This window comes from Salmo trutta, chromosome 17, assembly GCF_901001165.1.
Source record: "Salmo trutta chromosome 17, fSalTru1.1, whole genome shotgun sequence".
Taxonomy (NCBI): Eukaryota; Metazoa; Chordata; class Actinopteri; order Salmoniformes; family Salmonidae; genus Salmo; species Salmo trutta.
Genome location: NC_042973.1, coordinates 19,921,098 through 20,045,624, shown reverse-complemented (window position 1 = coordinate 20,045,624; position 124,527 = coordinate 19,921,098). Strand labels below are relative to the sequence as shown.

The 124,527-nt window shown below is 43.2% G+C and overlaps 1 protein-coding gene across 1 annotated transcript; it reads right to left on the bottom strand.

Moving 5' to 3' along the window:
• Positions 1-3,697: 3,697 nt before the first annotated feature.
• Positions 3,698-120,375, bottom strand: LOC115151822 (protein kinase C-binding protein NELL2). Its single transcript, XM_029696078.1, has 20 exons — positions 120,000-120,375; positions 119,567-119,695; positions 98,314-98,464; positions 96,323-96,496; positions 94,567-94,663; positions 92,453-92,525; positions 92,157-92,239; positions 89,279-89,407; positions 75,732-75,834; positions 72,929-73,020; positions 69,600-69,705; positions 69,079-69,207; positions 61,333-61,458; positions 47,433-47,555; positions 46,845-46,940; positions 11,487-11,627; positions 10,504-10,697; positions 9,509-9,685; positions 4,415-4,639; positions 3,698-4,198 (listed from the first exon to the last, which is right to left on the bottom strand). Exons 1-20 carry the CDS (start codon positions 120,046-120,048, stop codon positions 4,157-4,159), a joined length of 2,439 nt encoding a protein of 812 aa, XP_029551938.1. The 5' UTR covers positions 120,049-120,375; the 3' UTR covers positions 3,698-4,156.
• Positions 120,376-124,527: the final 4,152 nt, after the last annotated feature.

Sequence of the window (124,527 nt, the reverse complement as noted above, 5' to 3'; positions counted from 1 at the left end):
TGTCTCAATCAGAGGCTGATTGGGGATCATATTTAGGCAGCCTTTTCCCACCTGTTGTTTGTGGGATCTGATTTTGAGTTAGTGCATGTTGCACCTCTGTCGTCATGGTTTGTTATTTTGTGTATAGTTTATTGTATGTCTTGCCAAGTTTTCACATATTAATAAAGAAGTGGGAACGATACTCACGCTGCGCCTTGGTCCTTCTCTACAAACAACCTTGACATGAATGTTCCCCCTGCTGTTATACATGGTTTTGTGTTGCATAACTGACAGCTATTTTGCATTCTTGTGTGTGTGGTTGTGTGTTTTTTAAACAAAGGATATCTCTTTTTAACATGTTGACGCAATAAATGTCTGCCGAGTAATGGTATCAATAAAATGTAAACATTTTGCTACATACTAGGTTTCCGATGCCCTTATTAACTGATATACTTTGTGGGATTGAAGAATATCAGTGTGAGATAGTATGAGGTGCCTATCTGTTACATAACCTCAATGCTGAAACTAGTTCATATTTTATATACAGTAGATATAGCGCACATTGACACTGTTGCCAAGCAACTCCTCAGGTCAACTTCATACAGCTGCTGACCCAATTACATGGAATATGTAAGATTACTGTTGCATTGTCAAGAAGGAACCTGCAAGTAAACATTTCATTGGACGGTGTATACCAGGTGTATCCTGTACATACAACTAATAAAACTTGGAAAACGAGAGAGATAGTAGTACTGTATTTACACAAGTTAAGATATGAGAGAAAGATATTATCTACACTTAAACATAGCCCTGTTCATGCCATTAGGCCATGATTAGCCCTCTTCTCACTAATGACGTTCCGTAGTTTAGTTGTTTGTTGATACAGAATACAGTATACTGGAGCTAGTTTACAAAGATACAGACCATGTCAAACATTGGGCCCACGGAGCTGTACAAGAATGCTTCTAAAAGTCAAACTGGGCAGTCAAACCATCAACTAGTCATTCTACAGTGTAGTTTGTTTACCGTGTAGTTTGTTGGATAAGGGAAATATATTTCTTACAGCTGGAGTGCTAGGTCTTACGCTGAAGCCAATCCCAGTGTGCCACTGCAGTGAGAAATTAGATATTGATTTATGGGTGTATGCAGTAAGTGAGGGGAATCATCAAACCAAGAGTTTCAATAATGTTCGGGATGAGAAAGGTGGGACATCTGTGCCCAAGTTGTGTACTCCCAAAATGGTGTACTCCCAAAATGGTTACTGCAATGGGTAAAGTAGGCCCTTCTGTAAGTGAGGAATAGTCATGCAACTTTGCAAGAATTGGCTTCAAACAAATTTTAGTTCAACTTCATGTCTGTGAACTGTGAGTCTCCTGTGAATCCATCAGTCAGGACAGAGGCAGGGTGGTTTCCCCATGAGACTGACAGGTCTGAAGACAGTCTCAGTCTGTCAGCTGTGTCTGGCGCTGTGGGTGATGATGTTATCCCTGCCTGATGCCTAACAGTGAGATGGGGGGCTCAGATTAGTCCCTGGGTAGCCTATATCCAGTCACTCGCTTGGAAGAGAGATTGACGGACAAAAAAAAGTATTACTCCGATTGATTTTCTTCTGCTTCCTTTTCTTTGGAATAGAGAGGTGGCGAGAGTTCATTTTTATCAGCGAGGATGAAGTGCTTTGAGTTAAGCAATGGTGGTTGCACACTGTGGAAATAATACCTGCACATATACTGTATGGCTATGTAGCGGAGGTGGTTTCTCAGCTAGTATAGCCTTGAGTGTTGACACCTACAGTAACTTACTTACTGATGCAATACACAACACTTGTTGGGAGAATCAAAAATAAGTGACTGCAGCTTTAGTGCATTCAACCAACCAACCAGCCATTTTGCCAAATAAGCACATACTGCATGTCATATCTAGTTAAATGTAGGCTAAATCCGGACATATTAGGGATAATTGGAGACTTTGCTATACATAAGAGTCAGCACTGTGTTGGATTTACATATTAACAAATTTGCCAATTAATAATTAAAGAGTTGAGGTTGAGTCTCTGCTGCTCCCTCTGACACACAGAGAATATGAACCAGGTCCTCTACAGAGGAATCAAGCTACTGTAGCATTTTACACTGTACGTCCAAGATCTATGAAAGGGTTCAATAATGTCTGATGACTGACCTCCAATACATTACCCTTCTGATGCCTTGAGAGTTGTCAATGTCAACTAACACACATGTTGTAAACTAATGGTTTATGAAGGCTACAGTGTTTACAGATCTCCACGTAAAACTCTTGCGCTGCTCCACTGCTTTAGTCCTCCTGCCTTTGCCAAACCCAATAATATGTGTGTCCATTAGTAATGAACACAGGACAGGTAGTAATGTGGGCGGAGACATCTGTTGCGGTGACTTCAACTTACCCCACCATGGAAAATTGGACATTTAGGAGCCAGCTGGACAACCACTCTGCCCCGCTGTGCCACTACCCCTGTGCCCCTGGCAAGGAGCCACCACCAGCTAGGAGCCACCACCAGCTAGGAGCCACCACCACCAGCTAGGAGCCACCACCAGCTAGGAGTCACCACCGGCTTGCAGTCACTGGACCAAAGCCTGCCAGATGGTGCCCTTGCCAGTGTGCTTCCAGCCACTGCGGATGCACATACACACACACACAAACCAGACACGCGCACACGCACGCTTTCATTGCAGTCAGGCACACGTTCACAGTAGTCTATATTCATCATTTGACAGGTATAACACGTTTCGAAGGAGAGAGAGATGGCAAATGTTCCACTGAGGGAGGAGAGGAAATGGTAGAATACCAATTATGCTCCATGATTCGGTTCCGCTTTGTTTTTGTTCCTGTAAGAAGCTGCTGCTAGGGAGACCCAGGGAATTAGTTGGTTAGTCTTCTTCAGGCACAACTCATTCCTCCCAGCCAGCCTGTATATTGATATGCTGATTATTTTAGGAGTTTTAAGCACTGTACTCTGAATCATACAAGTATTACCATTACCTCTGGAACCAGTGGAAGGAAGCAAAGCAAACCAATTGGGACATTGTGTATACTGTATCACAGTATACACAAATGAGATGCTCAATGTATTGAACAAATGAAAGTTCTCAATCAAATCTGGTACTCAATCAAGTACTGTGTGTGTATTGGCAAACCCTCAAAATGCTATCCTTAAAATCCTAAACTTCAAACACCTTCCAATTATCCATTCAAAATCAGACTGATCTGGATGGTTCTTGATCCTGCACTGTACTATGTAATCATCACCAGCACCATGTACATCGGCAGCAGTGCAGACAGAGGAAGTCCACCTGCTCAATGAATATTTGATGTGAAAGGTCAGGCGTGATGATGTGTAGGTACCACTGATAGGCTGTGATTGCTGGTGTCAGGCTGAGTTTGCTGGTGTCAGGCTGAGTTTCCTCTCCTCTTTTCTGCTCTAACACACTGTCACACAAACATGTGTTCTGACATGAACTAACTCTCACCTCGCTATCCTCTTCACAGGAAGTGGGAAGGTCTGGGAAGGCAAAGCTCAAGTGATTTGCCATCTGTGTTGATTGAATTTTCGGGTACACGAGACCTGAGAGGATGAGTTTTTGACTTCATATGAATACAGACACAAGTCGTGGTTAAGTAGGAGATTGATGGTTTCCAATGACTAATACACAACAACATCCTAAAAAAGACAAGCTCAAACAATTCATGTAAATTGAAATATTTTATTCAATTACACATTAACAAGCCTGGAAATAAATGTAAAAGATGAATAGAAAATAATGCTAGAGGACCACAAAATATAGACGACTTTAATATAATGTAGCAAATGAAAGTTACACTAAAACAACCACTATCTAGGATATCATTGAGATTTAAAGAGTTTAGAAATTAGCAAAATGTTTCTACATCGAGCACATTCATGCCAGTATAATAGTATTTTACAGCGTCATGTTGCAGATGATTTGGGGGTGTTCCTCAATGCACATGGGTCACCCTGATCGGTGAGGCTGAACACAGAGGGGGGCTTGTGGGTACTGTAGTCCATCTGTGTTCTATGATACATGTTTTGTATTTGGTATAAAGAAGTTGGGCTGGAGGGTGGAAAACGCTGGTTGTTTTTACATGGATAACACTGTACAGGGAGGTGCCTTCAGAGCTTCAGGAACTAAAGGCACATGGGGTCCACTGAGCAACAGATATGTCCATTCTGAAAGAGAGGAGGAGGAGAGAGAGACTTTAGAGTGGGTCAATGTTAGACTTTAACCACAATACAGTTCTTCTGTTATTATGTTCTGTTATTTCTCACGGAAAGGCAAACTTGATTTGACATTTAGAATTTCGATAGTCATGGAGTGTTTAGTGCCAACATTGGGTATAGTTGGCCGAAGTCTGCATAGATATAATGAATATCCATGGCTGTTACCTTGCACTGACAGAGGGTGCACTCGGTGCTGTGTTTGACCCAGGAGGAGCCGCTGAAGCGCTTGATGCCGTGCTCGTCCATGCACGTCTTGGTGATGTTGTTGCGGATGGTGTCGGCCTGACAGGGATCAGTGACGCAGCGGGCACAGCATTCGCCCTCGGGCACCACCGTGAATTCACAGTCCACATGGGGGCACAACAGGGGCCAGCAGTCCACCTGCCCCTGCTGTGGATGGGCGAAACAGAAAGACAGACTGGAGTCATATCACTGGGACAATACAATGATACATACCCATGGAGGCTGCTGAGGGGAGGATGGCTCATAATAATGGCTGGAATGGAGCCAATGGAGTGGTATCAACCACGTGTTTGATACCATTCCATTGACTCCATTCCAGCCATTATTAAGAGCTGTCCTCACCTTAGTAGCCTCCACTGGTATGTGCAGCCCATCACCCCTACAATTGTATTGAATAGATCCCGTCCCTTGCCAAATGTTTAGGCATACTTCTATACCACCCTGATGCAGTCATTATCATGTAAACATAGACATTTTGTCCTGATACATCATAGATGTACAGTACATGGGGCTAAGAATATGTCATTGCGTAGGAGTAGCAGTATGAGAAGAAAGACATTTTCAGACACTGGGCTAAAAATGTTCTGTGTTTCCTAATGGAGTTGTTTTGGTCACCCGTTCATTCTCCCTCTTATATTAATCATTACACAGTTGCAGCAGAGAATGCCTTATTGGATTTCTCCAGCAGTCGTTTCAATAAACCAGTGAATACATGTCATATATTCTGGCCAACTTTATAGATCCTGGTTAAGCTATGATTCTGCATGACCTAGTTCTGTTAACATTTTCATCCCTGAGCTTTTGTGGTTTACACCTCCTGGGAAAAAGAGCACACACACACACACACACACACACACACACACACACACACACACACACACACACACACACACACACAACACACACACACACACACACACACACACACACACACACACACACACACACACACACACACACACACACACACACACACACACACACGGTGTATTCATTAGTCGGATTCCATTGCAAAATATTTCATCTGTTGCAAAACGTTTTGCAAAGGAAAACGTTCACTCAAAACGGAAAACGTTTTGCAATGAAAACAAGAGCTTCTATTGGACAAATGCAGGTAGGTCCCTCCATGGGTGGCAGACTGTCTGAAAAATGTTTGAAAAAATTAAATGTGATATTAGGTTTTGCCATAATAAATTATATTGAACTCAAGTACTCAAATAAAAAATATATTTTTAGAACACATGGCCAGAAATGTTTTTTTTGCTAATTTATCTATAGGCCAAAAATGCCTAATATATCATAGCCATTACAGTTTACAGAATCCTAATTGCTAAATTGCCCATATACACTGAGTGTACAAAACATGCTTTTTCCATGACATAGACTGACCAGGTGAATCCAGGTTAAAGCTATGATCCCTTATTGATGTCACTTGTTAAATCCACTTCAATTAGTGTAGATGAAAGGGAGGAGATAGGTTAAATAAGGATTTTTAAACCTTGAGACAATTGAGACATAGATTGTGTATGTGTGCCATTCAGAGGGTGAATGGGCAAGACAAAAGACTTAAGTGCCTTTGAATGGGGTATCGTAGTAGGTGCCAGGCGCACCGTTTTGTGTCCAGAACTGCAACGTTGCAGGGTTTTTCACGCTCAACAGTTTCCCATGTGTATCAAGAATGGTCCACCCCCCCAAAGGACATCCAGCCAACTTCACAACTGTGGGAAGCATTGGAGTCAACATGGGCCAACATCTCTGTGGAACGCTTTTGACACCTTGTAGAGCCCATGCCGACGAATCGAGGCTGTTCTGAATAAAAAAAAACAAGTGCCATTTAAAATTGATTTGATGAAACCATAATATCAACTGGTTATATTATCGTGGAACACAATCTTCAAAAAGGCAGTAACCTCAGCAATGGCGCTTGCTTGTGGAAGCCTGTGGCTGCGCAATGGCATAGCCTTGTTTTGTTAATTTAGCAGACAAGATACTTATTTCCCGAGCACAGTTCACAGTCAAGACTCACCTATTTTATAGTACAAAACATGATGTAATATAACAGAATAAAATATGACAGAATATTTTTCCAGATGCGCATCTCGCTTTTGGAGCAGTTATTCTCAAAGAGGGATCAATTGAAAAGGGGCTCAATTTGGCGAGTTGAAAGATCATTTTTCCAGGGTTAGAAACCAAAATCGCTCTTCTTTTTGATATACAGACGTTCAATTTACACTGAACAAAAATATTAACTCAACAATTTCAATGATTTTACTGAGTTACAGTTCATATAAGGAAATCAGTCAACTGAAATAAATTAATTAGGCCCTAATCTATAGATTTTACATGACTGGGAATACAGATGTGCATCTGTTGGTCACAAACACCTTAAAAAAAAGGTGGAGGCGTGGATCATAAAACCAGTCAGTATCTGGTGTGACCACCATTTGCTTCATGCAGCATGGCACATATTGATCAGTTGATCAGGCTGTTTGTTGATGGTGGCCTGTTGAATGTTGTCCCACTCCTCTTCAATGGCTGTGCGAAGTTGCTGGATATTGGCGGGAACTGGAACACGCTGTTGTTCACGCTGATTCATAACATCCCAAACATGCTTGATGGGTAAAATGTCTGGTGAGTATGCAAGCCATGGAAGAACTGGGACATTTTCAGCTTCCAGGAATTGTGTACAGATAATCATGCTGAAACATGAGGTGATGGCGGCAGATAAATGGCAAAACAATGGGCCTCAGGATCGCGTCACGGTATCTCTGTGCATTAAAATTGCCATTGATAAAATACAATTGTGTTCATTGTCCATAGCTTATGTCTACCCATACCATAACTCCACCACCACCATAGGATAACCTGTTCACAATGTAGGAAATCAGCAACCCGCTCGCCCACATGACGCCTTACACACTGTCTGCGATCTCCCTGGTACAGTTGAAACCGGGATTAATCCGTGAAGACCAAACAGCCAAGAGTTTGAGTTGATTTAAGTTTCCAATTGGGATATTTAATATACCCGAAAATCAGATAGCTCGGCATTTATGTGATGTTGTAGTAAATTAGTCAGGCTATAAAATACAGGCCCATGCCATGCTAATGTGTGCTCCATTCATTCATTGTAAACATTTGAAGTGTGGTTCCTCTGTAGCAGAATTTTTTCATCATAGCCACAGGCAGTGGGTGTAGCTGTAGACTCAGGTCTCCATCACATCTAGAAAAAGGGAGACTAGTATCTGTGCATATTGACGTGTAACATGATAGAGCAGGAGCTCCCGTCCTGTAGATTTTCGCTCTAACCCTAATCTAGCACACCTGATTCTAATAATTAGCTGGTTGATAAGCTGAATCAAGTCAGTCAAAACTGGGGTGGGAGCGAAAACCTACAGGAGGGAAACTCTCCAGGAACAGGGTTGAAGAACCCTGTGATAGAGTATGTGATGTCCTTCAGTCACCTTTACATGAGCCCTGTCAGGTGGGTAAGGCACTGATATGTTTCTAAATAGGCCACTCTTTCTCTTAAAAAGAATCATGTTTCTAGATCTCTGTACGCTTTACAGAAGATGGTCCTATAAAAAGCAGAAATGTTGCTGCGTGTTTCAGGAGAATTACATTTACCGGTGAATTACATTTGGTTTAGGGAGCTTTGCCAGAAATTTGCCTTGGTTAGACAACAGCATGGCGAACAACAGCCATGTTTCATTCCTGCAAATCTAAGGCTAAAATAGTATCCTATACCCATTACGCCCTATAGTAGCAACTCAGAAGATACATACGTCAAAGAGCCATATTCTGTCATTCAAATATTCACAAAAATACATGTAATTTAAAAGGGGATTTGGATCATTGTCTAAGAGAATTGCTTGTCCGTTTCCCTGCTGAGCAGAGCAGGGCCAGTTTGGTTCTGGCTCTGCTAACTGTGTAGGCATTCAAGGTTCATTTCATGTCGAGGTCACGCTACTAGATCCCACGCGTATCTCTCACCATTCTCCTCCACTCCTCTCATTTGTGTGCTGCTGTTTATACCATTTTGGCTGGTAGCTGTGTTTGTGTGTGCAACATGATGTATGTGTGTGCATGCATATGCTAATCACAGAAGGAGAGTGAGGTGGGAAGGCTGTATGTGTGGCTACAACATTCTGTTTGATCTGAGGGAAAAAAGAACCAACGGTAATGCCACTCCTCCGAGGGAACGGGCGGGCGGGAGAGAGCTGGCAGAACAACAAAGCTAAAGATGATTTATGGGTCGACGCAAAGGCAGATTGACACAAATGCAGCTAAGTGTTACTTTTATCCGGGAGTGGAATGGCCAGGGTGAATGCCAAGTGTGACATTTGCATTTAATAAACATATGGCTGGTGGTGAAGAGCGTCTGAAAGGCTTATTGAAGGCGGTAGGATGTGATGTTCTGTCAGATTTAGTGTGAAATCCTCGGAAAAAAGCCTTCCTGTTGTTTGAACAGCAGGGATGCGGGAACCTTGGAAAAGGTCAACATTGGAGAGAGTCAATGCAAACAGTGCGTATTTCTTTGAGTAGATTCAATAGAGAACGTTCTTGACACATCGTAATTCAGTTATATATATTGCAAGGCATAGAGACCTGTGGACATAGAAACCTGTATTCAGTACACACACACACACACACACACACACACACACACACACACACACACACACACACACACACACACACACACACACACACACACACACACACACACACACACACACACACACACACACACACACACACACACACACAATCTCCCGTACATTAATCATGAAAGTACTGGTACTGGTATTCCCTGTATATACTGTAGCTCCATTGTTGTGTATTTTATTTTATTCCTCTTGTGTTAGATACTATTTATTATTCTTTTTTTTTAAACTATGCAAAAGTCTACACCAGTGGTATTCAGCGCATGTGATAAATACAATTTGATTTGATTTAAAACAGAGTCCAGTACAGTGTGTTCTATCTATTTATAGGGTGTGTTTTATTGGTACTCACCAGACACTGGCACTGCTGGCAGTTCTCCACCCAGGTGTCTCCACTGCCGTAGGTCAGCAGGCCGTTCTGGTGCAGACACTGGCTGCTGAGGCGAGGGTCACACTCTGGACAGCAGAACAGGTCAGCTGTCGGGTTCTCACAGTCACACACCATCCTCCTGCACATCACCCGGCCAGTCTGCACAGAGGGGAGGGGGGCGATACACTGTCTGTCAATCAACTGACAGTAACACTCAACTCAAACTACAAACTACAAAGTATAGTTTGTAGCTACTATATTGTAAAGTACAGTCTAACTTACTTTTTTAAAACTCTGCATTGTTGGTTAAGGGCTCGTAAGTAAGCATTTCTTGTTGTATTCAGTGCATGTGACAAATACAATTTGATTTGAACGACTATTGTAAAGTACAGTCTCCATAACCCAAACTCAATATTTGCTAGTTGTTGACCTTGGTTATTGGTTGATTACGCACACTCAACATTACCATTGCTCTCTACTAGCTGACAGTGAACATTACAAAACAATAACATGTTTACTAATTTCTCTGTTTGCTCAGCCGTTCAATACTACTAATTCTGACAGGCAGGTTCTCAATTTCTCTAATCAATTAAAATGACTAATTTCATTAAAGCTTCATTTCTGCCCTCCTCTTTAATTAAATGAATAATATGATGTTTGATTGTTAAATACCCATACTAATCCTCTATAATCACCTGCAAGCATTCCCATACACCAGACATTATCCAAAAGTAAACACTCAATGACTAAATATGACAAGACTGTAGCCTAATAATGATTAGATAAATGTTAGGTTTTTTGCTTAATTAAAAACTAAATTTTTCAAATAACTGGTTCTAGACACATCTAAATTCTTCAGACCTGTATTAATCATCAACTAACTTAATTAATAAAGTCATCATAATGCTTTACATCAACCAATAGAACGCCCCTGACCTGACCATTGTTTTTTTCACCCATCATCCTCTCTGTCTCACCTGACAAGAGCAGACTGAGCACCTATCATTGTCCAGCACCCAGATCTGTCCATTGTGTTTGACTTTGTTGTCATGAATACAGTCTCCGGTGCAGTTCCTCCCGTGGGGGCACCTGCAGTCATAGCCCCCCTCCAAGTTGAAGCACACCGTGTCATTGGCACAGGTGTTCCTCCCTGTCTTGCATTCATTGATATCTGTAGGGAGCCAGAGAGATGACTTCAGGCATATGCTCAACACAGGTCAAATACTGTAGGTTATGCTTAAATTCACATGCATCTTACTGCTTTAAAAAATACAAAGGAAGCAGATGTATTACATTCTAACAGCTCTCAGCCTCAGTAAACTAAAGTGGGCTTTCTTGTCAAAACACTTTGTAATTTCTTCCCCCCAAAGAGACCATTTTTCATCAAATTATAACTGCAGTTGGCTTTGTTCTTCACAGTATGTTCACCTCTCTGACAGTCTCTGATGTGCTCTGTGTGGATCGGCTAGACTTGACAGGTAAAATTTGTCTATAGAGCAGAGAGACAGACAGACACAGAGCTGTAGTACTGTCACTACTGAGGCGTGACTGCATAAGGGTTTCCCTCCATTTTGACATGTGACAAGCTCTTGGCAGGCAGCTTTAGAGAATGTTCCAGAAAGATTGAATGAGCAGTGAAAAGCAGACAGGGATTTTGAGGAAAATGCACCAGTATGCACCGGTATGTCCAGTCCAAACATACTATTACCCACACCCGACAGCAAAAACAACTGGTCAAAAGAAGACCAAGGAAATTTCTAGCTCTGCAATGGTTAGATGTGCTGCTATGATCAACGTTAGAATACACTAGACTAGAATAATGGAAAAACAAACAAGTGTGCAGGTATACTCTATGCATGTGATATTAATATAAATGATCATATGTGACTAGGTGAATAAAGATTGCCTACAACCGCAGTGTTTCTTTTGGTCTTGTGATGAAAGGAGCGAGTCAACTCACCTATGCACGACTCCCCATTAGTAGAGAACAAGCCGTTGTCGTGGTAGCCATCCCGACACTCGCAGTGGTACCACCCGGGCAGGTTGACACAGATGGCTTTGTCATCACACTCCACGAAACCATGAAAACACTCATCAATGTCTGTCAGGAGAGAGAGAGAACAGTGAGGACTAGACCTCTAAGTTTGGAACAGCGTATCGAATTTAGCTTCATTCTTGCCTGACAGACATTTTCAACATTGACCGTGACAATATATTTAGACAAACAACAACTTGACCATCCATTTATTACAAAGGAACGAGATGCAAATAAATTAAACATCTCAAATCAACTGGATTTATGTCAGTACTGAATAAGATGCCCTAATATTTCAACTAATATTTAATTAGACTGGCTTGGCCAGATGAGAGAAGCTTAGCTAGTGATTACGGGATTGGGGCTAAATGTAAGGGCCCAGGTTGCAGAGTGATTAAATGTGTCTGTGTGGGCACGGATGGATTTTTTATGATTGTGTGCGTGTGAGATGCATTATCAGAGTCCCTCATTATGAAAATTGCCCTGTCCTATCAGTGACCTTCCTATTCAACTCCCCCAGAGTCCAGACAGAATAGAACACAGCAGGATCCCCTGGAGGGCCCAGGTCAGGCCTCCTCGTCCCCTACTCTACTCCTTCCCTCCCTTCTTTCCTCTCTGCTCTTCCCCTTACTCCCCTCCCCTTTCATCTCCTCTCCCTTCCTCTCCTCTTGTCCTCTCCCTCTGCCACAGCAGTAATAGGATTAAGATCTATTGGCTAATGAGCATTCACCCCATTAATAGAATTTATCCAGCAGAAATGTTGTGGATATTAGGCACTTATCAGGGATAGTTCACCCAAATTACATATTGGTTTCCTTACACTGTAAGCAGTCTATGGACAAGGTTTGACAGCAATCCACAATTTTGGTTTACTTTCTCTGGCATTGTTTCCAAATGCTAATGTTTTAGGATTTGTAGCAAACATCTCATCCAAGTCTTGGTACATGTTATCGTGTCCAAATCATCAAAAAAGTATCTAAAATTGATTGTGAAACTCAACAAAGTCACTTACAGTGCATTCAGATAGTATTCAGACCCCTTGACTCTTTCCATATTTTGTTACATTACAGATTTATTCTAAAATTCATTATATTCCTCTACACACAATACCCCATAATAACAAAGCAAAAACAGGTTTAGACATTAAAGCAAATGTATAAAAATATAAAACTTTAATGTTACATTTACATAAGTATTCCGACCATTTACTCAGTACTTTATTGAAGCACCTTTGGCAGCGATTATAGCCTCGGGTCTTCTTGGTTATGGCGCTTCAGGCTTGACACGCCTGTATTTGGGGAGTTTCTCCCATTCTTCTCTGCAGATCCTCTCAAGCTTTGTCAGGTTGGTTGGGGAGCGTCACGGCACAGCTATTTTCAGGTTTCTCCAGAGATGTTCGGTTGGGTTCAGGTCTAGGCTCTGGCTGGGCCACTCAAGGACAGAGACCTGTCCTGAAGCCACTCCTGCGTTGTCTTGGCTGTGTGCTTAGGGCCGTTGTCCTGTTGGAAGGTGAACCTTCGCCCCAGTCTGAGGTCCTGAGCGCTCTGGAGCAGGTTTTAGTCAAGGATCTCTCTGTACTTTGCTCTGTTCATCTTTTCATCGAACCTGACTAGTCTCCCAGTCCCTGTGGCTGAAAAACATCCCCACAGCATGATGAGGCTGCCACCCACCATGCTTCACCGTAGGGATGGTGCCAGGTTTCCTCCAGACGTGACACTTGGCATTCAGGCCAATGAATTCAATCTTGGTTTCACCAGACCAGATAATCTTGTTTCTCATGGTCAGAGTCCTTTAGGTGCCTTTTGGAAAACTCTAAGCGGACTGTCATGTGCCTTTTACTGAGGAGTGGCTTTCGTCTGGCCACTCTACAATAAAGGCCTGATTGGTGGAGTGCTGCACAGATGTTGGTCCTTCTGGAAGGTTCTCCCATCCCCACAGAGGAGGTCTGGAGCTCTGTCAGAATGACCCCTCTCCCCCGATTGCTCACTTTGGCCGGGCAGCCAGCTCTAGGACGAGTCTTGGTTGTTCCAAACTTCTTCCATTTAAGAATGATGGAGGCCACTGTGTTCATGGGGACCTTCAATGCTGCAGAAATGTTTTGTTACCCTTCCCCAGATCTGTGCCTCGACACAATCCTGTCTCGGAGCTCTACAGACAATTCCTTCGACCTCATGGCTTGGTTATATAGACAGGTGCGTGCCTTTCCAAATCATGTCCAATCAACTGAATTTACCACAGGAGGACTCCAATCAAGTTGTAGAAACATCTCAAGGATGATCAATGGAAACAGGATGCACCTGAGCTACATTTTGAGTCTCATAGCAAAGGGTCTGAATAGTTATGTAAATAAGGTATTTGTTTTTTATTTTTAATACATTTGCAAACATATTTGCAAACAATATTTGATAAATTTTTGAAAAAAGTCTAACGTACCAAAAAGGTGGAAAAAGTCAAAGGGTCTGAATACTTTCCGATTGCACTGTATAGATGATTTGAACTGTATGTGCAAAAAATGCTAATATCGGTACCATGACTTGAATTGGATTTGTGTCACAATGTAGGAAAAAGGAATGTACAGCAGTAGATATATACAGTAAGATGAACTATGTTGAGAATACAGTATGTATATATAAAGTAAATAATCAATTAGTTATTTTTCAGAGATCAATTACATTTTAACAGAATAATGATGTAGGAATGCAAATCTCATCTGTTCCTAACTACAGAAACGATTTCAGAAAAATAAACATTACGTAAACATTATTAAAGTGACCAGTGTTCATTGACTCTGTACATAGGGTAGCAGTCTCTAAGGTGCAGGGCAGGGCACTGGGCGGAGGCCGGCTAGTGATGACTGTTTAACAGTCTGATGGCCTGGAGATAGAGAGAAGGAAAACATCTTCTGTCCCAGCTTTGATGCACCTGTACTGTCTCCGCCTGCTACATGGTAGCAGGGTGAACACGCCATGGCTCGGGTAGCTGAAGTCCTTGATGATCTTCTTGGGCTTTCTGTGACACCGGGTGCTGTAGATGTCCTGTAGGGCAGGGAGTGTGCCCCTGGTGATGCGTTGGGCGGAACACACTACCCTCAGGAGAGCCCTGCAGTTGCGGACAGTGCAGTTGCCGTTGCTGTACCAGGCCGTGATACAGCCTGACAGAATGCTCTCGATGATGCATCTGTAGAAGTCTTTGCCACATTTTTTCAGCCTCTTGAGTTTGAAGAGGCTCTGTGGTGCTGCCTTCACCACAGTGTCAGGGTGGAGTTACCTCCTCCCTGTAGGATGATCGTGGACTTCAGGAAACAGCAGAGGGAGCACCCCCCTATCCACATCGATGGGACAGTAGTGGAGAGGGTAGAAAGTTAAGTTCCTCGGCGTACACATCACGGACAAACTGAAATAGTCCAACCACACAGACAGCGTGGTGAAGAAGGCGCAGCAGCGCCTCTTCAACCTCAGGAGTCTGAAGAAATTCGGCTTGTCACCAAAAACCCTCACAAACTTTTACAGATGCACAATCGAGAGCATCCTGTCGGGCTGTATCATCGCCTGGTACGGCAACTGCTCCGCCCATAACCATAAGGCTCTCCAGAGGGTAGTGAGGTCTGCACAACGCATCACCGGGGGCAAACTACCTGCCCTCCCGGACACCTACACCACCCGATGTCACAGGAAAGCCAAAAAGATCATCAAGGACAACAACCACCCGAGCCACTGCCTGTTCACCCCGCTATCATCCAGAAGGCGAGGTCAGTACAGGTGCATCAAAGCAGGGACCGAGAGACTGAAAAACAGCTTCTATCTCAAGGTCATCAGACTGTTAAACAGCCATCACTAACATTGAGTGGCTGCTGCCAACATACTGACTCAACTCCAGCCACTTTAATAATGGAAAAATTGATGTAATAAAATGTATCACTAGCCACTTTAAACAATGCCACTTCATATGTTTACATACCCTACATTACTCATGTCATATGTATATACTGTACTCTATACCATCTACTGCATCTTGCCATCTTGATGTAATGTATCACTAGCCACTTTAAACAATGCCACTTTTATATGTTTACATACCCTACATTACTCATCTCATATGTATATACTGTACTCTATACCATACCATCCACTGCATCTTGCCTATGCCGTTCGGCCATCACTCATTCATATATTTTTTTATGTACATATTCTTATTAATTCCTTTACACTTGTGTGTATAAGGTAATTCTTGTGAAATTGTTAGGTTAGATTACTCGTTGGATATTACTGCATTGTCAGAACAAGAAGCACAAGCATTTCGCTACACTCGCATTAACATTTGCTAACCATGTGTATGTGACAAATAAAATTTGATTTGATCTTTGTTGGTAAACAGGCCTACCACTGTTGTGTTGTCAGCAAACTTGATGATTGAGTTGGCGATGTGCGTATCCATGCGGTCATGACCGAACAGTGAGTACAGGAGGAAGCTGAACACGCACCTCTGTGGGGCCCCCCATATTGAGGATCAGTGTGGCGGTGTTGCTGCCAACCTTCACCACCTGGGGTCGTCTAGTCACGAAGTCTAGGACCCAGTTGCAAAGAGAGGGGTTCAGACCCAGGGCCCTGAGCTTAGTGATGAGCTTGGAGGGCAGTGTGAGGGCAGTGTGCAGTGCAATGGCGATTGTGTCGTCCGTAGAGCTGTTGGGGCGGTATGGACATTTTAGTGAGTCTAGGATGTCAGATAAGGTGGAGGTTATGTGGTCCTTAACTAGCCTCTCAAAGCACTTCATGATGACAGAAGTGAGTGCTACCGGGCGATAGTCATTTAGTTAAGTTACCTTTGCTTTCTTGGGAACAGGAACAATGGTGGAGATCTTGAAACAAGTGGGAACAACATACTGGGATAGGAAGAGATTGAATGTCTGTAAACACTCCAGCCAGCTGTACTGTCATTTTGCATCTTTGATTTCCTTACGGAGGTCCTCGCTGGTCTGTTTTTACAGGTCCATGTTGCCAGTCACCTTGCCGTGGATAAATGTGGTGGTTTGCGATTTCAGTTTTGCCAAATGCTGCCATCTATCCACATTGTTTGGTTTGGATAAGTTCTAATCATCACAGTAAGAATAACATCTTCTATGCACTTCTTGATGAACCCAGTCACTGAGTCAGTGTATACATTGATACTATTCCCAGAGGCAACCTGTGATCAAAACAATCCAGAAGCATAGATTCCGATTGTTCAGACCAACATAGAACAAGACCTTACCACAGGTGCTTCCTGTTTAAGCTTCTGCTTATAGGCGGGGCGGAGCAGGATGGAGGCGTGATTTGATTTGCCGCATGGAAGGGCCTTGCAGTTGTCCCGGAAGTGAGAGTAACAATGGTCAAGCGTGTTGGTAGAATTTCGGGAGTGTTTTCCTCAGATTTCCTTTATCAAAAGACCCCAGGTACAATAAATGTGGCCTCAGGAATTGTGGTTTCCAGTTTGCACAAAGTCAAATCAATCAAATTGTATTGTATTTGTCACATGCTTCGTAAACAACAGGTGTAGACTAATAGTGAAATGCTTACTTACGGGTCCTTTTCCAACAATGCAGAGTTAAAAATAATATACAGTACCAGTCAAAAGTTTGGACACACCTACTCATTCTAGCGTTTTTCTTTATTTTGACTATTTTCTACATTGTAGAATAATAGTGAAGACATCAAAACTATGAAATAACATTAATGGAATCATGTAGTAACTAAAAAAGTGTTAAACAAATCAAAATATACTTTATATTTGAGATTCTTCAAAGAAGCCACCCTTTGCCTTAAAGACAGCTTTGAACACAACCCTGTGGTTGTGGGCGGTGCAGTTGCCGTACCAGGCGGTGATACAGCCCGACAGGATGCTCTCAATTGTGCATCTGTAAACGTTTGTGAGGGGTTTAGGTGACAAGCCACATTTCTTCAGCCTTTTGAGGTTGAAGAGGTGCTGTTGCACCTTCTTCACCACACTATCTGTGTGAGGTGGACCATTTCAGTTTGTCCGTGATGTGCCGAGGAACTTAAAACGTTCCACCTTCTCCACAGCTGTCCTGTCGATGTGGATAAGGGGGTGCTCCCTCTGCTATTTCCTAAAGTCCACGATCATCTGTTTTGTTGATGTTGAGTGAGAGGTTGTTTTCCTGACACTACTCTCCGAGTGCCCTCACCTCCTCCCTATAGGCTGTCTCGTCATTGTTGGTAATCAAGCCTACTATCGCTGTGTCATCTGCAAACTTGATGATTGAGTTGGAGGAGTGCATGGCCACGCAGTCATGGGTGAACCGGGAGTACAGGAGAGGGCTGAGCACGCACCCTTGTGGGGCCCCAGTGTTATTACACCTTTATTTCAACAAGGAACACAGCCTGAGACCAAGGTCTCCTTTACAGCTGGGTCCTGCGTATACATATACAGTTTAGGTACAATGATTAAGATATTACACAAGACAAACAAAACGATCACAGATAACACAAAAAAAATACAGCAGTAGATTGTTACATTTAGACATAAGTTATTGTGCTATTAGGGGAATAACCTGTATTACCAAAAGAAGTTACAAGCAATACAAAAATAAAAATCCTTCAATAAATGTTTAAAATGGGCAGGGGGGGACAAGAGTCTCAAGTTTAAATTTGGTCTGCAAGCTATTCCATAAGCAAGGAGCGTAACAGGAAAAGGCAGCCAACTCTGTGGAGATCGCAGGGGCCTCAAGTGTAATCCATGCTTGAGACCTGGTTTTATGAATTATAATTCTAATGTTGATGAGTGATGATAAATAAGAAGGTAGTTTATTCAGAAGTGTTTTATAGACAAAAAGGAGAGCATGTTGTTCTCGTCTCATGGACAGCAAAGTCCAATCCACAATTGGATATAAAACAGTGGTGAATTCTGTAGCTAGCACCCGTAATAAACCTAAGTGCACAATGATAAGTAGCATCCAGCAGTTTCAGTGTGGATGCCGTAGCATGCATGTAGATAATATCCCCAAAATCTATAACAGACATAAAAGTAGCTTGAGGATCAGCAAAGTGGAGATGTTGTTTCCTACCTTCACCACCTGGGGGCGGCCCGTCAGGAAGTCCAGGAACCAATTGCACAGGGCGGGGTTGAGACTCATGGCCTCAAGCTTAATGATGAGCTTGGAGGGTACTATGGTGTTGAATGCTGAGCTGTAGTCAATGAACAGCATTCTTACATAGATATTCCTCTTGTCCAGATGGGATAGGGCAGTGTGCAGTGTTTTGGCAATTGCATCATCTGTGGACATTTTGGGGCGGTACGCAAATTGAAGTGGGTCTAGGGTGATAGGTAAGGTGGAGGTGATATTATCCTTGACTAGTTACCTTTGCCTTCTTGGGTACAGGAACAATGGTGGCCATCTTGAAGCATGTGGAGACAGCAGACTGGGATAGGGAGAGATTGAATATGTCCGTAAACAAAACAGCCAGCTGGTCTGCGCATGCTCTGAGGACGCGGCTAGGGATGCCGTCTGGGCAGGCAGCCTTGAGAGGGTTAACACGTTTAAAATGTCTTACTCACGTCGGCCACGGAGAAGGAGAGCCCACAGTCCTTGTTAGCGGGCCGCATCAGTGGCACTGTATTATCCTCAAAGCGGGAAAAGGTGTTTAGTTTTTCTGGAAGCAAGACATCAGTGTCTGCGACGTGGCTAGTTTTCTTTTTGTAGTCTGCGATTTTCTGTAGACCCTGCCATATACATCTCGTGTCTGAGCCATTGAATTGCGACTCCACTTTGTCTCTATACTGACATTTCGCTTATTTGATTGCCTTGCGGAAGGAATACGTACACCGTTTGTATTCGTCCATATTCCCCATAGTCACCTTTCCATGGTTAAATGCGGAGGTTCGCGCTTTCAGTTTTGCGTGAATGCTGCCATCTATCCACGGTTTCTGGTTAGGGTAGGTTTTAATAGTCACAGTGGGTACAACATCTCCTATGAATTTCCTTAAACTCACTCACCGAATCAGCGTATAAATCAATATTATTCCCGCCTCTATACCAGGCGGTGTCAGTGCCCAAAAATTGTCAAAGACTCCAACCACCCTGGACATAGACTGTTCTCTCTGCTACTGCACAACAAGCGGTACCGGAGCACCATGTCTAGGTCCAAAAGGCTTCTTAACAGCTGCTACCCCCAAGCCATAAGACTTTTGAACAGCTAATCAAATGGCTATCCCCCCTCCCCCTCTTTAATGCTGCTGCTACTCTCTGTCATTATCTATGCATAGTCACTTTAATAACTCTACCTACATGTACATATTACCTCAACTAATTATTTGTTACTTTTATTTATTTTTTTATCGTTTTTTAATTTTTTTAAATTAAAATTGCATTGTTGGTGAAGGGTTTGTAAGTAAGCATTTCACTGGAAGGTCTACACCTGTTGTATTCGACGCATGTGGCAAATAACATTTTATTTGAGGTAGTCACCTGGAATGCATTTAAGTTAACAGGTGTGCCTTGTTAAAAGTTAATTTGTGGAATGCGTTTGAGCCAATCAGTTGTGTTGTGACAAGGTAGGGATGGTATACAGAAGATAGCCCTACTTGGTAAAAGACCAAGTCCATATTATGGCAAGAACAGCTCTAATAAGCAAAGAGAAAACGACAGTCCATCAATACTTATTGACTGACCTTCATGTCTTAAAGGAAAATGTCAAGAACTTTGAAAGTTTCTTCAAGTGCAGTCGAAAAAAAAACATCAAGCACTATGATGAAACTGTCTCTCATAAGGACCGCCACAGGAAAGGAAGACCCAGCGTAACCTCTGCTGCAGAGGATAAGTTCATTGGAGTTAACTGCACCTCAGATTGCAGCCCAAATAAATGCTTCACAGAGTAACAGACATATCTCAACATCAACTGTTCAGAAGAGACTGCATGAATCAAGCCTTCGTGGTTGAATTGCTGCAAATAAACTACTACTAAAGGACACCAATAAAGAAAATAATTGCTTGGGCCAAGAAACACGATCAATGGACATTAGACCAGTGGAAATCTGTCCTTTGTTCTGATGAGTCCAAATATTAGATTTTAGTTTCCAACCGCTGTGTCTTTGTGAGACGCAGAGTAGGTGAACGGATATTCTCTGCATGTGTGGTTCCCACCATGACGCATGAAGGAGATGGTGTGATGGTGCTTTTCTGGTGACACTGTCAGTGATTTATTTAGAATTCAAGGCACACTTAATCAGCATGGCTACCACAGCATTCTGCAGCGATACACCATTCCATCTGGTTTGTGCTTAGTGGGACTATTATTTGTTTTTCAACAGGACAATGACCCAAAACACCTCTAGGCTGTGTAAGTGCTATTTGACCAAGAAGGAGAGCGATGGAGTGTTGCATCAGATGACCTGGCCTCCACAAATCACCTGACCTAAACCCAATTGAGATGGTTTGGGATGAGTTGGACCGCAGAGTGAAGGAAAAGCAGCCAACAAGTGCTCAGCATATGTGGAACTCCTTCAAGACTGTTGGAAAAGCATTCCAGATGAAGCTGGTTGAGAGAATGCCAAGAGTGTGCAAAGCTGTCATCAAGGCAAAGGGTGGCTACTTTGAAGAATCTCAAAAATATATATTTAGATTTTTTTACACTTTTTTGGTTACTACATGATTCCATGCGTGTTATTTCATAGTTTTGATGTCTTCACTATTATTCTACAATGTAGAAAATAGTTTTTAAAAAACGAGAAAAAAAAACACTGAATGAGTAGGTTTGTCCAACCTTTTGACTGGTTCTGTATATAAAATTAATAAATATACAGTGAAAAACAAATAATGATCACTAAAATTAACATGGCTATATACAGGGAGTACCAGTACCGAATCGATGTGAAGGGGTACGAGGTAATTGAGGTTGCTTTGTACATATAGGTAGGAGTAAAGTGACTAGGCAACTTGATAGGTAATAGACAGTAGTAGCAGCGTATGTGGTGAGTGTGAAAGTGTGTGTGTGGCATTAGTATGCATGTGTTATGCGTATGTAGTGTGTTTCGTTGTCAGTGTAAGTATGTGTGAGTCCAGTGTGTGTGCATAGAGTCAGTGCCTTCCTCTGACAGCACTTGGCATGGAGCTCCCTGATGGTAGGAAGCTCGGCCCCTGTGATGTACTGGGTGGTAGTCACCACCGTAGCGCCTTGCAGTTGCCGTACCAAGCGGTGATGCAGGCAGTCAAGATGCTCTCAATGGTGCAGCTGTAGAACTTTGAGGCTCTGAGGGCCCATGCCAAATCTTTTCAGCCTCCTGAGGGGGAAGAGGCACTGTCGTACCCTCTTCACAGCGATGTGGGTTTGTGTGCACCATGTTAATTCCTTAGTGATGTGGACACCGTGGAACTTGGATCTCTTGACACGCTCCAATACGGCCCCCTCAATGTGGATGGGGGTGTGCTCGTCCGTCCATTTCCTGTAGTCCATAATCAGCTCCTTTGTCTTGCTGACGTTGAAGTCCAGTGTAATGATTCCGTAAAACAGAGTATGCCCCGTATGTCCCTTATGTCTCAATGAAAGGAGATCCATGCCCTGAGCTTGTCTACATTATTGTCCAGGGACTGAACGTTTGCAAGTAATATACTTGGAAGCGGTCGGAGGTTTGCTCGCCACCTGACTAGAACCACACTTCTCCTCCCTTTTCTCTGGCGTCAACATTTGGGTGTAGCACCCAGGATGACTGGGGCTGCCTCGGGAAGTCCAAACAAAGGATCCAGATCAGGGAAGTAAAATTTCTGGGCGAATTTCTCGAGTGACCTCCAATCTAATGTCCAAATGTTATTTTTGGTTGTAGGACATAATACTTAACATTGAGCAAATAATTTAAGAAATAACACAAAAAAGCTAACTACAGCACCTTGCCACTATAATGAATACTCAGGGAGAAAAAGGTGCAGATTCACACGCAGAGCGCGTCAGGTGGTTATTTCACCTTTGCAGAAAGCAGGACTCGTGGTCACAGGCAGGCAATACACAGGTAGGCAAACAGGCAGGTAAATCAGAACTAGGACTGAAGGCTATAACTGGTTCTCACAAACGAGCTAGGAAAAGGCTAGGTAGAGTCAAAATTAACAATACCTCACAAAGGCAAACAGAATGAACTGCACTAAATAAGGAGCTGATGAGACCAGGTGAGTAACTACAGTGCCTTGCAAAAGTATTCATCCCCCGTGGCGTTTTTCAAATTTTGTTGCATTACAACCTGTAATTTAAATTGATTTTTATTTGGATTTCATGTAATGGACATTCACTTCAATAACTTGGACTATTTTGTGTAAAAAATAAAATGTTTCAAAACAATTCTAAAAAATACAAAACGTAAAAGTGGAGCGTGCATATGTATTCACCCCTTTGCTATGAAGCTAAATAAGATCTTCTGCAACCAATTACTTTCAGAAGTGACATAATTAGTTAAATAAAGTCCACCTGTGTGCAATGAGATAGATATACACACACACACACACACACACACACACATCTGTTCTGAAAGGCCCCAGAGTCTGCAACACCACTAAGCAAGGGGCACCACCAAGCAAGCAGCACCATAAAGACCAAGGAGCTCTCCAAACAGGTCAGGGACAAAGTTGTGGAGAAGTACAGATCAGGGTTGGGTTATAAAAAAAAAAATATCTGAAACTTTGAACGTCCCACAGAGCACCATTATATCCATTATTTAAAAAAATGGAAAGAATATGGCACCACAACAAACCTGCCAAGAGAGGGCCACCCACCAAAACCCACAGACCAGGCAAGGAGGGAATTAATCAGAGAGGCAACAAAGAGACCAAAGATAACCCTGACGGAGCTGCAAAGCTCCACAGCGGAGATTGGAGTATCTGTCCATAGCACCACTTTAATCCGTACACTCCTCAGAGCTGGGCTTTACGGAAGAGTGGCCAGAAAAAAGCCATTGCTTAAAGAAACAAAATAAGCAAACATGTTTGGTGTTCACCAAAAGGCACATGGGAGACTCCCCAAACATATGGAAGAAGGTACTCTGGTCAGATGAGACTAAGAAATGTAGCTTTTTGGCCATCAAAGAAAACACTATGTCTGGGGCAAACCAAACACCTCTCATCACCTCGAGAACACCATCCCCACAGTGAAGCATGAAACTGGTTAGAATGAAAGGAATGATGGATGGTGCTAAATACAGGGAAATTCTTGAGGGAAACCTGTTTCAGTCTTCCAGGGATTTGAAACTGGGACAGAGATTCACCTTCCAGCAGGACAATGACCCTAAGCATACTGCTAAAGTAACACTTGAGTGGCTTAAGGGGAAACATTTAAATGTATTGGAATGGCCTAGTCAAAGCCCAGACCTCAATCCAATTGAGAATATGTGGTATAACTTAAAGATTGCTGTACACCAGCGGAACCCATCCAACTTGAAGGAGCTGGAGCAGTTTTGCCTTGAAGAATGGGCAAAAATCCTAGTGGCAAGATTTGCCAAGCTTAGAGTCATACCCCAACAGACTTGCAGCTGTAAATGCTGCAAAAGGTGGCTCACAAAGTGTTGACTTTGGGGGGGGAATAGTTGTTCAAGTTCTGTTTTTTTGTCTTATTTCTTGTGTGTTTCACAAAAAAAATTTGCATCTTCAAAGTGGTAGGCATGTTGTGTAAATCAAATGATACAAACCCCCCCAAAAATCTATTTTAATTCCAGGTTGCAAGGCAACAAATTAGGAAAAATGCCAAGAGGGGTGAATACTTTCACAAGCCACTGTAACACAGGTGAAATCGGCAATGTAGACTAGTGGTTAGAGCGTTGGACTAGTAACCGAAAGGTTGCAAGATTGAATACCCGAGCTGACAATGTACAAATCTGTCGTTCTGCCCCTGAACAAGGCAGTTAACCCACTGTTCCTAGGCCATCCTTGAAAATAAGAATTTGTTCTTAACCTGTTAGGGTATAGGGGGCAGTATTTTCACGGCTGGATAAAAAAATGTACCCGATTTAATCTGGTTACTAATCCTACCCAGTAACTACAATATGCATATACTTATTATATATGGATAGAAAACACCCTAAAGTTTCAAAAACTGTTTGAATGGTGTCTGTGAGTATAACAGAACTCATTTGGCAGGCAAAACCCTGAGACAGATTCTGACAGGAAGTGGATACCTGTGTTGAATTGAATTGACTTTAAGCCTATACCATTGAAAAACAAAGGGGCTGAGGAATATTTTGGCACTTCCTATTGCTTCCACAAGATGTCCCCAGCCTTTACAAAGTGTTTTGAGTCTTCTACAGTGAGATCTGACTGAAGAAGAGCCTTGGAACGTGATGGCCCATTAGACACCTGGCGCGCGAGTTGATGGTGGGTACTCTCATTCCGAAACGTTTTAAAAGAGAACCCAATGGTCCGCCTTGAATTTTATTCATGTTCTGGTTAAAAAAGGCCCTAATGATTTATGCGATACAACGTTTGACATGTTTGAACGAACGTAAATATATTTTTTCCGTTCTTGAAGTGAAGTCCGGCTGGCTTAGATCATGTGCTACAACACGGAGGTTTTTGGACATAAATGATGAGCTTTTTTGAACAAAACTACATTCGTTATGGACCTGGGATTCTTTGGAAGTGACATCTGATGAAGAGAATCAAAGGTAATGGATTATTTACATAGTATTTTCGATTTTAGATCTCTCCAACATGGCGGTTAGTCTGTATCGCAATGCGTATTTTTCTGGCGCAGTGCTCAGATTATTGCAAAGTGTGATTTCCCAGTAAGGTTAATTTTAAATCTGGCAAGTCCATTGCGTTCAAGAGATGTAAATCTATAATTCTTTGAATGACAATATAATATTTTACCAATGTTTTCTAATATTAATTAATTATTTTGTTGTCATGACTTGACTGCCGGTATTGGAGGGAAACGATTTCCTGAACATCAACGCCATAGTAAAACGCTGTTTTTAGATATAAATATGAACTTGATAGAACTAAAAATGCATGCATTGTCTAACAATGTCCTAGGAGTGTCATCTGATGGAGATTGTAAAAGGTTAGTGCATAATTTTAGCTGATTTTATGGTTTTGGTGACGCCTGTCTTTGAATCGACAATACACTACACACAGCTATTGTCAATGTACTCTCCTAACATAACCTAACTTTATGCTTTCCCCGTAAAACCTTTTTGAAATCGGAAAACGTGGTTAGATTAAGGAGATGTTTATCTTTCAAAGGCTGTAAGTTAGTTGTATGTTTGAGAAATTTGAATTTTGACATTTATTTGGTTTCAAATTTGCCGCTCTTGAAATGCACCTGCTGTTGATAGGGTGCGCCACGGGTGGCACGCTAACGTCCCACATAGCCCCAAGAAGTTAACTGACTTGCTAGTTAAATAAAGGTAAAATTAAAAATACATTTTAAAAATCCATAAACCAAAATGTTCAAGAACACAACGAAACAGAACACAAGGTTAACTAAGAAAATAAATACAGAACCTTACAGTACACCCCCCCACCCCCGCCAAGGGAGGCTCTTGACGACCCAACGGCATCGGAGGGTGGAGCGGGTGGGGGAGCAGAGGCGGCCACCTACCTCGGGAGTGAGGTCCGGCAGGCTGGTTCAACAAGGTCGTGGACTGATCCGACGTTCTGCGTCGAGGCTGATGTCCAGTGGGTCTGTTCAGGTGTCAACCCCCGGGGAGCAGGACGATCCAGACGGTTATGGTGGAATTCCTGAATCATCTCTGGGTCGAGGATGTATTGGTCGGGGACCAATACATAGATAGTGGACTGGGAAGGTTATGGGCCTAATGACCGGTCCAGGGTCCCCGACCAGGCGTTTGGAATCAAGGATGGCCTGAATGGCGTAGGAAGGTTCCCCTCTGACGTCCAATGGTGGGGGCGCACTGCGGGTTGAGACTGGAGAATGATGAGGACTGTAAGTGACCGGTTTTAGCAGAGACACATGGAAGGACGAGGAGATTTTATACTGATAGGGTAACTGGAGGCGGTACGTGACAGGGTTGATGCGATGGGTTATCTTGAAGGGACCAATGAAGCGAGGACAGATTTTTTTTGCAGGGGAGGCGGAGCCAGATGTCTCTGGTAGAGAGCCACACACGCTGTCCGGGGTGAAAGAGTGGCGTAGGTTGGCGGCAAAGCATTTCTGGGTATTAGAGGCTTCCTGCAGATGCCAGTGAGCGGTCTCCCATACCCACGCACTACGCCGAAACCAGTCGTCGACAGCTGGGACAGTACCAGACTCCGCCTCCCAGGGAAACATGGGGGGTTGGTAACCAAGTACACACTGAAACGGAGTAAGGCAGAGGGATGAATGTATGAGTGACTTCTGACCGTATTCGGCCCAGGCCATATACTGACTCCAGTCGTGTGGAGAGGCAGAACATTGTTGGCTGAGGTACTTCCCTATTTCTTGGTTCAGGCGTTCCGTTTGCCCGTTGGTCTGGGGATGGTACTCGGAGGAGAGGCTGAGGGCGACCCCCAGTCAGTCACAGAAGGCTCGCCACACGCGGGAGACAAACTGCAAACTGGGGCCCGCGGTCAGAGACGATGTCCTCCGGAATCCCATACAGACGGAACACCTGCTGGAACATACACTCAGCCAATTCTATGACGTTAGGTAAATGAGGAAGAGGAACAAGACACATTTTTGAAAAACGGTCTACTATGAATGACAAGGATGGTGGTGTTACCAGAGGATTCAGGAAGGTCTGTGATGAAGTCAACAGCTATGTGGGATCAGGGTCTGTGAGGGATAGGCAAAGGTTGAAGCTTACCGGAAGAGAAATGCGAGGGCTTTTGGTTTGGGCGCAGACGCGACAGGAGAGTACAGAATCCCTTACGTTGGATGCCAGTGAGGACCACCTGAACTTACGGGCCAGAAGTTCGGTGGTTTGTGTAATGCCTGGATGTCTTGACCCCAAGGACATGTGACACCAATGCATCAGTTGGGGTCTAAGAGCTGCTGGTACGTAACTCCTCCCAGCTGAAGTCTCAGGAGGAGCTGGGTCTGAGGTTAGTGCTTCTTGTATGGCAGAGTGAACCTCCCACTGTACCGGTCCTGAAATGCAGGAGGAAGGAAGAATGGGTGTAGGATCTGAGTTACTGGTTGGAAGGTCAAACTGGCGGGAGAGAGCATCAGCTTTTACAGTTTTCTTTCCAGGAATGTAAGTAACATGAAAATGGAAGCATGTGAAGAAGAGAGCCCAGCAGGCTTGTCTGGAGTTTAACCTCTTGGCCCCTCTGATATATTCCATATTACGATGATCTGTTATGACAAGAAAGGGATGTTGTGCACCCTCCAACCTGTGGGGCCACTCGAGGGCCAGCTTGAGGGCAAGGAGTTCTCTGTTCCCTACATCGTAATTCCTCTCAGCGGAGGATAACTTCCTTGAGAAGAAGGCACAGGGATGTGATTTTGGAGGTGTTCCCACCCGCTGAGAGAGTATGGCTCCTACTCCTACTTTGGGGGTGTGCGCCAAGATGAAAGGAAGGGTCAGATCAGGTTGCCGAAGGACAGGAGCCGAGGTAAAGAGGCGCTTCAAATTGTTGAAAGCAGTCAGGGTGGTATCAGTCCATTGAAGGGTCCGGGTCTTTTGGCTGGTAAGGGCAGTGAGGGGAGCGGCAGTAGAACTGAAGTTCCAAATGAACCAGTGATAGTAGTTGGAGAACCCAATGAAACATTACAGTTCCTTAACAGTGGTGGGTTTGGGACAGTTACTGATGGCGGTGACTTTGTTCTCATCCATGCTGACCCCTCCAGGTGTCAGTACAAAACCAAGGAAGTTTACTGAGGTTACATGGAAGGTGCACTTTCAGTCTTCACATAAAGGTTATGGTCAAGGAGCCATTGAAGAACCTATTGCACATGCTGTATGTGTTCCTTCAGGGAGTGGGAGTAAATCCGGATGTCATCAATGTAGACGATGAGAAAGCGATTGATCATATCTTGGAAAACCACGTTCACAAAGGGTTGGAAGACGACGGGGGCATTAGTAAGGCCGTAGGGTATGACCAGGTATCCGTAGTGCCCTCATGCGGTGATAAAGGTCGTCTTCCATTCGTCGCCTTCACGTATATGGACAAGGTTATATGCACTTTGCAGGTCGAGTTTTGTAGAGATGTTGGCGCTGCCCACTTGTTCAAGGGTCGCTGGGATCAGAGGAAGAGGGAAACGGTTCTTGACCATGACATCATTCAGGGAACGGTAATCAATACATGGACGGAGACCACCGGAATTTTTTCCAACAAAGAAGAAGCTGGATGCAGCCGGGGAAGAAGGACGAATGAAACCGTTTCATCAATGTAGTTCTCCATTGCCTCATTTTCCGGGATAGATAGGGGGTAAACAGGGCCCGTCGGTGGTGACACTCCAAAGAGTAAGTCAATAGCACAGTCCCCTGGGCAATGTGGTGGCAGAGTGGAGGCCTTGATTTTGACGAAAACATTGCTGTACTGGGCGTATTCAGATGGTATGGTGGGTGGCACTGCAGAGGCAGAGTCCTCAATGATAGTGGCTCTGCAGGGTAGGCTGAGACAACTGGTGAAGCAGGTAGAAGACCAGGACAGTAGTTCACCTTGTCGCCATGAGATGGCAGGGTCGTGACGACATAGCCAGGGGTGTCCGAGGATGAGAGTTCCATGAGTTGAAGGGTTTTGGTGTGGAAGACTCCAATCTGAAGGGTGACGCTCTGTGCAGGTGCGTAATGAAGCCCGTGCCCAATGACTGCCCGTCCAGGGTGTTATTCCTGACAGGTGTTAGATCAATGTCAAGCTCTTGTACTAGCTGGTGATCGATAAAATGACCTGCTACTCCCGAATCCATCAAGCCCTCTACGTACTTAGTAACCCCATTCACGGTTATCAATACTGGGATGGAGAAATGCTTCTGGGAGATATTTAGAAATAAGGACACGCCTTACTGCATGGCAGCGGAGGGACCCATATCTCTCCGTGTGGGGTGAACAGGGCAATGGCTGAGTAGATGATCCTTCCCTCCACAGTATAGGCAGAGCCCTTCTTGGATCCACCTTTGACGTTTGATACACGGGAGAGAAGCATGGCCCAACTGCATGGGCTCTGGAAGACTCGGACGGGATGACGGAATCATGGAAGAGAAGGTTTCGGGTTCCTGGGTGGCAGAGTTCTTCGGCAGTGAGGTGGTCGATGGAGATGGACATACTCTTCGGTAGACGGTTAGTAAAGCAGCCTCACGCCATTCACTCCCTGCAGCCATGGTGCGGAACTCGAGGGCATACTCGGCAGCTGAATTGCGTCCTTGTTGAAGTTCTTACGGTCCCCTATAGGACGACCGGAAGGAGAGTGGTTGAATACCTCTGAAGATGGTGTGGAAATGGGTCTCGGAGCCGAGTTCTGTGCTGTTGGCAGTCCCGTGTGGCTCAGTTGATAGAGCATGGTGTTTACAACGCCAGGGTTGTGGGTTCGATTCCCACGGGGGACCAGTAAGGAGAACAAATGTATGAAATTAATGCATTCACTACTGTGAGTCGCTCTGGATAAGAGCGTCTGCTAAATGACTAAAATGTAAGTTGTTAGGAAGGTTACTTTATATGGCGGTGGCCCAATCCAGGGCTTTGCCTGTGAGTAGAGACAACAAAATCCATGTTGCTCTTGTCGGTGGTGAAGTTAGTGGGGAGGTGCTCATTGTATTTGCTGCATTGCATCAGAAATCCCTGACATTTCCCAGGTGAACTGTCATATTGTCCATGCATAGATATGAATGAAGGAGGGCTATGGATTACAAAACCTGGCATTGGAGGAGTAGGGATAGGCTGGCGGAGAAGATGGCAGATTTCCTCCATACGCTCCTCTTGCTGGGTTAGGCGCCGCTGTTGGTCCGCTGAATCCATTCCGTTTTTGGGTGAGGTATTCTGTAATGCATACTCAGGGAGAAAAAGGTGTAGATTCACACGCAGTGCGCGGCAGGTGTTTATTTTGCCTTCGCAGAAGGCAGGAATTGTGGTCAACAGGCAGGCAATGATCATACACAGGTAAGCAAACAGGCAGGTGAATCAAAACTAGGACTGAAGGCTATAACTGGTTCTAACAAACGAGCTAGGAAAAGGCTTAGAGTCAAAATTAACAATACCTCACAAAGGCACAAACAGAATGAACTGAACTAAATAAGGAGCTCACAAAGGCCTCACAAAAGCACAAACAGAATAAACTGAACTAAATAAGGAGCTGATGAGAGCAGGTGAGTAACTAACACAGGTGAAATCAATGAACAAAAATGAAAGACAGGGCTACGTTCAAGAACACAGGGAAACAGTGCTACTTTCAAGAACCCAACGAAACAGAACACAAGGTTGACTAAGAAAATAAATACAGACTCTTACAGTCACCTTGTCACCTAAAATCATATGGTAACACCAAAAATAATAACCAGCCTTGAAATTAAGCATATTCTCTCGTCTCTCAGTCATAAAGTGAAATCTCTCATGCTCTTTGCTGCCAGTGAATTTCAGTTGACAGAGCTTGGCATGCTTTGAAATAGAGAAGCGGCATGTGGTCTCAAGCCAGGATGGGGAAGGGGGAAAAAAGAATCTATTTAAATTATATTTTCTCCAATCTAACTGTATGAAATTGTTCAAAGAAAGATGAAGTTACTATTTATAACCAACTTAGAGGGAATGCAGTTCTAAATATACACAAATTGAACTATTTTCAGCATATATTCATTCAAACTGTTCTGTTGCTACGCCTAAATGCCCTGCTATGGTGACAGGAGGTCACGTTTTCAATTAAACGTTTCACCCTCTACTTCCTTTATGTGACACCACAGCTGTCAATCACAATTACAACAACGCACTTAAGAGGCCTTTGTAAAATTGATGGTGGGTCTAAATATACCTTCTCAAACGACTGCTTCATGTCACGTCTGAATTAGACTTATCACGAATGCAAGGCACATGTGTAAATTCCCCCTTACATCTTACAATTCTTAATTTACCATCAAGAGCAATAACAATATGGGCGTTTCATGTGAAAATGACCTATTTTCTGGTGAGAGGAAGGAAATGAAATGTATATGAATGCATGAGGTAGAATGACTGTGAATCACTATAAGCAGTGGCAGTGTCTGATTCAAGTCAGTGAATCCTATTCTAGTACATCTTGGCCATAAATGGTATAATATTTTATTTTCAGTGAAAAACAATGGCTACCGAAAGAGAGAGAGATAGCGATGGAGACAGAAACAGGGGGAGAGAAAGGGATAAACAAAGAAGGAAAGAAAGAACGAATGAAGGAACAAACAATAGAGGGATGGAGGTGGTGGGAGAGAGCTGATGGGACAGACATGGTTATTTCTCTCCTTATGGTGAGCAACAGGCTTGAAACAAAGTCTCTATTTAAAAACAGCTCTCCAAAGGCACTCAACTACTTGGTCAATGTTTTCTCTTACCTTTCCTCCTATTTGTTACACTGGCACGTCCTCCTTCTCAACCGGATGGAAAATTACTAAGGATGGTAGTGGTCTATATGGGCGTAAAGGGTCCATATCAGGGGATATCTTTACAGGACAAGTTTTTGATATTCTAGAGAATACAGACCATTTCCAATGCATATTTTGAGTTTTGTGGATATGCACCTTATCCTGACAAATTCTGAATCCAGATGTATCTTTCTTTAACTCCGAATATCACATATTGACATTTCCTATGGCCGGATATGGACTCATTCAATATCCTGAGATATGACATCCAATTCTCTCTCTTCATGTTAACAAATACTGACTGTATACAGCCAACCTGGTCTCAGAGCATTTTGTATTATTCTGTACAAGACACTCCATTTATACTGATAAAAAATATAAAACGCAACATGCAACAATTTCAAAGATTTTACTGAGTTATAGTTAATATGAAGGGAATCTGTCAATTGAAATAAATTCATTAGGCCCTAATGTATGGATTTTACATGACTGGGAATACAGATACAGTGCATTCGGAAGTATTCAGACCCCTTGACTTTTTCCACATTGTTATGTTCTAAAATGGATTACATTGTTTTTTCCCCTCATCAATCGACACACAATACCCTATAATGATTAAGCAAAAACAGGTTTAGACATTTTTGTAAATGTATTCAGACCCTTTACTCAGTACTTTGTTGAAGCACCTTTGGCAACGATTACAGCCTCGAGTCTTCTTGGGTATGACGCTACAAGCTTTGCACACCTGTAATTGGGGAGTTTCTCCCATTCTTCTCTGCAGATCTTCTCAAGCTCTGTCAGGTAGAATGGGGAGCGTTGCTGCACAGCTATTATCAGGTCTCTCCAGAGATGTTCGATCAGGTTCAAGTCCGGGCTCTGGCTGGGCCACTCAATGATATTCAGAGACTTGTCCTGAATCCACTCCTGCGTTGTCTTGGCTGAGTGCTTAGGGTCGTTGTCCTGTTGGAAAATGAACCTTCACCCCAGTCTGATATCCAGAGCGCTCTGGAGCAGGGTTTCATCAAGGATCTCTGTACTTTTCTCTGTTCATCTTTCCCTCAGTCCTAACTAGTTTCCCAGTCCTTGCCACTGAAAAACATCCCCACAGCATGATGCTGCAACCACCATGCTTCACTGGGGGGATGATGCCAGGTTCCCTCCAGACGTGAAGCTTGGTATTCAGGTCAAAGAGTTCAATCTTGGTTTCATCAGACCAGAGTATATTGTTACTCATGGTCTAGTCCTTAGGAAACTTTGCAGTATTAGTTTTTATTATGTATTATTTCTTACATTGTCAGGCCAGAAAATCTTAAGTGTTATTACATACAGCCGGGAAGAACTGATTCCAGAGGCTTACCTAAAACAACGCCGCCGGAGGAGAGGGAGAAGGAGCGGTCTTCTAGTCAGACTTCGGAGGCGCACACCACCCACCGCTTCCGAGTATATTACTCGCTAATGTCCAGTCCCTAGATAACAAACTTGACGAAATTAGGGTAAGGGTTGCTTTCCAGAGAGACATCAGGGATTGTAACATACTCTGTTTCACGGAAACATGTCTCTCTCGGGATATGTTGTCGAGTCAGTACAGCCACCGGGATTCTCAGTGCATCACGCCGACAGGAGTAAACATCTCTCCAGAAAGAAGGGCGGGGGTGTATGTTTCATGATTAACGACTCATGGTGTAATTGTAACAACATACAGGAACTCAAGTCCTTTTGTTCACCTGACCTAGAATTCCTGAAAATCAAATGTCGACCGTATTATCTCCCAAGGGAATTCTCTTTGGTTATTGTCACAGCCATGTATATCCCCCCTCAAGCCGATACCACGACGGCCCTCAAGGAACTTCACTGGATTTTATGCAAACTGGAAACCATATATCCTGAGGCTGCATTTATTGTAGCTGGGGATTTTAGCAAAGCTAATTTGAGGAAAAGGCTACCTAAATTCTATCAGCATATCGACTGTAGCACTCGCGCTGGAAAAACACTGGACCATTGTTACTCTAACTTCTGCGATGCATACAAGGCTCTCCTCTGCCCTCCTTTCTGCAAATCTGACCACAACTCCATTTTGCTCCTCCCTTCCTATAGGCAGAAACTCAAACAGGATGTACCCGTGCTAAGGACTATCCAACATTGGTCTGACCAATCATAATCCACGCTTCAAGATTGTTTTGATCACATGTTCTGGGTAGCCTCAGAATAATATCGACGTATACTCTGATTCAGTGAGTGAGTTTATAAGGAAGTGTATAGAAGAGGATGTACCCACTGTGACTATTAAAACCTACCCTAACCAGAAACCGTGGATAGATGGCAGCATTCGCGCAAAACTGAAAGCACGTACCACCTCATTTAACCATGGCAAGGCGACTGGGAATATGGCAGAATACAAACAGAGGAGTCATTCCCTCCGCAAGGCAATTAAACAAGCAAAATGTCAGTATAGAGACACAGTAGAGTCGCAAGTCAACGACTCAGACACGAGACGTATGTGGTAGGGTCTACAGAAAATTGCGGACTACAACAGGAAAACCAGCCACGTTGCAGACACCGACGTCTTGCTTCCAGACAAACTAAACACCTTCTTTGGCCGATTTGAGGATAATACAGTGCCACTGACGCGGCCCGCTACCAAGGACTGTGGGCTCTCCTTCTCCGTGGCTGGCGTGAGTAAGACATTTAAATGTCTTAAACTCTCGCAAGGCTGCCGACCCAGACGGCATCCCTAGCCGCATCCTCAGAGCATGCGCAGACCAGCTGGCTGGTGTGTTTATGGACATATTCAATCTCTCCCTATCCCAGTCTGCTGTCCCCACATGGTTCAAGATGGCCACCATTGTTCCTGTACACAAGAATGCAAAGGTAACTGAACTAAATGACTATCACCCCATAGCACTCACTTCTGTCTTCATGAAGTGCTTTGAGAAACTAGTCAAGGATAATATCACCTCCACCTTACCTGTCACCGTAGACACACTTCAATTTTCTTACCGCCCCAATAGGTCCACAGATGATGCAATTGCATCACACTCACACTAACCTATCCACTCTGGACAAGAGGAATACCTATGTAAGAATGCTGTTCACTGACTGCAGCTCAGCATTCAACACTATAGTACCCTCCAAGCTCATCATTACGTTTGAGGCCCTGGGTTTCAACCCCGCCCTGTGCAATTGGGTCCTGGACTTCCTGACGGGCCGCCACCAGGTGGTGAAGGTTGGAAACATCTCCACTTTGCTGATCCTCAACACTGGGGCCCCACAAGGGTGCGTTGCTCAGCCCCCTCCTGTACTCATTTTTACATTACATTTTAGTCATTTAGCAGACGCTCTTATCCAGAGCGACTTACAGTAGTGAATGCATACATTTCATGCATTTTTTTCTATTTTTTGTACTGCTCCATGTTCACCCATGACTGCGTGGCCATGCACGCCTCAAAACTTAATCATCAAGTTTGCAGGCGACACAACAGCAGTAGGCTTGATTACCAACAATGACGAGACAGCCTTCAAGGAGGAGGTGAGGGCTCTCAGAGTGTGGTGTCAGGAAAATAACCTCTCACTCAACGTCAACAACGGAGATTATCGTGGACTTCAGGAAACAGCAGAGGGAGCAGCCCCCTATCCACATCGACGAGACAGCATTGGAGAAGGTGGAAAGTTCCTCGGAGTACATATCACTGACAAACTTAAATGGTCCACCTCACACAGACAGTGTCGTGAAGAAGGCGCAGCAGCGCCTCTTCAACCTTAAGAGGATGAAGAAATTTGGCTCGTCAACTAAAACCCTCACAAACTTTTACAGATGCACAATTGAGAGCATCCTGTCGGGCTGTATCACCGGCTGGTATGGCAACTGCACCGCCCGTAACCGCAGGGCTCTCCAGAGGGTTTGTGGTCTGTACAACGTATCACCGGGGGCAAACTACCTGCCCTCCAGGACACCTACAACACCCGATGTCACAGGAAGGCCAAAAAGATCATCAAGGACAACAACGAGCTGAGCCACTTCCTGTTCGCCCCGATACTATCCAGAAGGTGAGGTCAATACAGGTGCATCAAAGCTGGAGAAGAGACTGAAAAACAGCTTCTATCTCAAGGCCATCAAACTGTTAAACAGCCATCACTAGCAGTGAGGCTGCTGTCTACATACAGACTTGTAATCTCTGCCCACTTTAATTAATGGAACATTAGTCACTTTAATAATGTTTACATAGCTTGCATTACTCATCTCATATGTACACTACTGTTCAAAAGTTTGGGGTCACTTACAAATTTCCTTGTTATTTAAAGAAAAACTCATTTTTTGTCCATTAAAATAACATTAAATTGATCAGAAATACAGTGTAGACATTGTTAATGTTGTAAATTACTATTGTAGCTGGAAACGGCAGATTTTTAATGGAAAAGGACATATCTCAGACTGGCCAATGAAAATAAAAGATTAAGATGGGCAAAAGAACACAGACACTGGACAGACGAACTCTGACGAAAAGGCCAGAAACCCGGGGTCGCCTCTTCACTGTTGAGACTGGTGTTTTTGTGGGTACTATTTAATGAAGCTGCCAGGTGAGGACTTGTGAGGCATCTGTTTCTCAAGGTAGACACTCTAATGTACTTGTCCTCTTGCTCATCCATATATTTAGATATTCTAATTCCATTCCTTACTTAGATGTGTGTATTAGGTATTTGTTGTGGAATTTACATTTACATTTTACACACGCTCTTATCCAGAGCGACTTACAGTAGTGAATGCATACATTTCATACATTTTTTTCCCCCGTACTGGTCCCCCATGGGAATCAAACCCACAACCCTGGCGTTGCAAACACCATGCTCTACCAACTGAGCCACACGGGACTTGTTAGATATTACTTGTTAGATATTGCTGCACTGTCAGAATTAGAAGCACAAGCATTTCTCTACACTCGCAATAACATCTGCTAACCATGTGGATGCGGCCAATAAAATTTTATTTTATTTTGATTTGAGAGTCCTTTAGGTGCCTTTTGGCAAACTCCAAGAGTGTTGTCATGTGCCGTTTACTGAGGGGTGGCTTCCGTCTGGCCACTCTACCATAAAGACCTGATTGATGGTGTGCTGCAAAGATGGTTGTACTTCTGGAAGGTTCTCCCATCTTCACAGTGGAACTCTGGAGCTCTGTCAGAGCGACCATCGAGTTCTTGGTAACCTCCCTGACCAAGGCCCCTCTCCCCCAATTGCTCAGTTTGGCTGGGAGTCTTGGTGGTTCCAAACTTATTCCATGTAATAATGATGGAGGCCACTGTGTTCTTGGGGACCTTCAATGACGCAGAAATGTTTTGGTACCCTTCCCCAGATCTGTGCCTCGACACATTCCCGTCTCGGAGCTCAACGGACAATTTCAACGACCTCATGGCTTGGTTTTTGCTCTGACATGCACTGTCAACTGTGGGAACTTATATAGACAGGTGTGTGCCTATCCAAATCATGTCCAATCAATTGAATTTACCACAGGTGGACTACAATCAAGTTGTAGAAACATGTCAAGGACGATCAATGGAAACAGGATGCACCTGAGCTCAATTTCGAGTCTCATAGCAAAGGGTCTAAATACTTATGTAAATAAGGTATTACTGTTTTTATTTTTTTATATATTTGCAAACATTTCAAAAAAACTGTTTTAGCTTTGTCATTATGGAGTATTGTGTGTAGATTGATGAGGAAAATGTTTATTTAATCAATTTATAATAAGGCTGTAACGTAACAAAATATGGAAAGTCAAGGGGTCTGACTTTCCATATTTATGGAATTCCCATACCATAAACCCACCACCACAGGGCACTCTGTTCACAATGTTGACATCAGCAAACCACTCGCCCACACGACGCCAAACACGTGGTCTGCGGTTGAGAGGCCGGTTGGACATACTGTCAAACCTTTAACTGCAGTGGGCTAAATCAATGTCACACAGAGTGTTTCTTTGTAGTCTTAAACAAATCAACTTTGAAACAAAAGTATACACCTCACACATATGGTTTTGGGCTTAAAAAAGACACCTGTACCATGTCAAATATAGAGTTGAAATGTATTCTATATTACACTTCATATACATCACAGAAGACTTCAATTTAAAAATGTTTGAGATAGAAACACCCTAGTATTTTTTGTTGTGTTTATTAATTATGAAATTGTGATAAATATGAATAACATTCCACCCATGAGGACACTAGAGAGCTCTTTGGTCATTCGACTGCAGGAGAGGGCTACATAAACATTTCTTTTTAGCAAAGATTTGCCTACATTTGCAATTTTGTGATGTATTTGCTGTGCTGCATATTTTAAACAGAAATAGCAAAGATGTGCTTTGGAAATAGCAACTTGGATTAAATATGATGATGTTCGCCTTTCTGTGCTTTGTATAGCCAACTACTGAATATGGTGCAAATGTATGCTCAGATATGTCACCATCATATGTGAAGAAGCATAACAATTTTCGGCACCTGAACAGGTAAAATCATTTGGTCACTGGGTGTTACGTTCGTCGTAAACATTGGACCAAGGTGCAGCGTGGTAGGCGTACATTTTCTTTCAATAAAAATTACACCGGAAAAAACAACAAGATACAACAACGAACGTAAAGCTATATGCAGTGCAGAAAGCAACTACACACAAACAAGATCCCACAATCACAGGTGGGAAAAAGGGCTGCCTAAGTATGATCCCCAATCAGAGACAACGATAAACAGCTGCCTCTGATTGGGAACCATACTAGGCCAACAAAGAAATAGAAACATAGATATGCCCACCCAAGTCACACCCTGACCTAACAAAATAGAGAATAAAAAAGGCTCTCTAAGGTCAGGGCGTGACAGTACCCCCCCCAAAGGTGCGGACTCCGGCCGCAAACCTGAACCTATAGGGGAGGGTCCGGGTGGGCATCTTCTCTCAGTGGAGGCTCCGGTGCGGGACGCAGACCCCGCTCCGCTTGAGGCTCCCCCCACTTCCGTGGAACCGGGCCGTGGATCGTCGCTGGAGGCTCCGGGCCGTGGATCGTCGATGGAGGCTCCGGGCCGTGGATCGTCGCTGGAGGCTCCGGGCCGTGGATCGTCGCTGGAGGCTCCGGGCCGTGGATCGTCGCTGGAGGCTCCGGGCCGTGGATCGTCGCTGGAGGCTCCGGGCCGTGGATCGTCGCTGGATGCTCCGGGCCGTGGATCGCCGCTGGAGGCTTCGGGCTGTGGATCACCGCTGCAGCCTTCGGCCGTGGATCATCACTGGAGGCTTCGCGTGTGTAGCTGGCGCAGGGCGTACCAGTCTGGGGAGACGCACTGGAGACTGGGTGCGTAGAGCAGGCACAGGGCGTACCAGGCTGGACAGACGCACTGGAGGCCGGATGCGCGGAGCTGGCACAGGATATACTGGGCCGTGGAGGAGCACTGGAGGTCTGGAGCGTAGAACTGGCACAACCCGTCCTGGCTGGATGCTCACTTTAGCCCGGCAAGTGCGGGGCGCTGGCACAGGACGCACTGGGCTGTGAAGGCGCACTGGCGACACAGTGCGTAGAGCCGGCGCAGGATATCCTGGACCGAGGAGGCGTACTGGAGGTCTGGAGCATAGAGCTGGCACAACCCGTCCTGCTGGATGCTCACTTTAGCCCGGCAAATGCGGGGCGCTGGCACAGGACGCACTGGGCTGTGAAGGCGCACGGGTGACACAGTGCGTAGAGCCGGCGCAGGATATCCTGGACCGAGGAGGCGTATTGGAGACCAGGAGCGCTGAGCCAGCACAACCCGTCTTGGCCGGATGCTCACTTTCGCACGGCAAGTGCGAGGAGCAGCCTGCTACCGACCTTTAGTAAACTTTTTAACCAGATACAATGCTATTTCACAGTAAATGTGTTAACTGACTTTCAGCACACTGACAAGGTAAAAATATGTAATTCTGCCCTTGAACAACACTGTTCCTAGGCCGTCATTGTAAATAAGAATTTGTTCTTAACTGACTTGCCTAGTTAAATAAAGGTTAAATAAATAAAAAATATAAATGGGTTGGTTGATTAGCAACAAAACTGACGCGTGCGCAACTACGGGGAAAAACAGACGGGGATGGCTCAGATTGTTTTTAACATGTAAACTATATTTAGTCTACAATGTTTTTTGAAAACATAACTAAAGTTCCACAATGAGCACTCAAATACAACATTACAACTGTTGGTTAGCTAGCTAGCTAGCAGATGTTAGCCATATTAGCATAGACGAGACATCAGTCAAAACACCTCAAAACGAGACGTGGTATCAAGAACAAGATCAAATGAGCTGAAATGCGCCATTCCCCACATGGAAGTTTCTTGTCATAGTTAGCAACAATCTGGCCGCTTTGAAGCGTGCACATCGTTTTCATGACATTGTCAGCTAACTCAACATGTACGCCACTGACACAAATGACTGATGATTGGCTGAAAGAATTGGCTAAAATAAGAAGATTGTGGAAGTAGTTATGTTAGACTTCAGTGCAGCTTTTGACATTTTCGATCATAGTCTGCTGAAAATATCTTGTGTTATGGCTTCACATCCTCTGCCATATTGTGGATCGAGAGTTACCCATCTAACAGAACACAGAGAGTGTTCTTTAATGGAAGCCTCCAACATAATCCAGGTAGAATCAGGAATTCCTAAAGTAAACCAGGTAGAGTCTTGGCCCCTTACTTTTTTCATTTTTTACTAATGACCTACCACTAGCATTGAGTAAAGCCTGTGTGTCTATGTACACTGATGGCTCAACATTATACACGTCAGCTACCACAGCAAGTAAAATCATTGCAACATTTAACAAAGAGCTGTAGTCAGTTTTAGAATGGGTGGCTAGTATTACGGTAGTCCTAAACACATCAAAAACTAAAAGCATAGTATTTGGGACAAATTATTTGCTAAACCCTAATCCTCATTGTTACAGGCTTTGGTTTTCAAGGTTGGTTCTATTCAGGTGTGGACACACACTGATTGGAATCATCCTCATTGGTCAGGATGTGTTGCACCTGTCGCCTCAATAGTCAGTCGTTAGTCTCACCTGTTGAGGAGACTAAACTGCTTAGTGTAACACAAGATTGTAAACTGACATAGTCAAAACATTTTTGATGTAACAGTAACTAAGATGGGAAGAGGTCTGTCCGTGATAAAGAGCTGCTCTGCTTACTTGACATCACAATCAACAAAACAAGTCCTACAGGCCTTAGTTTTAACACACCTGGACTACTGCCCAGTTAAATGGCCAAGTGCCACAAAGAAGGACATAGGCAAATTACAGTTGGCCCAGAACAGAATACACAGAGGGCTAATTTCAATAACATGCATGTCAATTTCTCCTGGCTCAAAGTAGAGGACTTCATCACTTTTTGTCATTGTGAGAGGTATCAACGTCTTGAAAGCGCCGAACTGTCTGTTCAAACAGCTAACACAAAGCTGAGACACCCAAACATTCCCCACAAGACATGCCACCAGGGGTCTCTTCACAGTCCCGAAGTCCAGAACAGACTCTGGGAAACACAGTACTATATAGAGCCATGACTACATGGAACACCTCACGGCACAAAGCGGACAGTGAAGAGACACACACGCACTCTAACACATACACTCTACACACATTTTATACTGTAAATTTGTAGTAATGGAGCAATGCCAATGCACAGAAAAAAATAAAATAAATAAATGTATGAAATGAAATGTATGCATTCACTACTGTAAGTCGCTCTGGATAAGAGCGTCTGCTAAATGACTAAAATGTAAAAATGTAGTTTGATGTACTGTTTTATTTATGATATAGACTATTGTTTTATTCATGTTTGGACCCCAGAGAGTCTCTCTCTCTCTCTCGACCGCAGAACATCAGGGCCTGGACAGTCAGATCTTACATACTGTGCAATATGATTACAGTATTTCCATTTTCACAGGGAAATTAACTATAATCCTGATCTGCTGCTCTTATTTATAACACTTCCTAATCCTATTTCAAATATGATTCTGGTGTCCTCTCCTGTATACATGCTTTGGCGTTAAGTGGATTTATGACAGATTACTGATTACTGATCCTGGGGGTGTGTCTGGGGAATAGAGGAGTGTGTTAAAATACTCTGAACACATTAAATGAACATTAGCATGTACAGTAACAATACAACATGGTAGAGAATGAACAGTGAGTCACTTGGAAACAGGAGAAGTATGGCGAAGTGAAGTAATAATCATTGTGCTTAAAAAACCCGTTTGAGATCAACTAGCGGGCACCCCTGGGCCGCATGGAGAGAGAGAGAGAGAGGCTTCATGGGGGCTGTTGAGGGAGGAAAAGCAATCACTGCAATACTATTCAAAACACTCACTCCCTACTTCAGACTGTGTAAGGAAACAGTTATGTGAATAGAAGAGAGAGCATTTCGCTACACTCACATTAACATCTGCTAACCATGTGTATGTGTGACAAATAACATTTGATTTGACTAGAAGATGTCTCCTCCAGCGTCTGTCTGTCTGTCTGTCTGTCTGTCTGTCTGTCTGTCTGTCTGTCTGTCTGTCTGTCTGTCTGTCCTCCATGTTAATGAGGTCTGTAGTAACAAACTGTTTGTCTGCATCCGTCCACCCATCCACCCTCCTGGTTGATGTGTCAGAGTGACCCCTGGGCTCTTCTGCTGTCTGGTCTGGTCTGTAACAGAACTGTGCTGTATCCTCTCCTCTCTTTCTCTAGTCAGGCAACAACTCTCATTTAATAGAGCCTAAAATATGAAGTTACCTGAGGATGTTGAAAGGTTCATCAAGCGTGTTTAAGACCTTCCAGACCTTTCTTAAATGTAGAAAGACGAGTATGTAAGTCTATGTAACTACTGTAATAGTACAAAAATAACGAGCCTTGAATAGTTACAAGCTTTTCAAAGCTTTCCACCAGGTTGTTCTCCATATGTCGAGCAGAGTTGTTTCTAAAGCACATCAATAACATCTAACACAAGCCCCTATTTCTTTATCTTGGTCCTTGAAGAACAATTTTAGTGTAAAGATCAGTCACAAACAGAGGGAGTGAGACACTACAACACCAAGACCACTCTTCTTTTGGCTGCTTTCATTGTCTTATTGTAACCACAGATAACTGCCGCCAAGGGCAACAACGGGTTGCCATTAGCGACTGAAGGCACAGTGGGCTATCAGAGTGGAGGATAAAAAAAAAACAATAAAGCCTAACAAGCTTGGAATGGCTTTGACTATAAATTAAGGGAGAAGATAATGAGCTAAAAACAAAATAAATATGTATGTATGTATGTATGTATGTATGTATGTATGTATGTATGTATGTATGTATGTATGTATGTATGTATGTATGTATGTATGTATGTATGTATGCGTATCTTCGGTCTGTGTTTTAGGACCTCACTCTCAGCTGTCACAGGCAGGTAGCTTGCCACTGTTCTGGAGGCAGTGTGTGTCCGGGGGTGGGGGGGTTCTAAAAGCAGCACGGTGGGTTGGTGTGAAAGCTTTTCCATGTTCAGTCACCAAGCCTTGCTCGACCTCGACTACCCTTGCTCCCCAGGCTGGATGGATGGATGGAGCTCTCTCTCTCTTTCTCTCTCTTTCTCTCTTTCTCTCATAAGCACATGAGCACTGACTCCTCCAGTCCATCCACTGACTGCCTGGTGAGGTCTCTGCAGAGGCCTCCAGAGGTTGCCTGGTTGCCCAAACTCCTTGCTCTAGCCAAACGCTGCATCACGCCCATGGACATTAGTTTCTTCTCCTCAATGTGTCTGGATCTGAGTACCACCAGACTATTTCCAGAAACCGATGGGTTTCATACGTGGGTAAAGGAGTGTTTAGAAAATGTGTCATTGGTGGGGCCTCCCGAGTGGCGCGTAACTATAGAACCGGGTTCAATCCCAGGCTGTGTCGCAGCCAGCCGTGACTGGGAGACCCATGAGGCGGCGCACAATTGGCCCAGCGTCATCCAGGTTAGGGGAGGGTTTGGCCGGCCAGGGATGTCCTTGTCCCATCGCGCTCTAGCCACTCCTTGTGGCGGGCCGAGCGCATGCACGCTGACTTTGGTCGCCAGTTGTACGGTGTTTCCTCCGACACATTGCTGCGGCTGGCTTTCGGGTTAAGTGAGCAGTGTGTCAAAAAGCAGTGCGGCTTGGCAGTGTCGTGTTTTGGAGGACGCATGGCTCTCGACCTTTGCCTCTCCTGAGTCCGTACGGAATTTGCAGCGATTGGACAAGACTGTAACCACCAATTGAATATCACAAAAAAGGGGGTAAAAAAAGAATGCGTCATTGGCTTTGATACTCTGATTGGTTAGAGATGATCCAATCGCTGATGTTTTGTGCAACATGCCTAATTTTGACGTCACCACAAATTACTTTAACTATGTAGTGAACTTAGAGCAGTGGAAGAATTCAGTTTGAGTCGTCAGGCAACTCCAGAGGTGGCTCCAGCTATTTGTTGAGGGCACAATGGGCACGTGAGGAAAGGAGCTGTCACAAGCCTGACGGGGCTAGAGACAGAGTGGAAAGGAGGGGAAGACTCTCAGAGGGGAAAGGAGGAGAGAAACAGATGCAGAGGTGGTGACAAAAGCCTTGTCACCTGAGGCACCCTCTCTGGGAATCTGTTTGAGTGTGTGTGTGTGAATTAAAATCAACGTTGATGATTAACTGTTGGGAAGGAAGGAGCCCAAAATAAACAGAGGCCTGAGCTCCACATCATCATCATTACTGTTTTCCCTCATTCTGTGATTAGATTGACGAAGTCACTCTGCACCACAACTATTTGTTTGTCACTAATTAGGCTTTAAGCATTCTGTTCTAAACTGTTCTATTAAACAGAAAATACATTCTCACAATTCCATGTCCCCTGCTACTCACTATTGCTAGATCTACAGAACAGAAAATTGCAGATTCTACAGAGAAAACCTAGTGAAGGCAAAGCCCAGTGAAGGTAATGAAATGGTTGAGAGCTCTGGCCATATCATTACTAGGGTACATGGTCATCAGAGCTGGTCCACTGCAGAGAGCAGATGGAGTGATAAGAGATCATGGTTATTATGGTCATAACACCAGCCAGCTTTCTGGCCTTCCCTTCAGCCATCCTCAGCATCACAAAACAGGACAGCACAGCACCTTTCTGGCCTTCCCTTCAGCCATCCTCAGCATCACAAAACAGGACAGAACAGCACCTTTCTGGCCTTCCCTTCAGCCATCCTCAGCATCACAAAACAGGACAGAACAGCACCTTTCTGGCCTTCCCTTCAGCCATCCTCAGCATCACAAAACCGGACAGAACAGCACCTTTCTGGCCTTCCCTTCAGCCATCCTCAGCATCACAAAACAGGACAGAACAGCACCTTTCTGGCCTTCCCTTCAGCCATCCTCAGCATCACAAAACAGGACAGAACAGCACCTTGAGAAAAGTAATTTGCTTTAAGACAGGTAGTAAAAGGGTACGCCTCATAAAGGTCCTTTATGTGCAATCAATACCTGCACCAATGAGTGGGCAGCGGCTCAGCTCAGCAGATCTCGGTTTCTGTTCTGTCTGCCCTGTCTGAGAGCCTAAAGACGGTCTCAAACTGTAAGGGCCCTGGGTTTTTTTTTATTAGCTTTCCATGTTGTCTTGTCCTGACAGCTATTCTTTATGTACGACAGGCTGAGAGCAAAGCATCTGTTGTATAGATCAGGGATAAGGAGTGTTAAGCTGCTACATGAGCATGTCAATGTCGTTTCAACCTCTCCCCATGATGCTTACATATATACCACCGCAGATGGCAATATATACGAAAACAGATTACAAATGATAGACATCAATATAGGATGAGTTTGATGCATAGTGGTAAATCTACAGTATAATGCTTGATGCACTATAATGCTCAGTGCATCAGTGTTTGTGTGCTATTGTCATTTGAAAGTGAGAAAGTTTAAAGCCCTGTAAAAGAAAAGGCCATACTGAATAATATCTGGTGTGATGCAGACAGTCATTCCCATAGTGCTGTGACTGCAGTTAAAATCCTCCAATGGCACATTGGAACAGAGACTATCTTATTAGTCACCACAGAACAGAACACATAGGTAATGAAGGAGGATGAACAGGGGAAATGGGGAAACTAAGAGCCATGTATTTATGGATAACAGTTCTGGAGAAACTGAAGACGGGTGCTTTTTGTGAATAATTTCAAGTTTTAATGTCACAAGTACAGTGAAATGCCTTTATTGCAAGCTCCAAATACCCCAGCTGGGGTATAGTGAAAATATCTCAGTAATATCACGTCATTTTACTGTCAGAGTAAATAAAGACAGTCACTAAGTACAGACAGGGCCAGGTCAACACTTAAAATGGACAACAGTCTCATTTGATTGTCTCAGTCAAATGTATTCCAATTGAACACAAGACATTGGTTTTATTTTAAACAAAGATGCAGATGATTTAATGGGCTCTTTCTGGTATGTCTAGAGAATTAAATAAACTCTGGCACCAAAGCGATGATAACACTGAAAGTATCCTCTTAAGATTTTATTTTCAGCAAGAGTGACTACTTTAAAGTAGTCTTGAGTGACTACTTTAACACTTCTTTTTCTTAAAACTTCTTAAAGCATTGTTGGTTAAGGGCTTGTAAGTAAGCATTTCACTGCAAGGTCTACACCTGTTGTATTCGGCGCATGTGACAAATAACATTTGATTTGGTTTGATTTGATTTAAAAAATAATATTTGATCCTTTGAAATACAAATCAAATCTATATAAAGAACTCCACACTTCACCTCTTCCCTTGTACTTTCTATTCTGTGGTCTTGATGCAGTGTTTAAATCAGAGGACTGCCGCCTGGACAGAGGAAGTCTTACCTGTCTCACACCTCTTCCCTGTGAAGCCTAGCTGGCAGATGCAGTTATTAGGGGAGATGCAGGTTCCTCCATTCTGGCACAGGCCATCACACATCGCTAGAGGAAGAACACAGGTACCACAAAGTCAGTATTCAACATTCATTTAGCTCGATTAACATTTTAATTAGGCCTAGAAAAAAAGGGTTCCAAAAAGGGTTCTTCAGCTGTCCCCATAGGAGAACCCTTTCTGGTTCCAGGTAAAACCATTTTGTGTTCCATGTAGAACCCTCTGTAGAAAGAGTTCTACCTGGAACTAAAAAGGGTTATCCTATGGGGACAGCCAAAGAACCCTTTAAGGTTCTAGATAGCACCTTTTTTTCTAAGAGTGTACTGTCCATGGGGTCAATTTGCAATGTGATTACATTTTTCAAACTCATACAGCTTTTTTGATTAATTTATTTCAGTAAGATAAATTAAATATACATTTTAGAATTCATCCACTACTTGTTGGATGGTTAGTAATGGTCTATCCATTAGGGAAGGGGTACTATAATGAAAAAGGACCCTATCTGTACTGTATCTGTGTGGGTCTGGTCAGTAGGATCTCACCTTTGCAGATGGTACCGTTGCCAGTGTATCCCGGCTTACAAGAGCAGCTGTGTCCCCCCACCGTATTGAAACAGAGGGCATTCTGGGCGCAGCTGTGCAGTCCGCTCACACACTCATCATGCTCTGGAACAGTAAAACAAACAAACAAACAGAACAGCACCTTTAAACAAAACTTCACCTTACACAGTCAATCATACCATAACAGCACCTTTAAGACCTGAACTAAACTTCACCTTACACAGTCAATCATACCATAACAGCACCTTTAAGACCTGAACTAAACTTCACCTTACACAGTCAATCATACCATAACAGCACCTTTAAGACCTAAACAAAACTTTTCCTTACACAGGTCAATCACACCTTAACAGCAGGAAGCAGAGAGAGGCAGACACACACTACCATCAGTACCAAGCAGAACACAGGGAGATCTTTATCCCACAGACACACAGGAATAAATCAATTCTGTGTGGACCGTTCCAGAGGGTTCAATTTTATTGGTCGCATACACATATTTAGCAGATGTTATTGTGGGTGTAGCGAACTACTACTTTGTGATAAGTATTTGCTTACTGTGTACAACTTAAGGCAGTTGGCTACTAAACTTTTGGTGTTGCGTTGTGACCTTCCAAAAATGACTGGAAACTTCCTGTGTACCTTTATAGAAGCAAAACAAAACTTCAGTTATGACTCAGTATCTAGAATGACACAAAAAGTCAGGTCCCAAAGGAACCAAACCTGCCATTAGTGATCAAACTATCCAACTCCTTTTGGCAGAGAGAATGTTCTAGTCATGATTGAGTCTGCTCTGCACTGAGCACTGAGATAACATAACCAGTAATAGTTGACCAAATCTATTAATAATACCAGATGAAAAACTATGGTGCATAAGATTGTATTGCTTATCTCTGGGTAACACTTCTTCCATTTGTGTTAGTGGATTTCTGGGCCATCCTAAGCCTGGCATCAAGTCCTCTTTGCTGTGCTCACACATGTTCATACACCGACCGACTAGCTCTCAGGAGTCTTACTAAACAATGACAATAAAGTACAGTATTAATATATTGTGCTTTTCTCCTAATTAGTGGAAGTATTTTTTCTGTAGTTGTTAGACTTCAATTGTGTAATACAGCAAAAACCAAACAGCCCTCAAACTGAACGTCTTACTATCTGAGAACAAGGATGTATCTGAATGAGAATGCGTGCCACGGGAGAGACCTAAGCTCCATCCATTTCATTGACATCATCCCATCCATTACATTTCCTGAACAGTATCAGGCTCAAACAAATTGAAAGTGATGTGGTGTTGAGCTTCTCCTTTGAGGATATGATGTCTATATGACAGCGTCAAGAACATGGAGGAACACCGGTCCTGCTGCTCTATCACACCTGCTGATGTCCTGCATTAAAACCTGCCCCGAGTCCCCACTGAGGCAGTATTTAGGATTTGTCCCAAATGGCACCCTTTTCCCTACAAAGTGCACTACTTTTGACCAAAGCCCTATGGGACCTGGTCAAAAGTAGTGCACTTTATAGGGAACAGGGTGTCGTATGAGATGCAGAGAGCATATAAAACTAACAGAAGAGGAGAGTAAAAACAGAGAGGAGATTTGCCCAAGGTCACATCTGTCTATGCCTGCCGGGCAGGGGAGTTGTATGCCATCACACTGAATCGACAGAATGGAGAAATTGGCAGACTAGGTGCATGTGTGTGTCTGTGTCTGTGTCTGCGACGAGGTTATCCTTCCTGTGTGTGTGTGTGTGTGTGTGTGTGTGTGTGTGTGTGTGTGCGTACAGTACATGTGTCTGCGTGTGTATGTGTGTGCCTCTGCGTCCTGTGTAGGGGTTTTTCTTCTTGACTAGTGCTGCTCATGCTGCAGACAGATAAACAATCAATTATGTACAGGCTGTCACTAGGGAGCCCTCTGTAGTGTGCTACAGCAGACTGACTGACTGGAGCCTTAGCCCAGCCTGGAGCCAACTCAGCCTTTGTCCAACAATTTGACCGACACACTGTAACTAAAACTGCATTAGGCCATGGTAATACAGTCACTGTATCAGTTAATACAGTCACTGCATCTAGAACTACTTATAAACTCATGGAGAACTCACTGATCTTTATGGAAAATGGAGACATTCTGGGTCTTGACAGGCATATCATAATAACAGTTCTAAATGTGAAGGCTGTGTTGAAATAGCAGTGTTTGTTTTCCATCTTTGGGAGAGTATCAAAGTCATCATAAGATGCAATATCTGAGATAAAGGGAGATAGAATAGAGTGGGAACAAAGCGTGAAAGGATGGGGAGGAGAGACGGGGGTCAAGGCCCACTGTTTTCACATAATCCTCTATATCTGCCAGGCCCTTTGACTTCACACAGTGGAAGTCATCCTTTCTAATCCCCACTGCCCCACCGCCGCCCTCCCTTCATATCCACCTCTGCCCTCCCTTCATCCCCACCTCCGCCCTCCCTTCATATCCACCTCCGCCCTCCCTTCATCCCCACCTCCGCCCTCCCTTCATATCCACTTCCGCCCTCCCTTCATCCCCACCTCCGCCCTTCCTTCATATCCACCTCCGCCCTCCCTTCATCCCCACCTCCGCCCTCCCTTCATCCCCACCTCCGCCCTCCCTTCATATCCACCTCCGCCCTCCCTTCATCCCCACCTCCGCCCTCCCTTCATCCCCACCTCCGCCCTCCCTTCATCCCCACCTCCGCCCTCCCTTCATCCCCACCTCCGCCCTCCCTTCATCCCCACCTCCGCCCTCCCTTCATATCCACTTCCGCCCTCCCTTCATCCCCACCTCCGCCCTTCCTTCATATCCACCTCCGCCCTCCCTTCATCCCCACCTCCGCCCTCCCTTCATCCCCACCTCCGCCCTCCCTTCATATCCACCTCCGCCCTCCCTTCATATCCACTTCCGCCCTCCCTTCATCCCCACCTCCGTCCTCCCTTCATCCCCACCTTCGTCCTCCCTTCATCCCCACCTCCCTCCCTCATTTCCTACTGCCTCTGAGACCAAGGCCGGATTGGTTATCATCGGATAAGAGCGGGGTCACACACCTCACATCCCACCACACACACACACACCTCAGGACAGCAGTCCTCTAATAACATTCAAAGGCAACTCATCTCTAGGAGTGAGGAGCACACCCCAGGCACTTTGGGGAGGGAGGGAGAGAGAGAGCTATCTTGACCTTCAAGATCAAGGCTAAAATGATAGTCAGAGAGCAAGGGAAAGTTGGGTTGCTCCTTTCTATCCTGACTCTATTGGACATTGACCAGCTGGGATGTTAAATAGTGACCCCCTTCACTGTGGGGTGTTTTATGTAAATACCATGTTCACTTGAACCCAGAACCTCATGATGTAACTATAGAAAATCTCTCTGGGTTTAGCCTTTTAATCCAGAATTACTGTTACTAGAGTAACTAAATTAAATAAGTGTAATCTTTCTTAATCACTGTGTGGACTAGTATAGATACATGCACTTATGGAAAAACAATATAATTAGGCTACCTGTGCATTATTTCTGCTGAGGTTTGCAATCTAGTAATTGCTTGAATCCATGGAGAATAATAAAGATCCTCATATTGAATGAGCTATTCTAATGGACATGGGAAATAGCATATTTTGTGTTTTCTTGAGCTGTGGCAATATTTCCTTTCTAAGCCACTTGGGGAGTAGCCCATTCCCTCTGGACCCTGTTCAAACAGAAACAGATGTTTGATTGCTATTAATAATGAATAGAACCCCATGGCTAGCTTAGCACAGGGCCCCTATCGCTAACATATCACAGTGCAACAGGAATGGGCGAGATGGCATACTCTGGAAATAAACATGAATATTGTCGGAGACTGTGCCTTGTGTATGTGCTCTAATAAGATTGTGTCGGTTTGATTTGATTTAGCCACATATGGGTCCATCGGACAAGTTTTGAATTAAGTACAATTTAACCATAATTCATCTTTTTAATATCAGATAAGAGGTGGAGTGTGGCTCTATATGAGCGATTCTATATCATGCGCTGAGGCAATGATTGTGAATATACACTGATAGTCCAATAACTCAGAGAGAGATTACGACAGTAATTTGACTGTACTGTAGCAGGCAGAAAGTCATTACATCAGGCCCCCTGAATACGCCTCGGTTTAATCATGATGCATAACAGAGTTGTGCATGGCTCTGACTTGAAGGCATTTTAATAAGATTCTATGTAAAATACAGAAACACAACTTAATCCACTGGGCCGCAGTATTAATCTTCATTGTAAATCGGTGAAACTAATGGGTTGCAGGATAGAAGACAAATGAATAGGATACTGCATCCGGCTCTAAGATGCATAGAAATATAACTGTGAGTGGAATGTAATTCAGGGTGTGTCTAAGGAGAACTAACACTAGAGAAAAAGACTGAGTACGCAAGGTGTGTGTCTCTTCTTCACTGAATAAATAAGAGAACAAAAAAGTGTGAGATGAGTGAGAATTCTCATGATTATTCCTTCTGAAACATTCCTAAAATACCTACTGACAGCCTCACTACCTCCATTCCCATATCCTCTTCTGTTTCCTGTTCCCATCAACAAGGGGAAACCCACCATGGGCATAGTTGTGGCAGTCAGGAAATGTAAAAAATCAGCTGTGTTGTTGCATTGTCTTGGTGGGTCTTACAGACTCTTACTGCTTTAATTCAAACCCAGAAGCTCAGAGGGGAGGGAGGGAGGGGGGAGGAAAGCAGCTTCAGGCCCGAATCCTTTCTCTGGCTATGTCCCAAATGCATCCTATTCCCTATACAGTGCATTACTTTTGACCAGAGCCCTATGGGCCCTCCCTATGGGCCCCCCCTATGGGCCCTGGTCAAAAGTAGTGCACTATAAAGAGAATAGTGTGCCATTTGGGATGCAACCCCTATTTCTGGCACGTCTCAGCCAGGCAGGCTGCTCCTTTACTCTGCATTCTACCTCCTCTCCTCTCTGTCTCCTCTCCGTGCTGAGTTAGTTTGAATTAGTGGTAATTGCTTTTTTAATTACAGACGAAGAGGAAATGTTTTGTGTCCCCCTCAGAGACTACACACACAGGGATCTACTTAGCCTCATAACTCGCACTGTAATGCACTCACAGCGAACATGACGACCATGCTACATACTGTTTCTATGGGTATACCATTGAGTCATCTTTACAACTGGAAGGAGACATGGGCCTGCTGTTCAGTAACAATTTTAGTCATGGTGTTAATTTAAATATTTGATTTCTTTCTTTATCTTTGTGATATTGTTTGTTGTGAATAGTAAGACGGATTAAAATGACTAATGGAACAATGGCGGTTCGTCAACAGTTTGTGGGTCATCAAGAAGTCAGGGCCATAATCAAATGACCTTCATTAAAGCCTGAGTGTAGTCACAAAGGTCTACTCAAGTTCAAGTAGTGTATTTGCCATTTATCTATTCAAGGTCTGCACCTACATATGACATCCGTGGTAAAAACATGGACTATAGAAGAAATTGTAAGCTTTTAGCTGCAGTATCATTCTCTTCTGAAAACCACAAACTTTATTGATGCAAACTTAGTAAATCTTCCCCAAAGTCTGTTTCTTCAACTCACTGCCTGAAACAATCTAAGGGAACACAACTCTCGCTCCCAAGTGGGTGAGCCTATACCTTCTAAGGGAACACAACTCTAAGGGTAGCTCTAAAGAAAAGGAGTGCTTGTGTCAGTAGTAACTGTGTCACCATGTGGCATTTCAATCTGGTGTGAAGAGAACTGGCTGACCTGAACATGGAGGGCTACAGTACTGCTGACAGAGAAACAGTGCTGGGGACAATAAAATGCCACTCTAAAATGTGCAGTTTTGTCACACACCACAATGCCACAGATGTCTCAAGTTGAGGGAGCGTGCAATTGGCATGCTGTCTGCAGGAATGTCCACCAGAGATGTTGCCAGAGAATTTAATGTTAATTTCTCTACCATAAGTCACCTCCAACGTCATTTTAGAGAATTTGGGGTAGAGTATGTCTAACCGGCCTCACAACTGCAGACCACTGGTAACCACGCCAGCCCAGGACCTCCACATCTGGCTTCTTCACCTGCGGGATCGTCTAAAACCAGCCACCTGGACCGCTGATGGAAATGAGGAGTATTTTTGTCTGTAATAAAGCCCTTTTGTGGGGAAAAACTCATTCTGATTGGCTGGGCCTGGCTCCGCAGTGGGTGGGCCTGGCTCCCAAGTGGGTGAGCCTATACCTTCCCAAGCCAACCCATGGCTGTGCCCCTGCCCAATAATGTGAAATCCATAGATTACGGCCTAATTCATTTATTTCAATTGACTGATTTCCTTACATGAACTGTAACTCAGTAAAATTGTGGAAATTGTTGCATGTTGCGTTTATATTGTTGTTCAGTATAGATTGACTTGGCTGCCGCTTCTCCCTCCCCACTCTAACTGTCACATGCACGCCCTGCCTGCCCCAATTTGTTCAACTGATATAGCGCTTTCAAAGAATCTCAAAGCGATTCAAGTCACATGCGCCAAATCACATGCGCCGAATACAACAAATGTAAACCTTACAGTGAAATGCTTACTTACGAGCCCCTAACCAAAAATGCAGTTTCAAAAAATACAGATAAGAATAAGAGATAACAGTAACAAGTAATTAAATAGCAGCAGTGAAATAACAATAACAAGACTAAATACAGTGGGGGAAAAAAGTATTTGATCCCCTGCTGATTTTGTACATTTGCCCACTTACAAAGAAATGACCAGTCTATAATTTTAATGGTAGGTTTATATGAACAGTGAGAGACAGAATAACAACATGTCAAAACGCATGTCAAAAATGTTATAAAATGATTTCCATTTTAATGAGGGAAATAAGTATTTGACCCCTCTGCAAAACATGACTTAGCACTTGGTAGCAAAACCCTTGTTGGCAATCACAGAGGTCAGACGTTTCTTGTAGTTGGCCACCAGGTTTGCACACATCTCAGGAGGGATTTTGTCCCACTCCTCTTTTCAGATCTTCTCCAAGTCATTAAGGTTGAGGCTGACGTTTGGCAACTCGAACCTTCAGCTCCCTCCACAGATTTTCTATGGGATTAAGGTCTGGAGGCTGGCTAGGCCACTCCAGGACCTTAATGTGCTTCTTCTTGAGCTACTCCTTTGTTGCCTTGGCCGTGTGTTTTGGGTCATTGTCATGCTGGAATACCCATCCATGACCCATTTGCAATGCCCTGGCTGAGGGAAGGAGGTTCTCACCCAAGATTTGACAGTACATGGCCCTGTCAAATGATGCGGTGAAGTTGTCCTGTCCCCTTAGCAGAAAAACACAATGTTTCCAAAGCATAATGTTTCTACCTCCATGTTTGACGGTGGAGATGGTGTTCTTGGGGTCATAGGCAGCATTCCTCCTCCTCCAAACACGGCGAGTTGAGTTGATGCCAAAGAGCTCCATTTTGGTCTCATCTAACCACAACACTTTCACCAGTTGTCCTCTGAATCATTCAGATGTTCATTGGCAAACTTCAGACGGGCATGTATATGTATTCTTGAGCAGGGGGACCTTGCGGGCGCTGCAGGATTTCAGTCCTTCACGGCGTAGTGTGTTACCAATTGTTTTCTTGGTGACAATGGTCCCAGCTGCCTTGAGATCATTGACAAGATCCTCCCGTGTAGTTCTGGGCTGATTCCTCACCGTTCTCATGATCATTGCAACCCCACGAGGTGAGATCTTGCATGGAGCCCCAGGCCGAGGGATATTTTCTTCCATTTGCGAACAATCGCACCAAATGTTGTCACCTTCTCACCAAGCTGCTTGGCGATGGTCTTGTAGCCCATTCCAGCCTTGTGTAGGTCTACAATCTTGTCCCTGACATCCTTGGAGAGTGCTTTGGTCTTGGCCATGGTGGAGAGTTTGGAATCTGATTGATTGATTGCTTCTGTGGACATGTGTCTTTTTTACAGGTAACAAGCTGCGGTTAGGAGCACTCCCTTAAAGAGTGTGCTCCTAATCTCAGCTCGTTACCTGTATAAAAGACACCTGGGAGACAGAAATCTTTCTGATTGAGAGGGGGTCAAATACTTATTTCCCTCATTAAAATGCTAATCAATTTATAACATTTTTGACATGCGTTTTTCTGGATATTTATGTTGTTATTCTGTCTCTCACTGTTCAAATAAACCTACCATTAAAATTATAGACTGATCCTTTCTTTATCAGTGGGCAAACGTACAAAATCAGCAGGGGATCAAATACTTTTTTCCCCCACTGTACAGGGGGGTACCGATACGGAGTCAATCTGGTTATTTGAGGTTGTATGTAGAAGTCGGAAGTTTACATACATTTAGGTTGAAGTCATTAAAACTAGTTTTTCTTGTTAACAAACTATATTTTTGGCAAGTTGGTTAGGACATCTACTTTGTGCATGGCCTACCTTCAAACTCAGTGCCTCTTTGCTTGACATCATGGGAAAATCAAAAGAAATCAGCCAAGACCTCATAAAAAATGTTTTGACCTCCACAAGTCTGGTTCATCCTAGGGAGCAATTTCCAAACGCCTGAAGGTACCACATTCATCTGTACAAACAGTAGTACGCAAGTATAAACAGCATGGGACCATGCAGCCATCATATCGCTCAGGAAGGAGACGTGTTCTGTCTCCTAGAAATGAATGTACTTTGCTGCGAAAAGTGCAAATCAATCCCAGAACAACAGTAAAGGACCTTGTGAAGATGCTGAAGGAAACAGGTACGAAAGTATCTATATCCACAGTAAAATGAGTCCTATATCGACATAACCTGAAAGGCTGCTCAGCAAGGAAGAAGCCACTACTCCAAAACAGCCATAAAAAAGCCAGACTACTGTCACGACTTCCACCGAAGGTGGTTCCTCTCCCTGTTCGGGCGGCGCTCGGCGTCGCCGGCCTACTATCCATCACTGATCCCTTTTTCCTTTTCCGTTTGTTTTGTCTGTGGTTCTTTCACACCTGGTTTCATTTGCCTTAATTTCTGTGTGTATAATTACCCCTGTTGCCTGCCTAGGTTTGTGCGGGATTATTCATGTGATGTTGCTCGTTAAGGTTGTGTCTTATTTGTTTTCACGTATTATACCAAGTGTGTATAAGTTTAGGAGCGTTGTTTTTTTCCCTCCTTCCATGAGTACTGGTTTCTCTGTTGTCAAGTGCGTTTATTTTGGTATTGTACCTGACCTGTATGTTTGTGGACTTGCCTATTAAAATACACATACGGACATCTCTGCTCTCTTGCGCTTGACTCCTTCACCTACCTCTAAACACAAGCTCGTCACAGAATCCCGCACCAGTCTTGATGGAGTCAGCAGGAGCTGACACCACACGGCAGTATTACACCATCTGGGGACCGCAATGGATCAGGTGATGGCAACGATGGAAACATGGGAGAGAGGTGGCCTTCCTACACCTCCACCAGCCACACTCCAACCAGTCCCACAACCCTCTCCTTCGTCGCCTGGTCCCAGTGGAATTCGACTTGCGCTCCCGAGGGAGTACGATGGGACGGCGGCCGGGTGCCAGGGGTTATTACTCCAGACGGAGCTATACTTGGCAACAGTTCACCCGGCTCCTTCGGGAGGTGAGAGCGTGAACGCCCTCGTCTCCTGCCTCTCAGGCAAAGCCCTGGAGTGGGCCAACGCGGTGTGGAACGAGAGTTCCCAGAGTTCACCCGCCGCTTCCGGACCGTGTTCGACCACCCACCTGAGGGCCGAGTGGTGGGTGAATGTCTGTTCCATCTAAGGCAGGAGACGAGGAGCATCTAAGGCATCCCATGCCGCCGGCACGGGATGGAATGACAGGGCCCTGATCGATCACTATAGGTGCAGTTTTCGCGAGGACGTCCGTAAGGAGCTAGCCTGTTGAGACACCACCCTCACCTTGGACCAGCTGGTAGACATGTCCATTCGGCTGGACAACTTGCTGGCGACCCGCGGACGTTCAGATCGGGCCCTGTCAGTTTCATCCACCAGCCCCTCCACTCCAACGCCCATGGAGCTAGGAGGTGCTTCAGTGAGGGCGACTGGAGGAGGAGCCCTTTCCTGTACCAGCTGTGGTCGTAGAGGGCACACTGCTGCTGGAGGGGCTCTTCTGGGAGTCGAGACGCCAGGCCGAGCACTGCTCGGACACCCCAGGTGAGTCGGCACCAGGCTCACCCAGAGTCCCCTGTTGGTCACGTATGTGCTGATTTCTTTTCCTGAGTTTTCCCCTCATTCCCGGCATAAGGCGCTAGTAGATTCAGGCGCAGCAGGGAATTTTATTGACCGCGGTTTTGCGCATAGTTTAGGGATCCCCCTTGTTCAGATTGATAAACCCTTCCCAGTGAACGCCTTAGATAGCCGACCATTAGGGTCAGGGCTAATCAGGGAGGCCACGGCTCCACTGGGCATGGTTACGCAGGAGGGTCATGAGGAGAGAATTAGTCTCCTCCTCATTGATTCTCCTGCGTTTCTGGTGGTGCTGGGGATCCCCTGGATGGCCTGTCACAACCCTAAGATTTTGTGGCAACAGAGGGCTCTAAAGGGGTGGTCAGAGGAGTGCTCAGGCAGGTGTGTAGGGGTTTCCATCGGTGCATCGACGGTGGAGAGTCCAGACCAAATCTCCACCGTGCGCATTCCCTCAGAATATGCCGATTTGGCTATCGCCTTCTGTAAAAAGAAGGCGACCCAATTACCACCTCATCGACGAGGGGATTGTGCAATAAATCTCCTGGTAGATGCTGCACTTCCCAGGAGTCACGTGTATCCCCTGTCACAGGAGGAGACGGTGGCTATGGAGACATATGTCTCTGAATCTCTGTGGCAGGGGTACATTCAGCCCTCCACATCACCTGCCTCCTCGAGTTTCTTTTTTTGTGAAGAAGAAGGAGGGAGGTCTGCGTCCGTGCATTGACTATAGAGGTCTAAATTCCATCACGGTGGGGTACAGTTACCCGCTACCTCTCATCGCCATGTCGATTGAGTCATTTCACGGGGCACGCTTCTTCACAAAACTGGATCTCAGGAGCACGTATAACTTGGTGCGTATCCGGGAGGGAGATGAGTGGAAGACAGCGTGTAGTACCACATCCGGCCATTATGAGTACCTCGTCATGCTGTACGGGTTGAAGAATGCTCCAGCAGTCTTCCAATCCTTTGTAGACGAGATTCTCAGGGACCTGCACGGGCAGGGTGTGGTGGTTTATATCGATGACATTCTGGTCTATTCTGCTACACGCGCCGCACATGTGTCTCTGGTGCGCAAGGTACTTGGGCGACTGGTCGAGCATGACCTGTACGTCAAGGCTGAGAAATGCTTGTTCTTAAAACAGGCTGTCTCCTTCCTAAGGTATCGCATTTCCACATCAGGGTTGGTGATGGAGTGTGACAGCATTGCAGCCGTGCGTAATTGGCCGACTGCAACCACGGTAAAGGCGGTTTTTAGGGTTTGCCAACTACTACCGGAGGTTTATCCGGAGTTTTGGGCAGGTGGCTGCTCCCATCACGTCACTGCTGAAGGGGGGACCGGTGCGTCTGCAGTGGTCGGCTGAGGCGGACAGAGCTTTTGGTCGCCTGAAGGCTCTGTTTACCTCGGCTCCCGTGCTGGCTCATCCGGATCCCTCTTTGGCATTCATAGTGGAGGTGGACGCGTCTGAGGCTGGAATTGGAGCCGTGCTTTCACAGTGCTCGGGTACGCCACCGAAGCTCCGCCCCTGTGCTTTCTTTTCGAGGAAGCTCAGCCCGGCGGAGCGAAACTATGACGTGGGGGATCGGTAGATGTTGGCTGTTGTCAAAGCTCTGAAGGTGTGGAGACATTGGCTTGAGGGGGCTCAACACCCTTTGCTCATCTGGACTGACCACCGTAATCTGGAGTACATCCGGGAGGGGAGGAGACTGAACCCTCGCCAGGTTTAGATTTACTATATCATATAGACCAGGTTCCCAGAACACTAAGGCAGACGCACTGTATGATACGGAGGAGCGTATAATTGGATATGTGTGTATAATTACCCCTGTTGCCTGCCTAGGTTTGTGCGGGATTATTCATGTGATGTTGCTCGTTAAGGTTGAGCCTTATTTGTTTTCACGTATTATACCAAGTGTTAGGAGCGTTGTTTTTTTCCCTCCTTCCGTGAGTACTGGTTTCTCACAAGCTCGTCACAACTACGGTTTGCAACTGCACATGGGGACAAAGATCGTACTTTTTGGAGAAATGTCCTCTGGTCTGATGAAACAAAAATAAAACTGTTTGGCCATAATGACCATCGTTATGTTTGGAGGAAAAAGGGGGAGGCTTGCAAGCCGAAGAACACCATCCCAACCGTCAAGCACGGGGGTGGCAGCATCATGTTGTGGGGGTGCTTTGCTGCAGGAGGGACTGGTGCATTTCACAAAATCGATGGCATTATGAGGGTGGAAAATTATGTGGATATATTGAAGCAACATCTCAAGACATCAGTCAGGAAGCTAAAGCTTGTTCGCAAATGTGTCTTCCAAATGGACAATGACCCCAAGCATACTTCCAAAGTTGTGGCAAAATGGCTTAAGGACAACAAAGTCAAGGTATTGGAGTAGCCATCACAAAGCCCTGACCTCAATCCTATAGATGTCACGCCCTGACCTTAGACAACCTTTTTTATTCTCTATTTGGTTAGGTCAGGGTGTGACTTGGGTGGGCATATCTATGCTTCTATTTCTTTGTTGGCCTAGATTGGGAACCAATCAGAGGCAGCTGTTTCTTGTCGTCTCTTATTGGGGATCATACTTAGGCAGCCCTTTTTCCCACCTGTGATTGTGGGATCTTGTTTGTGTGTAGTTGCTTTCTGCACTGCATATAGCTTTACGTTTGTTTTTGTATTTTGTTGTTTTCCCGGTGTCATTTGAAATAAATGAAAATGAACGCCTACCACACTGCACCTTGGTGTCATTAAAACAACGGGCGTAACAATAGAACATTTGTGGGCAGAACTGAAAAAAGTGTGTGCGAGCAAGGAGGCCTACAAACCTGACTCAGTTACACCAGCTCTGTCAGGAAGAATAGGCCAAAATTCACCCAACTTATTGTGGGAAGCTTGTGGAAGGCTACCCAAAACGTTTGACCCAAGTTAAACAATTGAAAGGCAATGCTACCAAATACTAAATTGAGTGTATGTAAACTTCTGACCCACTGGGAATGTGATGAAATAAAAGCTGAAATAAATCATTCTCTCCACTATTATTCTGACATTTCACATTCTTAAAATAAAGTGGTGATCCTAACTGACAGGGAATTTTTACTAGGATTAAATGTCAGGAATTGTGAAACTGAGTTTAAATGTATATGGCTAAGATGTATGTAAACTTCCGACTTCAACTGTACATGGCTATGCAGTGTTTGAAGTGTTTTCATCACATGATGATAGTTCTAAAATGTTTTAAAAAGGCTCACAAGCATGAGTCACAATTGTGCGCGCACAAGGACACACACACAAACGCTGACGCACACACTGAGCACAGCTAAGTTGCCTTATTAAATAATATCCCTTCCAATAACTTCTGTTGAAAAGGCTCCCCTCTGCAGCTTTCAACGGTGTAATCCGAAGTCATAAACATGAAACAAGTACAGTATGCTGCTCTACCAAGCAAAAAGGCAGTAACTGCTCATAGCGTGGAACTAAGAAAAATGGCTTTTATTACCGTGGTTTCACAATAACTTTATACAGTTACTGCTGACATGACCCCCATTTTCTCCAAGAAACAATAGTGGAAGGACACTCGTCCACATGATTAAGCATGTATTTAATGTAGCAAGAATGACATTAACTCATTTTCGACCAAATTAGCAGTTACTGCCTTTTTGCTTGGTAGGGCAGTATGGGTCTCTCCTGTTAGCAGCTATAAGAGTCTGCCAGAAGAAAGGACTTACCCGTGCAGCAGTAGTCATCGATCCTGATGTAGCCCGTGTGGCAGACACACATGAAGGAGCCGGGGGTGTTGACACACACGGTGTTCTCCCTGCAGTAGTGCTTCCCTTCTGCACACTCATCGATATCTGGGGAGAGGTGTAAAGACAGGACAGCTGGTCATGCATGGCCCACCCTAGGATCCTCTAACTAAAGAATCAGCCTTAAGTCCTCATACAAAGCTAGGGAAGGAGGGAGAGCTCAAGTGTAGTTTTTCTTCATCAGTGGAGACCCTGGGAAGATGGAGGGGGACACTGGAGGCTGTGCTTCTAGATCTTCCATGTACTCAAAGAACAACATCCTTTACTCATACTTTAGGTTAGGGATGGGCAACTTTGATGGGGGTGGGGGCCATCAAAAATCTTGAAGGGCGGTAGTTGCTCGCAGGTCTGCATACCCACATGTGCGTACCTCTCCCCCACCACCGCCACATTGCAAGCAAAACATTTTAGCAGCCCACTTTTGACAGAAGATATATTTTTTACATTTTAGAGTTAATTTTGTGCAATTCTACACATTTTGCCATGAGGCGAAGAGAAAATGTTTCTGTTTAACAGCTAATTTCCTGCAATTCTACATATTTTCCGATAGGGTGGAGAGAAATGTTTGCAGGTTTTAATATGATATCGGAGTGAGATATATTTTTGATTGAGGGCCATCAAGGAGGGCCAGTTGCCTATCCCTGCTGTTGTACTGGAAAAGCCAAGTAGTCATGTAGTCAACTTCACAGAACTGTCTATATATTTTCTTTATGCATAATGACTCACCACAAGGCAGTAGATTCAATCTTTTATAAATGTATTAACCCCATTAGCTAATATAATAAATAATAATTAGGGGGTGCTTATATAGCCCTGTTTCACTGTATGTACAAGTGGGTAACCTGTACAGGTGTGAGGTGTGAAATGGGTTTGCATCCCCCTGAAAGACCCTTGGAGAGTGGTCACAGCAACTCTTTGTGAAGTACACAAACAAAAAAAACTGTCAAAAGCATTATACACAACATGCAGAATCTCAAAAAACTGCTGGGGTAAATAAAATGCTCATATTGTGATTCAACGCAGTGCAATGCAAACAGAGCTCAACCAACAACCAGCGATCTACTGTATACAGTGCAATCGAAAAGTACTCAGACCTCTTCTCTTTTTCCACATTCAACAAAGTATTGAGTAAATGGTCTGAATGATTATGTAAATGTGAAATTTGTTTTTGCTTTGTCATTTTAGGTTATTGTGTGTAGAACATTTTGTTACATTACAGCCTTATTCTAAAATGTATAAAATTATTTTTTTCCCCTCATCAATCTACACACAATAACCTATAATGACAAAGCAAAAACAAATATCACATTTACATAAGCATTCAGACCATTTACTCAGTACTTTGTTGAAGCACCGGTGGATGGAGCTGCAGTATATAGATAGGCTATTCTGTTTGGAGAGTTTTCAGACATTTCTGTCTTTCAGACAATTCAGTAGGTACCACTGCTTTCCATATGTATTATGTTTTTAAACGATTCTACGTATTACGATAAAAAAATAGGTCCTCAATAGGTTTCTCTCTAGGCAGCACTCCACTTACTGTGATGCTACATGTTAATTGTCTATGTATTTGTGATGGAAAATGTTATGTTGGAGCTTTTCAATTTACCAATTTCTATGTTTGTGCTTTTCTATAAACCAATTTTTGTGTTCATGCAAGTGACTGATTGAATGAATCCTCACTATCAGTGTCTGCAATTTGGCAGTACACACAGAACCTTGTTTAGAGATATCTCAGTTTTAAGGTCTCCGCTTAGAGAGAAGAAGCCTCGTGAGGTATTGGTCTGTCACATGCATGACCCAGTATTGGTCGGTCACATGAATGTTGCAAACGTTAATGATTAATTAATTATGAAAGGGAAAAGGGGATACCTAGTCAGTTGTACAACTGAATGCCTTTAACTGAAAGGTGTCCTCAGCATTTAACCCAACCCCTCTGAATCAGAGAGGTGCGGGGGGGCTGTCTTAATCCACATCCACGTCTTCGGCGCTCGGGGAACAGTGAATAAGCTAAGTCATGCAAATATGACATGTCAGTATATAAGGGAACTAACGGGACTGCCCCGTTCGAGCTTCTGACAGACGTTCACTATGGGGCATTAACTTTGTTGGAACCTCTCAAGCATGCTGACAATAAACAATTATTCATTTAAGATTGACTTTGAGCGTCCCTGTGTAAGAATTTCCACAATATATTGCTTGGGTCGAAGGAGGCAGAGCATGGTATATTAGGAGGGAGAGTAAATGCAACTCCATTTCCTTCATTCAGCAGAGTCTGCAGTCGTAATTGATAGAGGAAAAAATATCTGGCTCCTTTATGTTAAAATCCCAAGAGTCTCCGATTATTTTCAAGCTACATGTTATAATCACTCTACGCAAACAGGCCTCTCAGTAAAACAACTAGGAAGCCATTAGTATCTCTTCAGAACAATTGCCTAAACATTGGTGGGGAGATTATATGCTTTGTTGCTTGTGTTTTAATGGGCGAGAGACAATGCTCAACATCTTTTCATCTCTTTCAAAAACCAGGCAATGAGTAATCTTTAAAAAGACCAAAACAAACATGGAAAAGCGAAACAATTAACACAATGGCGTGAACAGAAGCACATTGGGATGCAACAACAATTCTGTCTCAATTCTGTTTAAAAAGCAGTACAGCCATTGTCTCTTTTCAAGGCAACAACCAGAAGTGATAAATCATAGCGAGAATGAAGTGAGAGGAATCATCCCACTACAGTACCTGAGTTTAGAATAATGGACTGGTATGAATGAACTCTGCAGACACTGAGGAATGCACAGTGTGTGTGTGTGTGTGTGTGTGTGTGTGTGTGTGTGTGTGTGTGTGTGTGTGTGTGTGTGTGTGTGTGTGTGTCTGTCTGTGCACGTGCGTGCATGTGTGTCATGACAAGCTAGATGAATGCTAATGTATTTTACAGAATAAACTCCTTGCTTATGCTATCAAGCATGTAAGGAATGATGGGGGATTTGTCTGAGGGAGTGAGTGGGCTTACGCTCCTTCACGGCACTCATTAATCTTAAGGAATCTTGCCTCTTTGAATGAATCAATGAATCACCATCATCTATCATCCTTCTCTCTGAATAACAGGTGCTAATAGTTGTAGCTGTCTCTAATGCTGCCTGACAAACACAGGGGAATTGTCTCTGGTGATGAAGGATACAGTAGGAGCGCGGTTGCTGTCATATGCTGTTGCTATTTACAGACTGGCCTGGTTTTCAGCACCACAGGGTGTTTGTCAGCAGTCTTGGCGTTTGCACACTGTGTGGGTCAGGCTCATCCCAGCAGTGATTGAGCTGTGCTCCTCAGTCAACACCAATTAGCCTCCCTCCACCTTGTGACGTTAAAACACGCTGCAAAATACACCGGCCAGGTCACAATGCACTGGATGGTACACAACCGCTATCCTTCTGTACACACAAAATAGAGAAGCATTTCAAATTGTCCTTTTGAGGTATAAAAAGAAAAGTGATACTACAGTAATTTTCAGAGACCCAGAAAATAATGATTTCCGTATGAGAAAATCCTACACGATCTGCCCCTTGCCTTTTCTCCTGTGGTAAGAATACTAATCATGAGACTAGCTTCAACCTTTAGAGCGCTTTACTGATGCCTCAATTTAGAGCCAAGCACACAGTCCATCACATAGCCACAGCAGCTTGGCTCGAACTCTAACATTGATGTTCAATACACCCCAACACATGGAGCTGTGTTGGAAAATACTAATCAAAATTGGTCATATGCGCCAAATTTTACTTTACCATTCCCAACAATGCAGAGTTGAAAAATATTTGCAAAATAAAAAAATGTCATAAAAGGAAATAGTAACAATAAATAACAATAAATAACAATGCGATACAAGGAGTACTGGTAACAAGTCAATGTGCAGGGGTACGAGGTAGTTGAGGTAATATGTACATGTAAGTAAGGGTAAAAGTGACTAGGCAACAGGATAGATAAACAGAGTAGCAGCAACATATGTGAAGAGTGTGAAGGAGTGTGAAAGTGTGTCTATGTGCGAGTGAGTGTGGGTGGGTGTGGCGTCAATATGCAAGTGTGTGTGTGTGTGTTTGTGAGCGTATGTAGTGTGTATGTATGTGTGTGTTGGAGGTTCAGTGTAGTATGTGTGAGTGTGTGGGTAGAGTCTAGAGTGTTCATACAGCCAGTGCAAACAAAATAATAATAATATTAATAAAAGGGGTCAATGTAAATAGTCTGGGTAGCAATTTGATTAACTGTTTAGCAGTCTTATGGCTTGTGGGTAAAAGCTGTTCAGGAGCCTTCTTAATGGCTGCCTTCTGAGGGACTGAGACTGCATCCCAAATCCCTATGTAGTGCACTACTTTGAACAGGTGCCATAGGGCTCTGATCAAAAGTAGAGCACTATATAGGGAACACGGTGCCATTTGGGACGCAACCTTAGAGATGGGTTCTGGTGCTTTTCTGTCTGAGAGCAGAGAGAGGCTGGGAGAGGAGTGCATCTCCCCCCTTTTGTCTCTGCTACCACTGCTTCTATGAAACATTTACACAGGAGTGATCTCATATGCTATTTTCAGAACATCAGTGACCTAGGACTGTTTTAAAGAGCTAACGTTTGTGTGTCTTTTCCTCCAGACAGAGATATACCTAGTCCTATTTGACTCCTGCCTGATGGGTGCAGGGAACTGTATTGGGGTATTTTGTATATACTTTATGTATTGTGTACTGTATGTACATTGTGTGCAGCAAGACTGTCTATCAGAGTCCATCTCATCTCTTCTGCGATCTGATAATGAAGCTGACAAACATTTGGAACCTGCCAATTTCAATGTCTGTGTGCATCTGTCTACTGACATATACCAACCCTCAACAGCAAAATGGCATAACTACCTTTGTCCAGACTATTATCTGAACAACAACATTCTCTCATACACCTGTGTGATCCTCAAAACAACTACAGTGTATGTTGACGGGTCCACTTATTTTGGCAGGGCACAGTACTCAAAATGTAAGTGATTTCCAGAAGCACCCCCAAAAATACATTTATTTTGTGAGAGTTACAATAGTCAATTTGGTCCCTACACAATTTCAGATGCAAATGCAGTTCTCAGATCACACCCCTATCCAATTTCATACAGAGACCTGGGTCACTCTCGAGGTGAGTGGGCCGGTCCATGCATCCATAGCTAAGTCTATGAATGTAAGCGTGATTGCATTCTTCCAGCCGCATCCCTCAGCCTTTTACCGAAACAGTGGCAGGGAAAACGCTTTGTTGTCGTTTTAACTGCTGATTGCCCCTTTGATGGAATGGTTCAGTGAACAACTGAATACAGTCATGAATATGGTCAATTTCCAAACATACTACAACACCAAGATAAAGCAAAATGAAAACACACAAAAAACCTAATATGGCTAAATTCTAAACTGAAATATGCACACCTAATTTGAACCTTCATGTTCATAACGCAATAGGTGTGCAAAAACATTGGACACGTCTTCCTCACAGATTTTGCAAAGCCTTTAGCAAAACTCTTCCCGCCAACATATAGTGGGTTAAGCTGCCTGTAGGGCTGCATGTACACAGCGGAGGGAGGTCACAGTCTATTTCAGTGCGTGGAGGTGGTGCCGTGTGGCAAGAGCTTAACCTGAAGCCCAGAGACCATACACTCCATTAATTTGAGACCGGGGGCCGATGGCATCTTCAATTATGCAGATTCCCAGAGATAGTGTAATTACCTGACCAACTGGTCATATTCAGCATATTAAAACAGACTGACATGAGGTCAGGAATAACTGTTCTCTTTCTCACACACATGCCTTTCCCTCCTTGGTTATCTCTGTCAGCGCCAACAAACATGTAGCCAAAGACATCCCACTGATCTTGGTGAAGGTGACAGAAGAGAGAAGTTGGAGGGAATTTGTCAGCTTGCTGAAAGTAGGGCATGTATGCACACAGGCACGGAGTGAGGCAGTGAGGAAGAAAGGGATATGGAGCCAAGATTTAATGGCTTATTTGCACTAGTCATCAACGTCATGTTTAGATTTAGCTCCCGGAATCCCACATGTATTACTATGAGTTGGGGTAAGCACTGTAGATGTTATAGCATGACATCACTGCAGATGAAGCAGTCATCTCGTCTTTGATCATCCCAGGAAGATTCCGTATAGTAAGAAGCATACATGTACTGTATGTGGGAAGTTCCACAGAGGAGGGGAGGAGGGGCGAAGACATCTATATTCACAGTGTATGTTATATAGCATTTACGAGCATGTTTTCTTTAGCAGGCAACCCATGTGAAATTATAATGACTTTGATTTATTAACACGTTTTCCAATCTTCAAAAGTGGAGGGCCAAATCACCTCGCTTTGTGCACAGGGGCATTGTCATGCTGAAACAGGAAAGGGAATTCCCAAAACTGTTGCCAAAAGTTGGAAGCACAGAATTGTCTAGAATTTCCCTTCACTAGAACTAAGGGGCCTAGCCCAGACCATGAAAATACCAGACCATTATTCCTCATCCACCAAACTTTACAGTTTGCACTATGCACTGGGGCAGGTAGCGTTCTCCTGGCATCTGCCAAACCCAGATTCATCCGTTGGACTGCCAGATGGTGAAGCGTGATTCATCACTCCAGAGAATGCGTTTCCACTGCTCTAGAATCCAATGGCGGAGAGCTTTACACCACCCAGCCGACGCTTGGCATTATGATCTTAGGCTTGTGTGCGGCTGCTCAGCCATGGAAACCCATTTCATGAAGCTTCCAACGAACAGTTCTTGTGCTGACGTTGCTTCGAGAGGCAGTTTGGAACTTGGTAGTGAGTGTTGCAACCGAGGACAGACGATTTTTACGCGCTACAGCACTCGGTGGTCCCCTTCTGTGAGCTTGTGTGGTCTACCACTTCGCGGCTGAGAAGTTGTTGTTCCTAGATGTTTCCACTTTTACAATAACAGCACTTACAGTTGACCGGGGCAGCTCTAGCAGCGCAGAAATTTGACAAACTGACTTGTGGGAAAGGTGGCATCCTATGACGGTGCCACGTTGAAAGTCACTGAGCTCTTCAGTACAGGCTATTCTACTGCCAATGTTGGTCTATGGAGATTGCACGGCTGTGTGCTCAGTTTTATACACCTGTTAGCAACGGTTGTGGCTGAAATTGCCGAATACACTAATTTGAAGGGGTGTCCATATACTTTTGTATATATAGTGTAACACTACTTACATGACAGCACTACTTATGAGCGTCTCTGCTCATAAAATATCACTGATGCATTCTTGACAGTGATACAATAAACACAGCTAGGGAGCGTTCTGTATTTTCATACCAATAGACAGTAGAGACTGACCACAAGCAGACAAAGGGACAAGAGTGGTGTGAGAATGTCAGTGATAGTAAGTCCCTGGATCGGACACTGTACGTATGTCTAATACCTCCACACAAATCAGAGCAGACAGTCTGTTTAACAGTATGTCATCTCTCAAAGTGTTGGAAGATGTAGTTTTGTTGTGAAATAAGAATTATACTGTCACAAGTACCTCACAGTTCAACCAAAGTGCACAAAAGGAAAAGCAAACTGGATCTACAAAATAAATGATCCTGGAGGAAAACAGTAGTTCAATGGGAGGTGTTTGTTATCAATTCTATTATTATTCTTTTAGAATCCTTTATGTACCTTCACAGTATGCATTGTCGTCTCGGAGCGGGCGGAAGCCGTCCTTGCAGCTGCAGCAGGCCCCAGCCTCCAAGTTGATACAGTCAGAGTGCTCCACACAGCCGTGGCCCTCCGCACAGAAGTCGTGACCTAGGGCACAGAGGTCAGAGGTTACCATAGAGATAGATAGAGGACTCATCATGGATATAAGCCATTTTAGCATGGACATTGCCATTGATAGCTTCCACCATTTTAAAGCAGTCAACTGGGTGGGGATTCCTATGACTTGGGAGCAATCAGCCAATGAAGAAGAAGAAGAAATTGACTACGCTGCCCATGCTGTAACAGACGCTATAATGATACAGAAACAAAGATTAATCCTCTATCCATCTCTATGGAGGTTACACACAGGTCACTCCTCTCAGACTGGGTCTAACAGTCCAGGTGGGTTTCTTGCAATGATTCCAGTCATGATTTGCAGATTATTTTAAGGTTTACATCTGTGGTGTAGAATATAGGTAGGTGAATGTATTTTCCAATACCTCTGCAGACTTTGCAGCACCTGTCGGTGAGGGTGATCTGCTCGGACTCTGGACAGTTGAGTTCAGGACAGGGGCTAGTCATGACGACCCGATGCATGGTCCTCTCCTAGTAACAGGGAACCAATGAGAAACAATATGAGACCCAACCCAATGGAGGGTTAGATTAGCTCAGCTGCTAGTTTCCCACAGATTTGATAAGGCTTGAATTTAATTAGAGGCAATTAGCCATCCATTGTGTGCCTCCTTCCTCACTGTGCACATCTTCCCAACTAAAGTGACATAATGGGTCAATAGCAGTAAGGTCTACATATTTCAGGTTAGTGTTTAGCGATGTTGTAAACTCTGCACGTCGATTCTCTTACCTATAGATGGATTGGCTGACAACGTCACGAAAATTATGCACTCGCATCGATGAGGTAGAAGGCGGTGTGACGTTATGATTCTGAATGGTCAGATAGCTAGAAACAATGACAAGAAGCTGCCATGTGGAGAATTGTAGGTGTCTCGTTTCAGCACGTTGTAGCTTGTTATTGATGTCCTGTTTTGACTCATGTCACGTCTATGCTAATAAGGCAAAAATTCCCTAGCTAGCCAACCAACAACTAACTATGCATTTGAGCAACAACAAGTGCTCATTGTGCAAAAGTATTTATGTTTTTAATCAACATTTGAGAGGAAATATAGCTTATAAGCCAACCCTTTCTGTTTTGCCCCATAGTTGTACACAAGTTGGTTTTGATGCTAAACAACCAACCCGTCTTTTAAGATTCATGATGAGTATGAGCATGATATCCAATTGAACAGAGAAGGAAACAAAACCAGTGTATTTGTCCCCAATTGTGTGATTAGACAGTAATGTTATACGGGGGCTCCCTCTCCCACCATCTCTTCAACAGCTCCGCTCCACTCTTTCTACCTGACTGATGCCAATTCATGATCATTAACACACAACCAGAGAAAACCAACCTAATAAACCAATTTAGAACTAATCTCTGACTAGCTACATTCCACACAGCTCAGTCAAAATAGAGATACATCTAATAGTTGTCTCTCTATGTTAGTCACTCTCTCCCCAGAAACCTCCTTCAACCAGCAGCAGTCAGACATGAGATCAGAGACATAAGACATGACAGGCAGCTGTCACAAGTAGCCAGATGGCCACCTGTCTGAGACTGGAGGACCAGGATGACTATTGCCATCACCCAGTCCTTTCATCTGCAGCTGATGTCTGGATCTGCAGCTTCTGTCTGAAGCCTGTGTCTGTCTAAGTCTGTATCTTTCTGTTTGTATCTTTATCTATTGTATATCAATATCTGTGTCTGTAACTGTGTCTTTATCTATGTCTATCTCTCAGTCTGTCTGTTTGTAGCTGTATCTCTATCCATGTCTGTATCTGTGCTGTCAGAAAGCAGGGGCTGCCAGTGGGCCAGGTGAGTGACCTCACCATACACTCTTAGAAAATAAAAGGGTTCCAAAAGGGTTCTTCGTGGAGGGATAGGGTTCTACCAAGAATTGTTTTGATCAGAAAAAAAACTTTCTGGAAGGCAAGGGTTATTTTAAGGGAAAGAGTTCTACCTAGAACCTTTAACATCATAGTAAACTTTTTTGGAAGAAAGGGTTAGTTGATGATTCTTTGGAAGGCAAGAAGGGTTCTACATTGAACCATATATAATATTTCCCTGCATGCTCTATTGCAAGTTCCACCAGCGTTGGAACCTGCAAGCCTTGTTATCCACCAGGCTTTGCTGGTTGCTCTGTTTTTGTGACATTATGCATTAGGTATAAACAAATAGAATATTCTATAATTGTGGTACAACAAAGGTAAACTATTCTGAATGCAGGTTGTGGGTGATTAACAATTCCCCTTCTTGGATATCCTAACTCTGGCTCAATTTCAATAGAATTACACATCACTTTTGCAAGCCAGCATAATGTGACTTCCAGGCCTGATGTGGCCTGTCAACCAGGAGATTCCTATAACTAGGCCTTAAAAAAGGCCTCATGAGATATGTAATGTATTATCATAAATGATACATGTTAAAGGCTAATAACGCTGGTGGAACCGTTCATAGAGGGTTCTAGGAAGAACCCACCAAAGATAAAAGAGTTCTCGGTAGAACCCTTCTGTCACGTCCTGACCATAGTAAGAGGTTATTTTCTATGGTAGAGTAGGTCAGGGCGTGACAGGGGGTGTTTAGTGTTTTTCTATGTTTTGTATTTCTATGTTTAAGTTATAGCTTTTCTATTTCTATGTTGGTTTGTTTTGATCTCCAATTGGAGGCAGCTGGTCCTCGTTGTCTCTAATTGGAGATCATATTGGGTTTTGTGGGTTATTATCTTTTGAGTAGTGTTTGTTTCTCTCTGCGTCACGGTTTGTTGTTTTGTCATATTCAGTTATTTATGTTTTGCAAAGTTTCAAGGATTTAATAAAATGTGGAACGACAACCACGCTGCACTTTGGTCCCCTCTCTACGACAGCTGTGACACCTTCATAGACGGTATTAGGAAGAACCTTTAGATGATAAAATGGATCTTGGTAAAACCCTTCATAGAGGGTTCTAGGCAAAACCATTCATAGAGGGTTCTAGGTAGAACCATATACAGGTGGTTCTTTGAAGAACCCTACATAGAGGGTTCTAGATAGAACCCTCTCCAAAGGGTTCTAAACAGAACCAAAAAGGGTTCCCCTATGGGGTCAACCCGAAGAACCCTGCATGGTTGTACAGTACTTAGCACCTTTTTTTCTAAGAGTGTACATCCATCAGTCTTAAATCAAATCTTAATTGTCACATGCTTCGTAAACAACAGGTGTAGACTAACAGTGAAATGTTTACTTACGTGCACTTCCCAACAATGCAGAATATATTTTTTTTTTTTATAAAATCTATAGGGCCATGCATCCACAGGAGATCTATTTGATGAGGATGGATCAAAACACTGGAGTGATTGACATGCTGTGACAGTTTGTTACTCTTATGGAAACTCATTTACTCAGTTCTGCCCATTTACTTTCCCCTTAGAGTGCAATAGAAAAAATGGAGAGTTGACAACCAACGGATCAATACATTTAGCTGATGTTGACGGCCTACCACAGTCTCTCATTCAGGCTTGATTTAGCCCCTGGCCTGAGGAGCGCAGCTCCAGTCTGGAATCAGTATTTAATGAGGCTGTCATACACATCAAGATGAAAATGAAAACACTGAAATACACTTTTAGCGCTTGTTTGCTTGAATTATTGTATTTTTTCAGAAGAGTTTAAGGAGTTTTAAGCAAGCAGTACTGCAGAAAAACAGTTGTATGTTTTTTATTAGGGCTGTCGACTTACTCACCCTGCACTCGGACAGCTGGCATCTGCCAGAGTTATAATGCACTGCTTTCTGATCTCCCTCAACCAACTCTTCTTCTCCGAAATGGCATACAGCTGGAAATAGACACACGCCATGCGCACGCACACACACACACACACACACACACACACACACACACACACACACACACACACACACACACACACACACACACACACTTTTCAGTATGGCAGTCTGTGACAACCTGTGGTGTTATGGAGACACACTGGGATCAGACATGGCAATCTTTATTATCAGAAAATAGAATTGCAGCATTGGACTTCAATGTCACTCTTGGGCAGAACATCGTATTAAATGTGTCAGTTTGATGTGGAGGTTTGAGTGGATAGGCTACCTGGTTATCAGAATTATTGGAGGAAAGCACTATATAGGACTAGCCCTAAGCCACTTCACACTTCAATCAAACTGTGAATTCCTACATCTGCACAAGAACTACAGTAGTAAAACTTAATAAACTGATACATCACATCCAGTATGTTAGAATGGTGATTACCAGGAAAATCAATGATGAACTTTTCACAACGCAGTTAAACATTGTGTTTGACAAGTCATCAGAACGAGAACCTAGCTCCTTGCCTCCCGCTCCGTGGAGGAGGGTACTGTACAGTATGTGAACAGATAAGGTTTTAATTTGGAGAGGGAGCTGTGTCTTTGTGTCTAACACCAAAGCGAGCTTAATAAACCCTGTGTTTGTCTACCTAAGTGAGATAAGCACTGTACACAGAGACACGGTAGAGACACAGTAGCAGGAGGATTAATACCAGTGTGTTGATGTCAGATTAGGATGCTTACAGGCCTTATGACCCACTCCCCCTGCCACATTGCAGTGCAGCTGGGTATGAAGTGGGTATGGAGTGAGAGTGTTTACATCAACACAGCCTGATTAGCTAGCTAAGCTAATGGAGGTTTTGTAGAGTGCGAGTTTGAAGTGAATTCAATTTACATGTGAGAATATGTACTGTTTAACCCACCCAGGCTTCATATACACTACCGTTCAAATGTTTGTGGTCATTTAGAAATGTTCTTGTTTTTTAAAGAAAAGCAATTTTTTTGTCCATTAAAATAACATCAAATTGATCAGAAATACAGTGTAAACATTGTTAATGTTGTAAATGACTATTGTAGCAGGAAACGGCTGATTTATTTTATGGAATATCTACATAGGCCCATTATCAGCAACCATCACTCCTGTGTTCCAATGGCACGTTGTGTTAGCTAATCCAATTTTATAATTTTAAAAGGCTAATTGATCATTAGAAAACCCTTTTGCAATTATGTTAGCACAGCTGAAAACTCTGATTTAAAGAATCAATAAAACTGGCCATCTTTAGACTGGTTGAGTATCTGGAGCATCAGCATTTGTGGGTTTGATTCCAGGCTCAAATGGCCAGAAACAAATAACTTTCTTCGGAAACTCGTCAGTCTATTCTTGTTTTGAGAAATTAAAGATATTCCATGCGAGAACCTGCCAAGAAACTGAAGATCTGGTACAACGCTGCGTACTACTCCCTTCACATAACAGCGCAAACTGGCTCTAACCAGAATAGAAAGAGGAGTGGGAGGCCCCGGTGCACAACTGAGCAAGAGGGCAAGTACATTAGAGTGTCTACCTTGAGAAACAGATGCCTCACAAGTCCTCACCTGGCAGCTTCATTAAATAGTACCCACAAAACACCAGTCTCAACGTCCGTGAAGTGTGAAGTGAACAGTGAAGAGGTGACTCCAGGATGCTGGCCTTCTAGTCAGAGTTCCTCTGTCTAGTGTCTGTGTTCTTTTGCCCATCTTAATCTTTTCTTTTGATTGGCCAGTCTGAGATATGGCTTTTTCTTTGCAACTCTGCCTAGAAGGCCAGTATCCTGGAGTCGCATCTTCACTGTTGACGTTGAGACTGGTATTTTGCGGGTACTAACCCACTTTTGACTGGTACTGTATATATAAAGGTATAGGTAGCCACACAAGAGACAAAAACAAGAGCCATGTCTTATTGAGAGCAAACAAAGTTGAGAGAACCTTTGAATATGTGACATACATCATGTACAGATATTGGATCTTAATTTGAGCCAGTTTGCTACAGCAGGAAAATAATCCCGCAGTAGAAGGAAATGTGAATTATTATGTGGATTATAATTAATGAACATTTTTGTAGGGGTTGATACATTTTTTGTCAGGGAAAATCAAGTGGAAATTACAAACTTCAGAAGCAGTTTTAAACCTCAAATACACTACAAGTTTTAGCGTATATAGCAAACGGCTATTGATCAAATACAAAACACACAGACATTGATCTTAATGTTTCATAGTCCACTCAGCCAGACACAAGGATACTCCAACAGCTTCCAACTTCCATTTCATAATTTTACATTTTTTCTTACAAAGAAAACACCCTGAAAGTCCGGGACGAGCTCCCGGCTCATAGCATCATCCTGTCTATTGTAAACAGGAACTAGTTCATCTCACATCCTGCGACCCCTGATTTCTGTTTCCCATTTGTGTCAATGTGGGCACCTCTGTTGAGAAGCTGGCTGTTGAATAATTGATTGTTCCATGTATATGCAAAAGTAGGGAGCATCTCAGGAGGTGTGTTGGGGAGCAGCTTAGTAACGCAGAGCTGTGGTCAGTTGCCAAGCAGCCGTTGTGGAGGCGTGCTATGTGTGTCTCTGGTGTTTCTGTGTTGAGTGTGTGAGAAGGGGAGTGTTTATGTGTGTGTGTGTGTGTGCATACGTGTGTCCATCTCTGTGTGTTTAAGTTAAAACACTTCACTCACGTTGGCACTCCATGCAGCAGGCACCCTTCACGTAGGCAGGCGTGGTGTCCGCTGGGCACTGAGGGGGAGGGCAGGAGATAGTCTCACACTGCACCGTGCCGTTCTGTAGGAGAGAGAAAAGACAGGAAGTCACTCAAACTGACAGGCAACAGAATTAAACACATCTTAATATAAGTGGTCAGGGGAGTATTCAGTCTTAAGAATTAAATAAGTATGAGATGCATATCTCTACCTCTGTAGCTCACCCCATTCCTCCCAGATAATTCAACTTTGCTCAAAAGGAACATGTACAGTGGTTCCTCAATTAAAAGTTGAGCTTATGCCTTGTTAAATAAAGGTAAAATGAACCAAAATAAAAAAAAAAATGCCACGACCATTTGTGGTCGATGGTGGCAGATTGTGGTAAATTGCGTCATTCTGTCATTGCACCACACTATCACAAGGGGGAGTTAGAACGCTGATCTATCGCTAGTCAGAACTTTCGAACAAATTGACTATCTTTTCGTAAATTAATGGAGGTGTGAATGTTTCAGTCCAAGAGTCTCTCTTGTCTGCCGCTAGTCCTGCATCAGGCAACCCCCCCCAAAAAAACATTTAAAGGCTGACATTGGTTGATTTTCAGTTTAAGTATACGTTTTTTCAAGATGGTTGACGAGAAAAGTATCATCCAACCCATCTCACTGCACCTTTACATGCCATGTCTTGAAATATGCAGACAGATGGATTAAAAGTTAATTTCCATTGTAATACTTCTGACAGCCACATTTCTAACTCGTCCCATAACTTTTGGACTTCATAACATTCTCCGAAGGCATGGATTATTATAACCTAACGAAAAATGAACTTGGTAATCTAGTTTTAAAAATGCAGGCCTAAGACCTATGGGTTTAACCTTCTGAATGAATGATTATATTGAAGATAGAAGCCACCTCTTAATGAGTTCAGTATGACAGACAGTATGTTATTATTCCTATTTTCCTGCATTATTGAATTTGTCTGCATGTCTGTTCAACATTTGGCTAATAAGAAACCTTGCCATAAATTAAGAACAGATATTTTTTTCCCATAATCCAATACGGCACATTGACAACTCAAATTGTTTTAAAGAATCTTCTAATATTAGAAAACAAATAATAATACTAAAACAAAAAAAACAGTCCATTCATCACTGGATTTCTTCAAATTGCTATGCAGCAAAAACATGTCCTCCACCGTGCCTGGTCGCAGGCTCGCAGCTGGCTTCGCTCTGAAACCACACATCAAATTGTACTTGTCACATGCGCCGAATACAACAGGTGTAGACCTTACAGTGAAATGCTTACTTGCTTACTTACCAACAATGCAGCTAAGAAAAATACCTAAAAATAAATAAAAGTAACAAATAATTAAAGAGCAGCAGTAAAATAACAATAGCGAGGCTATATACAGGGGGTAGCGGTACAGAGTCAATGTGTGGGGGCACTGGTTAGTCGAGGTAATTAAGGTAATATGTACTTGTAGGTAGAGTTATTAGAGTGACTATCCATAGATAATAGCAGAGTAGCAGCAGCTTAAAAGAGGGGGGGGGGGCAATGGAAATAGTCTGGGTAGCCATTTGATTACATGTTCAAGAGTCTTATGGCTTGGGGGTAGAAGCTGTTTAGAAGCCTCTTGGACCTAGACATGGCGCTCCGGTATCGCTTGCTATGCGGTAGCAGAGAGAACAGTCACCACTTGGTATAGAGGTCCTGGATGGCAGGAAGCTGGGCCGTACACACTACCCTCTGTAGTGCCTTGTGGTTGGAGGCCGAGCAGTTGCCATACCAGGCAGTGATGCAACCCGTCAGGATGCTCTAAATGGTACAGCTGTAGAACCTTTTGAGGATCTGAGGACCCATGCCAAATCTTTTCAGTCTCCTGAGGGGGAATAGGTTTTGTTGTGCCCTCTTCACGACTGTTTTGGTGTGCTTGGATCACGTTAGTTTGTTGGTGATGTGGACACCAAGGAACTTGAAGCTCTCAATCTGCTCCACTACAGTCCCGTAGATGAGAATGGGGGTGTGCTCGGTCCTCCTTTTCCTGTAGCACACAATCATCTCCTTAGTCTTGATCACGTTGAGGGAGAGGTTGTTGTCCTTGCACCACACTGTCAGGTCTCTGACCTCCACCCTATAGGCTGTCTCATCGTTGTCGGTGGTCAGGCCTACCACTGTTGTGTCATCAGCTGCCAAACATACCCTCGTAAAACTGACCATCCTACCGATCCTCGACTTCGGCGATGTCATCTATAAAATAGCCTCCAACACTCTACTCAACAAACTGGATGCAGTCTATCACAGTGCCATCCGTTTTGTCACCAAAGCCCCATACACTACCATTGCGACCTATACACTCTCGTTGGCTGGCCCTCACTTCATACTCGTCGCCAAACCCACTGGCTACAGGTTATCTACAAGTCTCTGCTAGGTAAAGCCCCGCCTTATCTCAGCTCGCTGGTCACCATAGCAGCACCCACTCGTAGCACGCGCTCCAGCAGGTATATCTCACTGGTCACCCCCAAGGCCAATTCCTCCCTTGGTCGCCTTTCCTTCCCGTTCTCTGCTGCCAATGACTGGAACGAACTGCAAAAATCTCTGAAGCTGGAGATTCCCATCTCCCTCACTAGCTTTAAGCACCAGCTGTCAGAGCAGCTCACAGATCACTGCACCTGTTCATAGCCCATCTGTATACAGCCCATCTATCTACCTCATCCCCATACTGTATTTATTTATTCTGCTCCTTTTGCACCCCAGTATCTCGACTTGCACATCCATCTTTTGCACATCTACCATTCCAGTGTTTAATTGCCATATTGTAATTACCTTGCCACCATGGCCTATTTATTGCCTTAATTCCCTTATTTTACCTAATTTGCACTCACTGTATAAAGACTTTTTGTTTTCTTTTTTCTTATTGACTGTATGTTTTGTTCATTCCATGTGTAACTCTGTGTTGTTGTATGTGTCTAACTGATATGCTTTATCTTGGCCAGGTCGCAGTTGCAAATGAGAACTTGTTCTCAACTAGCCTACCTGGTTAAATAAAGGTGAAAAAAAAAATAATAACAATAAAATCGGCAAACTTAATGATGGTGTTGGAGTCGTGCCTGGCCGTGCAGCCATGAGTGAACAGGGACTACAGGAGGGGACTGAGCACACACCCCTGAAGGGCCCTGTGTTGAGGATCAGGTGGCGGATGTGTTGTTACCTACCCTTACCACCTAGGTGGCGGCCCGTCATGAAGTCCAGGATTCAGGTGCAGAGAGAAGTGTTTAGTCCCAGAGTTCTTAGCTTAGTGATGAGCTTTGAGGGCCCAATACTGTTGGACGCTGAGCTGTAGTCAATAAATAACATTCTCACATAAGTGTTCCTTTTGTCCAGGTGGGAAAGGGCAGTATGGAGTGCAATAGAGATTGCATAATCTGTGGATCTGTTGGGGCGGTATGCAAATTGGAGTGGTTCTAGGGTTTCTGGGATAATGGTGTTTATGTGAGCCATGACCAGCCTTTCAAAGCACATCATGGCTACAGATGTGAGTGCTACGGGTTAGTAGTCTTAGGCAGGTTACCTTGGGCACAGGGACTATGGTGGTCTACTTGAAATATGTTGGCATTACAGACTCAGACAGGGAGAGGTTGGAAATGTCAGTGAAGACACTTGCCAGTTGGTCAGCGCATGCTCGGAGTACACATCCTGGTAATCTATTTGAATGTTGGCCTGTTTAAAGCTCTTACTCACATCGGCTGCGGAGAGCATGATAACACAGTCGTCTGGAACAGGTGATCCTCTCATGCATGTTTCAGTGTTACTTGCCTCGAAGCAAGCAAAGAAGTAATTTAGCTCGTCTGGTAGGCTCATGTCACTGGGCAGCTCACGGCTGTGCTTCCCTTTGTAGTCTGTAATAGTTTGCAAGCCGATGAGCGTCGGAGCTGGTGTAGTACAATTTGATCTTAGTCCTGTATTGACACTTTGCCTGTTTGATGGTTCATCGGAGGGCATAGTGGGATTTCTTATAAGCTTCCGGTTTAGAGTCTCGCTCCTTGAAAGCGGCAGCTCTACCCTTTAGTTCAGTGCAGATGTTGCCAGTAATTCATGGCTTCTGGCTGGGGTATGTACGTACAGTCATTGTACGCACATGAAGCCATTGACTGATGTGGTGTACTCCTCAATGCCATCGGAAGAATCCCAGGACATATTCCAGTCTGTGCTAGCAAAACAGTCCTGTAGCTTAGCATCTGCTTCATCTGACCACTTTTTTACTGACCGAGTCACTGGGTCTTCCTGCTATAATTTTTGCTTGTAAGCAGGAATCAGGAGGATAGAATTATGGTCAGATTTGCCAAATGGAGGGTGAGGGAGAGCTTTGCACGTGTCTCTGTGTGTGGAGTAAAGGTGGTCTACAGATTTTATGCCTCTTGTTGCACATTTAACATGCAGGTAGAAATTAGGTCAAACCGATTTAAGTTTCCCTGCATTCAAGTGCCCGGCCACTAGGAGCACCGCCTCTGGATGAGAGTTTCACTATTTGTTTATGGCCATATAAAGTTCATTGAGTGCGGTCTTAGTGCAAGCATCGGTTTGTGGTGGTAAACAGACAGCTACGAAGAATATAGATGAAAACTCTCTAGGTAGATAGTGTGGTCTACAGCTTATCATGAGACACTCTACCTCAGGTGAGCAAAACCTCGAGACTTCCTTAGATATCGTGCACCAGCTGTTGTTTACAAATATTCATAGACCGTCATCCCATGTCTTACCAGAAGTTGCTGTTCTATCCTGCCGATACAGTGTACCGTGTACAGTGCCTTGCAAAAGTATTCACCCCCTTGGCATTTTTCCTATTTTGTTGCATTACAACCTGCAATTTAAATGGATTTTATTTGGATTTCTTGTAATGGACATACACAAAATAGTCAAAATTGGTGAAGTGAAATGAAAAAATAAGATGTTTTAAAAAATTCTAAAAATATAAAAACCGTAAAAATGGTGCTTGCATATGTATTCACCCCCTTTGCTATGAAGCCCCTAAATAAGATCTGGTGCAACCAATTACCTTCAGAAGTCACATAATTAATTAAAGAAAGTCCACCTGTGTGCACTCTGTGTCACATGATCTGTCACATGATCTCAGTATATATACACCTGTTCTGAAAGGCCCCAGAGACTGCAACACCACTAAGCAAGGGGCACCACCAAGCAAGCGGCACCATGAAGACCAAAGAGCACTCCAAACAGGTCAGGGACAAAGTTGTGGAGAAGTACAGATCAGGGTTGGGTTATAAAAAAATATCAGAAACTTTGAACACAGAGCACCATTATATCCATTAATTTAAATTTGAAAGAATATGGCACCACAACAAACCTGCCAAAAGATGGCCGCCCACCAAAACTCACGGACCAGGCAATCATTAATCAGAAAGTTAACAAAGAGACTAAAGATAACCCTGAAGGAGCTGCAAAGCTCCACAGCGGAGATTGGAGTATCTGTCCATAGGACCACTTTAAGACGTACACTCCACAGAGATGGGCTTTTCGTAAGAGTGGCCATAAAAAAGCCATTGCTTAAAGAAACAAATAAGCAAACATGCATGGTGTTCGCCAAAAGGCATGTGGGAGACTCCCCAAACATATGGAAGAAGGTTCTCTGGTCAGATGAGACTAAAATTGAGCTTTTTGGCCATCAAGGAAAACCCTATGTCTGGCGCAAACCCAACACCTCTCATCATTTACATTTACATCATTTAGCAGACGCTCTTATCCAGAGCGACTTACAAGCAATTACACTTGATATGTGAACTGACAATTTTTTAAAAATAGGATACTTGTGCCTTACAGCCCATTACATAAATGAAGAGTGGATGTTATCCACCACAGAGTAGGGCAGAGCAGCTCAAAAATGCAGATCACATAAGACCAGCTATTGTGAAAGAATACTTGTGGATCTTGTTGTCATCACCTCGAGAACACCATCCCTACAGTGAAGCATGGTGGTGGCAGCGTCATGCTGTGGGGATGTTTTTCCATCGGCAGGGACTGGGAAACTGGTCAGAATGGAAGGGATGATGGATGGCGCTAAATACAGGGAAATTCTTGAGGGAAACCTGTTTCAGTCTTCCAGAGACTTGAGACTAGGACGGAGGTTCACCTTCCAGCAGGACAATGACCCTAAGCATACTGCTATAGCAACACTCAAGTGGTTTAAGGGGAACATTTAAATGTCTTGGCTTGGCCTAGTCAAAGCCCAGACCTCAATCCAATTGAGAATCTGTGTGTAAGGGGTGCGAACTGGCGGCAGAGAAGTAAGACGCAGGAGAGAAATAACTGTGTTTCCAACGGCGCAGTTTATTGACAAAACCCACCGGAAAACAGAATAATAAAATAAATGGGTACATAACCCAACGCACACCAGGACAGACGTGCACAAGCGCTTACAATATACAATCACCGACAAGGACATGAGGGGGAACAGAGGGTTAAATACACAACATGTAATTGATGGGATTGGAACCAGGTGTGATGGAAGACAAGACAAAACCAAAGGAAAATGAAAAGGGGATCAGCGATGGCTAGAAAGTCGGTGACTTTAACGCCACCCAAACAACGAGAGGGACCAACTTCAGCGGAAGTCGTGACACTGTGATATGACTTAAAGATTGCTGTACACCAGCGGAACCCATCCAACTTGAAGGAGCTGGAGCAGTTTTGCTTTGAAGAATGGGCAAAAATCCCAGTGGCTAGATGTGCCAAGCTTATAGGGTCATACCCCAAGAGACTTGCAGCTGTAATTGCTGCAAAAGGTGGCTATACAAAGTATTGACTTTTGGGGGGGTGAATAGTTATGCACACTCAAGTTTCAGTTTTTTTTTGTTGTATTATGTCTTGTTTATTTCACAATAAAAAATATTTTGCATCTTCAAAGTGGTAGGCATGTTGTGTAAATCAAATGATGCAAACCCCAAAAAAATCTATTTTAACTCCAAGTTGTAAGGCAACAAAATAGGAAAAATGCCAAGGGGGTGAATACCTTCGCAAGGCACTGCTATTCATGTCGTCCATCTGAAGGTGACCCTTTATCCTTTGGAACCACACAATTACCAGGTGGACAGTAGGCCTCTTGAAGCGATAGAGGAAATCAACAAGATCCACAAGTATTCTTTCACAATAGCTGGTCTTATGTGATCTGCATTTTTGAGCTGCTCTGCCCTACTCTGTGGTGGATAACATCCACTCTTCATTTATGTAATGGGCTGTAAGGCACAAGTATCCTATTTTTCTAAAATTGTCAGTCCACATGTCAAGTGTAATTGCGCCATTTTATTTACGAAAGTTCTCTCAACTCCAGGACCACCCACCAGCTGATTTTGTTAAGCCTGATGCAGGACTCTAGTGTGATAGGAGAAAGACTGACAAACATTTACACCTCCATTAATTTACAAAAGGATAGTCTAATAGCTAGGCTAGGTGTGAAAAAGCCCCCAATTTGTGCCACAGTTTATACTACCGATAGATACTGTGGTCAGTCAGAGTCGAGTCCTATTGTGAAGTGTAGCCTAATGGCCAAAAAAGGGCAAACTTGCAATGTATTTGATGCTTAAGTACTCCAAAGTACTCAATATCACAGACCAGATTTACCCTTACGAAAAATGCATCAATCCCTACTATTATATCAAATGCATCAATCCCTACTATTACATCAATCCCTATTATAATCCACATAGTAATTAAAACAAAATTAGCTGTAGCGAGAGGAGAGACTGCATGCTAAATACAATCAGAAAGAATGTCTTTAACTTCGCAGTATAATATAACTTATTTTGAACGGAAGCCAGAAATGAGTGAGTCACTCAGCCCTATTTATTTAACTAGGCAAGTCCATTAAGAACAAATAATTGTTTTCAATGACATCCTAGGAATAGTGGGTTAACTGTCTTGTTCAGGGGCAGAACAATCGGGGATTCAATCTTGCAACCTTTCAGTTACTAGTCCAACGCTCTAACCACTAGGCAACCTGCCGCTGTTCCTGCTTCTGTTGCCTATGTGAGTGTTTAAGATCCTACTGATTCTGTGATCGCCAAGCCTCATGCAATCGCAAAATATCGGATAAAGCAATTTCACAAATCTGGCAGTTTTTAAACTTTGCTAATAAATAATAACATTTTTCCTTTCGATTATTTAAATGTACCTATATCATGTTTTTTTAAAGTTATCCATTTGGAGCACATGCAAAAGGGATTTGGACTTGTTCAACGGGAGTGACAAAATGCATTACAATTGAATTTGAATGAACTGTATGATGAGGATGAAGAAGAAGAGAGTGATTGAATTTAGAACAATAGTGTAAGAATTGCTCTTCCTCTGTCCCGCGAGCACACTCAAAAATATACATTTTTTTTGTTCCTACTTTGTCAGAAGAAGCTGTAACTGGACTGTAGCTTATTACTTACTAAAACTGTTGTTACACTATAAGGTTTTTATCCTAAGAGAAACAAAAATGGTCTGTTATATTCCATTATATTCTTAAAATATATGTGTTGACTGAATATACGCAAGTTGATGGCAAAGCCATTAAGCTCCGCTACTAAGCATAGATAAAAAAAAATCAAAAGGGTTCACATATTTTCAAGACCTGAGCTGAGCTCATGTAGGTCTTTTATTTATTACATTTACACATTCACAATCTGGTGGCATTGGTAGAGAGACAGGCGGAGAATGGAGTGAAAGCGCACTGTACAGTAAGTATGCAACAACGCTGTGGTCCAAGTGTGGTTCAGCAGCCTTTCCAATAAATTGGAATACAAAAGAAGCCATCCACCCTTGATGGGCTATCAGCAGGACAATAGACTCTTGCCGAGTTTAGGGACTTTAAATGTATTAATGTATGTTTGCGAGGTACATTACTTCACCCATCTCTTTATATAGCCCACCACATGCATTGTTCTCCAATCAGATCTGGATGGATCCATAACAAATTACTATGGGAATAAATATCACTGAATGACAGAAATATTGGAATAAAGTAGGCTAATGCAATTGAAGGCAACAAATTGTTGCTTAATGAAACACCCAAAGTCATCCAATTGTGATAATAGGATTTGAAGCAATAGCCTACCAGCGTGTGGTCAACTATTTCAGCACCGTTTCATGCTGTTTTGAGACAAGTATGGGGACTGGTCTTGATAAATCAGTTTTTTATTTTCACTGAATCTCCGTGTGGGTATTGGTTAGCCTACAATTAGGGTGTGGAAATGTTAGGATTATTTTGCTCTTCACTCGCAGTCGCTTAGTAGCTTAGATCCACTCCCGACTGGTCACATTGTACAGAGCCATATCTTCCTAACGGAAACCCCGAGGCCTACATAGGCTACCGTAAATTGCATTTGAGTTTTTCTTGGAATAGAAACACCATGATATTAATCAATTTAATTAAGCAACATTTCTAACAGTATAAACAGCACAACAAATACATTAATAATTGACAAAGAAATTATAATCAATCCCATATAGTCTGTTAACAAAAAAGGTTTTAAAGTCTCAAGTAGAGGTCGACCGATTATGATTTTTCAACGCCGATACCGATTATTGGAGGGCCAAAAAAGCCGCTGCCGATTAATCGGCCGATTGCTATTCTGATTTTTTTATATATATATATATACATACACATACATATACACAAACATATACACACACACACACACACACACACACACACACACAGCTCTGAAGTGACAACGATACTGAAGAGTCTGCTTAGGAGACAAATACTCTCAACTGTTTGAATAATAAAAATAGAGTTTAAGTTACCTGTGATGAATGCTGAAAACAAAAACTGTAATTTCTATATGCAGGACATCCTATTTTAATAATGGGCATGGTAAGAATTGACTACCAAAGTGCGAGTCATAATTCCCATGACACCTTCTAGCAAAATCTGAAAAGCGGTTCCTTCATTTATTCCATAGGATATTTTTAGATTAACTTAAAATAAGGTCTGTGTTTGGTTTAGGCTTACACCACCTTGCCAATTTTATAACTGTGTAGATATCCATAGGATATAACTCTGATCAATATAAGCGAAGATAATTTATTTTGTAGAGTGAATTTATGAATATATGTTGACAAACGTTACCTAGTGAGATTTACACGGGTATCAAAAAGCCGAGGCGGTTTAAGCACAAAACACAGACCTTATTTGAAGTAGATCAAGACATTCTCTATGGAAGACATGAACGGTAAAATAATGAAGGAACCCCTTTCAAGTTCAGCCGCAAGTTATTACCGGAATTATGACGCGTCGACTATTTCTCTCTAAATCATATACCTTTGACTATTACGAGCCTGCTGCTGCCTACCACCGCTCAGTCAGACTGCTCTATCAAATATCAAATCATAGACTTAACTATAATATAATAAACCTTAGGTCATTAATATGGTCAAATCCGGAAACTATCATCTCGAAAACATTATTCTTTCAGTGACATACGGAACCGTTCCGTATTTTATCTAACGGGTGGCATCCATAAGTCTAAATATTCCTGTTACATCGCACAACCTACAATGTTATTTCATAGTTCCGTAAAATTCTGGCAAATTAGTTCGCAACGAGCCAGATTCTGTATACCCTGATTCTGCGTGCAAAGAACGCAAGAGAACTGACACAATTTCACCTGGTTAATATTGCCTGCTAACCTGGATTTCTTTTAGCTAAATATGCAGGTTTAAAAATATATACTTCTGTGTATTGATTTTAAGAAAGGCATTGATGTTTATGGTTAGGTACAGTCGTGCAACGATTGTGCCTTTTTTCCGCAAATGCGCTTTTGTTAAATCATCCCCCGTTTGGCGAAGTCTGCTGTCTTTGTTATGAAGAAATAGTCTTCACAGTTCGCAACAAGCCAGGCGGCCCAAACTGCTGCATATACCCTGACTCTGTTTGCAAGAGAAGTGACACATTTTCCTTAGTTAAAAGAAATTCATGTTAGCAGGCAATATTAACTAAATATGCAGGTTTAAAAATATATACTTGTGTATTGATTTAAAAAAAGACATTGATGTTTATGGTTAGGTACACGTCGGAGCAAAGACAGTCCTTTTTTGCAAATGCGCACCACATCGATTATATGCAAAGCAGGACAGGCTAGATAAACTAGTAATATCATCAACCATGTGTAGTTAACTAGTGTTTATGATAGATTGATTGTTTTTTTATAAGATAAGTTTAATGCTAGCTAGCAACTTACCTTGGCAACGTAAAGCAGGTGGTTAGAGCGTTGGGCTAGTTAACGTAAGGTTGCATCCCCAAGCTGACAAGGTAAAAATCTGTCGTTCTGCCCCTGAACAAGGCAGTTAACCCACCGTTCCTAGGCCGTCATTGAAAATAAGAATGTGTTCTTTAACTGACTTGCCTAGTTAAATAAAGGTTTAAAAAAATATATATATATATATATATAAAAAAATATAAAAAAAACAACAACAAAAATCAGCAAATCGGTGCCCAAAAATACCGATTACCGATTGTTAAGAAAACTTGAAATCGGCCCTAATTAATCGGCCATTCCGATTAGTCGGTCGACCTCTAGTCTCAAGTACAACCAATATTAAAAACAGTCAAATGCATTTGTGAATTCAATTGCTTTAGCCAACGTGTTGCGGTTTATTCATTGTTTAATTATTCAAGGCTCCCTTTGTTATATCTTTTAGAACTAAAATGCTTTAATGTATTTAAAGACATGGATGACTTGTATGCTGTGTGATGACACACACAAATGAATGAATGATTGATTGATATACTTTATATTGATGTATGCCTTTATGCCAATAAGTAAGTTACGCTAAAACAACTACAGTAAACAGGACACTTAGGTCTACAGCTCCATGTAATTTCAATAACTTAACTTCTCAAAGATCACCTCTGCTGGTCCAACTAGCATTAACTAGCATTAATGGAGACAATGGCTGAGAGTAAAATACTATGACGTCATGCACTCCAACGTGCCATACCATTCTGCAGCACCCTGCAAGCTGTGCTGCAGTATGATGCAACATTTAAAGGAAGAACCACTGTATGTGACTGATCCACCATAACTGATAACATCTTAATGCCGTGACCTTTGAGTTTCAAAGGTCGCGGCTAATTGCCACACATAAGGTAACGAACACGTCTATCTAATGGCATAATTGCAGTCTGCATCAGGGAAGTGACACGTCGATGAGCACCGATGATTCATTAGACGAACGGGGCGGAACGAATCGCAGACGACAATTATCATCTGTCGAGAGTAATTAGGTGCAATGTAGTGAGAGATGTGATTTACTCACATTATACCAATGTAATGTACTGAGAAATATGTGATCTCCTCAGTTTATCTCAGCTGCAGGTGCTAAGCCACAGATCCACCCCATTGGCTCATTTCAGAAGTCCAGTGGCATAGAAAGTAATGCATGTCCTATAGCTGGGAGAGTGACAGAGGTGAAATCTCTTTTGATGTGCTAAATAACCCCAGCCCTCTCATAAGTATTTACGCTCCTTTGACATACTTGGTGAAGAGGAAAGTAGACACTTGAGAGGGTCTGTCCAGCATAGCTTAGTCCTGGTGCTCTGTTTAATCCTAGTTACTGTGTATGTTTTCTATAATTCCTCAGTGTTTTCTGTCCTGTTTTCTTTAAATATCTAGGGCAACACTCCTCTCAAACCAATGAAGTAATGAGAACATAAGCCATCAACAATGGAGTACTGCCCCCCCCCCCCCCCTCCCACCAACAATTGATTAACAGAAGACAAAAACATAGGCAGGGTCAACAATGGGATTGAATCCCTCACACACACACACACACACACACACACGTTTGTTTTACTATCTTTGTGTGGACCAAAAAATAGATTCCCATTCAAAATCCTATTTTCCCTAACCCCTAACCATGACCCCAATCACTAAAATAGCCTTTTTCCTTATGGGGACTGGTGAAATGTCGGCACTTCTGAAGCCCACAAGGATAGTAAAACCAAATGCAAGCACACATACACACACCAGTTATATACAATGAGTGTACAAAGCATTAAGAACACCTTCCTAATATTGATTGCACCCCCGCCCCTTTTGCCCTCTGAACAGTCTCAATTTATTGGGGCATGGACTTTACAACGTGGCAAAAGTGTTCCACAGGGATACTGACCCATGTTGACTCTAATGCTTCCCACAGATGTGTCAAGTTGGCTGGATGTCTTTTGGTTGGTGAACCATTCTTGATACACACGGGAAACTTTTGACTTGCCCATTTACCCTCTGAATGGCACACATACACAATCCATGTCTCTATTGTCTAAAGGCTTAAAAATCCTTCTTTAACCGGTCTCCTACCCTTCATCTACACTGATTGAAAGTGGATTTAACAAGTGACATCAATAATCCAAGCTTTCACCTGGACTCCCCTGGTCAGTCTATTTCATGGAAATAGCAGGTGTCCATAATATTTTGTACAGTCAGTCAGTGTACACATACTGTACACACACTCACACACACTGATATAGCCCACCGTGCATGTGCAGTTCCTGCAGCCATCTGTCAATGATTCGTCCTCTCTGTAGACGACCCCCTTGACGCTGCAGGTCCTCTCACAGTAGCATCCATCCAGACCATTCATCATCTCCTCTGCTCTGGACAGCTGGCCAAGCCAGGCCCAGATACAAAGGGAGGGAGGGGGATGGAGGGAGGGAGAGGGTCTCAGATCGGTGCATATAATCCATCTATATCAGTGGTCACCAACCTGTTGATCTCCAAGGCATTCCTAGTTGATCACCAAACATTTCTGTAAAAACCCAACGGTAAAGCCTTGCGTTCCTATGTTTTTTTACTTGTTTTGTGCTGTTGGCTGGAGGTGCACTTGATTCAGCAGCCCTAGCCCCAGAAAGGCAAAGTGTTCCCATTTTTAACCATTTCATGTGTCTGAAGGTAGAACTCCGCCTACCGGGCAGGCCCAGAGAAGATCAAGTGAACCCATAGGCTTACCGCTGGCCAATCAGATAGCTCAGACCACTGAGCTATCTGTGTCTGCACAGTTTCATTGAGCCATAGACTGTAAAAATAAATCTCGAACGCACAGCAACACTTAAAACCATGACTAGAGAGAGACTCAACACATACAGCAAACGGCTGCTGTTTTTAAATGTATGTTCATGTTTAAATTGTTATTCAGCACTGTCAACACTTTGTTCAACACTTTTATAAGCCATAAAATGCACGTTCTCGCTACTTCCACTCACGATACAACCAGCACTGCAATGAATGAGTATAGCAAATTATTTCAGATAAGCTTGCGTTGTTATAATTATTATGCTCTCTCAGCGGTGCCTCATAAGTAATAAGTGATCATACACCTACATTTTGTAAATATCATTTCAAAATAGTCTGAGAAGAACAACAATGGCAAGGCAATTCAAGCTTAGCCAATATGCAATGATTATGTATTGGGCCTATAGCCTACTGCACAAACGTCATTGCCACAGAACTGTTTTTGATTGGTTAATGTTGCATAAACTTAAATTTTCTAAGTTATGTAAAAAAAAATCTGAGCGGTAGATCTCAGCTTGCATTTTGACTCAGAAAGCGATTTTGACTCAGAAAAGGTTGGTGACCACTGATCTATATACACATGAAACGCATTCTACTACAAGCCTTGTTACAGTCAACCATGCACTAAAGGAGATCTACAGAGTATGACATCATCAAAGTAGATTCATATACATTGCCTTTGGAAAGTATTCAGATCCCTTGACTTTTTCCACATTTTGTTAGGTTACAGCCTTGTTCTAAAACTGAACCCCCCTAAAAATGTATCAATCTACACACAATACCCCATAATGACTAAGCAAAAACAGGTTTTTAGACATTTTTGGTAATTTATTTAAAATACCAAACTGAAATATCACATTTACATAAGTATTCAGACCCTTTACTCAGTACTTTGTTGAAGCACCTTTGGCAGCGATTACAGCCTTGAGTATTCATGGGTATGACGCTACAAGCTTGGCACACCTGTTCTTGGGGAGTTTCTCCCATTTTTCTCTGCAGATTCTCTCAAGCTCTGTCAGGTTGGATGGGAGAGTTGCTGCACAGCTATTTTCAGGGTCTCTCCAGAGATGTTCCTTCGAATTCAAGTCCGGGATCTGAAGTCCGGGCTCTGGCTGGACCACTCAAGGACATTCAAAGACTTGTCCCGAAGCCACTGCTGTGTTGTCTTGGCTGTGTGCTTAGGGTTGTTGACCTGTTGGAAGGTGGACATTCACCCCAGTCTGAGGTCCTGAGTGCTCTGGAGCAGGTTTTCATTAAGGATCTCTGTACTTTGCGCTGTTCATCTTTGCCTCGATCCTGACTAATCTCCCAGTCCCTGCTGCAGAAAAACATCCCTACAACATGATGCTGCCACCACCATGCTTCACCGTAGGGATGGTGCCAGGTTTCCTCCAGACATGACGTTTGGCTTTCAGGCCAAACATTTCAATCTTGGTTTCATCAGACCAGTCAATCTTGTTTCTCATGGTCAGAGTCTTTAGTTGCCTTTTGGCAAACTCCAAGCGGGCTGTCATGTGCCTCTTACTGAGGAGTGGCTTCCGTCTGGTCACTCTACCATGAAGGCCTGATTGGTGGAGTGCTGCAGAGATGGTTGTCCTTCTGGAAGGTTCTCCCATCGCCACAGAGAAACTCTAGAGCTCTGTCAGCGTGACCATCGGGTTCTTGGTTACCTCCCTGACCAAGACCCTTCTCCCCTGATTGCTCAATTTGACCTGGCGGCCAGCTCTAGGAAGAGTCTTGGAGTTCCAAACTTCTTCCATTTAAGAATGATGGAGGCCACTGTGTTCTTGGGGACCTTCAATGCTTGAGAAATGTTTTGGTACCCTTCCATCGATCTGTGCCTCGACACAATCCTGTCTCGGAGCTCTATGGACAATTCCTTTGACCTCATGGCTTGGTTTTTGTTCTGACATGCACTGTCAACTGTGGGACCTGATATAGACAGGCGTGTGCCTTTCCAAATCATGTCCAATCAATGGAATTTACCACAGGAGGACTCCAATCAAGTTGTAGAAACATTTCAAGGATGATCAATGGAAACATTTTTGAGTCTTATACCAAAGGGTCTGAATACTTATGTAAATAAGGTATTTCTGTTTCTAAAAACGTGTTTTCGCTTTGTCATTATGGGGTATTGTGTGTACATTGCTGAGGTTTATTTAAAAAAAAATCAATTTCAGAATAAGGCTGTAACGTATCAAAATATCGAATACTTTCCAAAGGCACTGTAGGTAGACCATAGATGCCCTTTGATGGTGAATGAAACTTGTTGAAACAGAAATGAATAGCCTGAGGTATCAGCCTTGACAACAAAGGTTTATGATCAGGATACATTACAGTACCTTGCTGGATGTTTTGGCTAAGATATCCTGCAATTCCATGATCTTCTGCACCAGTCCGTGGAAGTCATTGCAGGTTGGGCAAGCTAGAAAAGAACAGACCACAGAGACAACATATTTACACATAACGTTGTTACAGGTGAATAACATTTTAATATGACTGCACCAATAAGTAGTGGAATGGTATCAAATAGATCAAACAAATGATTTCCAGGTGTTTGATACCATTCCATTTGCTCCGTTCCAGGCATTATTATGAGCCGTTCTCCCCTCAGCAACCTCCTACGGTGTGGACTTACTCCGGTTGAGATCTGGGCACTGGGAGATGAATCCCTGAGGCATGACTAATATCTGAACGTCCTGCATTACACCCTGCAGACACACATAGAAAAAAAACAGTGGCTTAGTTACAGCCAGCACAGAGCGTACTGTCTCGTCTGACTAAATGTGTCCTACTTGATCACAGATAGCACCCCTAAATGAGAGGATAGCCGTCATCACAGTGCAGTGGATGGTGTTATATAAAGAGAAGCTAGGACAACTACATGTGCAATAGGTAGAAAATAGATGAGAGATGGTCTAATATTCTTAACACACACACACACACACACCAATAAATACTGTGCTATAAGTAAACAAATGTATTAAATATTTAGTGAAGATTACTGTTACTGGAAATGTATGTTTCGATAGCAGGGAGGGAGTCTGACAAGTTTATTCTGAGTTAATGTGTTCTCTGGACTGGTACAGCCTGATGTCCGTTGAGATAATTGGACTGAAATGGGATGTAAATTGAACCAATAATGAATATAATTGCAATTTCTGTTTTCTCCTGATTCCCTTTGATAAGCATAGCTATGAGATACACATTCAATTTGATTCATAGGTATCCTCATTGTATAGCCTATCATCGTATGGTCGAAGCACAAATCCAGACACTCAGTAACCATGGAAACCTGGCCCATCTCATTCCTTGAGTGCATGTACTTCTCTTACAGAAGTGGAGCCACGCAACTTATGAGAAATTGTTTTTTTAAATTGTCTTGCCACTTTAATTTACTGGCCATGAATTAAAATCCAAAGAAACCAATTAGCTGATTCCTTATGGCAACATCATGCGAGATGGAAGCAGGCATGAGTCATGTTTTGTTAAACATGTTTCCATCTCCCGGTAATTTAGACTAACTCAGTGGAAGGCTTAAAAACGATTAGACTAGGGACGATAATGCATGTATGTATCACTGATGAATGTGGGCATTTAGTGTGAAAGGTTATTGAGTGTATGATTACTAACTAGCTACTTTCCAGATGTAGACTACAGCTGTAAACCACACACAGTGTCTTCTAATGAAAGATGAAGATCTAAATGCAACTAAATTGGTAATCAATTGTGAATGAATCATCTTATGGACTTCTCCTTCACACACATCATGGTATATTATATATGTAGGATGCTATAATATCGAACTGCTGAATGGGTATCATCCCATTTCTGTGATAAAAGTGTTTGCCACTATACTGCTGGGGATGCAATTTTTGCTTCCTCTAAACCCCCATCCAAACCGAGAGAAAGAATGTCTGATCGTTAATGAAGGAGTTTTCCCTTAGATGAGATGTGGCTTTCCTTTCCCAGCACTAATCAGGGCTTCAGAGGCACGAAAGGGGGAGGTGTGGTGGGCACACGTCAAGATTAGTGGGTGACCTCCAAGTCTTCTTTCATCTGCCAATTAACGCAGAGGAAATGCAACAGCCAGGAGCGTCACACAAAATTATACACACGCAGTTCAACACACAGACACACAAACACGTTCTGCCTGACAGCAAACAAAAAGTAGTACCAGTGTGGTTAAAATAGGTAAAATCCGACATTAAAGCTGACATTATACTCGAAGTTATCAATATGGGAAGGATGTTCCCATGTGGATTAAACCGCTGTGAGGGGTGATACATGTCTTCACGTCTGATAAACAATGGACCATGTTTAATGAGCACGGTCCAGAGAGTTTAATGATTTCTCCCAAATCAGTGTTAGTGGGATAATTACGGCAGCAATGCATAGAGCAGCAGACTAGGGGGAAACAATTTATGGGACAAAAATGTAAATGTATTCTTAGCAGTGAGGGAGAGAAAGGAGAAAGAATGCACAAATTACATTGACAGTCTTGAGAAAATGTGAGCAATTAAATTCCCAGCCATAATAAATAAAACAAGTCCAGGGCTAAACAACCGAGGATGGGAAGGGGGGTGCTGGGTACGTACCAGGGTGGCATGTGGGAAAACTACGTCCACGCGCTTAATTTCCTCTTCAATTATTTGAATAATTTATCAAGCAGCATCAGCACCGTTTATGCCACACCGTCAAACCTAAGCCACCATGAAGAGTCTTCAGCTTTACAAAACATGTAATGTTTACCTTGAAAAAGCCATGGGCGCTGCTCCGCTGCCCTAACCAGAAGGTTGTGTCCTCAGGGATGTCCATGAATGGGATCTCCACCACCCTCTCATAGATCCTACAGAGACAGAAAGACAGGAACGGGTCAGCAAAACATGATTACTGCTCATCATAAAACATACTGTATTTGCCAACCACACCACACCACACCTTCTAATGCTACAACCACTAAAGCTTGTAACAGTAATAATATGTGACCCATTTCAGGAAACTAGGCATTTGTCGCAAGTCATGACTTCACAGGAGAGCCATTCTTTTTTTTTCTTAATCAAAATGTGTTTTTTTGGTAGAAATGCCTTCTGGAACATGTAAACTTTCATGTGCCTTAATAAGAAACGTATATGCCATCTGTTAATACGCATACAACTTTACAATTATGAGCCTTGTTGGTTAAGCCACAGAAAAAGTCAGCAACCTTTCCACTAGCCATGATTGGCTGAGATAATGAGTGGGCTAGACATACCGAAAGAGGAGTTCGGATTGGTCTGACATATAAAGGGCTTCTGTCTATTTGAGTTGGTCAGTCTGTGTTGGTAATCCTGATGAACGAGGCTTTTTTTTAAATGTATTGTGTAGTGGAGCTGCGTAAGTGTTGCTCACCACTTTCTGGAGGATCAAGTTTTGAAATCAGTGGGATTGGAGTATGATAGCTAAAGAGATGGAGAAAACACCGGATTACATCTTCAAACTAAGGGCTACCGTGGCATGGCATCCGTGACAGGGAGACGCATCCATCATGCATGATGATGTATATGGGTAAGATAGTCTAGCTAGCTACATTTTCAGATATTACAAGTTTCTAATTTTGTCAGAAAGTGTTTTCATTTCAAGCTAAAGTGTACTGTTAGCTAGCTAGCTAACATTAGCTGGCTGGCTCCCTAGCTAACGTTACGTGTATGACGTTATTAGTCGTATCCCAGAGTCGTTTGCTTTGCTAGTTAGAGCCTAACGTTAGCTAGTTAACATTGAACCTGGTTGGTTAGCTCCCAGCAGATTCATGCAGGGTACTAGCGACATGATTTGGCACGATGTTTATTGTAGCTAACGTTAGCTGGCTGGATCGTTAGCTAACGTTACGTGACGTGTGTGATCTTAAACGTTGTTTACCTAGCTAGGTTCATTGTTTAAATAGCTAGCTAGCTACATCTCTTAAGCTAAAGGTGTCAGCAAACGTCGGCAAAAAAGCGTCATGAAATTGTTGCCAGCAGAGCTGGTTAGGCTGTTTTCATGCTATCCAGAGTTAAACAAATCATCAAGTGTGCGCCTTGAACGCTCCGAGAGCGAAACGAGATGGGTGGGGCTCAAGCTTCAGAGGGTGTGAACGATGCTGAATGGGTGTAGACAAAGAAGAGCTCTTCACTAGATACCAAAACATTCAGAAAACATTCTCAAAAGTGAGTTTACAAGTTTATCAACTTTCAAAGCATAATTACTTTCCCATTGTTCCTCAGAAATGCAGTGTATGATATACCATTTTGTAGCTCTGAGTCTCTACTTTTATCCAATGTAAAAAAATAAATAATAATCTAATTTTGCTACATAAGACCAAATCCAGGTGGTGAGTCACATATTTGATTAAATTGATTGGTAATAATGCCTCTAACACTAAAATACACCCTCTTCAGTCATCCTATTCCCTACTTATTATAGGTAGTTCATACTAGGAATAATACCGGATTAAATGAAACATGGTTATATCTCAGTACATTTAGTCTACCTGTTGCAGTCAACGTGCAGTATGATGTGGGAGGCGCTGACAGCCACAGAAACCTTGTGCCACTGTCCGTCTGCCAGGCTGTAGGGAAACACCTCGGTGTGGGCCTTCTGACCCTTGGTGCGGTAGTGGAGACGCACCTCATTGCGCTGCCCACTGCTCTCCAACTCCAGGAACCTGAAGGGACGAGCAGACAGAATATGGATGGAGAGAGGAATTGATATGGACACAAGTTTGTCTAAAGTGGATCCTGAAAGAATGAGCAGATGGAATATTGCGAGAGAAAATGCTACGCACATACACTACATGGCTAAAAGTATGTGGACAACTGTTCGTCGAACATCTCATTCCAAAATCATGGGCATTAATATGGAGTTGGTCCCCCCTTTGCTGATATAACAGCCTCCACTCTTCTGGGAAGGTTTTCCAATAGATAGAAAATGTTTACGCACTACGTGCTTCAGCACTCGTCGGTCCCCTTCTGTGAGCTTGTGTGGCCTACCTATTCGCGTTTGAGCAGCTGTTGTTCCTAGACATTTCCACTTCACAATAAAGGCACTTACAGTTGACCGGGGCAGCTCTAGCAGGGCAGAAATTTGGCAAACTGACTTGTTGGAAAGGTGGCATCCTATGACGGTGCCACTTTGAAAGTTACTGAGCTCTTCAGTACAGGCCATTCTACTGCCAATGTTGGTCTATGCCGATTGCATGGCTGTGGGCTCGATATTAAACACCTGTCAGTAACGGCTGTGGCTGAAGTAGCCGAATCCACCAATTTGAAGGGGTGTCCACATACTTATGGCCATGTAGTGCACGTGCACACACACTACCCAATTCAACCACAACATCACTAACAGAGGTAAAAAGGCAGTAAAATTGAGGACAGACCACACCCATAACTCTACAGATAGCTGAACATTTCCTGTTCATTCCCTGAATCAGAATCCTTCCAGTAAAGTGGATTGTGCACCGCACTCACCCCATGGTAAATTATAAGTGCTTCACCCTGTTTCAAAGAATCATGACACATTCCTCTGTAGATCTGCAAACCCTTTCAAGATCCAATCACTTGAAGTGCCAGCTTAATGCTCCTCAACGGCTGTCAAGGACAGCTTCAGCGAGACAACACTAATGCATATGTGTAATGTGAGTGAGAGGAGTAAACTCATTGGTACATTGGTATTCCAGGAAACCCCTGCCTTCCTTCTGTCTAGTCCGTTGAGATTCCCCATGTGAAGTAGCGACACTAATGGAAAGAGCTGACAGAGTTGCCAATACAGCTCTGGCTTTAAAGACTTCTACTCACTTCAAAGCATTATTCAAAAGAAAAACAGCCATTTAGAAGAACTGTAGCGGTGGAGTGGATTTATCTACAAACCGAATCTAATGAGTTATTGTCCTCCAGCCATGCACAATATACCAGCTGCACAAATCCAGTAACATCCAACAACCCATTTCTAAACCAAATGAAACAATGGTTCTGTAGCGTGAACACACATCCTGCACACAGTCTGGCTCAGCTAATCAGAGCTGGGGAAAGTCATTAACATCGCTATGAGGTCTTTACTCTGCGCTGACTTTAATATACACAGTTCAATCAACACATTATGTGGCGTCCTGACTGGAAAACAGATCAGCATACTAGCTAACTAACTGTTCACAATCACCACGGTTGTGTGTTTAGTTTGGTGATGTACTAGGAATAAAGTGTTGGTGTAATTTGCTTTTTCTGTACAGCATTGTTTAGTCTGTTTTGTCATCTGATTCCTGCTGCACTAACAGATTTACAAAAACACAAAAATACTGTATGTACCCTCAACACATTTTACGCACAAATGACAATCCCATATTTTGTTTAAAGGACTTCACTGCAAAGGTGAGCCATTCATACTCTGACCAGTGTGTTTTATGAGGACTCTGGCATTGTGGTCAGTGGGTATTGTGAGGACTCTAGCATTGTATTCAGTACGTATTTGTAATGGCTCTGGCCGTACCTCTGTTCAGAGTGGTGGATGGAGAGGATGACCCCAGAGTTGAAGTGCTCCTGTTTCAGGGTGACCACAACGGTGAACTCCCTCCGGCCCCTCAGCTTCTGGAGCATCCGCTCAGACACATCCTCAGGAGCCTTCACCTCCCTGGATGAACCTGGGGAAAGGGTGGTTGGCAGTTTGGTCATTAAAAAGGCAATATTGTAGTAGCACTTCAGCATTCAAATACATTAGCATTATTTATGTAGGCATTTCATTTCCATGTGTTTTCATTCATTACAGGTTATCATTGTTGCAAAATACAAAGGATATTCATGATTGTTCAACCATAGTGCCATATTACAAATTAAGGATTATTTCAACCAGTATAATGTGTTTAGATTAATAACAGGGAGATCAGTGTTACACCGTGGCTCGGGATAAGAGTGTCTACTAAAGTACTAAAATGTAAATGTGTCTCAACTGAAGCCAAACAGCCAGAACAGAGAAACAAACCCACGTTAGCGTGATTCACAAATGCCTCAGTTGTTGGTACAGACAGTTAAAATAAGTATTTCAACACAGCTTGAAACTATCCACTCTTGAAATTGCAGCAGAACACATCTGTCTGTTTTAGAAAATACAAACAAAAGACGTCAGCTCCTCTGAAGCTGAACAATCTCCGATAAGCAGCTTCAGAGCTGCACGTTTTGAGCTCAGCTTGAAGAAGAAAGAAAAAGGAAGGAAGAAATAGGAAGAAGAACATTTTAAGGAGGAGAAGAAAGAAGGAAGAAGTGTGGTGGACATTCAGATCTCTGTGTAGCCTGGCTAGTCTGTAGCTACTGTTCTATAGCTAGTCTTCTGTAGCTAGTCTTCTGTAGCTAGTCTTCTGTTCTCCAGTCCCACTAGTGTGCCACCTTCTCCCCCTAACTCCACCCAGACATCTATGCTACTTTAATGGAAGCATCAATAAATGATGATGTTTCTCAGAAGCAAATCAGATCAAAGGGTTCACTCCCAGCCAGGGGATGCATGTATGATGCCATGGCACACTTTAGAGCTACAGGAAGCTAAGCTAGCATCGCCGCCTCTCTTCTCGTCAGTGCATAAACATTTTACTTCCAGCTGGTGGGAGTAGTCAATTAACACAATGTAGTATGAAAATGCTAAAAAGGCCATGATGAAGCCTGTCACTGTGCGTGGTGAGCACACAGAGTAGAGGCTTCAATGCGTGTGATTGGAGAGAAGCATGTTATACAGTCTTCAGAGAAGGAGTGTAGCGTGTGCTGCTAGCATTAGCATCTGTCTGATCCTGGCTAGGCTACTCCATGGGGAGGCCATGTTTTGAGTCGTTTCTGTCAAAACAAAAAGGTTGTCTGGTTTTTAGGTCAACTAGACAGATACAGGGCTCGAGTACATCCTCAACAGAGCTACTATTTTTAAAGTGTTATTGGCTGAGGTGGGTCAGATGGTGCGATGACATGTACCAGAGTAGTCTGCTAAAGCAATAACCTGCACTGCAAAAAGGGAAATCTAAGCAAGCCTAAATATCTTACATTGTGATAATTCACTTAGTGTCTATTACCAAGCTAAATTACCTAACGTCATTGGTAGATACTTGTGCTTATTTTAACCCCCCCCCCAAAAGGCTTAATACAAGTAAATTATCTTATTTCAAGATAATTTTTCTATATATTTTACCCAATTTTGCCAATGAGATTAAATAATTTTAGCTTGGTGAGGATTTATTTTAAAAAGTGAATTATCACTCAAAATATATTTAGGCTTGTCTAGATTTCACTTTTTGCAGTTATGATGGTAGCAACAGAAAGCCTCTGAATTACATTTACATTTTAGTCATTTAGCAGACACTCTTATCCAGAGCGACTTGCAGTAGTAAATGCATACATTTCATTTTATGCATTTTTTAGTACTGGCCCCCCGTGGGAATCGAACCCACAACCCTGGCGTTGCACACACCATGCTGGCGTTGCAAACACCATGCTCTACCAGGTAGGCAAGTTAGGCAAGTTGAGAACAAGTTCTCATTTACAATTGCGACCTGGCCAAGATAAAGCAAAGCAGTTCGACACATAAAAAAAGTCTATATACAATGTGAGCAAATGAGGTGAGATAAGGGAGGTAAAGGCAAAAAAGGCCATGGTGGCAAAGTAAATACAATATAGCAAGTAAAACACTGGAGTGGTAGATTTGTAGTGGAAGAAAGTGCAAAGTAGAAATAGAAATAATGGGGTGCAAAGGAGCAAAATACATAAATACAGTAGGGGAAGCGGTAGTTGTTTGGGAAAATCATAGATGGGCTATGTACAGGTGCAGTGATCTGTGAGCTGCTCTGACAGCTGGTGCTTAAAGCTAGTGAGGAAGATAAGTGTTTCCAGTTTCAGAGATTTTTGTAGTTCGTTCCAGTCATTGGCAGCAGAGAACTGGAAGGAGAGACGGCCAAAGGAGGAATTGGCTTTGGGGGTGACCAGAGAGATATACCTGCTGGAGCGCGTGCTACAGGTGGGTGCTGCTATGGTGACCAGTGAGCTGAGATAAGGGGGGACTTTACCTAGCAGGGTCTTGTAGATGACCTGGAGCCAGTGGGTTTGGCGACGAGTATGAAGCGAGGGCCAACCAACGAGAGCGTACAGGTCGCAATGGTGGGTAGTATATGGGGCTTTGGTGACAAAACGGATGGCACTGTGATACACTGCATCCAGTTTATTGAGTAGGGTATTGGAGGCTATTTTGTAAATGACATCGCCGAAGTCGAGGATCGGTAGGATGGTCAGTTTTAGGAGGGTATGTTTGGCAGCATGAGTGAAGGATGCTTTGTTGCGAAATAGGAAGCCAATTCTAGATTTAATTTTGGATTGGAGATGTTTGATGTGAGTCTGGAAGGAGAGCTTACAGTCTAACCAGACACCTAGGTATTTGTAGTTGTCCACATATTCTAAGTCAGAACCGTCCAGAGTAGTGATGCTGGACGGGCGGGCAGGTGCGGGCAGCGATCGGTTGAAGAGCATGCATTTAGTTTTACTTGTATTTAAGAGCAGTTGGAGGCCACGGAAGGAGAGTTGTATGGCATTGAAGCTCGTCTGGAGGGTTGTTAACACAGTGTCCAAAGAAGGGCCAGAAGTATACAGAATGGTGTCGTCTGCGTAGAGGTGGATCAGAGACTCCCCAGCAGCAAGAGCGACATCATTGATATATACAGAGAAAAGAGTTGGCCCAAGAATTTAACTCTGTGGCACCCCCATAGAGACTACCAGAGGCCCGGACAACAGGCTATCCGATTTGACACATTGAACTCTATCAGAGAAGTAGTTGGTGAACCAGGCGAGGCAATCATTTGAGAAACCAAGGCTATTGAGTCTGCCGATGAGGATGTGTTGATTGACAGAGTCGAAAGCCTTGGCCAGGTCATTGAATATGGCAGCGCAGTATTGTTTCTTATCAATGGCGGTTACGATATCGTTTAGGACCTTGAGCGTGGCTGAGGTGCACCCATGACCGGCTCTGAAACCAGATTGCATAGCGGAGAAAGTGCCGTGGGATTCGAAATGGTCGGTAATCTGTTTGTTGACTTGGCTTTCGAAGACCTTAGAAAGGCAGGGTAAGATAAATATAGGTCTGTAGCAGTTTGGGTCAAGAGTGTCCCCTCCTTTGAAGAGGGGGATGAGAGCAGCTGCTTTCCAATCTTTTGGAACCTCAGACGACACGAAAGGGAGGTTGAACAGGCTAGTAATAGGGGTTGCAAAAATTCCGGCAGATAATTTTAGAAAGAAAGGGTCCAGATTGTCTAGCCCAGCTGATTTGTAGGGGTCCAGATTTTGCAGCTCTTTCAGAACATCAGCTGACTGGATTTAGGAGAAGGAGCAATGGGGAAGGCTTGGGCGAGTAGCTGTGGGGGGTGCAGTGCTGTTGACCGCGGTAGGGGTAGCCAGGTGGAAAGCATGGCCAGCCGTAGAAAAATGTTTATTGAAATTCTCAATTATAGTGGATTTATCGGAGGTGACAGAGTTTCCTATCCTCAGTGCAGTGGGCAGCTGGGAGGAGGTGTTCTTATTCTCCATGGACTTTACAGTGTCCTAGAACTTTTTTGAGTTTGTGTTGCAGGAAGCAAATTTCTGCTTGAAAAAGCTAGCCTTGGCTTTTCTAACTGCCTGTGTATATTGGTTTCTAACTTCCCTGAAAAGTTGCATATCACAGGGGCTGTTTAATGCTAATGCAGAACGCCACAGGATGTTTTTGTGCTGGTTAAGGGCAGTCAGGTCTGGAGAGAACCAAGGCTATATCTATTCCTGGTTCTACATTTCTTGAATGGGGCATGCTTATTTAAGATGGTGAGGAAGGCATTTAAAAAAATAACCAGGCATCCTCTACTGACGGGATGAGGTCAATGTCATTCCAGGATACCCGGGCCAGGTCGATTAGAAAGGCCTGCTCGCTGAAATGTTTCAGGGAGCGTTTGACAGTGATGAGTGGAGGTCGTTTGACCGCTGACCCGTTACAGATGCAGGCAATGAGGCAGTGATCGCTGAGATCTTGGTTGAAAACAACAGAGGTGTATTTAGAGGGCAATTTGGTTAGGATGATATCTATGAGGGTGCCCGTGTTTACGGCTTTGGGGTGGTACCTGGTAGGTTCATTGATAATTTGTGTGAGATTGAGGGCATCAAGCTTAGATTGTAGGATGGCTGGGGTGTTAAGCATGTCCCAGTTTAGGTCACCTAGCAGCACGAGCTCTCAAGATAGATGTGGGGCAATCAGTTCACATATGGTGTCCAGAGCACAGCTGGGGGCAGAGGGTGGTCTATAGCAGGCGGCAACGGTGAGAGACTTGTTTTTAGAGAGATGGATTTTTAAAAGTAGAAGTTCAAATTGTTTGGGTACAGACCTGGATAGTAGGACAGAACTCTGCAGGCTATCTCTGCAGTAGATTGCATCACCGCCCCCTTTGGCCATTTTATCTTGTCTGAAAATGATGTAGTTATGGATGAAGATTTCAGAGTTTTTGGTGGATTTCCTAAGCCAGGATTCAGACACGGCTAGGACATCCGGGTTGGCAGTGTGTGTTAAAGCAGTGAATAAAACAAACTTGGGGAGAAGGCTTCTAATGTTAACATGCATGAAACCAAGGCTATTACAGTTACAGAAGTCATCAAAAGAGAGCGCCTGGGAATAGGAGTGGGTACGGTTAAAAGCTATGAGAATTGGTTGTGTATGACGTCCAGAATAGAGAGTAAAATGAGCAGGTTTCTGGGGGCAATAAAATGGCTTCAAGGTATAATGTACAGACAAAGGTATGGTAGGATATGAATACAGTGGAGGTAAACCTAGACATTGAGTGATGATGAGAGAGATATTGTCTCTAGAAACATAATTGAAACCAGAAGATGTCATAGCATGTGTGGGTGGTGGAACTGAAAGGTTGGATAAGTTATAATGAGCAGGGCTAGAGGCTCTACAGTGAAATAAGCCAATAAACACTAACCAGAACAGCAACGGACAAGGCATATTGACATTAAGGAGAGGCATGCTTAGCCGAGTGATCATAAGGGTCCCGTAAGATTCAGACAGGTAACCGGGCCATATGTGCAGCTGGCAGAAGATGGAGCGAGGTCTGTTTTTAGCCACCTCGTGCGTTTCCGTCTGTAGATTAGTGGGGTTCCGTGTGGTAGGGGGACCAGTCCAATTGTCAAAATAGTTATAGTGGCCCAAGAAAATTGTCAGATAGAGCTATTCAGATAGCAGCCGATAACCTCTACGGGCCACGGGGGCAGTATTGAGAATTTTGAAAAAAATATGTGCCCATTTTTAACTGCCTCCTACACCAACTCAGAAGCTAGGATATGCATATTATTAACACATTCGGATAGAAAACACTCTGAATTTTCTAAAACAGTTTGAATGGTGTCTGTAAGTATAACAAAACTCATATTGCAGGCAGAAACCTGAGAAAAATAGATAAAAAAAAATGAGAATTTTGTGGCTGTACTATTTAGTGTCATTGTTTTAAAGATACCACAGTGAGAAAGGATTCAGTTCGCAACTCCTACTGCTTCCACTAGATGTCAACGATCTTTAGAAAGTTGTTTGAAGCATCTGTGATAAATACACACCGAATTAGAAAGCTTACAAGTTGACACGTCATCACTTCATTTTTTGCGCCTGCGCATGAATCTGAGAAGAGTGCCTTTGTCATTATCGTTTATTCTAGACACTTGATAGGTTGTGTGAAAATATTACTGATGTTTACTGATGTTTCACGTTAAAAATGGAACAAAAGATTAGTGCTAAACAACGTTTGACATGTTTAAACAAACGTAAATAGATTATTTACTAGGTTTTCTTTAGTTTTTCGACGTGACTTTACACTGCCCACCTCATTTTGTGGGAGCCTACTGAACGCTAACTATTTGGACATAAATTATGAACTTTGTCAAAAGAAACCACATTTGTTCTGGACCTGGGATCTCTGGCAGCGCCTTCTGATGGAGATAATCAAAGGTAAGGGGATATTTAGAATGTTATTATCGATATTAGATGATGCTAATGCTAACGGTATAGCTTAGCTTAGCTTAGCATATAGCTTATTGTTGTTAGCATAGTACCCAGTTTATACAAAATGTGATTTCCCAGTAAAGTTATTTTGAGATCTGGCCCTTCGGTAGCAATTACGAGATGATAATATATTATTCTTTGAATGACAATATTATAATTTACCAATGTTTTCGAATAGTAATTCCGTGATTTGTAATGCTGGATTCACTGGGTGCATTCGAGCCGAAAAAAATTCTGAATTTCACCGCGACTGTAAATGCTGTTTTTGGATATAAATATGAACTTGATGGAACTAAAAATGCATGTATTGTATAACATAATGTCCTATGAGTGTCATCTGATGCAGATTGTCAAAGGTAAGTGCATAATTCTAGCTAGTTTTCTGTCTGTTGATGCCCTTCTTTGAATTGGCTAAACATTACACGCAGCTATTGTCAATGTACTCTCCTCACATAACCTAACTTTATGCATTCTCCGTAATGCCTCTGAAAATCGGACAGCGTGGTTAGATTTAGGAGATATATCTTTCAAATGGAGGAAAATAGTTGATTATTTGATTTTTTGAAATGATTACTCTTGCAGTTTTGAATTCCCCGCCATGGTCACATGACAATGAATCCCAATACCGGGATAAGATCGGGATAAGATCCTCAACAGGATAAGACAGCTAACGATTAGCGGGCCGCAGATGGGCGTTCAGGTTACGTCGCGACGGAGGGGCCAGTTGGATAACTCCCTCGGGCAGATAACATCGATAGTCCAGTCGTGAAGGCCCAATGGGGCTCCGCATCGGCAGTAAAAACGAGTCTGGATAGGTGATTGTAGCCCAGGAGTGGCTGATGGAACTCTTCAGCTGGCTAGCTCCGGAATAATTGATGTTAGCTCCGGGACCGACGTTAGCCAATAGTCACTCGGGTAGCAGCTAGCTAGCTGCAAGATCCAGGTGTAAATGTCCAGAGCCTGCAGTAGAAATCCGGGGATATGGAGAGAAAATAGGTCCGGTATGCTCTGGTCTGAGTCAGCCTGTACAAAACTGGCGATAGCTTTTCGAGCTAAGGGATAGCTGATGACCGCCAACCGTGGCTAGTTGAACTCCAACGTTAGCCAGTGAACTGGCCAACCTCTGGCTAACCGCTGGCTAGCTTCTGTTGTGGATTTCAGATTTTATGTAAATAATCCTTTTTTTCCCTTTTTTTTTTAAATTGGTGAGGCGGGTTGCAGGAGAGTGTTTTGAGGTTGAGTTTTTAGAAAAAAATATATAAAAAGATATGTGAAGAAAATATGTAAATATACATATACACATGGGACACGACAAAACGTCTGACTGCTCCGCCATCTTGGAATATAAGTGACCACTTTTCATAATAATGTAGGACATTGGTGGAAATGATTAATGCTTTGAAGTATCTTAGTAGACCACCTCATTGAATCACAATTACAGATCAAATAGAATGACCCATAAAGGGTTTGGTGCATTTTTTCCCTTTTGGAAAAATTATACAATTGCAGTCAGATCCCGTGGCATTTTCTACAACAGAAATACAATAAGCCATTTGTCAGACTGGAAATAAACAAAACTAAAGTCAAGCAAAAGACTCCAGCCCGAAGATGGTAGAGTGCCGTGCTGGTCAGTCATGTGCCAGACCTAAGCATGACGGGTGTGACTGGGCAAGGCAAGGGGAGGACCACAGTGATACCTCAATCCCAGACACAATGGATAGGGGCTCCACAGGGCTCCACAGAAAGCCATCAGCCTTTGATCTGTTAGTAGCTTCTCTTCTCCAGGACACAGCCTGCCTCCCCATGGGGGATGGGGAGACGCCCAAGTAGGGGGAGGGGCATAGTGGGGCTCACCGGACCCCTTTCTAGGACTTACTGATAAGCACGGCTGTCCTTGGAGAAGCCTGCATTTAAAGCACAGAGATAGGACCCCTGCATCGGTGCTGCTCACTCATGGCATAAGATTACCACCAGACAGTAGTACCCTACCAGTCACCCTCCCAAAAACCCTCCACATGAAAGAGGAGTGGATGAGACTCTGCTCTGATGAGAGGGCCAGATCCACCCCCCCCCCCCCCCCCCACCAAATCAATACCAATCAATTTACATTGGCATACCTTATCTCACATCGGCACCGCTTTCAATGTGTCATGAAAATGCACACAGATAATTACTGAAAAAAATAAGAAAACATTTACATTTTCAGGAATCAAGAAATGCATTGACAGAGTGAGAAGTTCAAAGTCTCAGAAAGTGTTCCTGGGAAGCACAGCTTTGTGGTAGCCTTGCCGGCACGCTAATCTTATCTGCAGGATCCAGTATAAACAGCTTTAAATGGTTTCATACCAGGCGATAGTCTCCATCATAGGTATTGACTCTAATCTGTCACTGAGTAATAATACCTTATTTTGTCGGTCTGAACTCTAAGTCCGTGCACAACAGTGAATGCTTCCCTACCATTGCAAAATAAATACAGCAAATCTCATCAATGGTTCATATGTTTACTATTTAGATCAGGTGCCTTTAAAAGCTCTATTTGAAAAGCTGCCCTACAGTACATTAACCTAACTATCACATAATCCTTTCTGCTCCCATATCTTCCTGTATTTTCAGAGTGACTTCTTTACTGTATACTGTACAGGGAAGAACTTAGTTTATTGAGATGTAAACAGCCTCTCAAGGTCAATATGAATTCACTGGGAAACATTTAAATTCATTTTGGCCCTGGTTTCAAATTATGAAGATGCCTGACTTTACCCATAACAAAGCAACAACAGCAAGTAAAAGATCACAGCGGTGTTCTGATCGAAATAACACTGGTCACGTTTATAACACTCCTCTCCAACATTTCATGTCATCTCTCCAGCTCTCAAAATGCAACTGTGTGTAACCCAGGTCGAAACAATGGGTGAAATATTTATGTAAATGTGAGTAAACAACCCCATTAGATTATCACCCAATCAGAAGTGTGCAAATCCTTTAGGTCCCACCTTTGACAGTTCAATCGTTGCAATGTCGAGCAAGCCATGTAGAGGAAGCGCCATTTATGGCACATTCTCTCCTATGCTCTAAAGCAAAAATAATGAGTAAAACATGGATATATCTTCAGAAAAACGCTGATAATTGATGCTCTATTCATTGCAACATCTTGAGAAGTGGTTGAATGCGTTTGTGGACCATTTACTTGATGAGTTTTATTTTCATTAATGAAGCTATTGTATTAGCGCCACGTTAGCGGGCCAATGCTAACTTTTCTATATGTTAGTGAATGTAAATGGTATAACTTATGCTAATTGCTAAGCAAACTTTTGTAGCAGTAATAATAATTTTCCCAAGTGAACAATATATCAAACGGATGCATTTGGTGTCAATAATATATTGTAGAAAAGTCAACTTATTGGTACTTTGTTCAAAGTTATTTGTTTGTTGAGTGACACATTGAACCGTACAAAGCACTAGCTAATGCAGGCTGTCAGATGCCATTTCATGGTAACTTTTGCGATGCACATGTTGTGTAACCATAGAAGACATTTTAATAGCATTTTATTCTATTTATACATTTATTTCCTTGTTATTATTGTGGAAAATTAGATCCAAAGATTAAGGCAGAGACTATTTAATTGTATAATAGAAAAAATCTTTATTGCATACGAGCAGCTGCAAGGTAGATCAGTCTCTGACTGCAGTCAGGGAAGGAGCTCGAAGAGTAAATCAAATCAAATTTTATTGGTCACATACACATTTTTAGCAGATGTTATTGCGTGTGTAGCGAAATGCTTGCGTTCCTAGCTCCAGTAGCGCAGTACTATCTAACAATATACACAAATCTAAAAGTAAAAGAACGGAATTAAGGAATATATAAATATTAGGTTGAACAATGTCGGAGTAGCATTAACTAAAATACAGTAGAATAGAATACATACACTGCTCAAAAAAATAAAGGGAACACTAAAATAACACATCCTAGATCTGAATGAATGAAATAATCTTATTAAATACTTTTTTCTTTACATAGTTGAATGTGCTGACAACAAAATCACACAAAAATAATCAATGGAAATCCAATTTATCAACCCATGGAGGTCTGGATTTGGAGTCACACTCAAAATTAAAGTGGAAAACCACACTACAGGCTGATCCAACTTTGATGTAATGTCCTTAAAACAAGTCAAAATTAGGCTCAGTAGTGTGTGTGGCCTCCACGTGCCTGTATGACCTCCCTACAACGCCTGGGCATGCTCCTGATGAGGTGGCGGATGGTCTCCTGAGGGATCTCCTCCCAGACCTGGACTAAAGCATCCGCCAACTCCTGGACAGTCTGTGGTGCAAAGTGGCGTTGGTGGATGGAGCGAGACATGATGTCCCAGATGTGCTCAATTGGATTCAGGTCTGGGGAACGGGTGGGCCAGTCCATAGCATCAATGCCTTCCTCTTGCAGGAACTGCTGACACACTCCAGCCACATGAGGTCTAGCATTGTCTTGCATTAGGAGGAACCCAGGGCCAACCGCACCAGCATATGGTCTCACAAGGGGTCTGAGGATCTCATCTCGGTACCTAATGGCAGTCAGGCTACCTCTGGCGAGCACATGGAGGGCTGTGCGGCCCCCCAAAGAAATGCCACCCCACACCATGGACTGACCCACTGCCAAACCGGTCATGCTGGAGGATGTTGCAGGCAGCAGAACGTTCTCCACAGCGTCTCCAGACTCTGTCACGTCTGTCACGTGCTCAGTGTGAACCTGCTTTCATCTGTGAAGAGCACAGGGCGCCAGTGGCAAATTTGCCAATCTTGATGTTCTCTGGCAAATGCCAAACGTCCTGCTGTAAGCACAACCCCCACCTGTGGACGTCGGGCCCTCATACCACCCTCATGGAGTCTGTTTCTGACCATTTGAGCAGACACATGCACATTTGTGGCCTGCTGGAGGTCATTTTGCAGGGCTCTGGCAGTGCTTCTCCTGCTCCTCCTTGCACAAAGGCGGAGGTAGCGGTCCTGCTGCTGGGTTGTTGCCCTCCTACGGCCTCCTCCACGTCTCCTGATGTACTGGCCTGTCTCCTGGTAGCTCCTCCATGCTCTGGACACTACGCTGACAGACATAGCAAACCTTCTTGCCACAGCTCGCATTGATGTGCCATCCTGGATGAGCTGCACTACCTGAGACACCTGTGTGGGCTGTAGACTCCGTCTCATGCTACCACTAGAGTGAAAGCACCGCCAGCATTCAAAAGTGACCAAAACATCAGCCAGGAAGCATAAGAACTGAGAAGTGGTCTGTGGTCACCACCTGCTGAACCACTCCTTTATTGGGGGTGTCTTGCTAATTGCCTATAATTTCCACCTGTTGTCTATTCCATTTTTTTCAACAGCATGTGAAATTTATTGTCAATCAGTGTTGCGTCCTAAGTGGACAGTTTGATTTCACAGAAGTGTGATTGACTTGGAGTTACATTGTGTTGTTTAAGTGTTCCCTTTATTTTCTTGAGCAGTGTATATACAGTTGAAGTCGGAGGTTTACATACACCTTAGCCAAATGCATAAAAACTCAGTTTTTCACAATTCCTGACATTTAATCCTAGTAAAAATTCCCTGTCTTAGGTCAGTTAGGATCACCACTTTATTTTAAGAATTTGAAATGTCAGAATAATAGTAGAGAGAATTATTTATTTCAGCTTTTATTACTTTCATCACATTCCCAGTGATTCAGAGGTTTACATACACTCAATTAGTATTTGGTAGCATTGCCTTTAAATTGTTTAACTTGGGTCAAACGTTTCGGGTAGCCTTTCACATGCTTCCCACAATAAGTTGGGTGAATTTTGGCCCATTCCTCCTGACAGAGCTGGTGTAACTGAGTCAGGTTCGTAGGCCTTCTTGCTTGCACAAGCTTTTTCAGTTCTGACCACAAATTGTCTATGGGATTGAGGTCAGGGCTTTGTGATGGCCACTCCAATACCTTGACTTTGTTGTAATTAAGCCATTTTGCCACAACTTTGGAAGTATGCTTGGGGTCATTGTCCATTTGGAAGACCCATTTGCGACCAAGCTTTAACTTCCTGACTGATGTCTTGAGATGTTGCTTCAATATATCCACATAATTTTTCACCCTCATGATGCCATCTATTTTGTGAAGTGCATCAGTCCCTCCTGCAGCAAAGCACCCCCACAACATGACTTTTCGCACCAAAGTATGTTCATCTCTAGGAGACAGAACGTGTCTCCTTCTTGAGCGGTATGACGGCTGCATGGTCCCATGGTGTTTATACTTGCGTACTATTATTTGTACAGATGAACGTGGTATCTTTAGGCATTTGGAAATTGCTCCCAAGGATGACCCAGACTTGTGGAGGTCTACAATTTTTTTCTGAGGTCTTGGCTGATTTGTTTTGATTTTCCCATGATGTCAAGCAAAGAGGCACTGAGTTTGAAGGTAGGCCTTGAAATACATCCACAGGTACACCTCCAATTGACTCAAATAATGTAAATTAGCCTATCAGAAGCTTCTAAAGCCATGACATAGTTTGTCTGTAAACAATTGTTGGAAAAATTACTTGTGTCATGCACAAAGTAGATGTCCTAACCGACTTGCCAAAACTATAGTTTGTTAACAAGAAATTTGTGGAGTGGTTGAAAAACGAGTTTTAATGACTCCAACCTAAGTGTATGCTAACTTCCGACTTCAACTGTAGTTATTACACATTGATTACACTATCATTCATATTTACTATGTCACAACAATTCATCGATACGTATGCTATGATGGTGGTAAAGTTGTCTCGTGCACCTACAGTGCTGGTCATAAAAAAAGCTAGCTAGCTCATGGATGCAAACAATGTTCTTCCCCAAAAACATAGCAAAACGACAACCTGTTTCAGTAGCTATATAGTTTGCTAGCTAGCTAACTTTATAGCTAGGTGTCATCATCTAAAATAACCCTAATTTATAAGACAGTTCTCATTTGATTAATGGTGGTCGGACCCATCTATGTGAAGCTAGCCACAATAAGGATTAGCCACAATAGTGGACTTTGCGCTTAGCCTTCAAAAGAAAAGTTTGGCATAATTCTACTATTTGTATTAATTTGCATCACTGTCAATGACACTTTTATTTTGCCTAATCCTTATTGTGGCTAGCTTCACAACATTAAACCCGGTCTAGCCTCACTAGCCAGATGAAGCTAGCTGGCTCCTTATATTGTTAGCTTTGGGCAACAGGGTTAAGTAGCTGACTAACTATTTATTTTTCATGAACTGAAGTTCAATTTCAATAGGCGAACAACAAGTGGCAACCTAGCTAATACTTACTCACAAGAATTCCTAAATCATTGCTAAGAATAATGAAAATGACTGCAGTTTCTACTGGTCATTGTTTTCAGTCTGGTTGTATTGGTGCTAGCTAGGTACGAAGCTAAAGCTAGCTACCCCAGAAGTTGTGGTCGAACAAATTATGCTTTATTACCAATGCGGTATGGGGCAAAGCCCCCTTTTGGAGCCAAGTACAGGTTATTAATCCATAGTATGCATGAGTGTAAGTTTTGGCCTGCTTATTCAACACGCAGGTTTTTTGATGGAGTTTGAGTCTTCTTGGATGGCGAGCCAACCCAGAGAGAACGACATCTGCCATTGCATGCAGAACAAAGAAGACATCTGAAGACATCTTTTCAAGAGGACCTTTTCTTGAAGTACACTATTCTCCACAGCTCTACTGTGTTTGTCTCCTTCGAACCTCTCTCATAAACTAACTGTTTTCGCCCAAAGGACAGCCGGTGACTAGATGTTTTTTTGTTTGTCGCCCAATTCTATGTAAACCCTTGACACTGTTGTGTGTGAAAAGCCCAGGAAGGCAGCTGTTTCTGAAATACCGGATCTGGCGTGCTTATTAGCACGACGATCATACCACAGTCAAATTCACTTAAGTCACTCGTTTAGCCCATTCTAACATTCAATTGAACAGTAACTGATCACCCCATGTTATGTGATAAGACTGAAATACTGCATCTGTATTTGAATGTCATTTTCTGAATTGAACTGTACTGGTGATAATTGATACTATAGAAGGGAGAACGTGATTTTACCTGAGGTATTGAAATAGACCCATAGATTATTTAACCCAGGGTATTTGAATTTGTTTATTATGAAATGCTATTATTGTGAGTTGTATAAATATCCTTGGCACAGAATGACCAAGTGTGACCAGTCAGTCCAAACATTAAAAAAATCCTAAACAGCCATATTAGAGAACAAATAATATACAACAGATTAGAGCTCTGCATAGGCATACATTTTTAGCCCGACCCCTACCCATGCCTGCGACATTCAGGCCCTACCATATCCAGGTCCGATTGCTTCTGCCAAATTTAAAGTCCAGCCCTGCCTGAAATCAGAAATAACTTCCTCAGTTAGTAAATACAACTCATGGCTAGAAGGGATCCAGCTTTTGTAGAATTATCATCAAAAGTTCAATTGTTTAGCCAATAATAACCCTAAGCCTTTTCCTAACCTTAACCTAATTCACGTAACCTGCTACGTTAATTCTCCTAACCTGCTACGAAAAGTCAAATCTGAAGGTAATTTGACAAAAGCTGGATTCCTTCTAGCCATGACCGTAAATCCATTAGCCGCTCCTCTCTGTTGGTCACTGGCTCCCTGTGCGCAGGAGGCTCGCTCTGCATGCATTCTGCTCATGGCGGCTCTGAGTCTGTGAGTAACCATAGCAACAGCTCTGCTTGGGCCTCTCTGCTCAATGACGAGACAGAGCAGTGAGCTGTTAACTACTTTTTGTTACTCTAAACCCAGACAAAACTCAAGGAACATTATTATTTTCTGTGAAATAATCTCTCCTGTCTTATATTTGACGAGGTTGAAGCACTTCTGACACCATGTTTTGATCTTAGTAAGATATGACTGTACTGGCTCAGCTTCAAAATCTTAGTGATCAATTTAATGATGCCCGAGCGCCTATACCTATACCCTAGTTATTGATGGGAAAAAAACAGGCCCTACCCAATGTATAATGTTGGGGCCCATCAGGCTTGGCTAGCAGAGCTCTACCACAGGTAGATGATAAATATATTCATGACTCACTCAACATTGCGTAACACTGCCAGTTAGAAAATTACATTGCATTTTTTCAAAACACTCTGCTTTAAACATCGGTGCTGAGGCATCTGCGTGGGAGGGTTGGGCTTGAGAACATCTCTCTAGGGGGATTACATTAATAATAAACTCAACAGCAACTCCAAACCCTCACGTAGCCCCCTTTCGGCTAGCCTACACCCTGAATATTCCAATACCAGCTCCAGCTCCAGCTCCGACTGGCTCAGGAAATCTGCATTCAGAGGATGGTCTCTCCCTCCACTGTGTGTCCGCTCTACTGGAACAAATACTAAACTGAGCCAAGGGCACCTCCAGGACTGCTGGGGCAGCACTTTCTCCCAAATTTTCTGATCGACTCTGCACTGACCGTCAGCCACTGGCTGTCTGACATTCAGAGTCTTTCAGCTGGTGTCAGCCACTAGTCCTATATCTATGGTGGCGGCAGGTAGCCTAGTGGTTAGAGCGTTGGACCAGTAACCGAAAGGTTGCTAGATTGAATCACTGAGCTGACAAGGTAACATCTGTCGTTCTGCCCCTGAACAAAGCAGTTAACCCACTGTTCCTAGGCTGTCATTGTAAATAAGAATTTGCTTTTAACTGACTTTCCCAGTTAAATAAAAGGTTAAGTGTAAACACTCCATTTATGGTGGCCCGGAGATGACACAAATATCACTTAACCACCATAAGCACTTCTGGAATAAAGGATCTGGTTGGACTAAGAGGGCTAACACCTGGATTCCAAGTTACAAGTCCTATCACAGAATCTGTCAGAAAGGAATGCAGTGTTTTTGCCAGAATAGCTTTGGTAGCTGCCATTGGTGGCTGTAGCCCCAGAGGTTAGCCCATTAGCTGCCACCTATTTGGTTGACACACACACAGAGAGCGCTGCTGTATAACAAATTAGTCTCTTCCATCCCGCTACCCTCCAGGGCAGTTGCAGTTAGGAGCATAACCACCACCAGATACACAGAAACACTTCACCGGCAGTGCTGCTCAGTGCTCAAACACTCAACAACAACGAATGCCTTTCTGACACTGGTGATGACATAAAATCAGCACGTGGGTCTCTGGGCAGCTGCATGCAGCTGTGTAGATAGGATACTGCTCATTGGCTGCTTGCTGTCGTGACCATGGTAGGCTCCTCTTCCAGGATCAGTTAGGACAGAGTCTGATCCTACTTCAGTGCTCTGGTTGTGGCCGTCTGCTTCAAATGTAGCACAGGGACATTCCTTCCTCCAGCTTTATCATATCAGTCCGAGGCCTACCTACAGTACTGCCACTCACTGTACGGCTGACAGGTCATTTCAAAGGCAATCTGCAGCAGGTGAGAAGTTCTAAAATGTAATCCCCACCTTCCCAGCTCTCTCACAAACAAACACACACACACACACACACACACACACACACACATAGTACATGCAAGCCAGTGCACACACACATATCCTTCTTCTCCCCCCTCCTAGAGATACCAGCCATCCCCATGGGCAATCAGGCACCCAGCTAACAACAAACGTTCACACAACTTTAAGAATGAAACAACTTTAGAGAAAGTTCTCTTAAGAGTCTCATTAGGTCATTACCTAACATTTTCATAGGAATGTTCCAGTGACATGCAAGGAGACCATTCCCTTAATGTCAAACATAACTTACCCGGAATTGGTTACCATGTTCTCAGAATATTCAATATTAATGTTCTAGACACATTTCATGGGAATGTTGCAAGAACATTCATGTGTATCAGTGTTCAGGATGTTGCCTGATGGTCCCCAAAGATGTTTGTTTCATCATTACACATCACCCCTTGTTACTGTGGCCAAGCCCATTACATTTTTACCTTCTTTTTAAAAAATTTTTTTTTGTCATTTAGCAGATGCTCTTATCCAGAGCGACTTACAGTAGTGAATGCATACATTTCATACATTTTTTTCTTGTACTGGTCCCCCGTTGGAATCGAACCCACAACCCTGGCGTTGCAAACACCATGCTCTACCAACTGAGCAACACGGGACTAGAAACACCCATCAAGGCTGATTGGTGAACCATAGCTCTTTGTTTGTTGGCAAGTTTAGGTACACTCAAACAATGCTTTTAACAGTGTTTTCAACTTACATTTGACATCAATTATTATATTGTGCATGTTCATTTGTACAGTAATTATTATTCAAAATATCCAGCCCTGGGATTTGAACTCTCAACCTTCAGGTTCAATGCATTTTGATCATCCTGCTACACCACCATGTCTGTATCAGTTAATGAGTTAGTTTCTCATCATTGATTTGATTTACTTATTTCAGCAATTTTAGGGCTTTTGTATACCGTAATTTCTGGACTATTAAGCGCACCTGAATATAAGCCGCACCCACTGAATTACATAATTTTTTTTTTTTTTGGAACATAAATAAGCCGCACATGTCTATAAGCCGCAGGTGCCTACCGGTACATTGAAACAAATGAACTTTACACAGGCTTTAACGAAACACGGCTTGTAACAAAAACAAATAGGCTTTAACGAAACACAGCTTGTAACAAAAAATTTAAAATTAGCAGTAAGCTTTAGTTGTCTTTTTGCACTGAGTCAATTCCTCACGCTGCTGTTTCCAACATCTTATCGACTCATTAAGACCAAGCTCCCGTGCAGCAGCTCTATTTCCTTTTCCAACAGCCAGATCAATCGCCTTCAACTTGAAAGCTGCATCATATGCATTTCTCCGTGTCTTTGCCATGATGAGGGTGACAAAATGACTACCGTAATCAGAATGATGGGAAGTTTGAGAGCGCTCGATTTAATCTAAACAGTAAACAAAAAAGTTGTTTGACCTTTACCCGTTCGTCAATTTCATTGGTCTAATGAAAACTTCATGCCGCCCAAAAACTGAGCACGTCACAGAATGTGTTTTTATGGAAAAAAAAAAATTGAAAGCGGGAAAAATCCATATATTAGCCGCGTCATTGTTTAAGCCGCGAGGTTCAAAGCCTGGGAAAAAAGTTGCGGCTTATAGTCCGGAATTGACGGTAGTTGTATAATGTTAGTGGGGCATAACCCTGTTTTAATGATTAATAAAATCATTTTTGTTGTGCACTTTTAACAGAGCTGAGATTTACTTCAAAGTTAATTTGCCCTATTGCTTATATCTACCCAGTTTCAGATCTACACAAGTGCCTAGGGAGAAGGAGTTAGGGTTGGCTTCAGGACAGGACCTAACTATTTTGGCCCAATAAGCACATACTGTACACTCAAGGGACATCCTTTATTGGGAGAGTGGCTAGGTTGTTCTTCATTGGTGCTGGTGGCATGGGTTTGAGACCCGCAAGGGGTGTCACACTACTCTCACTTTCTAAGCAATGCATGTTAATGTCATTATTTGGTAACATATACAACACTGATCTAATTAAAATCAGTTTATCATTGTAAGAAGGGAATCTGTAAGATTACCCCTTGAGCACAAATGGAATTTCCACTACCTCTCATAATTTATGAGTATTTATTAATTATATATAGCTGAGCATCTCTCCGTCATCTTCTTGAAACACACTTTGAAGTAAATCTCAGCTCTGTTTAAAAGTATACACAATAAAAACTATTTTATTGATCATAGTGAATCAGGAACTAACATTAAAACAGGGTAAAATGCCCCACCAACACCAAAATAGCTGAAATAAGAAAATGTAATCAATGAGAAAAGTCAGATTAACTGATAACTGACAGACATGGTGGCGTAGCAGAACAATTGGAATGCTGTGAACCAAGGGGTTCTGAGTTCAAATCCCAATTGAGGACATGCTGAAAAAGAATTACTTTAAATGGACATGAGCAGTGTATTCATGTATGTCAATAGAATGCTCTGTTAAAAGCACCATGTGTGCCCCTAACATTGCCAACTGACAAAGAGCTGTGAATAGATCAGCGGTAAATTCATCAGGGTCTTGATGGGCTCAGCAACAGTAATAAAACAAAATGTTTTGGGGAGAACAGTTCTTTGGGACCATCAGGTGACGTTCTGACAACTGATACACAGACATGTTCTTGCAACATTCCCATGAAATGTGTCTAGAACAATAATATCTTATGTTCTGAGAACATGGCAACTATGGTCTGTGTATGTTTGGTGGGACGTTGATGGAATATTCCCCTAACCCTCAGAAAACAGGACACGAATGCTCTTGCAATGTTCCCATGAAACGTGTCTAGAACATTAATATCTTATATTCTGAGAACATGGCAAGCACGTTCTGGGTAATTTCTGTTTGACATTTAGGGAATGTTCTCCTGACTCAGACAGCTCCCCTCGCTCTAGACAGCCTGCTCAGTGACTACACTACACAGAGGCCAGCAGGTTTGACTGCCGCTCCGCACCGCACCTCCACCCAGCATTACTTACTTAACAGAGACATCCTAAATGAAATAAGGGGCAACACTGAAGAATGTACGGGGATGTCCGAGTCATGTTTCCATTTTCTGACATTAATGGCAAACTGAAGGAGAGAGGGCGGGTGGAACCCCACCTAGGTAGAATGCATAAGCGTTGGAGTAGAGGACGGGACATCATGTCCCCCTGTCTTCTAAGAGGAAGAGGGGCTCCAGCTGCACTATACATACAGTAACTGTGCTGGCGTCGCTACAGAGAAGTAGATGTGAGCATAGGCAGGAGAAGATACGAGGTACACGTAAAAGGATTTGGAAATTAGGTATTCCTATAACAATGTTTTTTACTTTTATATAGGATGATGTGCTATAAGATGGCAAGCGTTCCTTTTGAAGCCATAACTCATTATTTTATATACATTGATCTGGATGCTTACAGCTTCAGGTGCCAATTTGACCAGGTTGAAATTCTTCTCCAGAGAATTTATCCATGGAAACATTATGTATCATGTAGTGATATTCTGAGAGGTGCTTGTCCAAGGGCAGAGCAGTAGGATGTACAACTAGAGCATAGAATGACATTTTACTAGACTCTCTCATCCAGAGCGATTTACAGTAGTAATACATTTTCATACTGGTCCTCTGTAGGAATCGCCAACAACAGGTTCAGGCTAGACAACCCATAGACCTCAGACAAAGGGCGGTCATTAAAGGTCCAGTCTGGCTGGGGCCTGTAGAGTGGCTCATTCAACATCAACCACACTCCATACATCGCCATGAGCCTGGGGTTATGTTGCTGACTTCTCATTATGTCCAGTCTTTCCATAATTCTTTGCATGTCTGTGTCCCCCTCTCTTATGGGAACACTGTTCTTTGCTTTGGGCAGGTGGCATCCCAGGGCCCCTGGCCTCATTCAGAGAGAAAATGACAACACTAGGATAAGTATGTCAAAATAAATGGTTCTGCAAACAAACAGGTTGTATTGTGGACAATATGTATAAATGGAATGTTTTCCTTTTATGCGAGAGCTTCCAAAAGCATCAACACCCATTCACCATGCATGACAGTCAATCTAATAATATATGGGAAGAAACACGTTTTTTCCCTTGCCATGAATTTTTGAACTCATAATGCCTGCTGTTTTGTTGTCTCATTCTGACGAGGAAAAAACTGCAACTAACCATTGTTGCCCTCTCGCCTTCAATATACCACATAGCATAGCCTATTAGGTTTCTTTATGGGTGCATCTTACCTTGAAAGTGGAACGCCCGAGACTCGCTGTGGAAGCCCTGGACTTGAGTAACTCCATCAAAACCCTCTCCAAGCGTCAATTCATCGAAAACATTGATGCATAGAGCAGGATCAATCCCGAAACCTAAAACTTAAGTTACAGAAACAAACACAGTACGCATGGACACAATTCATAGCATCAATTCAGTGACCTGTTTCTGAACGGTTATTGGTGCTAGGTAGATGCGCATCAAACTGTACAGAATTCCAGCTGATATTTAAACCAGCAATTTGGAATAATAGGTGAAAATGGATAGGATAAACACTAAACTACAGGACGATAACAATACCGTTTTATGAAAGCCTATACCATACTTTGTTGTAAAATCGGTGTCTCAAGTCATTTACATTTTTATCTACAAGACATTATGGTCAATGGCAAATGTGTGTCCTACCTGAGGTGACGCAGAATAAACCGAGGAAAATAAATAGTTTTAATCCCATTGTGAATAAAAATTAACAGTAGTCCATCTTTTGTCCACTTCCAAGAGTCAATCCTGCTCAATCGGTTTACATGCGAACGATGTCACACCAGCGCAGTGTTACAAATCCCACACCTGTGAAAACCGCATCAGATTCAGAACTTGGACGCCAGAGATATTATTCCATTCAGTACAAACTCCGTTACAGGTCTGTTACACAGGCATCGGTCCGTTGGCAACACAAGTGGGTAGGCAATAGCCTAGAGGTTGTAACGAAACAAGTTTCACCAGTCCCGGAGACGCTCTGTTCAGCAGTCTGCACGAGCGAGGGTACCCGCTTTCAGGGTGGGAAGGAAAGGAGAATATAGCCAATGAAATAGGACCAATAAGCCCCCTTGTGGTCTTTGGCTGAAAATGCCTTGAACTGGCCTTAATCCAAAACGCGCATTAAAGTGTACAAAACATTAGGAACACCTTCCTAATATTGAGTTGCATCCACTTTTGCCCTCAGAACAGCCTCAATTCGTAGAGGCATGGACTCTACATGGTGTTGAAAGCGTTCCACAGCGATGCTGGCCCATGTTGACTTCAATGCTTACCACAGTTGTGTCAAATTGGCTGGATGTCCAGTGGGTGGTGGACCATTGTTGATACATGAAAAACCCAGCAGTGTTGCAGTTCTTGAGACACTCAAACCAGTGTGCATGGCACCTACAGTATTACCATACCCCATTCAAAGGCACTTAAAAATCTAGTATTGCCCAGTCACCCTCTGAATGGCACACATACATCATCTATGTCTCTTCTCCTTCTTTGGGATTTGGTTGGCGGATCGCATCCTAATTGTAGGTGCATTCACGGTCACCTACTGTACTGGAGTGTGAGGCCAGTCACGGCCTACCTACATTCAATTCCAGTTATAGAAAATATAAAAAATGGGAAAGGAAAATGAACCTTCCAGCTAATAACCCTCAATAAAAAACCCACCACCCATTCCACTATTTAACTCTGTCTAATCCTACTCTAGGCCAATGGTCTGGGAGGACAGAACACGACCCCTCAACACCCCTGCAACTGTTCTGCAGTAAAACCTCGCAATCCCAAGTACTCTCTGCAGCTATCACCGCAACCTCTGTTTTCTGTGACTTATATTCCATTTCTGCATTAAATTGACAACCATGACTATGAATGCTAAGACACCCACCTTGCTGAAGCACATATTATTCCCATCCCTCTATATTGGTCTCTGCCTACTCACAGGAATCCTCTCAGGATCCCTTACCCCATCTTTCTCTACCACTCTCTTCACTCCTTCAGCATACAACCCTTTCTGTACTACTCTGACCCTGGTAACCACAACCTGCCTTTCTCTCATCGGACACCTCCGATCTCCAGCCCCATGGGCACTCCCACAGTTTACACACAACTTTCTCCACCAATACTACACATTCCTTTGTCTCATTCCCTACTGTACACTTCTCACATCTACAAATCCCCCTCCTACACACTGCTGCAACATGACCATAAGCTTGGCATCTAAAATACTGTAATATTATTGGAACAAAAGCTCTCACGGCATAACTGGCAAAGCCTACCTTGACCTGGTCGAGCAAATACTCTGCATCAAAAATCAGCAAGACAGACAATGTCTTCTCCGTTTCACCACGTTCTATATCGGGTCTGCGTCGCACCAAACGGCGGGCATCACCGACACCAGGAATCTTCCATTTCAGCTGATCCTCCTCAACATTTAATGCCACTCCCGTTCTCACTCCTTTCAAAGGTGCTCTTCTCTGGAGAGCAAAGCAAGTAAATTCTTGTCCCTAGTCGCGTGGTTCGGAGCCCTCTGGATGGAAGACACAGAATAAATCACCACAAGTCCACTTCGCGTTACTTTAAACAACTCAACAGTCCCCAAACTCTTCTCCACTCAACCTGACATCACATATGGATCAGCCAGAATACAAGGATCCATTCTCTCCCCAAAGCTCACCCACACTGGGCCAGAATCCTTCTTATCATTGGGATGCTTGAACTCGGCGGTCCTCAACGCAGGTACTTCTTCCTTACTCTCATCAGGTTCCATCTCTGAGCTACTGCAGCACGTATCCCTCTTTTTATACTTGACACGAACCTTCCTCACCACACCACTTCCCTATACACTTAGCTCCTTCTAGGTGGTCATCACTGCACCTGCCACCTCATTTAATTCATCCTCACACTCGTCAAGTTTAAGTTCCTTCTCCAGCTCTTCCAAACATTCTGTGTGATCCTCCATTCCATTTCACTCAAAACTCACTTCTCCTTTTTTACCTTGTCCGCCATCTTCTCCTTCATTAGATCTTCCAAAGGGCTTGTGCAATCCCACACTCCATATTTACTCATACTATCTTTCACTTTCCTTCTTTTTTTCTTGTCCACCATCTTCCACCTAGTGTTTGCAGAACGTTTAAACCGCTAGAAACATACCCAGCACTAGAGTTAGCTACAGGTCCAACTTTCTCTTCTGTCAACAGGGAAGAGGCAACTCCGTGATGCTGGCCTTCTAGGTAGAGTTCCTCTGTCCAGTGTCTGTGTTCTTTTGCCCATCTTAATCTTTTCTTTTGATTGGCCAGTCTGAGATATGTATTTTTCTTTGCAACTCTGCCTAGAAGGCCAGCATCCCGGAGTCACCTCTTCACTGTTAACGGTGAGACTGGTGTTTTGCGGGTACTATTTAACGAGTTTAGCCAGTTGAGGACTTGTGAGGCGTCTGTTTCTCAAACTAGACACTCTAATGTACTTGTCCTCTTGCTCAGTTGGTCACCGGGGCCTCCCCCTCCTCTTTATATTCTGGTTAGAGCCAGTTTGCGCTGTTCTGTGAAGGGAGTAGTACACAGTGTTGTACCAGATCTTCAGTTTCTTTGCAATTTCTCAAATGGGCCTTTTCTAATGATCAATTAGCCGTTTAAAATGATAAACTTGGATTAGCTAACACAACGTGCCATCGGAAGACAGGCGTGATTGTTGCTGATAATGGGCCTCTGTACGCCTATGTAGATATTCCATTAAAATCAGCCGTTTCCAGCTACAATAGTCATTTACAACATTAACAATGTCTACACTGTATTTCTGATCAATTTGACGTTGTTTTAATGGACAAAAAATGTGCTTTTCTTTCAAAAACAAGAACATTTCTAAGCGACCCCAAACTTTTGATCAGTAGTGTATATACACATATATAGAGGACATACACACATACAGTGCATTCGGGAAAGTATTCAGACCCCTTGACATTTTCCACATTTTGTTACATTACAGCTTTATTACAAAATGTATCAAATTAATTATTTCAGACACTTTGCTATGAAACTTGAAATTGAGCTCAGGTGCATCATGTTTCCATTGATCATCCTTGAGATATTTCTACAAATAGATTGGATTCCACCTGTGGTAAATTCAATTGATTGGACATGATTTAGAAAGGCACACACCTGTCATTTTAAGGTCCCACAGTTGATAGTGCATGTCAGAGCAAAAACCAAGCCATGAGGTCAAAGGAATTGTCCGTAGAGCTCCGAGACAGGATTGTGTCGAGAAACAGATCTGGGGAAGGGTACCATAAAATGTCTGCAAAATTGAAGGTCCCGAAGAACAAAGTGGTCTCCATCCCCAAGAACAAAGTGGCTTCCATCCTTCTTAGATGGAAGAAGTTTTGAACCACCAAGAATCTTCCTAGAGCTGGCCACCCAGCCAAACTGAGCAATCGGGGGAGAAGGGCCTTGGTCAGGGAGGTGACCAAGAACCCGATGGTCACTCTGACAGAGCTCCTCTGTGAAGATGGGAGAACGTTCCAGAAAGACAACCATCTCTGTAGCCCTCCACCAATCAGGCCTTTATGGTAGAGTGGCCAGTTGGAAGCCACTCCTCAGTAAGAGGCAGCCCACTTGGAGTTTGCCAAAAGGTACCTGAAGGAAACTCAGACCATGAGAAACAAGATTCTCTGGTCTGATGAAACAAAGACTGAACTGTTTGGCCTGAATGCCAAGTGTCACGTCTGGAGGAAACCTGGCATCATCCCTACGGTGAAGCAGGCTGGTGGCAGCATCATGCTGTGTGGATGTTTTTCAGCTGTAGGGACTGGGAGACTAGTCAGGATCGAGGCAAAGATGAATGGAGCAAAATCTTCAGACCGCTTGAATTTTTCAACATTTTGTTACATTACCGCTTTACCAAAAAAGTGTTAAAAAAATCAAAATATATTTTGTATTTGAGATTCTTCAAAGTAGCCACCATTTACCTTGATGACAGCTTTGCACACTCTTGGCATTCTCTCAACCAGCTTTATGAGGTAGTCACCTGGAATGCATTTCAATTAACAGGTGTGCCTTGTTAAATGTTCATTTGTGGAATTTATTTCCTTCTTCATGTGTTTGAGCCAATCAGTTGTGTTGTGACAAGGTAAGGGTGGTAACAGAAGATAGCCCTATTTGGTAAAAGTCCATATTATGTCAAGAACAGC

What these genes read in the sequence shown, in the direction of transcription:
- LOC115151822 (XM_029696078.1), bottom strand. Translation starts at nt 120,048, where the DNA reads ATGGGATTAAAACTATTTATTTTCCTCGGTTTATTCTGCGTCACCTCA. An exon ending in TTTATTCTGCGTCACCTCAG is followed by an intron (nt 119,696 to 119,999) that starts GTAGGACACACA and finishes CTGTAACTTAAG; the next exon opens with TTTTAGGTTTCGGGATTGAT. An exon ending in TCGGGCGTTCCACTTTCAAG is followed by an intron (nt 98,465 to 119,566) that starts GTAAGATGCACC and finishes CCCTTTCCCCAG; the next exon opens with GTTCATCCAGGGAGGTGAAG.